Source organism: Lygodium microphyllum, chromosome 29, assembly GCF_053477565.2.
Source record: "Lygodium microphyllum isolate KBCC chromosome 29, Lygodium_microphyllum_v1.1.10, whole genome shotgun sequence".
NCBI lineage: Eukaryota > Viridiplantae > Streptophyta > Polypodiopsida > Schizaeales > Lygodiaceae > Lygodium > Lygodium microphyllum.
This window is the reverse complement of record NC_141163.1, coordinates 2,948,279-3,092,457: the sequence shown is the minus strand read 5'-3', so window position 1 is coordinate 3,092,457 and position 144,179 is coordinate 2,948,279. Positions and strand designations below refer to the sequence as shown.

The 144,179-nt window shown below is 39.9% G+C and overlaps 1 protein-coding gene across 6 annotated transcripts; it reads right to left on the bottom strand.

Annotated features, from left to right (window-relative positions):
• Window positions 1-24,649: 24,649 nt before the first annotated feature.
• LOC148010315 (LRR receptor-like serine/threonine-protein kinase FEI 1) lies at window positions 24,650-121,108 on the bottom strand. 6 transcript variants are annotated; one of them, XR_015689468.1, is made up of 12 exons: window positions 120,969-121,108; window positions 120,712-120,855; window positions 120,317-120,452; window positions 120,157-120,228; window positions 100,112-100,183; window positions 99,779-99,850; window positions 99,612-99,683; window positions 98,877-99,007; window positions 98,499-98,672; window positions 98,063-98,395; window positions 91,407-91,500; window positions 81,700-82,272 (listed from the first exon to the last, which is right to left on the bottom strand). XR_015689468.1 is itself a non-coding variant. In XM_087671410.1 (11 exons), exons 1-11 carry the CDS (start codon window positions 121,003-121,005, stop codon window positions 24,665-24,667), a joined length of 1,251 nt encoding a protein of 416 aa, XP_087527536.1. In that variant the 5' UTR covers window positions 121,006-121,108; the 3' UTR covers window positions 24,650-24,664. The 6 variants fall into 6 exon arrangements, 3 of the variants coding, with proteins under 3 accessions (XP_087527536.1, XP_087527534.1, XP_087527535.1); XR_015689467.1 differs by lacking the exon at window positions 91,407-91,500 and having other exon boundaries at window positions 81,703-82,004; window positions 82,124-82,272; XR_015689469.1 differs by lacking the exon at window positions 81,700-82,272 and adding an exon at window positions 90,541-91,122.
• Window positions 121,109-144,179: the final 23,071 nt, after the last annotated feature.

Sequence of the window (144,179 nt, the reverse complement as noted above, 5' to 3'; positions counted from 1 at the left end):
TAAAGCTTGAATTCAATGCATTAAACGTAGGGTTATAAGAGTTAGCTCTGAATTGTCATTCATTATAGCTTAGGGCAAGGAAAAGTAACGATCATTGTAGATCTTAAAGCTGCATAGAAGGAAAAGGTCTATGGTCTTGAAATCACATATTTGCATGGAATGATATATTGCATCCATCTTGCAATTTCTTGCATCTTTTAGGGAAAAGTACTTACTAATTTAGAAGTATTTGCATCTTTAAAAATGGATGATCGTCTCTAATCGTGGGTTAGTTACATCAACTAAGTAATTCACGTATAGTTGAGTAGCTCACATGAAAATCATAAAGGTACGGTTAGATTGCATATAACGATCACCTCGAAGTGCTAGGTAGCATTAAGTTACGTTAAAATTCTGCCTTGTATCGCTCTTGGGATGCCAATTTAAGCCTTTTGATCCCAAATATCCTACCCACATTCTCGAAAATGTTAGGGTTATCTAAACGCCCATGCAAGAACGATTTAGGGTTCTCACCCTAAGGATCAATTGACCAAATACTAAACCTCCGTATGAATTTAGGATCCCTAGGGCCAAAGCATTATCGGCCTAGTAGGGTTAGGGTTGGATTGGGTCAATAGGACTCCCAAACCCTATATCTTGGTCAAAGGTATTCTTGACCAAGGAATACTATGTGATGAGAGAAATAATCCCAGAAGTTAGGTGTGACACTTATCTCGTGCAACAAATTGCAATGTCACATGGTTTTGTGTCTAAATCACAAAATAGTATTGCCATTCCTTAGAATAAGTTTGGCGAGTTCTAAGTACAAACCTAGCTTTCTAGAGGATGAGTAGTCATCTTGCTACATCACCCTTCCTTGGGCTGATTTGCCAAGTTAGGGTCATTATGAATTGCCTAGCAAGCGATCGACCAATCAAGTGAGGACAACGAGGTTGTCTAGGATTTATTGACTGACATAAGGATACCTAAGGTAATGACAATTTGGGTCAATAGGGTATAAACCCTAACCCAAGGAAAAAGGGGGTGAACAAGCAACTCAGCTTACGAAACCCTTGGGATCTTGCCAAGTCGCGATTGATCCCAGATCGAATGCTAGATGTATTCGGAGAAAAGGATTCACACCTTAACAGTTGGCTGTATAAACGACCACTCAAGTGCTTGTATTTGTACACTTAGAAGCACTTTTTGTTCTTCTTTGCTCAAGGAACTAATGCTGGAAAATAACTAATGCTTCAAGTTGAAAGCCTGGAGGGAGAGGCAGCATCAGTTACCCCCGACTATCTTCCTAATCTTATCCAAGGGGGTTGTTAGCCACGCCAGGTACGTGGACCGAACCCACCGCGAGAGGTCTCTCCGTGGGTGCTACTTGGAGTAGGAGGATGCTTGGGTGCCAGGGGGGGCTCTGGTCGTAAATCCCTTGCCTCTCCGGATCCTGCACAAGAGGCTGATGTGACTCGAGATTGGATCTCGAGGCCCACATACCAGTCATTGGGCAAAACTTGGAATAGCGATCCCTGAGGATTGTTGAAATTGCCTTCGGGTAGATTATGGAATAGCCTTCGAGCTGGATTATATGATGTATTCCAAAGATTGATAAATAAATATCAAATATTGAAAAGGAACTTGCTTGACATTGTTTTTCTATGTCAGTGCCTAAGTTACGTGAAGGAACCACTGATTAATTGGTTAATTAAGGAAGTTGTTTTTACTTGTCAAACTAAATGTGTTAGGTAATTAGATAACTAAAGCAACCCGAGGAAAGTGCGGTGGATGTGACCCTGAGTACGTCCTATGGAAGGGTGGTCCCGGTTGGCTGGGAACTTTTCTCAAAGAAAATTAATAGCAAGGTAACAATGACCTAGAATCTAGGAAGCTAGAGTCCCGATTTATACTGTTTTAGAGGAATGGAATGGGACTATGCCTTACGAGCAGAGAGGTCGAGCTTCGCATCTCTCTCGTTTTCCATTCTCCTTGAACCAAGTGCAGTATAAATCCGCTTCGACCTTGACATTTCTACGTAAAGTAGTTCGCTTGGGGCTCGATGCTAGCTACCATTCTAGGAATTTGACCACTAGGAAAACCCTGATTCAGGTCGGTCCTAAGTGGGAACGACCGGAATGCTTTCGCTTCGTGGCAAACTCGGGAAGACCTAGATCGCAAACCCTGCGACATTCCTTAGGAGTGCCGGGCGGCGCTTTTTGGACTCTCTTCTTGATGGGCTGCTAAGACGTGTCCTATAGTTGGACAAGGGGACACATTACAACTAGACTCATAACCGTAATCATATACTTGACATCCAAATAGTTAACCACCTAGTTAGGTATTGGTGGCTGATTAGTTGGTATTACGTTGGGATTCATCATTTGGCTTCTGCTATTTAATGGGATCATTTGGCTAGCCATTGACATGGTATCATTAGGAGAAGCTGGCAGTATAGGTATATTTTGCATAATGCCTCCTCTTGCATTAGGGATTGTTATGGATGGACTTGTTTCATCTTGACATCCACTAGCTACAGATAATGCTAAATTACTGTTAAGACCTAGACTTGATTAGATATTTTCCCTAGATGCACAGGCCTATTGTAATCATGACTCTATCTCCTCTGCTCGTGTAATGGAAATATACATATTAGCGAGAGGAACACTAGTCAATGGCACTTGGATATTGAAATCCAATCCATGTAGGAAGTATTGTAGTTGGGCAACATGTGAAATGGGAATAGAGGCTTGCAATTTGTGAAACACCTCCTTCAATTTCTTTGCATAAGCTTGAGTATTCTCATAAGGCTCTTGATGTATTACATTCAAAACATGCAACCAGTATTAACCATCTATCTCATGGGCAAGCTCTCTTCAAAAGGCCGCATAAAATAGATCTATCATAGTTATGATTTCAGCTTCCAAGCCATGATACCACACCACAGATCTTCCTTTCAAACTCATATTAAAGAACATCATAAGATGTCCTTCATCCTAGATTCGACAATTAAACATGAACTTTTGGAACTCGCTAATATGGAGTTATGCATCCTCCTTTACTAGCCCATTATAAATGGATAGGACAAAACCAAGCACTGGTAAATCCATTGTTCTTGCACGTATTGCAATTGGTTGTACCATCATAAACGATCAGGTTTTCTCTAAGGGTTTGTATCGTTGGGCCGGGGGGACGGGGGGTTATACTCCCACTTAAAGTAGACAGACTTTTTAGGAAACGCGAATGTTAGAGCTCCCTCCTTCCCCTAACAAACTAATCGGGATATTAATTGGGTCAATAAGACCTCTCACTCTTAGTTATTGGACGACTATGCTTAGGAAAAAACCTCCTAAGGATGGATCTCTACTCTCCATCTAGCCCTTTTAGCTCTTTCTTGACATTGAATCTCGGTTTGATGGGTTCTGTCAAGATACATTGGATTTATCTTGGCACTCTTTGGTATACACTAGCTGACTAGGTCCCTATTAGTAGCCAAGGTTTAAAAGTTGCCACTTATTAGTAGCTCTCGACAAATGCACCACCTATGGGGACTAAAAATAGTGCAACATTGTCTCTAAGGCTCTAACCTAGGCTCCTATACTCTCTAAAAACAATTCTCACGGCCTCACAGCTAGGAGTTTCTGGATGCTATGAAACAATTTATCTAACAAATGTGTTTGTAGACGTGAATTTTAAATTGTAGTCCAATGTACTATCCATCCTGACTCTAAGCAAAGAGAGTATCCCATACATATAGGTGACTAACACATTGTTATACACACAAATAGAGTATCTCTATGCTAATTGATCTGGCTTTTATGGCTCTCCTACACCCTAGGGATTGGCCCTAGGATGCACCGTCTCAAACATAAAGAATAAATGTGATAAAATTATATCATGATGTATATAACAATCAAGGAATATTTTAGCTTCACATATTGTCTCCCCAAAGATCACCGTGCTACCCTATAGCAAAGAAGTCTCACAGACTCAGCATTGGTCACAACTAGGCATATAGGTGCTATATATCCAGTAGTTTTCCTTTTGATACCATGCTTAAATGTGAATGCAACGTGTATGACTCATTAGGCTAAAATAATTTTAGCTATAAATCAACCAAAAGCTATGCAAAAACCGTCTTTCCATGATTTCTTTTCTCTAACATTAGTGGGTGAAAGTGAGCAACCGGGGACATGATGCTGTGAATCCCAAGTGGTACCATGCATGTTCGATATGTGGTTGTGATACTTTAGTTTTGAGACATGCACCTCATGTAGAAAGAGATATCCTCATACAGGGAACGTGTTCTTGCTTTTGATATTGAGTCCCAGAGTGGAATTTTATGTGGCAGGGAGCATGTTTGGTATCTAGTAAGAAGGAGGACACCTTGGTAGAATAGGAAAAAAAGTAAAAACATCAGGAGTTTTTTTTTTTAAAGAAGAAAGGGGGAGAAGGGTTCTACACAAGACAATTAGTGTATCAAAAAGAGAGAGAGGGAGAGAAGAATCTTGCATTCTAAAGAGAAGGGAGAAATCTGATGTGAAGAACAACAACAACAACAATTTTTTAGAAGAAAGAGGCCATGCAGCTAAAGTTATTCAAGTTGTGGAGCATGATCAGAGTATACTAAAGATGGGGCTATTCAAGCCAATTGGTTGATGTGAGTTCTCAGTTTTCAAACGATGACAATAAGAGTCTTCCTTTTGTCTTGTTTTCTTCTACTAATGTGTGGGGTACAGAGTATGCAGATCCATTCTCATGTATGGATATGAGTGAGAGACAGTAGAGGGATGTTCTTCATCGTAATTAGAGTGATGTATCTTAGTTGTTTGCGTGAGGCATCCCGTCACAGGAGAGAAGAATGAAAGTAAAGAATCTTTACATCTGAAATTGGGTATGTGGCAGAGAATATGTATTATGAGCAAGTGTTAAATACACAAACTCAACTTAGTGGAAATTCGAAAGGATTTGCAATCAGGAAAATGATGAATTAGAGCTCATAACATTCAAAGCTCTGTAACTCTCCATCAATGCAAGATATGGTGAGATGTATCTAATGTTATGTTGAAATGATCATTTGAAATCAAAGAAAGTGTCCTCCCATTTGCAATTTTGTGCTTCTTGGTGCAAAGAAGTTATGTGTTTGCTGTAAAGAGTAGCCATGTATTTTTGCAGTGCTCTATGAGGCAATTTCTATGTTGCATGACGCAATAAGTGAATTTAGCAGCATCTACACCACCAACTTGGTTTCCCATGAAAGTCATCATGATTATCCATTGTTATATCAGTGTAAAGTCTATTTTATTGTAGTAATGGAATGTCTACAATAGTGAAATGCTTGTATAGCTAAATTGGCATGACAATCCGTCATATAAAGCTTTGGTTACCTGCATTTCTGGTTATATTTATGTTGTTAGGAGTCAAGCTCCTCGTGTAGTGTGTGACTGTCCTTATGTATTACCGACATGACAGCTAGTGTACAGCTGTCTCCTGCATGTGACTACATTAAATAAGTTGGTTAGCTAGTCGATGACCTGCTGACTATGGTTAGTCTGTCTAGTCAGCATGTCACTTACTCTATGTTACTCTTGTATGTGTGTTTTACTGTATGATAAGAGAATAAGAAGAAGATGATGGAACCTGAATGGTTCAGACATTGCTCAACCCTGTCTCTCTCTCCTCTTCAAACATGGTATCAGAGCAGGACTTGGTGGATCTTTGAGAGCTGGAGAAAGTGAAGATCTACTTCCAGGAAGTGAAGACTCATTTTTCTTTTGTGCATACAGGCTGCCATTGTGGACTGCAGGTAGGTATTTGTTCATTACACACTCCAGGGTCAAGATCAGAGCTTGTGGCTTCTTGAGAGCCTTGAGGAGGCTGTTTAGAGTGCATTTGGGTGTGGCATCAACATCACCATCATCATCTTCATCAGCAAGAATTGAAAACAGGGGTCTGCAACCAGCGTGATTGTGCCTGTTTGGGCTGAAGGCCTGCACTACCTACTGCAATCAATGGTGACCATAAATGAGTCATGAGAAGCATGTATGCCTACTGAAAAAGGTCTTTGTGAAGTACATGGAGTAACTACTTGTGGTTGAGCTCTGATATGAGCTGAAATAGAGTGGGCAGAACTGTGTAAATTGTCTGCACTGCTGTATACACAGCATACATGGAGTCTACAACACTTTGAAGAGCATTGGAAGCTCTTGAGTATGCCCAGAAGCACCTATGAAGTATAGGTACATGCTGGAGGCTACATGTACTTGTCTTGATCAATTGCAAGCTAAGTTTGGTGGCTGAAATACACAGATCTAAAGCTTCTTTTGTGGCTGGAAACTAACTTGGATTGTGGGCAGTAAGCATTTTGCTTTCTACTGAAGCACAAAGTGACAGATGCAGACATCTGAAAGACATATATACTGTCATATGCATGTTAGAATTATCTTGGGTTGAGAGGAGCATCAAAAGCCACTGAATACTGGAAGTTTGTAGCTGAAATAAAAGAAATCTTGTCTTCTTGGGATGAATATAAATTGCAGACATTTTGTTTGACTTGCTTGTCAGATGTAGACAGGAGTCATGTACTGACGGTGACATACTGAACCAAATGTATGGTCTGATTTAAGGACTTTTTTGAGCTAGTTGAAGCGGGATATGCTGGTTTATTGACTGCAATCTTTACATAAACTGTTGGCATTGGCACTTGTTAAGAATACACTGGCTGATGTCTCTATGCTTATGTCTGAAGTGGCATATGTATCAGCAGTCAACTAAGCAGCTTTGGAACATGCATTACATGTATCCAGGTGGAGTTTGACTTTGGAAAGGCTGCTGTAATTGCAGTTTACAGATTTGGACTGCATGCTTTTGGACCCTGGCAGTGGATCTGCAGGAGTCGAACATCAGGTATATGTATTGGCAGTTGTCTTTATGAGTTGGATCAACCGATTGTGACTTTGTTTGGGCTGATATTTGACTGAAATTTACTGGTTTTTTCCTGCAATTAATTGCAGAAAACTGTCATAAACAGTTCCGGGCTGAAGTTGAACTCTTAAGAAGATCTTGGTTTGCAGGTAGCCAGGCAAGGTCTGCAACATGGCAAATGCTGATAGAACTGATAATGTAACCCAAATTGTGGGAGAAAAGCTTGATAGCAACAATTATGCAATATGGAAGTTCCGCATGGAGAACTTTCTGATAGGCAAAGGATACTGGGACTTAGTGACAGGTGTTGAGGCTGAACCTGAAGTTTCAGATAGGAATCCTACAGCTGATCAAAGACGAGCGCATCGAGCCTGGACGGAAAGAGCTCGCAGAGTTTTACATTGGCTGTCATTATGTATCTCGGATGCTATGGTGATGCAGATCATGAACTGTAAATCTCCAGCAGATGCATGGAATATATTGGTCAAATACTATGGCACAACTACAAGTGCAAGGAAGATACAACTGAAGCAGAAATTCAATAACATGGAGAGGAAGAATAGATCCATACAAGATTATGTCACAGAGGTTAAGACCATAGCAGATCAGCTGGCATCTGTTGGCTCACAGGTAGAAGATGAGGATATGGTTGCAATGACCTTAAATGGCTTGGGTCCAGAGTACAAGTCTTTTGACACTTCGGTATCTATGTGGGCTGAGATGCCTGATTTTAATGAGTTGGTTGCATTATTGATTCATGAAGAGGTGAAGCTTGGCTTAGCTACAGGGTCAAGCAGCTCAAAGAATAAGGATGCAGTTTTTTATTCGAATCAGAGTAGTCATGGTAGCCGTGGTAGAGGCTATGGATCTAGCAGAGGAGGCCAGCAGAATGCATCCTATAGTAATAGCAATCAGCAGTCATTAAATGCAAGAGGTAGTGGCAACTTTTGAGGCAGGGGGAGATCTAACTCCCGTGGCAGAGGCTCATGGCAGCAGCAGCGTCAGTCAGACAATCCAAATAAAGATAAGGATTGTCACTACTGCGGAAAGTATGGGCATATTGCAAAGGATTGCTGGAAGAAGCAGGGAAATCAGAAGGGCAAGCAGCATGGACATTATGCTACGTCCAGTCAGGCAGATGACTCTGGTGATAGACTGTTTGCCATGCAGTATGTCAAAGATAAGGCTGCTGAAAAATCATCTGATGATGCAGTGTGGTACATTGACTTGGGGGCTTCGAATCACATGACCCCTCATGGTGATTGGTTCACGAATATGGTGGCTGAAAAGCATGGTTATGTATGCATAGGTGATGATATGCAACATAGCATAGAGCACAAGGGGAAAGTGCCTCTGGTTGTACATGATGGCAGGAAGAAGAATCTTCATGATGTTTTGCATGTCCCTTCGATTACGAAGAACCTATTGTCTGTGGGCCAGATGACAGAGCAGAACTTGCAGGTTTGCTTCAATAAGCATGGCTGCTTTATTGAAGAGTTTGGCAATGGATGCAAGTTGATCGCGAAAGGCCACAGAAATGGAAGAATGTTCACTCTTGATGCTACATTGCCAGAGCTGAACTCCGCTATGTTTGCCCAGGGTTCTGGCACTATCAGGGACTTAGAGATTTGGCACAAGAGAGTGGGGCATGTCAATTTGCAGAGGCTACAGACCATGCAGAAGAAGCAGCTGGTAACAGGGTTGCCTAGATTCCAATATTCAAATATTGGTCATGTATGCGAGGCTTGCCAGTTTGGTAAGCAGTCACGATTGCCCTTTGTCAGGCATGTAAGACAGAGTACACGACCACTGCAGTTAGTGCACTCTGATGTTTGGGGACCAGATCATAATGCATCTATGGGGGGTTCCAGATACTATGTATCTTTCATTGATGACTACAGTCGATATACCTGGCTTTACATATTGAAAACAAAAGATGAGGTCTTTGCTGTTTTTCAGAAATTTAAAGCACAGGTTGAGAAGGAATTTGAGTGTTACATCTCTTGCTTGAGATCTGATAGCGGTGGGGAGTATGTCTCCAATGAATTTGCTGATTTTTTGGCTAAAAATGGCATTTGTAGGCAGCTAACCTGCAGCTATACTCCGCAGCAAAACAGAGTAGCTGAAAGGAAGAACAGGGTTCTGATGGAAGCTGCTAGGGCCATGATGAATGAGAAGCATATGCTGCTTTACTATTGGGCAGAGGCTATTGTGACAGCCGCATATATTCTGAATAGGACTCCCACTGCACGCATTCATGACATGACACCGTTTGAGAGGCTCTATGGCTATAAGCTGGATGTACGACACATGAAGGTCTTTGGCTGTCTTGCTTATGTGCACATTCCAGATGAGAAAAGAAAAAAACTGGATCCCAAAGCGCATAAGAGTGTGTTCATTGGATACTCACAGGAGAAGAAGGCATACAAATGTTATGATCCCTCTACTAGGGAGACTTTGGTAAGCAGGGATGTCATCTTTGATGAGTTGGGCTCATGGTATGAATCACCAGTTGCAGTGCCATTGGATATGCCTTTCACTCATGTATCTACAGTTGAGTTGCAGCAGAGCACTGATATGACAGGACCTAGTAATCAGCAGACAGTATCCCCATGGACAGGGAGATTGCGACACTCATCGTCCACTGACACCGGTATGTCAGTGAGGGGGAGATATTATGATGTCTTGGACAGCAAAGGAAAAGAGAAAGCTACTGAGGATGGTATGACGCCACCTGGCAGAATGACTTCTGGATATGAGTGTGCTGATACGTTAGACAGTGAACTTGGCATTCCGACTGTCTATACGCCTAGTACGAGGCAGAACAGGTATATTCCGCCTCATGAGAGAGGGGAATCGAGCAGTGCACCACAGCCTAGACGATCGCAGAGGGTCAGATATCCTGTTGACAGGTTGATGTACTCTGGTTATTCTGCAAAGCATTATGCATACATGACAAAAGTGATCGAGATCAAAGAACCAGGTATTTATGTTGAAGCAGCAAAGGATGAAAATTGGTGCATGGCTATGAACGAAGAGATGAAAGCCTTGGCTGAAAATCAGACTTGGGATTTGGTACCACTGCCTGAAGGGAAAAAGCCTGTTGGCTGCAAATGGGTTTATAAAATCAAATGTAAGTCTGATGGCAGTGTGGAAAGGTACAAAGCAAGGCTGGTCGCTAAAGGATATGCTCAGCAGTATGGCTTGGATTATGATGAAACATTCAGCCCGGTTGCAAAAATGGCAACCATATGAACTGTTATTGCCTTGGCTGCTGAAAAAGGCTGGAAATTGCAGCAGATGGATGTTAAGAATGCATTCCTCAACGGTGATTTAGCAGAGGATGTATACATGGTTCAGCCAGAAGGGTATGAGCACCCTGATTTTCAGCAGTATGTGTGCAGGCTGAAAAAGGCATCGTATGGGCTGAAGAAGGCTCCGAGAGCCTGGCATGCTAGGATCAGCAGTTACTTGCAGAGTCTTGGATTTGTTGTCGGCAGGGCTAATCACAACCTGTTTACAAAGAAGACTGACAGTGGCTTGGTAGTGCTGGTCATATATGTTGATGACCTGATAATCACTGGAGATGATGACATGGAAATTCAGCATGCTATGAAGATGCTGAAATCTGAATTTGACATGAAATATCTGGGAGATCTGAAGTATTTCTTGGGTATTGAGGTTGTACCAGCTGAAAATGGATTATGGCTGATGCAGAAGCACTATGCCATGGAAATGCTTAAGAAGTATGGCATGGCTGAATGCAAACCACTGGATACACCTCTGGACCAGAATGTAAAGCTAGACATGAACACTGGGGCTGAAGTAGAAGATGTGACTATGTACAGGCAGATGGTCGGCAGTATGATTTACTTGACCATCACTAGACCTGACTTGAGCTATGCAGTAGGGCTGATAAGCCAATTTATGCAGAAGCCAAGAAAGCCGCACTTGGATGCAGTTAGATGCATCATGAGGTATGTTAAGTCCACTGTAGACTATGGGTTATTCTATGTCAGAGATAAGCCCTTGACACTGATTGGATACACAGATGCAGATTGGGCAGGATGTTCAACTGACAGACGATCTACGAGTGGCTATGCATTTGTCTTTGGTAGCGGCATGATCAGTTGGAGCAGCAAGAAGCAGACTACGGTTGCTTTATCTAGTACTGAGGCAGAGTACAGGGGGGCTGCATTGGCAGCATGTGAGATTGCTTGGCTACTCAAGACTTGGATATTCAGGTTGATGCTCCAGTGAAACTGTTATGTGATAATCTAAGTAGTGTACTCCTGTCCATGAATCCAGTTTACCATGCCAGGACAAAACACATAGAGGTACACTACCACTTTATTCGTGAGATGGTCCTTGCAAGAAAGGTTGATCTTATGCATGTGAGGACTGATGAGCAGGTAGCAGATATCTTTACCAAGTCTCTGGGTAAAGATAAGTTTTGTGGTTTTAGACAGCTAGTTGGTGTGCAGATGCTGTCTTGAGCTTGAGGGGGAGTGTTAGAAGTCAAGCTCCTCGTGTAGTGTGTGACTATCCTTATGCATTACCGACATGACAGCTAGTGTACAGCTGTCTCCTGCATGTGACTACATTAAATAAGTCGGTTAGCTAGTCGGTGACCTGACTATGGTTAGTCTGTCTAGTCAGCATGTCACTTACTCTATGTTACTCTTGTATGTGTGTTTTACTCTATGATAAGAGAATAAGAAGAAGATGATGGGACCTGAATGGTTCAGACATTGCTCAACCCTGTCTCTCTCTCCTCTTCAAACATATATGTGCTCTGAGAAAAGAACAACAAAAAGGATCTACAATTAATTTGTTACTGCTTGAGGCAACCATACTCTGTGGGGCAATTTTTGCATGGGACTACCATGTGTGAATGTGAAGTCTTATGTTGTCAAAGTCTCAGCCATGGTTGTTTTTGCATCAGTTTCTCTCTAAAAATGGTAAATTCTGATCTTGAACATTTAAACTGCTTAAGTATTGAGTTGAAGTCTTAGTGAGGAGTGCATGATCAAGAATATTTGATCATTTGTTCAATGGTGCTATCTCATGGGTTTTGTTGAGGGGAGATCCTCGGTCTTTATTCTATGGTGTTGTCTTGGGGATTGTTAGAGGCCGAATACCCAATTCACCTACCATAGATTAGTGCCCCCGTGGAGGATCTCCCATATTGAAGATCTCTTACTGATCTTATTAGTTGTGTTTGGAAACCAACCTATACATAAACTCAAGCATGGCAGTTTTTGGATATGAACCCTTCTTTGTTACTAAAAATGAGGATGCTAATCAGTTTATCAAGAGATTGGAGTGGATGGCTCACCAAGATCAAAGGACACTGATGCAAATAAGCTTCAAATGATCAACATGCTGCTTGAAGGTTCTGCAATATTATGGTGGAACTCACTAAGTGAAGAGACAAGGGCAAATTGGAATGAAGTCAAAAATGAGTTCCTTTCAAGGTTTGTAGCTAAGCAAACTCCTGAGAATTTATGGAAATCTTTGGAAATGATGTCTTAGGTGGAGAATGAGGAAGTGTCTAAATTTGTTGCAAGATTTGAAGCAAAATGGATAGAAATTGCACAAAGTATGGAGCAACCTCCGACAAGTTTGTTTCATTGCTCATGCCTGAAATTAGAGAAGAGATTCTTATCAAACCCTGACACATATGAAGATGCAATCAAAATAGCCAAAGAAAAGCAAAGGAAAATACAATTGAGGTTGGATCAATCAAGAGGTATTGTTGTGCATGCATTTTTACGGCCTAATCAGGTTAACATTGTTGCATGAAATGCAAGATAGCAAGCTGGAATCTTCATGGAGCATTTGAAAGAGTGGAGAATGGAACTCAACAAGGCCATAGAAAACTTGATGATTATGTTATTAATAAACTCCAAGAATAGTTGGCAAATCTGAATTTGAATATGACTCTATTGCAGGCAAGGCAGCTTCAAATGCAACCTAGATTTAGAGGACCTCCAAGAAATAGATGGGAAAACTTTGAATGCTTTAATTGCATGAAGAGAGGTCATAATGCTCCTAATTGGCCTTATCCAAGAAGAACATGAGGGGAGATGTATCCCATGCCACAACAGAATTCTAGGCAAGTGTAATGTCTCGCTCTCGTTCCGCCCTCACACATTCCAAGGAAACATGCTTTTGACATTGGCACTCACCTCCGAGGATCAAATCTAGTGGTGGTAGTCAAAATTAGTAGGTGTGTTAGTGGGGTGAGATAGAAGGAGTTAGTTGATTAAGTAAAGTTAGTAAGTTAGTAAGGGTTAATTAAAAGTGTTAGCAATATAGAATATGTTAGTAAAGGTTAACATTAGTACTATACTATGGTATAGTATATAAAGCTTACCTGTGATGGGTGAACCCGCCATCTCCCGCCGCCTCCACAACTCAATCCGACGTCCACATCATCATCATCATCGTCAGCGCTAATATCACCCTCACCCTCGTCATCATCTCGAGGTGGCCGCCATGCGAGAGGGCACGACTGCAAGCCTATATACCTGTGCCACACGTCGAGAGCTTGAGGAGAGGAACCCCCTCCCTCCCCCAACTATATAATACCCCCCCCCCCCAATTGCGGTGATAGTTACCACCTCCATCGCCTGTGCCACCCGCTTGTTGTAGGCGACAATTAGTATCCTGAAGCCTCGCCCGCACACCATTTCTTTTCCTCGCCAGGTCTCCACTGTCACCACCCTCCTGCAGTCTCCAAACGGCTTTTCTCCCCCCCCCCCCCTCGATGTGTTAGTCTGCGTCAACAGCTGAGTGCTGCCGACGACCCGCTCTGCCACCCAAAACTTCCCTCCCCACATGATTTTGACGTAGGCCTATAGGCCTTTGTGCCTAATCAAACCCCCTCCTTAATTGCTACAGTCGCGGGACCCCCCCTCTCGGGCCTCCATTTAAATGGCCTCCCGCCGCTGGCCCCGGACACTCATTTCTTTCCCAAGATGTTTTTCTTACCGTGAAGTGAAAGAAGGAATAGGGTGGGAAAGGATTAAAAAAAGGGTGAGAGAGAGAAAAGGGGAGGATTGGGAGAGAGAAGAGAAGGGAGGAGGAGAGAGAGAGAAGGAGAAGGAGAGGATAAGAAGAAGAAGGATTGAGAGAGAGAAGAGAAAGAAGGTGAGAGAGAGATAAGGGAAGGGAAGAGGGAGAATTAAGGAGGAGGTAAAGAGAAGTATAAGAGAAGGGAGGAGGAGAGAGAGAGAAGGAGAAATAGGGAATAAGAAGGAGGAGGTGAAGAGAAGTATAAGAGAAGGGAGGAGGAGAGAGAGAGAAGGAGAAATAGGGAATAAGGAGGGAAAGAAAGAATAGAAAAAAAGGTGAGAGAGAGAGAGAGAAGAGGAAGTAGAGACAGAAAAGAGAAAGAAGGTGAGAGAGGGAGAAGGGGAGGAAGAGGGAAGAAGAGGGAGAGTAGTAGAAGAAGGGAAGGAGAAGGAAAGAGATAGAGGAAGAGAGGTGAGAAGGGTAAAAGAAAGGAGTCACCCAAAACCACTTCCTTGAACAACGAACCGTAGAGCTGGCAGCCCTCCAAGCCGGTCGTGTTTAACCGAAGCCGCTAAGGACCAGACTGCCCAATCTCCGCGAGGGAATGGCTCCCAAAAAGAAAGTCGCGGGAAGCATAGGCGCTCAAGCCACCGAAAATGCTGGAGGGACGAGCGAAACAACCAACACAGTGCACACAAATCAAGCCCAGATTTCAAGCATTAAAAAAGTTAGTTTAGGACTTAATTCTCATGGAAGGATAATGTCGTGCATAAGGTTTCGTTTATACCAAGTTGCATGCAATGGTAGGGTTGAACTCGTATAAGTTTTACTCGTTTAAGATGATAAGGTTATCACCTTACCTTACATGAAATGATAACTTCTACACACATAAAATGATAGGATTATCGCTTTATTTCACATGAAATGATAGCTTTTTAACCAGTTCAGTGCATGAATAGTCCTTTGAAATTCTTGTTTCACGATCTTGGTTAAAAGGAACACATGAAATGTTAACTTCTGTTCATAAGTTACACTCGTATCATTGGAAAATAAAACCCTAGACTTCCATAGACGCAAGTCACATGTGATCATGTGCATTGGAAATAAGTACTCATTGTCAAGAATAAAGGAGTTAAAAGCTATTAGGGGGCAACTATAATAAACGCACAACGTGCATGATGGTTGGAAACTCTTGCATTGAACCGCACTAAGAGAATTGGAAGGATCGCTTGCATCGAAACCACATCATGAAAGTTTAAAAGAGGAATCATGTATTGTCATGTAGGTAAACTAAGCTTGGCTGAAGTTAGAGATTATAAGACCCTTGGTTGGGTTGCGAATAAGGCATACCCTTTGCCTTGAGAGACCAGCTAGTGCATGAGTTAGGGACTAGGATACCCTAAGAAAGAGTACAACAACTTACCAAGACCATTTTCTCTTGTTGGAATTATTGGGATTTTGCCAAGTCGCGGAAAAACCCAAGATCGCGTGCTAGGCATCCGGAAAAAAGGAGTCACACCTTAGCAATGGGTCGCACAAATGACCTCCGAATTGTTCATGCTTGTACTTAGATACAGTATTTGATTTCTTTGCTCAAGGAACTAATTCAAGGAAAACACTTAAATGCTTCAGCTTGAAAGCCTGAAGGGAGAGGCAGGAACAGTTACCTCCGACTGTCTGCCTGGCCCTATCCAAGGGGGTTGTTAGCCACACCGAGTATATGGACCTAACCCATCATGAGAGGTCTCTTCATGGGGTACTGCTTGGAGTAGGAGGACGCTTGGGTGCCAGGGGAGGCTCTGACTGCAAATCCCTCACCTCCGGATCCCGTACAAGAGTCCAACATGACTTGAGATGGGATCTCGTGGGCCCGTGTACTAGTTTACAGGTGAAACTTGGAACAGAGATCTTATAGATTGCTGGAATGGCCTTCGGGCATGATATTGGATGTAATCCGGAATTATGATAAATAAAGAACAAATTCTTGAGAAAAAAGAACTTGCCTGATATTGTTTGTGTGTCAGTGCCTAAGTTATGTGAAGGAACCCGTGATTAATTGGTTTTAATTAAGGGAGCTGATTTTGCATGTCAAAACATAATGTGCTAGGTAATTAGATAACTAAATCAAACTGAGGGAAGCGTGGTAGATGTGACCAATAGTTCTATCCTATGGAAGGGTGGTCTCGGTTAGCCAAGAGTTTTCCTCAAAAGGAAATGTTAATGAGGAATGTTAAGGAAGGACATACGATGACCTTAGACAATGTTGGTTAGAATCCTTATTCATACCATTTTAGGGGACTGGAATGGGACTATGCCCTACAGGTAGAGAGATCGAGCGATGCATCCCTCTCATTTCCCATTCTCTTTGAACCAAGTGCAGTATGAGTCTGCTAGGGTTCAGCTGTATCTACGCAAAGTGGAGCGGCTGTAGACCGACTCTAGAAGGCTGTTAGGATAACTCGACTGCTAGGAACCCGGACTTCAAGTCGATCCTAGTGGGAACGGCCGGATAAGTTCCATTGCAGGGCAGACTCCAGAGACCCTAGTTAGCAAATCCCATATCATTCCTTGGGAGTGTCGGGCGACGTCTTCTAGATTGATCTCTCGATGGGCTGCTAAGACGTGTCCCACGATTTGAGGGGCGGGCGCGTTATAGTTGGTATCAGAGCGAACCAACAGAATCTAATATTTACAAGGAACTTAATGGTGGAAGTTAAATAGAGCAATGTTGCTGTTGAGAACATTTCGTTACTTACTTATGGATGCTGGGCTGCAGAGTCACGAAGCATGGAACAAATTCTTGGTGTTCCAGGTTATGTTTATGACTGCAATGCGTACTTCCGATTATCCACGAAGGCTAGGCATGATGAATATCCTAGACCGCATCTACAATCCTTCACCCCTCTACGTGGAATAGAGATGGATTGGAGAATCGGGAATATATTACATAGCAGCCCACCGACTTGCGTACCTTCAGACCAACTTGAAGAGAATCAAGTGGATGGAGGATTTAAATATCATGAAGCTGTTCATCTTTGTCGAAGCTCACCCAAACGCAACCCTGCATGTTGGCAGTCAGCAAGTCAAGCAGAACAAATATGTGTATGAAGAAGTGACTCAGGTGATCCCTGCCAACAAAATCAAAGTGTTGGGGCGTTATGAGAAGAACGGGTATCAAAGGAAGGGATACCCCAAGCTTCCTATGACTTACCAATTCCTGAAATTCCATGACTCCTCTCCATACTATTACTCATTCCCTGTAGCCGAATGTAACATAATCCTATTTTTCCTAAACTAATGTGCCAATCAGCTTGTTCTACTTTCCCAAAATAAATGTACTCAAAAGGCCTATGCCCTCATGAATGAATAAGAGTTTTTTTTTTTAAATCACTATTTGTCATGGCTGTAAGTGTTGGTATAGGAGTTAAGTGATTAGGTCACTTGGCTAAAAGTTGTACTGGGCATATTAATGTAATGTGAGAAATGTTTGGTAAGTTTTTAACATAAAAATTTGTATTAAATGTCCAAGTGCAACCCCAAGTGCAGATTCCTAGTCTGACCCCTGCACTAAGTACAGCTGTAAATCAAAAGAAAAAGCTCCTTCTCAAACAAATCAAGACTGCGCCCACTAACCAAGCTATGCTCGCCAAACTAAAGCTTACCGACGAAGCAAGACTTTGGTGGAAACAATGGTGTAGAGACTAAGGGATCTCGGAAGGGTCAGTTACTTGGGAGAAGCTTAAAGAAGCTGTGTGAGGGAGGTATCTGCCACCTGCCTACCGCACACAGAAGATGAACAAATTCTATGAATTGAAGCAGCTTGGACTATCCCTTGGTGCATATTATTCAAAGTTCGTCTCTCTTAAAATACGCACCACAAATGGATATAACATAACAGGTGTCAAAGTTTTGTGCTAGGTTAAATCCACCCATAAACACCCGCCTGGAATCATTGTGCCCAACGGACTTACAAGATGCACTCATACGAGCTGCACCAATAATACAGGAGGTGCAGACCAAGCCAAGGAACAACAAGACTTGGTCTTACGGGGAGCAGAACAAGGAAATGTATAGGTCTCAGGCTAAGAGAGTGCAGGGCCAAAATCAGAGGCAAAGAAAGAAATCTAGGATCAACACTGTCAACAACTTTGTCCCTACACATGGTAATGTGGCCGCTACCTCCGTTGCTTCCATTGCAACGAGCCTGGACACTTCAAAAGGCAGTGTCCCAAGCTTAGCTGCGGACAACACCAAGGGCCATTCCCAGGAGCCACCCATGGCCAAGGAGCCACCGTCATGGCCAGAGGGAGAACCTCCAGTGTTGCCAACAAGGACTTGGGTGATGAAGAAGATCCATCCATGGAAGCTGACATTGAGAGGGCAATGGTTCACACTGTTCTTCACAAGAAGGGATCGAATCACTAATTCTCAGTGATCCAATCTCCATCGGATTATGAAGATAAAAGATTCAAAGCCCTAATCGATTGTGGCAGTACACATTCCTTCATTTCACCGATTTGTGCAAAAAGACTAGGGATAGCCACAATAGACACATCTACTTTACTTGTGGAATTGGCAAATAGTTGTGAGGTCTCTTGTACCAGGCAAACTACTAAGGTAAAATTCCTACTGGGTGGAAAGTTGACTTCGGTGAGATTTAGGGTAATGAAACTAGGTGTCCACGAATGTTTGCTCGGAATGGATTGGCTAATACCCAATGATTCCCACATGTACTATGGAAAGGGCCAAGTCTCCTTTCGAAATTTTGAAGGGGAACTAGTTACAACTCAAGGAGAGGCTAGTAAGCCAAAAATTCAACTGGCAAAAGCAACACGAATAATAAAAGGAGTTAGAAAGCGTCTACCTGTCTATCTGATTAAACTAAGTAAGCTAGATCAAAATCAAGAATCTGGGGAAGAACCTTCATGGTTAACGGATTACGCAGACGTATTTCCTGAAGAGCTAATAGAACTTTCTCCTCAAAGGGAAGTCGATCATGAAATCAAACTGGCGCCTGGAGCTGCACCAGTCGCAAAGAGACTATATAGGATGTCCATCCTAGAAGCGATTGAACTGAAGGAACAACTCAACCAACTGTTAGACCAATGCTACATCCATCCTAGTAGTTTGCCATGGGGAGCTACAGTGCTATTCCAGAAGAAGAAAGATGGAATGCTTCGGCTATGCATTGATTACAAAGGGTTGAATCAATCGACCATTAAAAACAAATACTCCATCCCAAGAATAGATGAACTTCTTGACTGTCTTCAAGGTGCAAATATCTTCTCTAAAATTGATCTCAGGTCCGAATATTATCAGATAAGGATCAAGGAAGAAGATATTCCGAAGACTGCATTCAGCACAAGATATGGACACTTTGAATTCCTAGTGATGTCATTCGGGCTGACAAATGCTCCAGCTACCTTCAACATGTTAATGCAGGATATCTTTAGGCCCTATCTTGATGACTTCGTACTCGTCTTCTTTGATGATACCCTAGTCTACTCTAAGCAGGAAAAAGATCACGGACCCCAGCTTCACATTGTTCTTGAAACAATGAGAGCACACAAGCTTTATGCCAAGAAGAAGAAGTGTGCATTTTTCAAGCGACAGATTGAATATCTGGGATTCATTGTATTAGCGGAAGGAATTTCAGTGGATCCCGCCAAGGTCAGAGACATTCTAGAATGGCCAACACCAACTTCTATCAAAGAAATACGTAGTTTCCTTGGATTGACGGGATGGTACATGATCTTTATAAAAAACTAGGCTTTGATTGCAGCACCTCTGACTAATCTACTAAAGAAGCAAGTGGCAATTGTATGGTCACCTGCTGAACAGACTAGCTTTGACAAACTAAAGCAAAGCTTGGTATTAGCACCCATCCTGAAACTTCTTGATCTTAGCAAGGAGTTTGAAGTGGTAATTGATGCTAGCGCACTTGCCTTAGGATGTGTACTCATACAAGAAGGTCATCCCGTAGCATACTCTTCAAGGAAACTGAAGAGCCATGAAAGGAATTATGCCACCCATGATCTGGAGCTGTTGGCTATCATCCATACTCTCAAACTTTGGAGACATTACTTGCTGGGTAACAAATTTGCCTTAGTGACAGACCACAAGAGTCTTAAATGGATCTTCACCTAGAATGAGCTCAATATGAGGCAACGTCGATGGATTGAAGTGTTGGAGGAATATGATTTTGAAATCAAATACCGGCCGAGAAAATAGAATGTAGTTGCCCATACACTCAGTCGCAAGGCATTTCTAAATTCTCCAATTTTGCAAAATTCATCAATAGCAAAATCTTTAGCCACAAAGGTATCAATGCCAAACAACCCAATTTTTGAACTAGCTAGAGAAAAGGCATGTCATGACCCAGTTTATCAGAAATTGCTAAGGGAGATCCCCATCAAGGATCAAGACCTAGAGCTAAAGATGAAGTATCAAGAATTCTCTGTCAGTAGTGGACTTGTCTACTTTAGGAGGAGATCATGTATCCCCGCAAGCAAATCTCTCAAGCAGAAGATACTTTGGGAAGCCCATGACTCCCCTTTCTCGGGACATCCTGGCTATGCCAAGACCCTTAATGCAGTCAAAAAGAGCTATTATTAGGATAGGCTCAAAGCTGACATTCTTAAATATGTCATGGAATGTTTGTCTTCTCAACGCATTAAGGCCAAACATGTCAAGATGCCAGGGAAATGGCAACCACTTGGCATTCCCCAAATGAAATGGGAATTCATTAGTATGGACTTTGTTGTTGGCCTATCCCAAATGCAGGGAGGATACAACTCTATTATGGTTGTAGTAGATATGCTCACCAAGGTAGCACATCTTATCCCTGTCAAGACAAACTATAAAGCCTCACACATCGCAAGATTATTCATCAAGGAGATATTCAAACTGCATGGGTTGCCCAGAAGAATCATTAGTGATCATGACTCTCTCTTCACATCACACTTATGGAGGGCTATCTTCGAGACCATTGGGACTCAACTCTATTTCAGCACAGCTTACCATCCCCAAACTGATGGTCAAACAGAACGAGTCAATCAAATCATTGAAGATATGCTTAGGGCACACTGCTGTCGCGAACCCAAAAAGTGGATTCAATATTTTCCACTGGTTGAGTTTGCCTACAATGCTTCTTACCAACAAAGCATTCAGATGACCCCTTTCCAAGCATTGTATGGGCACGATTGTCGTACTCCTTTGAGCTTCTCATATCCAACCTTGAGGGTTGAAGCTTCAAAGCAGTTGCTGGGAGACATGGATGACCAAATCAAATCAATAATACAGGACATCCAAGCCACCACGGACAGACAGAAGGCTTATGCAGACTTGAAACGGCAAGATAGATCCTTCGTTGAAGGTGATATGGTCTTCATCTGCGTACACCCTAAAAAGTATTCACTATCCTTGGGTGAGTACAAGAAGCTAATTCCAAGGTATTGCAGACCTTATAAGATCACTAAGTGCCTAGGACCTAATGCTTACAGACTACAACTACCCGCAACCCTAAAAGTTCATAATGTATTCCATGTTAGCCTATTGAAAAAGTATCTACCTAATCCAAATCATGTACTTGATGATCAGCAAGTTGTAATGCCTAGCCAAGGAGTCCTTGAGCTACAGCCTAATAGAGTTCTGGATATCCAGGAGAGGCATTTGAGGTCAATGACCTTGAGAGAATACCCATTAGGGGAGTTTTGAGGTCTCGAAAATGCCTTTTAGGATGTGGAGAGAGAGTGCTCTAGACCAATAAGAGCAAAGCCTCAGTAACGGAACTTCTATTTTAAAAAAATTAAAAAATCATTTTACAAAAATATATAAATATGATAATATTACGAATTTGTATTTTTATTATGTATTTTTAGTCTCTTATATTCGTGATTATGACATCTTTTGCATTAATGGCATAGAGTCTCGGCTACTTTTATTTAATGATGTTTCTAGATTAATGATAATGACTGATGTAATCGAAATTCAAATTGGTGAAAAGCATGGCGCTCAGTTTTTTCCCTCCTTTCTTTTATTCCTCTATTGTTTTTCCCTCCGTTATGATAGCCTAGTCCTCTCTCTCTCTCTCTCTCTCTCTCTCTCTCTCTCTCTCTCTCTCTCTCTCTCTCTCTCTCTCTCTCTCTCTCTCTCTCTCTCTCTCTCTCTCTCTCTCTCTCTCTCTCTCTCTCTCTCTCTTTGTGCATGTATCTCTCTCTTCTACCATGGATACAGAAATTCGACCTTTAACAAGGCGTCCAAACTCCCAAATCACATCCATATCAGTGTTTAACTCATTCCAAACTGATGGAAGATGGATTCCTACTATCATTAGCAAAGGTAGTTGGATCACCATGCAACAAGCAAAACATGGAAAAAGGCAAAGACATGAGAGCTCGTTTATCTCTGCTTGGAAGGGCAGAATCTGAGATTTTAAGCTTGGAGCAAATAAGAATAGTATCAAAGAGGTACTAGTGCAACATATGTTCATGCATAGAGAGCTGTGTTTGAAACCTGGATCTTCAAAGCTTCCAATGCATAGACCAAATTGTAAGAATTTGATGCTTAAAGTTTTTCCTTTCTTAAACATAGTTTAGGTTTTTCCATTAATATTTGTTTGTCTTGTAGATGTCTATCCCTCTAATCTTGAGGAATGGCAACCAGTGGAATCTATTATTGATGTTATTGATGTTATACATGGTTCAATTGGAGAAGAAATGTATAGAGGTAGAAAGAAGACAGAGCTTGCAGAGAATGGAATATTCTTTTATGACCATTCTTATGTTATTCCTATGCGGTGTTGCCAATGGGGATCAATAAAACTCCTTCCTTTGCCAGATTTTTCAAGCTTTGAGTGGCCTTCGCCAAGTCCAGCTACTAGTGAGGGCTATAGATGTAAGATATTTTCTGAGATCCAAAAAGCACTAAAATCTAATATCTCAAGTAGGCTAAGCAAAGTTACTTTATTTATGCCTATTAATATATTTATTGATTTCTTCTCTAATATGGAGATAAGAATAACAAAAACCATGCTTTCAGTAAAGAGACTAACATATGATCATATCATACAATTTGTTGATGAAGGATGGGATACAAGGACAGAAGGAAAAATTATATGTAAGATTGATCAAGACTCTATAGCTTGTAAATATATGATTGCTACTCAAAATTTTATCCTTAGCTTTTACTATAGTCGATAGCATTTTGTTGGTAGTAGTCCAGTTGCTTTAGACCAGAATCTTAATGATTTCAGCAGGATCCTATTGTGGATCTTGATATTTGGTTCAACGAGGATATTATTGCAATCTTAAAGATCAGAAAATCATGTACGCTACATCAAGTGAGGATGGATTTACAAAATGAAGACATTGAACTACCATGCTCCTTTGTATTCCAACTTGACAAGAAACGAGTAAGTTTTCACATCATATTATATCTACTTAGATGTATATCAAGATCTCACTTTCTAACTAACTAACATTTGTAATTTATTTTTTGCAGATATCGAAAAGGAGAGAAAATAAAATACACTACAATGACATTCAAGAAAAGATATCTTTACTATCAATATAAAATACATGTACAAATTTTATAGCAGATGTCTATCTGCCATCTCTATGAGATATACAAGGGCTGAAGGGCAAATTTCTATATATGAAGGCCTACAAGGCGATATGGCAAAGCTATTTCTTTTTTGGAGAACTATCATTTCTAGGAGTCCTTTTGCCTTTCTTTGATGTCTTGGGTATAGAAGGTGTTGAAGCTGTGGATTTTCCTTCCGTGGTTATAGGCACTGCATCTCCTTCATGGTGCAAATCCCCACCAATCTCTGTTGTTAGTTGTATACAATTGACCATTATATACTTCAAGAGCTTTGCTCTGATGTACCAAACATGCTCAGATGTATAGCAATCCTTCGAAAACTATCACACATTTATAGAAAAAAGAGTTTTAGTTCATTATTGTTCTTACAATAGACTATATTTTTATCATCAATGGACTATTTGCAATTAATATCTATCTTAAAGTTTAGTATCTTTCATATTACCTTTACATATTTATCATCATTAAGATAAACAAAGTTAACCATTCTTCTAGCATTTGCAATCACCCTCCAGCCCACAAGAATGGCTATTATCCTGATGGGGACACTGCAACCACCAACACAAAGTAAAACTATAAAGAGGACGAATTGTAGTTCATAGAATAAACTCATGTTTCAATTATTTTAATGAATAACTTACCGCAACTTGTCTATATTGCATTGTTGCAAGCAAATCAGATGGCATAGGGGGTCTTTTCTCTAGCTCTTCAATTAATCTTTTGGCACCTCTATATATAAAATATGTTGAAATTTAGAGTACTTACAAAAAAAAAAAATTGAAATATCAAGGAGCCCTTGGATAATATAACTTACAATTTAGCATTTCCATGGCTTCCTTTCATAGAGTTGATTAAAAAGCATTGCTTATCCACAAGGTCTATTGCAATCAAGCTCCAATGAGAACTAAAAGCAATCATATCTCAACAAATTAGTAGGATAAAATCTCAAAAACTCTAATAGAATATTGAAACACTTACTTTTCATTATATGGAATTATAAGCAGCTCCAAAGTATCGAAGTCAATCAAATTGAGCCAGTGCTCAATAAAACTTGCATCAAGCTCATTCCTCATAAAGAATGAGATAGATTGATCAAAAACCTCAATTTTTTGTTGTATATCCAAAGGAAACTCATGCATTATACACCTAGAAAAGGTATAGAAATAGTGAGTATAAACAAGAAAAATCTTATTGCTAAAAAAATATCAAAAAGTATAAGTAATTATGGATGGACATACCTTAGGCCAGCAAGAATAAGACTGTCATTTACTTCTCTTCTTTTATCCTTAAGAATCCGAACACATGCAGCATCAAAGGAGATAACCTCAGTTATTTTGCCTAAGTCACCAGGTAAGAAACAAAACACACTGAATCCTTTTGGATTAGCTGCTTCAAGAAGGGTGGCTAGCTCATTTTCAAAGAACTCTAGTTGCTCTATTTCCCTTTCTTCAACCCTTTGCCTCCTATACTCTCTCCATTTATCTGCTTGTTCCTCTTTAGCCTTCTCCTCTTTTTCATGTTGCCTTGTATCCTTCTCATGGGTGACATCCTCAACCCTGACACTAGAATCATATTTCTTTCTTCTAGCTGGGGGCACATTAAGGATATTAAATGTCTTCATATCAGTGAGGAGAATTGGCTCAAGGACCTTTGAAAATCTATATCTTAGCCTCCTAAGAATTACCATGTCCTTGTCCATGAGTATGAGCCTATGAGCATGAGCAGCACAAATGTAGGCATCTTGAAAAAACTCAATTAGAAAATCCTATGTGGCTTCTTGTATACAATTAAGAGCTGTTCTTGTCCATCTGAAACTATCCAAACTATATCTGTCACAAATTTCCCTGACAAGCCTCTGAAAAGACAACTTTGAAATTGCATTGTCAAGAGCATTTACTGCCTTTCTAATCTCCCTTAGACACCTGACATTTTGAGAAAACCTTCTCCTTGGCTTTGACTTTCTAGAGAGCTTCTGAGGCTTTGAAGACTGATGAATCTTTGATGCTAAATCCCTAGGATCAATCTTCTCTTTTCTTGCTGTTGCCTTAGTCCTAGCCATCTGCCAAAAAAACATATGTTACTTCTTCTCCAGCACGTAAACCAAAATGCGAGTCCCAGACAAGAGTTATCTATGCTGCATGGCGTTTTCTCGTATCAGCTGAATTTTTCTCGAGCTGTCTAGTGAAACGCGAGTGTCAAGCAAGGCGCCTCTTTGCAGCTGCTTCTTTTCGCGTTTCACCGGACTTGTTGTCCATTGTGTCCAGTGAAACGCGAATTTAAGCCAGGAAACCTGCTTGAAGTACCTTATTTTCGCGTTTCACCGGACAGCTCATGAATGGCTTTGACAAAACCAAGAAAAAATAGCTTTGATCCAAGAAAAGCTTTTAAGATTACATAAAATATCCACAGAATTAGGGAGAAAATTTGAAGATTTCCTTAAATATCCACAATATTAAGGAATGCTTTCACTGTGGAAAAAATTCTTTTGTAGTGGTCATAAGCTAATAATAACATAAAGGATTAAGGAAAAGTATCAAAACAATGCATTGAATGGAGCTTGTTATTGAAAAGCAAGATGCAGAAACCATATCTTCTTTTTAGCTTGTTCTTCACAATCTCAGCCTAAAGATGACAATATGCTCAAAGGTTTGCTTTGTTGGGGAAGCAGTGAAATGCTTGGAGATTGGAAGGAAATGCTTGGAGACTGGAAGGAACACCAAAAACAAAGATGGAGTAGCGATGAAATGCGATGAAAGGTAAAGGCGGTGAATTTGCATGGACTCAACGTTCTTCGCAAAGTGTTAATAACACACATGTGACGTACTCTCGCTTACTGGAATTTTTTATTTACTTGGAAAATGGTTATTTAACACACATGTGACGTATTTTTGGAAAAAGAGAATGTGCACGTCTTCTGAGGAGTTTATTACGCTGTGTTAAGTCAAACACGTGTACACGTATGTTTCCATTATTACACAAACTTTTTCGTTGGAACTATCACCACATGCTTAACGGTCGATATAAAAGCATTTCAAACCCATTTCTCCGACATTGTCTTCTTCTCTGCCAAAATTTCGTCTCGACTTCCCTTCAAGGTCCTTGCTTCCTGTGTGGAGAGCAGTTCAACAATCTTTGATAGGTAACAAATTTTTTTATTACAAGCATTTTAACAAAATAAATTTGATTAATATAGAAAGAATGTTTTATAACACTTGAACAATTAAAGATGTTATGTGCTTTCTATCTTTCAAAAGCAGCATAGCTTTTCCAAAAATGATTTTATCATCAATTTGTGTGTTTCCATAGAATTTATTTATTGTTCATGTTTCTTTTCTTCATTTGCAATTTTTGACCAGTGAAACGCGAAACAATGTCTCTGTTGATGATATTTTGCTTAGTATCGCGTTTCACCGGGCCACATATTAGAATATTTTTTGTCTTCAAGCTAGTGTCCGATGAAACGCGATTCCTTCACAGGCATTTGCCTTACACACTTGAATTTTCGCGTTTCACCGGTCAACTAAAAAATTTCTCCTTTTTTGATTTTTTTGTCTTGGAAAATCAATGTTGGGGCCTCTTTCCATGGTTCCATCTTGTTTTATTGGATATTGGTTCTATTCTGCTTTTTTTTTTCAGGGATAAATATTTTTCTGGTCAAGATGACAAAGAGGAAGCTATCTCTGGAAGGAATGGATGAGGAGGAGACAATTGAGACATTTGATGATAGGCTCTTTGATTTTTTACACACCACTGGAAATTCTTCCAAGTTTTGCTATATCAGGGAAATTTTCAATGTTTCTTTTGATTTGAAGGAGTTATTGGAGGATCTTGATGATAAACTTAAGGAGTACAGATGTTTTTATGATAGACATATGCAAGGTTTGAAAGTCAATGGATTTGTTCATTATAGTGATGTCATGGGAGCCACCAATACATCCAGGTCAACTTTGCTAGGCAGGTTCAACCTCATTGATGAGGAATTCAAAAAGAAAGAAACATGTTGCCCTTTCCACAGGTACCAACACCAATGCCTTCTGATCCACAAGGACGTTGGATTTATTGTGTATCTTCAGTACATCGAAAATTCTTCTCCAGATATAGATCAACAGAGAAAGCTAGAGGATATTGCAAGTATGGATAAGGAGGTCGAAGAGAAGGAGGAGATGTTCCAAGAAGATGTTGAGAATCAACTTGTCCAAGGTTTTGATGTAGGTTTATTCAAGAGTGACAATATCACAATGGTGGAAGAAAAGGAGATTGAGCCAAGTGCACAGGTTGATGAAGAAGGTCCTCTTGCTTGTGTTCCAACATTTTCCACTTATCTTATCAACAAGAAGAGATATGTGTTGCTAAATGATATTCAACATCTTTTTGATCTTAGAGAAGATTATTGCTTAGCAATCCTTGCAGGTTGGGGCAAAAATGACATGAATTTTATAGGTTATGAATAAGAACCACTAGCAAGTCTTGATGTTGAGGGAGAGAATTTCCAAGATAGCTCTATAGCCTTACATACATGTATTAATCAGATCATAGAATACGAAAAGGGGGGGCTACCCTACAGAAGAAGAGTTCTTGCAGGTCCAGAAGAAACTTCATATTGATGATGTAGGGTATGAAGAGAGATTGAAGTCTCCATCAGATGAGAAGCCCAAGAGTTCAATAAATCTTTATGATGATAGTCTTCTTGAAGAAGATGAACACCCTAAGGTATGAAATATAATTCGAAGTTATCCATTGAGTTTATGTTAGACTTTATTATGCATTATAGATAAATATCTTATATCTTGTATTGTTGTGGTTTGTTCTATAGATTGAGATTGAAGATCTGGACAACTTTCTTGGAAGGGCCAAGGGCTCTAGGCCAATGAAGCTTGGAAAAAATCAAAGCCTTGGCCATTATATTGGAAACTTAAACAATCAAACAATTGTAATATATCATAGTAGATTGTCAAGCTCTCCAAGTCTACCAATGATGGCTTTGAGAGCTATCTCAAAGGTAATTGGATCTCAAGTTTTCAGCAGAGGTTTGGACAAGATCATTTTGGTGGAGAAGGAAGAAGCCATAAGAGTTTTTGGCTTTATGCCTGGATACAGTGGATCTAGAGTTGGATATTTTGGAGTTCTTGGCTCCTATTTGCTCTCTTATGTAGGAGATAGTAAGAATTTGAAGCTTCTTCCAGGCTATCGAAAACAAGAGTTTTTGAAATACAGAGGTCTTATTGAGTGGGATGAAACAAAAGATTCCTCTAGAGGCCCTCGAGCTACCTGAAACCAAGGACTCCTCTGAAGGCCCTGTTGAGGTGCCTGAAACTAAGGACTCTTCTGCAACACAATCAGACTAGAAGATGCCAAAGATTAAGGGTTTCTTGAAACCCATCTTTTCCCAACTCTTTGTTTGGTTTGTAACAATTCTGTAAATCTTTGCTTTGCGCAAGAATTTAAATATCTATCTTTTCTTCTTTGGGTAACAATTTGTATAGTCCTTGCTAAAGATGATGTATTGCTTGATGTGGTTGTATCTTTAAGCTTGAATTTATGCCAAATTTGTCGATAGAACCATTGAAAGACCTCTAATAAACTGTTGGCTTTGTGTCTTCCACCTCCATGTCTTGTATGTCTGAAATATTTTGTTCTTGCTTGATAATGTGATTTTTCCATACCTTGGGTTGACCAGATAGATAGAGATCCATATTGTTTAATAAAGTATGGAGCATGGTTGTATAGAATATGTTGCATAGTCAACAAATAAGGAAAGTTATTAAAAAACATTATATGAGTTCGACAATGAAGAAACAAACATATACAAACTTCTTACCATATAGTGAGTAAAGTATTGATCACCCCAAGCTTTTGTCATCGCCTTTTTGAAAATGTTCAATTGGTTTTTAAAGTCTTTGAGATCATCATCATTCCATTCAACCTTATCACAATAAAAAAACACTTTGTCTAGTGTTTCCCAAACTTTAGCTTTTCTATTTCGAGCTTGTCCATTATCAATGTGATCCTTAACTGCATTATGTAGGGATTTCCACTGATTAAATTTAATAGTTGAGCCACCATTTCTCGAGTTTATCTTGCCAAGTCTCCCATGAAAGCCTAGAAACCTTCTAGCCTTCACTCCACCAATAGATGGTTTTTTTGGGACACAATTACCATCCTTAGACTTTTGAAGATCTGGTTTAATAACAACATTGCCACCATGCAAACCAATTGCAGAGAGAACTTTTTCAACCTTTGTTATAGCATATGTTCTAGTTGATAATGGCTTCAACTTCCATGCAAATCCTATATAGAGATGAACAAGCTTTTCGATTATCCTGCAAAGTGCATGAAGTGTACAAATATGGGCATTCGCTAAAGGAATGTCCAAGACTGGTTAAAACTGTGGATCCTTATTGTGCCTAGAGGGAGCTCTATTCCAATTGCTTGAGTTTAACTCTACAGCTGGTGACATGCAGTATAAGCAAGGAGATCTCGAGTTAGCTCCCTTTGATACATTATACATACATTTGAGTGTCTTTAGGTCACCAGCTATGTGCCACTCAATCCTGTAGTTCCCTAATCCTTCAACAAATAGCTCTTCTCCTACTTGTTGCCTTTGAATAACATTAGGTATTGATGTTTGATGAAAAACCCAATATAGTATATCAAAATTCTCAGTATCTACCTCAAATGCTCCTAGCCACCAGATGTTATATTCAGATTGAACACTAAATGATGTTGAGTGATTGCAATGACTTGATGAAAGTGCTCTATTCATCAAGGTGATAGAGATTCTCTCCAATTTTTTACATTTCAGAATCTCACTTTCATCAAGTTTAATCACAAATCTAGCCACTCCCTGTGCCTCTGCTACGGACAAGTCATAAAATTTGATCATTAAGCATTGTAGGGTGGGCAAGTCAAGGAAAATATTGTTAAATTCATTGAATGTAACCTCCTTTTTCTTGCCCTTAAAGCTAGCCTTGATATGAAAAGGCTCACCTAGAATCTCCATCACTTTGTTATTAACTCTCTGTCTGATAGTCCTAACCACAAATGGTTTCGGAAGTATGCAATTGTGTACCTGTCCTTGCTTCATATTTGATTGTAAAAGTTGGAAAAGTTGCATATAAGCATCTCGACTGATACCAATACTATCCAGTGTCTTCTGTACTAACTCAGAATCCAAAGAATAATCCTTCACAAATGACTCCAAGCATTGTTTCTTTGCCTTTTTAAATTTCTTCTTCTCCAAAATATCCTTTGAAACCACTGAAGGAAGAAGATGATAATAAAACTGAGCTGCTTTTAAAGAATCTCTTTCACTTGCATTTGGTTGTAGAAGAGATCTAAGCAAAATTAACATCACAAATCAATGCAAGTAGTTTAAATAAAGCCATATTTAAGATTTTTCAAGTGAAAAAAATATACCTTGCTGCTTGGATTCTTTTACCACAGCCTCCTCCTCCTCGTTTGAGATTCTCAATATTTTTAAGAGCTCTTTGTCGATTTCGAAGACCTAATAAAGTTTGCTTTTGTTGATAAGCTTTGATACGCTTTTCCAATGAATGAATTTTTTGTTGACAATCCTCTAGCTTCTGCAACAACTCTATATTGTGTTTCATCAAAAGATGATTCTCTAGTCCAAGGATATCCTTTTCTGCAACAAGATTAAGTGTATAACCTAAAAATCCATTGTAGCCATCACCAACAAACCTCATTAATGATGAGCTATTATAGAAAGGAGGAGTGCTATTTTTGCTAGGATCTTTGGGATATAGCTTTCCATCTAACCAAAGATCAATATTCTTCTTTCCTTCAAACCTCAGTATATGTTTCATAGACTCTGTAACCGTGATAGATTTTGTTCTCTTTCTTATCGGTTCATACTCACTGTCCAACTCAATATGAAGATGATAGAGAGATCTTTTATGAGAGCTACAGAGATCATTAGATGATTGATCCATAGCTGAGTTACAGAGATCATTGGGTGATTAATCCATAGCTAAGGATATGATTAGAAGCAAGAACGAAAACAAAGAAGAGACTAATAAGGAGGAGAAAAAAAGAAGAGAGAAACGATGGAGAAACGATGGAGGGAGGCAATCGAGTATCCACCAAAATTCAAATTGAATATTACTTTTCACTTTAATGAGGAGAGGTAAGATCTTCATTATGACAACCTTGCCAACTTTATGGTGACCTAGATTTCTAGGTTTGATGTGACCACGAGAATATCACGACAATGACTTATTAATGAATTTTGATATTTTAACTTACCAAAATATAAACCTTTTAAAAATTCTATAAAATGATTTTATTTCGTAAATTGTTTTCTCTCTCTAGGATCTCTTACAGGGCATTTTCGAGACCTCAAAACTCCCCTAATGTCGTCCACCAGTGGAAAGATTATCCCAAAGAGGATGCCACTTGGATTGAAGAATATACTCTCAACCAACAATATCCCCAACTCCTCTCCAGATGAGGACATCTCGATTCCTCTAAGGGGGAGAGGTTGTAATGTCTCACTCTCGTTCCGCCCTCACACATTCCAAGGAAACATGCTTTTGACATTGGCACTCACCTTCGAGGATCAAATCTAGTGGTGGTAGTCAAAATTAGTAGGTGTGTTAGTAGGGTGAGATAGAAGGAGTTAGTTAATTAAGTAAAGTTAGTAAGTTAGTAAGGGTTAATTAAAAATGTTAGCAATATAGAATATGTTAGTAAAGGTTAACATTAGTAATATACTATGGTATAGTATATAAAGCTTACCTGTGCGGGTGAACCCGCCATCTCCCGCCGCCTCCACAACTGAAGCCGACATCCACATCATCATCATCATTATCAGCGCTAATATCACCCTCGCCCTCGTCATCATCTCAAGGTTTCCTCTATGCGAGAGGGCACGATGCATGCCTATATACCTGCGCCACACGTCGGGAGCTTGAGAAGAGAAACCCCCTCCCTCCCACAACTATATAATACCCCCCCTGGTTGCGATGACAGTTACCACCTCCATCGCTTGTGCCACCCGCTCGCTATAGGCGGCAATTAGCATCTTGAAGCCTCGCCCGCACACCATTTTTTTCCCTCGCTAGGTCTCTAGTGTCGCCACCCTCTTGCAGTCTCCAAACGGCTTTTCTCCCCCCCCCCCCTCCCAGTGTGTCAGTCTGCGTCAGTAACTAAGTGCTGCCGACGACCCGCTCCGCCACCCAAAACATCCCTCCCCACGTGATTTCGACGCAGGCCTATAGGCCTTTGGGCCTAACCAAACCCCCTCCTTAATTGCTGTAGTTGCAAGACCCCCCCTGGGGCCTCCATTTAAATGGCCTCCCGCCGTTGGCCCTAGACACTCATTTTTTTCCCTAGATGTTTTTCTTGCCGTGAGGTGAAAGAAGGAATAGGGTCGGAAAGATTTAAAAAAAGGGTGAGAGAGAGAGAGAAGGGGAGAATTGGGAGAGAGAAGGGAAGGGAGGAGGAGAGAGACAGAAGGAGAAGGAGAGGATAAGAAGGAGGATTGAGAGAGATAAGAGAAAGAAGGTGAGAGAGAGAAGAGAAGGGAAGAGGGAGAATAAGAAGGAGGAGGTGAAGAGAAGTATAAGAGAAGGGAGGAGGAGAGAGAGAGAAGGAGAAATAGGGAATAAGGAGGAGGTGAAGAGAAGTATAAGAGAAGGGAGGAGGAGAGAGAGAGAAGGAGAAATAGGGAATAAGGAGGGAAAGAAATAATAGAAAAAAATGTGAGAGAGAGAGGACAGAGAGAGAGAGAAGAGAAAGAAGGTGAGAGAGGGAGAAGGGGAGGAAGAGGGGAGAAGAGGGAGAGTAGTAGAAGAAGGGAAGGAGAAGGAAAGAGGTAAAGGAAGAGAGGTGAGAACGGTAAAAGGAAGGAGTCACCAAAAACCACTTCCTTGAACAATGAACCACAGTCGGTAGCCCTCCAAGCTGATCGTGTTTAAGGAAGCCGCTAAGGACCGGACTGCCCAATCTCCGTGAGGGAATGGCTCCCAAAAAGAAAGTCGCGGGAAGCATAGGCGCTCAAGCCACCGGAAATGCTGGAGCTACGAGCGGAACAACCAACACAGCACACACGAATCAAGCCCAAGTTTCAAGCATTAAAAAAGTTAGTTTAGGACTTAATTCTCATGGAAGGATAATGTCGTGCATAAGATTTCGTTTATACCAAGTTGCAAACAACGGTAGGGTTGAACTCGCATAAGTTTTACTCGTCTAAGATGATAAGGTTATCGCCTTACCTTTCATGAAATGATAACTTCTACACACATAAAATGATAGGGTTATCGCTTTATTCACATGAAATGATAGCTTTTTAACCAGTTCAGTGCATGAATAGTCCTTTGGAATTCTCGTTTCACGATCTTGGTTAAAAGGAACACATGAAATGTTAACTTCTATTCATAAGTTACACTCTCATCATTGGAAATAAAACCCTAGACTTCCATAGATGCAAGTCACATGTGATCATGTGCATTGGAAATAAGTACTCATTATCAAGAATAAAGGAGTTAAAAGCTATTAGGGGGCAACTATAATAAATGCATAATGTGCATGATGGTTGGGAACTCTTGCATTGAACCGCACTAAGAGAATTGGAAGGATCGCTTGCATCAAAACCACATCGTGAAATTTTAAAAGAGGAATCATGTATTGTCATGTGGGTAAACTAAGCTTGGCTGAAGTTAAAGATTATAAGACCCTTGGTTGGGTTGCGAATAAGGCATACCCTTTGCCTTGACAGACCAACTAGTGCATGAGTTAGGGACTAGGATACCCTAAGAAAGATTAAGACAACTTACCAAGACCATTTGCTCTTGTTGGAATTATTGGGATTTCGCCAAGATGCAGAAAAACCCAAGATCGGGCGCTAGGCATCCGGGAAAAAGAAGTCACACCTTAGCAGTGGGTCACACAAACGACCTCCGAATTGTTCATGCTTGTACTTAGATACAGTATTTAATTTCTTTTCTCAAGGAACTAATTCAAGGAAAACACTTAAATGCTTCAGGTTGAAAGCCTGAAGGGAGAGGTAGGAACAATTACCTCTGACTGTCTGCCTGGCCTTATCCAAGGGGGTTGTTAGCCGCACCGGGTATATGGACCTAACCCACCACGAGAGGTCTCTCCGTGGGTACTGCTTGGAGCAGGAGGACGCTTGGGTGAGAGGGGAGGCTCTGGCTGTAAATCCCTCGCCTCCGGATCCCGTACAAGAGTCTAATGTGACTCGAGATGGGATCTTGAGCCCATGTACTAGTCTACAGGTGGAACTTGGAACAGTGATCTTATAAATTGCTGGAATGGCCTTCGGGTATGAGATTGGATGTAATCCAAAATTATGATAAATAAAGAACAAATGCTTGAGAAAAAAGAACTTGCCTGACATCGTTTGTGTGTCAATACCTAAGCTACGTAAAGGAACCCGTGATTAATTGGTTTTAATTAAGGGAGCTGATTTTACATGTCAAAATGTAATGTGTTAGGTAATTAGATAACTAATCAAACTGAGGGAACAGGGTGGATGTGACCAATAGGTCTATCCTTCGGAAGGGTGGTCTCGGTTAGCCGAGAGCTTTCCTCAAAAGAAAATGTTAATGAGGAATGTTAAGGAAGGACGGACGATGACCTTAGACAATGTTGTTTAGAATCCTGATTCATACCATTTTAGGGGACCGGAATGGGACTATGCACTACGGACAGAGAGGTCGAGCGATGCATCCCTCTCATTTCCCATTCTCTTTAAACCAAGTTCGATAAGAGTATGCTTGGGTCTAGTTGTATCTACGCAAAGTGGAGCAGCTGTAGACCGATGCTAGAAGGTTGTTAGAATGACTCGACTGCTAGGAGCCTTGACTTTAGGTCGATCCTAGTGGGAATGATCGGATAAGTTCCATTGCGGAGAAGACTCGAGAGATCCTAGTTGGCAAACCCCATATCATTCCTTGGGAGTGACGAGCGGTGTCTTCTAGATTGATCTTTCAATGGGCTGCTAAGACATGTCCTGCGATTTGAGGGGCGGGCATGTTACAGCAAGATGCTAAACCTCAACAAGAATAAAGGCCACTTTAACCAGCTAGGCTATAGTTGGAAAGAAGACCTAATGAAGGCACATTGAATATGAATCTTATAGAAACCAACATGTCTGATGATGGGGAAATGCAAATGTTTGAGCTAACAAGAGAGCTAGATAGAGGGATACTAAAACTAAAACTCAAAGGGTAGCAAGGATTAAAAAGAGAAAATAGGTTGTAGACAATCCAAAAACCAGCAAGAAAGCTAGAGAACAAAGGAAGATTCTAATGGGGGACTTTTCTTTGGGAGTCAATCAAGTTTCTTACAACTTGCTTGAGGATTTAAATGGTAAGAAGGCCGATGTCACATATGGTCAGCTGTACCAGATGAACTCATCTCTGAGGAGGCATTGGCATGGATTGGTTAGTATCAGGAAAGGAAAAACCTAAATTGGGCATGTTGGAGTGGTATACCTATCAAATGTGAAAGACATTATACTTGTTGTGGATGCATGGATACATGCACTACAAGGGAATGGGGCAATAGCGACGCCGATTAGCGACGCCGGATATTAGCGTCGCTATAGGCGTCGCTATATGCGTCGCTATTTGCGTCGCAAATGCGACGCAAATAGCGACGCATATAGCGACGCCAATTGCGACGCCGCAGGGAAAAAAAGCGCGGCTGAAATCAGAGCGCCGTTTTCATTTTCTTTTCTTCGCCTTTTGAGAGTGAGAGCGAGGGAGAGAGCGAGGGAGAGAGCCAAGGCTTTGTGAGAGAAGAGGAGGAAGAGACTTGCTGCCGCCGCCGCCGCCGTTGTTCGCGAAGGAGAGGAGGAGCCCTCGTTGCAAAGAGAAGCCGCCCACGCTCGCCATATCTCATTGGTGAGTCTCCCTCTCTCTTTCTTTTACTTGTTGAAGGTTTAAATCGTTCTCTTTTGTTTGTTCAGGAGAGGAAAATGAAAGAGAAGGAGAGGGAGAGGGAGAGAGAGGGAGAGAAAGAGAGGGAGAGGGAGAGAAAGAGAGGGAGAGTGCATTCTCTCTCTCTCTCTCCCTTTTGCTTGTTTAATGTTTAAATTACTTTCTTTTTTGCTTGTTTAGGAGAGGAAACGAGAGAGTAAGAGAGAAAGAGAGGGAGAGGGAGAGGGAGAGGGAAAGAAAGAGAAAGAGAAAGAAAGAGAAAGAGAAATAGAGGGAGAGGGAGAGGGAGGGGGAGGAAATAGGAAAGGGAGAGAAAGAGAAAGAGAGGGAGGAGGGAGAGTGCATTCTCTCTCTCCCTCCCTCTCCCTTTTGCTTGTTTAATGTTTGAATCACTTTATTTTTTGCTTGTTTAGGAGAGGAAATGAGAGAGAAAGAGAGTGAGAGGGAGAGGAAGGGGAAGGAAATGAGAGAGGGATAGAAAGAGAAAGAGAGGGAGAGTGCATTGTATCTCTCCCTCTCCCTTTTGCTTGGAGGATGTTTAAATCACTTTTTTTTTGCTTGTTTAGGAAATGAGAGAGAAAGAGAGATAGAGAGGGAGAGGGAGAAAAAGAGAGGGAGAGGAAGAGGGAGAGGGAGAGGGAGAGGGAGGGGGAGGGGAAGGAAATGAGAGAGGGAGAGAAAGAGGGAGGGGGAGGGAGAGGGAGGGAGGGAGAGGGAGAGGGAGAAAGAGGGAGGAAGAGGCAGAGGGAGGGGGAGGGAGGAAATGAGAGAGGGAGAGAAAGAGAACGAGAGGGAGAGGGTGAGGGTGAGAGAAAGAGAGGAAGAGAGGGAGAGGGAGAGAAAGAGAGGGAGAGGGAGGGGAAGGAAATTTAAGATGATATACGTATTGGTAATGGTATGCAATGTGCTTTGCATACGGCCACGTACTTCATCAAAATGAACCCAAAATTATTGTTATAGAAGAAGAAACCCTTAAATTGAGTATAGGATAATTTCTCTCAGGTCTTATGACTATGAGTAGAATTGATTGAAATAAATTTTATTACCATAGTTATAAAATTTCATAGATGCCGCGCATTAATTTTAAAATGGATTACTTATACTCAAAGCCGAGATATAACAAAAAATTATCTACCGGGACAAACAAATCGTTGAGCATGATACAAGGCCGAGATATAACATCGGAAAATCTCTCGACTACTATATACAATGCAAGGTTTATGGTCAACTTGCAACTTGACATACATCTCCATAAAGCTATCCATTTAAGCCTCATTTGCTGTAATGTAGATAAGATGGCAAACGAAGAAGGTCCTATAGTGCTTGTCAACTACAACATTCCTCCATGGCTTTCTACGAAGAAAGGACATCTCATCCTTAGCTTGCTCGTCCCGGGCCGCTACAAAGTAAAAAATATGGACGTGTATCTTCGTCCATTAGTCGATAAGCTTAAGATTTTGTGGGAGGAGGGGGTCATGGTGCAAGATATGAGCAGACGCGATGGTCGGCGGTCAGCCAACATTCGAGCCATTCTCATGTGGACGATGCATGACTTTCCGGGATTGGGAGAGTGCTCAGGTGAGCAGACCTTTGTTCTCGCCGGTAATATCTATATTTTATTTCATTCAATCAAGTATTCACTAGGTCGTGGATTGCCTTGCAGGTCTCGTTACCTCAGGTTATCATGCATGTCCATTGTGTGGGCCACAGTTAGACTCCCGAAGGTCACGAACCATAAAGAAGATAGTATATCAAGGACACGCCGCTTTCTTGCCGGAGGATCATGAACTCAGGGAAGGTTTTCTTGGACGACCTCCAGCACGTATGAACGCTGCAAGCTGGTACGAGCTGAAAATGGTAAACCCGGAATCACATCCAAATGGAATGCGACGATTCTCAGTTTTCTACGAGTTGCCATATTGGACCCACTTACAGGTCAACCACTTGTTGGATCCCATGCATATTTTCAAAAATGTGGGCAGCTTGCTATGGGACCACATCACAGGAAAGAGAGACACTATAGGGTCACGAATGGATTTAAAGGAGGTAGGTAAGATGGAGGCGCTTTGGCCGCAGTCGAGTGCTGAAGGGGGAGTGCAGCTTCCTTGCGCTCCCTGGGTTTTGTCTACCAAAGAAGAGCGCATTGTGAAGCAAGTAATCAAGTCTATCCGCACTCCGACGGGTATGATGCGTTCTCTCAGGTCCGCATTTTCTAAAGATGACCAAATGTCTGGGCTAAAATCCCATGATTGGCATAAGATATATCAGGTTTGTGAACAGAATGGATTTTAATTAGCGTGGACATTTTGAAATTTGAAAAGTGGCCATTATTCTTAATGCTTTCTCATTTGTGGCAGTTTGTCCTACCGATCATGATCGCGGGATGCCTAACTCCAGAAATTCGCGGGGCCATTTACAAGCTGTCGACTTTGGTGCAATGGATCTCACAGAAAGAGATTAAGACATCCTCTATTGAATCCGCAAGGCGGGGAGCAGTTGAGACGGTCTGTCTCTTTGAGAAATACCTGCCCACTAGCATGCTCACGATACAAGTTCACCTTCTTGTGCATCTTGTGGATGAAGTGGAGATTGCTGGACCTGTCCATACGCGATGGATGTTCTTCCTGGAGCGCTTCATAAAAACCCTGAAAGGCTTTGTGCGACAACGAGCTCGTCCGGAAGGTAGCATGGCGGAAGGTTGGTTGGTGTCAGAGGCGTCAGTGCATATCTCACAATGGCTACCAATGGTGGAACCAGGCAATGAAATGCTATGGACGCTGAAGGACGATGACAGGCTGACTGGAGATGTGGTGGTTGGAAATGGGGTAGAAAAAAGAATGGATGCCTCAATGGAAGAGAAGGTGAATCGCTTTTGTATGTTGCACCATGCCTCCATGGAGACGTGGCTCGCCAAGTACCAGATTGTAAGGCAAGATCGAGAGGAAGCGCGAGCTGAATTTCGACACAATACGCGTCACCGACCGATTCGATATCCCGAAGGCATGGAGGAGATGCCGCGATTTATGTCAACACGATGGTTGCATGGAGCCTTGACCACAGCATCCAGCGAAGGGACAGAGGTCTCAATGGAGGAGTGGGAGTTCTCGAGGGGATGTAGTCCAAAGGTAATGAGGGGTTTAGAATGTGTCGTATCTAAATTTGCTTGCTACATCTAATTTGAGTGTTTCAATGTGCAGTACAAAATATATAGTGCAGCGTGGTCGCGCGGACGACATTTTCGGGTGGAGCGGATTGACAAAATGCGCTCCACAATGGACTGTGGTGTCATGGCAAGGTTTAAGCAAGAGAGCCGGCGACGAGCAACGGATCCGAACACGGTTGTGGATGAGATGGAGTATTTTGGAAACTTGCAAAGTATTATTACGGTGGATTACCGTAGCTTCTCCATGATAATATTCGATGTGCAGTGGTTCAAAGTGGTACTTGGAGGAGCTGGTGCAACAGTTCGACGAGGTCCATCTGGATTTCTTGAAATAGATTCCGAAAAAAAATGGATGGATTTGCGAGACACCTTTGTGTTGCCGGCCCATTGTGAACAGGTACAACTAGTCATTTGCTTGCTAATTGTAATACGACATGGTTTATGTCACAATGGTTTGAAGCCGCTTTGTAAGTGTTTGTGAACAGGTAATCTTCTATCCAAATCCCCGACAACCTCGATGGTGGTATGTTATACCTTCAACTCCTCGAGGTGCGAGAGTATACGATCAAAGCGATGTTCCAGGCATAGATGAAGAAAATATGCAAATAGAGGGATCGAAATTACAAGGGGTGGAGGCCACCGCAAGCTTGGAGCCCGCATCGGCTAACAATGATGGAAATACAGAAGTCGTAGAATTTTTTGAGAACGAGGCAGACTCGTTCTTTTGTGGTGACATGTCTATCGACCTTCCAGTGTATGCAGAGTTGTGTCAGGAGATTAACATGGGACCATAGAATACTTCATTCTTGGAGAATTGTATTACTCAATTCGTTGTTTAGATCTTCCATAAAGGTAAATAAGATATGCATTTTAAGAGAGATTTTTTAAAAATGATTTATATTAATGTGCTTTGTATAGTTTAAATTGATTATTCTAACATTATTTTTTATCTGTGCAGCTATCGACATTTTCAAGATGAGTCGAGGGATGAGCGATGAGGAGTTTCAGGAGATGATGGCACGTATGTCTCCAGATCAGCTCGCGAGATTCAGAGAGATGTCAGATCAGGAGCTGTCTCGTTCTTTGTCAGGGCGCTCTGCTAGATCAGCTTCAGCGCGATCAGATGCTTCAGCTTCGAGCAGACGATCTCGACGCTCGCGACTTGGACAGAGGGAGGGACTGCGACTGCAGGAGGATCAGGGGGGTGCTGCTGTGGAGACACGGACGCGGTGTCTCTGTCTCGTCGTTCAGCTAGAGCTCGGTCACCTCCAGGATTTGTCACACCTGTGGGGACGTCCACTCCAGTTACTCCGGCTTTTGCGCAGCGTCGGCAGATGTCACTCTTTTTGGTGGCACTCCTTTTGGTGGCACCCCTTTGAGTGGCACTCCGGGAGAGGGTACCCCCGTCGGTACACCGGATGTACAGGGGTCTCCTAGATATGCCCAGGAGCGTGGAAGGAGATGGGAGAGGGCCCATACAAGGCACACTCCTAGGGATTATGGATACCTAGTGGATGGCAGGTCAGGAGCCATCATCATGAATGATGAGGGGAGGAGGGTGATGGCTCGCATGAGGGAGTTGTGCCAACAAGTTTTTCGGCACAACGTCCTGGATCATTGGAGGAACATACCGGAGGGGAGCAAGGAGTACATAGTAGCATCCTTGCACGAGGAGTTTCCGGTGCCAGCCGCAGTGGATAGATTCTCTACGGGCTGGATGATGGATTGCATGCATGCATACATGTCACATAGACGATCCGACGCACGCAAGGCAATCAAGAGTGGGGCTCCAAAGCCCGAGTGGTTAGATGCAGATGACTGGTGCCGACTAAGGGAGGAGGCTACAAATTCGCCAGGACATTGGAGTCAGCAGCGGGAGGCGGCGAGGGCACGAATCAAGGCCAGATCGGTACATCATCTTGGGAGTGGCGGCCACAGGACATATTTGAAGGACTTTGTAAGTTTCTCTTTTGTTTTGCTTATTTGTTTTTTTGAGATATTCTTTGTACTGACATTTATGTTTCTACCAGTTAGCATTTTGTTTTCTTTGCAGCACTCCATTACAAATCGCGATCCGCAGGGCCTTGAGACTCGATATGCAGAGAGGCACGGTCTCAGATCAATTGATCGACCGATTGTATAGACGCGGCGGCCCAGTAAGTCACTCATCTTTCTTGTCCGTAGTTACCATGAGATATGTGAATGCATTATTGTATGGTGGATTGATATGTTGTTTCTTTTTCTGCAGAATCCGTTTGATGCTCCTTTGCAGTGGGAAGAGCTTTTGGGGGACGACGATTTGTAGCTCGCCCTTGGATCCTTAGAGCTCACATACCTTTAGTTTTTAGTCACCCGATCTATGTAGGCATTTTCTATGTATTAGTGATATTGTTTTATGATTGTACCAATCGCATTTTATGCGATATCATGTATTTATTTCATCTATCAGTTTTATGATTTCAGTATACATTCTTTTTGTTTGCAAACGCTTTGTATACAGCAGTGCAGAAACTATTTTGTATGGCTCTCATACAGCACACAGTGCTATATGCTGCCCTGCCACAAAAAAAAAACTTCTCTGTTACCGTCGCTATTTGCGTCGCAAATTTACTCCACGCGTCGCTATTGTCGTCGCTATCAGCGTCGCAAATTCTTTGTAACCGTCGCTATATGCGTCGCATCGCTATATGCGTCGCAAATGCGACGCATATAGCGAAGATTCTATGGCGTCGTCAATAACGACGCTTTTTGCAACGACGGGGGCAAATTTTGTTGTTTGTATTTTTGTCGCTTTAAACATCGCTATTTATATCTTGTAGTGACACGAAATGAAAATTAATCAAGTTTATGTTGATGGTGGTGCGCAAGTTTGTGTACTGAAGAAGCAATGTTGCAAATGCATCTCAAAATGATAGGGAAGTCAATGTTTAAGGTTAAAATGGCAAGCACCTCAAAAGTGAGATGTTTGGGAGTCATCGAGAACTTGGAAATCAACATTGGAGACCAAAGATCATGTTTGGATTTCCATGTTATACCTGCAAAACTTGGGGTATATCCTCTAATTTTGGGATGACCGCGGATGATTGGTATGAGGTCTAGAAAAGATTGGTATAGAGGTCAATTGGAACTCTATCTAGAGAAGCCAACTCATAAGAGGGTGATCTTTGACATGAAAATAGGGTCCGTCATTCAAAATGGACATGGAAGTGATGCTAGAGGTGATGAAAGTAGTGATTTAGAAAATTCCAACCTTGATGAGGAAGATGGAGAATGGGAAGCTCACCTACTCTCTAGGGATGTTGACCTCTTTGAGTTGTCAATCCAGGGTTCAAAAAGAGAGAAAAAAGTTGTAAATATTGTTGCAAAAAGTATAGACCTCATGTAGGAAACATGTGATCAGCAACTTGAAATGAATGTTGGACTGCCCAAGCTTATGAATATGTTGGGAAATGACTTGACTAATTATGAAAAGAATAAATATTCATCCATTTTTTAGAACTACGTGGAACTGTTTGCTACATAATATCACCAATTGAGGGGACTAACAGCATTGTGTACCATATCAAATTGAAAGAAGGGTATAAACCAGTGGCTCAAAAACTTAGGAGACTTTGTATAATTGTAAAAGTAGTCTAATGTAACAATGGAAATGAACAAGAAATCAAAATATTCTAAGCTATAGATAATAAGAAATAAACCAAATTGAGATTCCATCATGGCCATGCCATGGAACTTTTTCCATTACCATAGCACAATGTAGCCATGAATTGTCAACCAAGTACTAGAATGTGAAAGACGAGAAGGATGAAATTTTGATAATGCCCAAACGAATGATGCTACATTAGCACTTCTTGACTTTTTATACTAAACCCTAAGTCCTGTTTTCTCTTGGCTCAAGTATTTACAAAGTTTATACTTGGAAAAGGCTTCAACTCTCATGTTGATAATTTGCTTCATTACAAATCATTCCCTCCTAGAGATGTTTTGTCCTCAAAACTGAAGTTAATGAGGTAGTAGGCAAGTCTTTAATGAAGCAAATTATGTTGATGAAGATCCATAAGCATGTATAAGAACTTTATGTGAAGAAACATCATAGTGAATTTGAAAGAGTGAATTGACTACTTGTTCTCCAAACAAGACTGCATCAGTAGAATTGCCATAACTTTTGACTGGAGTGTCCAAATTTAGTGTTTCAAGTGTAGAAATGAAATACACATCATAAGGCATCATTCCGTACCATCAAGATCACTTTTTTATGTCATTAAGGTACTTTAATTAATAATAGTATTTTAAAACAGCGAGTTGTCCCTGCACAGACTACCATCATTCATCTTGCAAAAGCCATGGAAAAGCATCCAAATAAGAAGAAGGTTGCCACGTGGACTCTTCCATAAGTATCCCTTCCATTTGATAAAAAATTTAGCGAGAGTTCGGCTACTAAGAACCTTTTCACGCATCCCAATAATCTTCTCAGGTTCATAGACAATCAGTCCATCTTCATCAAGTGGTGGAAGCTCTTCAATAACTTGTTCATCCTGCCCAATATACTTCTTCAATTGTGATACATGAAAAACATCATGAATGCAAGTAGTTGAGGGTAATTTGAGCTTATATGTAAGCTCTCTAATCTTTTCCAACACCAAATATGGGCCATAAAATCTCTTAGCCAACTTGTTATTTCCACCTTTAAGGAATGCATAATGAGTCTTGGGCACCTTCAAGAAGACCCAATCTCCAACATCAAACTCCATGTGCCTCCGCCTATCATCAGCATAGGACTTCATGACATCTTGTGCCTTTTGTATGTTTTATTTGCATTGCTTCATAAGCATCTTCATTCTTTCTAATTCATCATTCACTTGTGGATTCACATCTTCATGAAACATGGCTGAAGGAATTTGAACCTTGTATCCTTAGAGTGTCTCAAAAGGAGCCAATTATCCCAAGATGTATTGTTGTAAGAAAATTCAGCAAGGTGTAACCAATTATCCCAAGGTGATTGCATGTCATGACAATAATGTCTTAAGTACACTTCCACCCATCGATTAACCCTTTCGGTTTGACCATCGGTTTGAGGGTGGTAAGCCGTAATAGGGGTAAGAGTAGTGCCCATGGAAGTCAACAAACCCTTCCAAAAATTTCCTTGAATCTAGTGTCTCTATCCGACACTATCCTCAAAGGCATACCATGTAACTTGAACACTCCTTCCATGAATTGACTGGCTACTTGCTCTGCTAAAAATTGTGTCTAAGTTGGAATAAAATGGGCTGATTTGGTAAGTCTATCCACCACAACAAATATGCTATTCCAACCATGCCTTGGGGTAGGGAGACCCATAATGAAGTTCATTGAAATATCGGTCCATTTTCCTTGTGGAATAGGTAAGGGCTAAAGAAGGTCGGCTAGTAATAAAGAAAAATCTTTATTTTGTTGACATTCCAAGCAATGAGAAACATACTCCTTCACGTCCTGCCATAGGCTCTTGTGCACTTTGTCAAAAGTCTTAAAGAGACCAAGATGACTATCCAAGGGTGAAGAATGTGTTTCTTGAAGGACTTTCAACCTAAAATTGCTTTGAGGGATCAAATAGACCTTTCCTTTGTACCATAAGAGTCCATTATGCCATTTGAAGTTTTGATCTTCTTCATATACCCCTTGTTGTATTTTTGCATAATTGTGGCAACATGGTCCTCCATCATATATTCCTCTTGTATATCATTTATCCAATCTTTATATATAGCAGAGACTATAGATACATTGCATGCCCACATCCTACAGAGCACGTCTGCCACTACATTGTCTTTCCTAGACATGTATGCTATCTCAAAATCATATGATTGAAGAGTTTCCAATCACCTTCTTTGCTTAGGAGACAAGTTAGGCTATGAGAGGAAGTACTTCAACACCCTATGGTCACTTTTCAATTTAAAGTGACTTCCATATAGATAATGATGCCAATTTTTGACTGCATGTAGTATAGCCTCTATTTTTCATCAAATTTTCTACTCTCGTATACAACGACACCATGTTCTTGGGCTAAAACAGCCCCCAATCCTCTCCCACTAGCATGCGCATAGATCATAAAGACCTTAGAAAAGTCGGGACAAAGCAATATGGGTGCTGAAATGAGGAGTTGCTTCAACTCATTGAAGATTTTGACGGCTACTGCATCCTAAAAGAAAGCTTATTTCTTTAACCTATTGGTCAATGGTGTAGCCACAAACAAGAGCATAGTTCTTGATAAATCTTGGGTAGAAAGAAGACATACCAAGAAAACCCCTCAATGAAGTGATATTTGTTGTATGCCAATCTTTCATACATTGGACCTTTTTTGGGTCGACCTTGATGCCATTTTCTCCAACAATATGTCCCAAGTATTCTACTTCTTTGACCATGAATGTACATTTGGTTGCTTTAGCAAACAACTTGTGACTAGTTAATATGTCAAAACTTCTCTAACATGTTGTAAATGCTCTTTTTTGTCCTTGCTATATATCACTATGTCATCAAAGAACACCAAAAATTTCTTGAACAAAAGTGGATGAAGTAACTTGTTCATTAAAGCTTGGAACATGGCTGGAGCATTTGAAAGACCAAAGGACATAACCATGAAATGATAAAATCCCCTCTTAGTCCTAAATGCAATCTTGTATTTATCCCCCTCCTTCATGCGTATTATGCGTATTTAGTGGTATCTCGACCGCAAATCGATCTTTGAAAATACCTTGGCATCTTTCAATTCATCCAAGAGATCATCAATCCCTAGTATTGGATACCTATTTTTTATAGAGACCTTGTTCAAATCCCGATAATCTATGCACATGCGGAATGAACCAACCTTCTTCTTGACTAGAAGAACGGGAGAAGCAAAGGGAGATGGACTTGGTTGAATAGGACCCATTCCAAGTAGTTTCCTAACTTGGCACTCAACTTCTTCTCTTTCCACCTTTGAAAGGTGATATGGAGGTTTATTGATAGGCTTGATATTTGGAAGCAAGTCGATGGGGTAATCCACTTCACGCTTTGGAGGAAGAGAGGTAGATGGCTGAAATAAATCATCATACTCTTCCAACAAGTTGCAAAGGCAAGGATCCATATCTTTTAAAGAAGTAGAGGACTGATTTAAAGAGGGATGATCCTCATCAATCTTTGACAAGAGAAGGATAAACATACATGGCTTTGCATTTATCTATCTCTTAATCTTCTTGGTGCTGATCACCTCTAGGTTCTTCTTCTCAATCCCTTGAAGAGTAACTTGCTATCCATGCCATTGAAATTCCATTTGCAGCCTATTTAAATCCATGGTAAACTTTCCAATACTTTTCAGCCAATTGCAGCCAAGTATAACATCAATATGACCCATCTCCAAGGCAATAAGATTCCCCGAAGTGGTACAAGATGATGATAAACTGATGGGAACATTGGAACAAATCTCATTATTGCTCTCAAAAGCTCCATTTGCCACTTGGATTCTTAGTGATGAAGGCATTTCTTGTGTATAAAACTTCAACCCATCAAGAGACCGTGTATTAACAAAGCTATGTGTACTCTCGGTGTATCAATAAGAATATGAGCATTTCTTCCATTAATGTAGCCTTTAAGGCATAATGCATTGTCCCCTTTGGAACCATTCCATGCATCACGGGATATAGAACAAAGCTTCAATGAATCCAAATTTGTCCAAGGATCATCCATGAAGTAACCACCCAGGTCAAATGGAAAACCATCCATAGGGTCATAGAAATTTTCATGGCAATCATCATCATGGTCATGCATCTCCTCAAGAGTAGGTAAGCAATCAAGCTGAGATAGATTACCTTCATTTGCCTCAACATCCAATTCCTCTTCAAAAATCATGCTCACTTTGACATTCTTGGCTTTGCATTTTGTCTTATGATCGGGAGACCATTTCTTCCCCCATTTGAAAAATAGACCTTTCGCATACATGTCCTTCAGCTTGCCATTAGACACATGCTTTCCTTGCATAGAAGCTAAGTTTTTTGCCACTAATTTTAGTCCTCTTTCTATCTGATCTGTTTTCAGTATTAAATCTAAAATTACTACCCCGTTTTGGTCCATAAACAGTAGGAAATGTAAGGATCTTGCTATAGATATTTGTTCGATTTCCTCCTTATTGAAATTCAATCTTTGTCTACCCATAATTTGCACCTATTCTAGAGGACTGGTTTGGCTGAAAATGTTGCCCTGTTCTTTACTGAAAACTCTTGTATTTTTTACCATACCTTTCAGCCAATTGTATGGCAGCTTGTAAAGGGAATGGTTTCATAGCTCCCACTTCCAAAGATAGAGAAGATTCAAAACCAAATATATACCAACTTGGCATTGTCGAATACTCCATCCACATACATGGAGAGGTTAAGGAATTGGTTAAAATAATCTCTAACCGTTAATCTCCTTTGCTCAAGAGAATACCACTTCTTCTCCAACTTCTCTTTTTCAATAGGAGACACAAAGACTTCGATCATTGCCCTCTTTAATGCATCACATATTAAGAATTCATTACCAATCCTTGACATGTACCGCCACCAAGTGTGTGCATATCCTTCCAAATGTAGGGTTGCAAATTTTATCTTGGCATTCTCCGGTCTAGGATACAAAGAAAAATACATCTCAAGCTTGTTCTTCTAGTTTGGTAGGGGATGGATTTTCACCCTTGAAATTAAAAATTGTTATTTTCTCCTTGTATTCCCACTCATATTGATGAGATTGACCATTATTGTGTTATTGTCCATAAAATTTTGGACCAAAAGAAATTTGCCTTTGAGCATCATTACTCCATGTTCTATGAACATATGGTTGTTGTTGTCCATGAATATTTACAAACCCATTTGGCTGATTAAATTGTCCTTATGGTGGAGAAAAAGAGTTGCCAACAACATGAGGCTATCCATAAACTTGATGTCCATACATTGGAGAGTGTATATTTGTTGTGGCATTCATTGGTGGTTGTTGTCCACTCATTTGATATGGCTAAAACTGATTTGAATATGGCCAAAAATTACTTGTTGAGTTATCACATAAGTGACCGCATGTAATATCGAGTATCGCATTAAATCAATTCTGCAATCCAACACAAGAAGAAGCCTCAATGAACCCAACCAACAAAAAGCAAATACGCCTCGTAAATAATATTACGACTGCTTGATCATAATATTTTCCGCATTATATTTGATTTAGCATTCTCGATTCCATTTAATGCATCAAAGATTGCATTGATTTCGCAACGGCAAGATAAATCGCAAAAGCCTTAATCCATAGACAAAGGACGTGCAAGAACGAGCATGATATTGATTAAGCTAAGTATCAAAGAGTATGTCATGACTTTATAAACTAGATAAGTCATGAGGTAACTTGGCCAAAAACCACCAATTGAAGTCGTTTTGAAGAAAAAAAGACATTTTTTAGAAAATAGGCCAAAAATCATGACTTTTTTATGCCTGGAGGGAGAGAAAGCATTTTAAAATCATCCCCATGCCACCATCCAACAGGTAGGCAATCAAAAATAATTTTTTATAAAGCTTACTTAGCTCTTGATAAGTAGCCAAAAGAATGAGTGACTGCATGCTTTCCCCTCATGGCTATAAATACAACCCCTCTTCTTCATAAAGAAAGCAAGAAGAAAGACCTCTTGATAATGGAAAATTTTCTCTACATCTCTTTTCCATTCTAGCTTGAGCATTGAAGGAGGAAAATACCCCTCTTCTACCTCATTTCCATTTTCTCTACCCCATGTTACGTCTTTCTTCCATACAGCCATATCGCTAAGCAAAATGCTGGTGAAAATTCTAGACGACCACCAACTCTCCCTGAGCTACCACGCTAATTTCGCATGGCATCCATGGCTCCACGAGGTCGCAAAAATTCAAGAAGCCCATTTGAAGCAAAAGAAGCAAGAAACGCAGCCAATGGAGAAAATGATGCTGTAGAAATTGGCAAAACCCCCGTTACTATACAAACCTGATAGAGGTAATGTCTCATCGGTTTGGAAAAAAATAATATTTTATAAGCTTATCACTATATTTGGTTTTAAATGATTATAAACATATTTTAAAGAAAATGCATATGAACAGTCACTTAGAAAAATGGCCTAAGTAATATAATAATTAACTATTTAGTAAAAAGAATATTTCACTTGAAAAGGATTATATACCTATCATGAAGAAAATATCATAATTATGGTTTATTTTGTGATATTTATTGTTATTTCGTTAATGACGCATGTGATTATAATAACTAAAAAAATGTAGATGGTATTAGGGAAGGGAATATTTTATAAATTTTTTCTAAAAGTGACTATCTCTATTTTATTTTGCTAATGATAAACAAACGCATATGAGTCTTATAATAATTTATAGAAAATATATATACTAGACTCATATAAATTAGAGCGTAGTAATATAATTCGATGTCTAAAAGATGAAAGAAAATTTACACTTATGATTTTTACATTGTTTAGAATAAAGTTTTCAGAAAAACAATTGGCATTGCACTTACGACATAGCTAAATGAAAATTGATCTTCCTAGATAATGTTGAAAGTTTGACAAATGGTCTGACATCATCGATTAAACCATAGAATACAAGCATAATAAAATAAAATTTATTTTATTGCTGAAATCACTCACAATATTAATATTAATAGTTATATTAGCGAGAGCGCCAATATCATGAGTTGACCCACGTATGAATCAGCGAGAAAACCTTACCTAAAATATCAAGAATGTTAAAGCAAAAACAACAATGAAATACTCAACAACCCTGAAACTATCAGCATCAGGAAATTAAATAAATATCGAAAGTCTGTAAGACTTATTGGACATTGATAAGAATTTTTCTATACAAATTCTAATTTCTAAACAGACTTGAAAAAGTATTTGAAATCCTGCTAAGTGCAGGTGTTGGGGGTAAAGGCGCCTCTGCCTAGCCGCCCGTGTATTACTACACTGATAGTCACCGCCACTGCACAATGTAGGTGGCGGACGCCCGTCACCGTCACTTTATTCTTTATTCTTTTAGTGACAGTTTGAATAAAAAAAGGCCCGGTCACACATTGTGACTATTGGAGTTCCCATTTCTAGTCTCTCCCTTTCTTGCTCTTGCGCTCCCGCCATAGCTCTCGAGTCCAACCTTCGATCCGTCACTCCCTTTCAACTGGTATCATAGCTTTGCTTTCCAACTCTTGAGCTTGGTTCGTGGCATTCTCAGCATCCCATCGACTCCCTACTTGCATTGGGTCTCCTTCCGGGCAGCCATATTCAACTCGAGCTCCCGTCACTCCTCGGCTTCCCGAGAGCACCTTCCCAGCATTGTTGGGTACCTTCAAGGCATTACATCAAAGGTATTTGATCATTTTCTTCAGGGTTTACTTCAGTTCTCATGTCTCACAGGCTGTAAACAAGATTGAGGCAGCCACCATTGAAGCTCCCTTACTTCATATCTCACAAGACTTCAGCATTGACAATCACAACAGCAGCTCTCCCCCTCCATTGGTACTTGAAAAGGCTCCATTTCGGACATATGAACATGCTTTGATGCTTGGTTTTGATGGTTGATGTGTTGGCATAACATTTGGACTGATTTAACATTGTTTTGGGACTATCATAATAGTCCACAGGCAGTTTATGATAGTGTTACATTGACATTTGATACTACAGCTTGTTTGGCATTGTCATTTGATGCCCGGTTGTTCCGTTTGATGCTCGGATGTTAGGGGAATGTATGCCTATTTTTTGACAACCATTTGGAGCTGATTTTGGTACTAAAATTCTCAGTTTTGAACATAAATCACTGTTGTACACAGTTGGACTGAAGTCATTTTACTCATGTATACTTATTTCTATGCTTTTCGGGCTATGTTTTGGACATATATGGTGATGTATTGACACTTGAGGCTCAACATAGAGCTTGGTTTTGATTCGGGATCGTTGATTGAGCTTGAGCTCACTTTACAAAACATTTGGATGCTCCGCCTTAGATGTACTTATGGCATGTATGTTGCTTATGTCTGACCGGTCTTGACATGCTTAGCATATGCCATTACTATATGCTAGTTACATTGTTTGGAGCCTATTGCTACTGGAGCTCGGTCTTGGCTTGACCTTGGATTCTCGGAGCTTACTTGAGCTATTTATTGGCTTGCCAGAGTTGTATCTTGGGATGTACTTGATGTCTTATATGCTTATGGATGCTACATACGGATGCTCTACCGCCTACATGTTCGGGATGCACTATTGATGTATTGTCTTGGACTTATGTCATTGGCATTGTGTCTTGCCTTGGCTTGAGCTCTTGAGTTCATACATATGGCTTTTGTGCCAGTGGGAGCATTCTTGAATGCTTATCAGACATTGAGCATGTGGTACTTTTATGCATTGAGCCTACATGCTAGTGAGCAATTACAGACACTTGAGACTTTGGGACTTCTTACCTTTTGGGATGATACATCATATGTCTTGGTTCACTGTATGCTTATGAGCTAAGTCTCAGTTTTGGATCCGTATCTTTGTGAACTGACACCTATTAGTGTCAAGTTTTGGTAGTGGCAGGAACACTTTGCCCCGTTGCCTGGGGGATGTGCCTACTCACTGGCAGATGTTTGTATGACATACTTGGGTGTTGGATTTATGCTTATCGACCGTCATATGCTTATGCTATGCCCGCATGATGCCGGCTTTGGTCTTGGCAGTATCTGATTGCCTTGGGATCCAATTTTGGCACTGTTAGCTCTCTTTTACTGAAATCTGAAATTTATTACAGCAAGCATATATATATGGACTGACATGGATTTTTCATGCTGAAACACTTTGAAATGATGTACTTTCACTAGTACTTGGTGGGCAGTAGCTTTGATTCCACTTTCTTCGCCATTTTTCCTCGATTTTGGTGATTTTTTGGTTATTTTCTGCAGTAAACAGCAAGTAGTTTTGAATTGTCTACAGTCTTTCAGCCTGCATTATGGCGAGTTCGTCCACTGATCATGCTATTTTCAATATCACTAAGCTTGATGGTACGAATTACTCTTATTGGAAGAGCCAGATTTGGCAGGTGTTGGTGCAAAAATCGCAGATCAAACCTTTGAGGTTAAGCGGGCATCCGCCTGCAACTATGCTAGATGAGGAATGGCTTGAGCTTGATGAGTTATGTAAATCCACTATTGTATTGTCTCTCACAGAACAGGTTCACTATAATGTCTTTGAGGAAGAATAGAGTGCATGGCAGTTGTGGAAAAAGATCAAAAATCTCTATGACAAGAAAAGTCTAGTGAGTCAGATGTATTGGCTGAAGCAGCTTATGGATATGCGCATGAAGGAGAATGTGACTATATCTGCTCACTTGAGCCAGTTCCATGCTATACTCAAGAACTTAACTTCGCAAGACATCACTTTTGCAGAGGATGTCACTCCTCTTTTCTTGCTTGGTACTCTTAATGAGTCATGGGATGTATTCTGCACTGCATTATGTACCTCTACTGCTACCTTGAAATTATCTAATGTTGAGAGTGCTCTTCTGCAGGAAGAGGTTAACTGTAAGAATTCAAATGCCTCTCATGTATCTCATGCTATGACAGTTAGAGGCAGGAATGATGGATATGGAAAGCATGGCAGTGGTAGTGGCCGTGTACGGGATTCTCAGAAATCTTGGTCCAAGTCTCGTGGGAAGTCACGTAGCAAATCCCATGGCAGGAATGCAGATGTTACTTGTCACCATTGTAGGAAAAAGGGCCATATTAGGCCACAATGCCATGAATTACGCAAAATAAAAGTCGCAAAGATAAGGGAAAAGACAAAGTGCAGGATAAGTCTTTTGATCGTAGCATAGTACCTGCAAAGTCGAGTGTTAAAATTGAAGAGATCAATGTTATGCAGCCTGAGAATGTTGATGATGATGATTATATCCTATCAGCTTCTTCTAGTGCTTCACAGATGACAGAGATACACTCTATGTATGCACAGTGTTGGCTCTTGGACTCAGGTGCGTCCTTTCATGTGGCACCTTGCCAAGAGTGGTTTCATTCATACTGTACTATTTCGAGTTATGTGCGCTTGGGTGATGACAGCTCTCTTGATATTGTGAGCATTGGTGATATTAGGCTGCAATTTCCTTCTAGCAGCAGTTTTGTTATGCAGGATGTATGTCATGTACCTACTTTGACACGCAGTCTCATGTCAATTGGACAGCTTGATGGCGCAGGATATCATGTATGTTTTGGAGACTCTGCATGGAAGATCACTCGTGGCAAACTTGTGATTGCGAGAGGTACCAAGGCTGGCAGTCTCTACCCTTGATTGTATCAGCTTCTTCCCTTGATCATATTTTGTCTGTGGGTTCTATCCCACATGTATCTCTTTGGCATGCCCGTTTGGGCCATATGTCTTTGAAGGGAATGAAAATGCTTTCTGATTTGCAGTACTTACCGCCCCTTGATTATGCATGTTTTGATTCATGTGAGCATTGTCTTTATGGCAGACAGACTAGGACTACACATAAGAAGTCTGGTAGGCCACGCATGAGTGAGCCCTTAGCATTGGTACATTCGGATGTCTGTGGGCCCATGCCTTGTCAGTCTATGGGTGGTGCAAAGTATTTTGTTACGTTCATAGATGATTTTTCATAGAAATTTTGGGATTATCCCATTAAGATAAAATCCAGTGTCTTGGCTGTGTTTCAGAGATGGCTTGCATTGGTTGAGAACTAGTCTGGGTATAGGCTAAAATGCCTAAGGACAGATAATGGGGGTGAGTATGTCTCACGTGCTTTTGAGCAGTTATGTGATGAGAGGGGTATTAAGCGTTAGTTGACCGTCCCCTATACCCCCCCAGAATGGTTTGGCTGAGCGGATGAATAGAAACATCTAGGAGCGTGTATGTAGTATGCTTAGCCATGCAGGCCTACCATAGAGCTTTTGGGCTGAGGCAGTTAGTACGGCTATGCATGTCATAAACAAATCACCCTCTAGTGGTTTGGATTTCTAGGTTGCAGAGGAGGTATGGACTGGAAAACCTTCCTCTTATGCGCATCTCCATGTCTTTGGATGTGAGGCATTTTGCCATGTGCCCAGGGACAAGAGAAGTAAGCCGGATACCAAGAGTATCAAATGCATTTTCCTTGATTATGGAGATGCAGGCGAGATGGGTTACCGTCTCTGGGATCCGCAGGCACGGAAAGTCATCCGCAGTCATGATGTAGTCTTCCATGAAGACAAAATGCATAGGCATCCTGAGAGAATTGTTGAGATCCGCAGGGTCATATTTCAGGAGGAGCCGAGACCTCCCACACAACCAGTTGGACAGCCTACAGCTGCAGTAGATGCTCATGGTCAGGATGTTGAACAGGCAGATGGGCAGGCAGCAGAGCCTGCCGTGAGACGGTCTACTAGAGACAAACGTCCACCTGATAAATTTCAGCCCTCGATGCATCATATCTTGGTTACAGATGTAGGAGAGCCTTTCACCTATGATAAGGCTATGCGCAGGGGTGACAGTCACTCTTGGTAGAGGGCTGTGCAGTCTAAGATAGACTCCCTGCATAAGAATGACACTTGGGATTTGGTTTCCTTGCCTACGCGCAAGAAGGCTTTGCGATGCAAGTGGGTGTACAAGCTAAAAAGTACCCCTGGATACCCCAAGCCGGCATACAAGGCTAGATTGGTAGCAAAGGGTTTTAAGTAGGAGCATGGTGTGGACTTTGACGATGTCTTTTCTCCCGTGGTTAAGATGACTACCCTGCACTTAGTCTTAGCTTTGGTTGCTCAGCTTGACTTGGATTTATATCAGATGGATATCAAGACGGCTTTCCTATATGGGGACTTGCATGATGAGATTTATATGGAGCAGCCTAAGGGCTTTGTAGAACTTGGCAGGCAGCACCTAGTGTGCAAATTGAAGAAAAGTCTCTATGTCTTGAAACAGGCACCTAGGGAGTGGTATCATAAGTTTGATGCCTTTATGCACTCACAAGGCTACAGCGGAGTGCTATGGATCCGTGTCTTTACATGAAGAAAGCCCGTGATGGTTCTTTATTGATTTTGGTACTCTATGTGGATAATATGCTGATAGTAGGGAAAGCTCGTGATGAGCTAGATGCTCTTAAGGCTCAGCTCAAGAAGAGCTTTGAGATGAAAGATCTGGGACAGGCCGCTCACATACTTGGTATGTGCATTAGACACGATAAGCATCAGGTACATTCATAAAGTCCTTGAGCGCTTCCGCATGTAGGACATAAAGCCTATTGGCTATCCATTGCCTTCTTATGTGAAGGTATCACAAGCTGACTGTCCACAAACAGGTGAGCAGAGGGCCGAGATGGCCAAGATTCCCTATGCATCCGCAATGGGCAGTCTTATGTATGCCATGATAGCCACTCGTCAAGTTATTGCCTTTGCAGTTGGTGTTATGGCACGCTATATGGCTACACCTGGCAAGAAGCATTGGGATGCCGTGAAGGGTATCATGAGGTACCTGAAGGGCACTGCAGATATCTGCATATGCTATGGCAGCCAGGATACAGGAGTCATGGGGTACACTGACTCTGATTATGCAGGACATGCAGATAGTAGGAAGTCCACTTCCGGCTATGTATTCACCTATGTTGGAGGTGTTGTTTCTTGGATGTCCAGGGTGCAGAAATGCACAGCCCTTTCTACTACAGAGGCCAAGTATATTGCAGCCACCACTGAGGCTTACAAGGAGGCCATTTGGTTGGGTCGTTTAGTTGCTGATCTTGGTATTGATGCTATCCCTACACTGCATTCGAATTCTATGAGTGCTATTCAGTTAGCCAAGAATCCGGTCTTCCATGCGAAGACAAAACACATTGAGGTGAGGTATCACTTCATACATGGGGTCGTTGAGGACAAGTCTGTTGATCTTGTCAAGATCTCAACTGACCAGAATCCTACAGATCTGCTCACGAAAAGCCTCTCTACAGAGCGCTTTGCCTTCCTCAGGAGGTTGATGGGCATGGGATGAGATGACGACTTTCCTCATCCTGTTGTACATGTGTACATGTTATACTGTCTTTTTTCTTTTTCTTTTCCCTCCTCACTGGGGTAGATTCACCTTTAAGTGGGAGGTTGTTAGGGGTAAAGGCGCCTCTGCCTAGCCGCCTGGTATTACTACACTGATAGTCACCACCACTGCACACTGTAGGTGGCGGGCGCATGTCACTGTCACTTTATTCTTTATTCTTTTAGTGACAGTTTGAATAAAGAAAGGCCCGGTCACACATTGTGACTGTTGGAGTTCCCATTTCTAGTCTCTCCCTTTCTTGCTCTTGCTCCCCCGCCATAGCTCTCGAGTCCAACCTTCGATCCGTCACTCCCTTTCAGCGGGTTAGGACAAGGCAATGCATGAATTGCCTGCCACATATTATCTTTTAGGGCGAAAATACCAAATTTTCATAAGAATGAAATAGACTTCAGATTCACGAAATAACTTGCCGATCTGGATAAAAGAGTTGCAAGTAGGAAACGAAACCCTAAGAAAAATGTGGGAGCTTAAAAGAAAAACCCTAGAATTGGGTGGGGCTGCTTCCTATGCTAAAGACACTTGATGATGTTTCTTTCTTTTATTTGTGCATGTATTAATGGTTGCACAAGAAATAACTAATTGTACTTGTAGTAATTAGATCTGATTGTAAATATATAATCAGGATGATAAGAGAAAAGATTACACTATGCCTCGCCCACACGGGTAAATGTGGAACCCTACTCCAAGGGGGATTGTTTTGTAGTGCTACGAGGAGCTTTGGACTCTGGCCCCAACGGCGAGAGGTCACTCGATGAGGAATCCATTAGGCAGGAGGAGGCAAAGTGCCAGGGGGCTCTAGCCATAAATCTTTCGATCACTCCTAAGAACTGCCTGACTCTCATGCGAATCAGGATGGGATCCTGGAGTCCCCGATACTAGTGACGAGACGGAAATCTTGGAGGGTTTGCTTTCTTTTGCATAAACAAAAATAATTTTTCGATGAACAGAGGTTTTATCTTCCACATAGGTAGAAGGGAAAAAGCATTGTAAATAACTTTGCGAAATAATAAATGAATATGTTTTACCAAAAGATTATTTATCTTTGTCTTTGTGTTGTGTCCTAAAATTATGCAAAGGAACCTATGATAACAGGTTAATCAATGAAGATGCTTTTGTATGCCATAACTTAATGTGATATGTAATTAGAGAACTAAAGAAAACCATTTGTGGGAAGCGGGTGAGCGATATCCATGACGGATCCGTCCTATGTATGGGTGGTCTCGGTAAGCTGGGAGCTTCTTTCAAGAGATTGAATGAAACGTTAATTAGGAAAAATTAGGTAGGGGTAAGTGTTGACTTACCTAGGGTTAGGTCTTAAAACCTTGATCAATAATTATCTTAGGGGAAAGGTGTGATGGCTGTGCCAGAACTCTGTTAAGGTTCCCTGAATCCTAACTAGTTGCTGTAAAAAAGCATTGCACTCCATGAACCAAGGGTAACTACGATCGCTCCAATCAGACAAGAAGCCCTTGTAGGACACCTCCGATGGAGCTAGCTAATGCATCAAGACCTTAGTTGTCAAATTAGTACCCGGAGCTTGCAGGTTGATCCTTGTGAGGATGGCAGGTATCTTTCGTTACGGGGTGGACTCTGGGAAACCTACACGATAGACCCTGTGCATTCTCACAAGTGCTGGGCAAAGCCGTCTAGGATAGTTCTCTGATGGACCACTAAAACATGTTGCCATGGAATTATTAAGTGGGCATGTGACACATGGTATCAGAGCATAATTGAAATTAAAAGTATCTATGGTTTTTAAGACTAATTGTTGTAAGTAATAATCAGTCTATTGATTGTTAAGGGATAAACTTTGGTAGAATAATGAAGCTTGGAACCAGTTCCTTGCTTTTCGAGCAATGTACACATCTGCGTTGAACTCCACGGATGACAAGTGGAGAAGAGAAATGATGAGGATACTTGATTGCCTATATGATCCATCCCCCATGAATTGCAAAAGAAGATGGTTCTGGGATGAGCGTTATTATCACATCAAGGCCGATCGATTCTTCAATATGCAGACTAATCTAAAACGCCTGGAATGGATGGAAAATTTAAAAGTAGTTAAGGCATTTATCTTTTGTCCATCCAGAAGGAATCCACTTATGATTACTAGTGGTCGGCAAATATATCTAGACCGTTACGTCTATGACAAGGTACTGAAGGTAATCCCAACCAACAAGATTATAATCCAAGGACGTCGCAAGTACCGAGATTACCGTATCCATGGTTTTCCAAATCTGCCATTTCCACAATATAGATTTCTGAACATAGACAGCAATTGGCCTACTTTCTTCTACATGAATGTAATTGATATCCATCCCTGAAAAAGAAAGATATAATGATATCCTATTTTGAAAATTGTACATAGCATCTAGCCTATCCTATCAATGATGATGTCTATCTACTTGTAAACATCTGCCATTTGTAAATATTCATTACTTGTAAAAATCATAGCATACGGCTACTGATTATACAAGATAACAGCGACTAGATTTTGTAAAAGCATTATGCTCTTTGGCCCCCATCATTGTTTTACAAAACTAATAAGATATGTTAATTTGGAAACGAAGTTGAAAAGTTTAAAGCACTAAACTAATTCATGAAACTTATGATAACCCAAGGTAATACAACTATCGCTAGTCCGACTGAAATTCAAGAGAAGAAGTATCTCCTTAAGCAAGTTAAGCCACCGGAATTCGATGGCAAGGACAAAGACATTGAAATCAAGGCAGAGATTTGAATTGAGACCATGGGGGACTACTTTACTACCACGGGAACTAGCCCTGCTAATTAGGCTATGATCGCCAAGTTGAAATTGATCGATGAGGCATGCATGTGGTGGAAACAATGTTGTAAAGACCAGGGACTTGCTAAGACAGCTATCACCTGGGAAAAGTTGAAAGAAGCTGTGCGTGGTCGATATTTGCTACTAGCTTATCGCACACTAAAGATGAATGAGTTCTTTAACTTAAGATAGGTGGAAATGAGCCTGCTGGAGGCATATTATTCAAAGTTTATCTCACTCCTTAAATATGCACCTTCCATGACTATTGCTCAGCTAAGTGTCTAAGTTTTGTCACGGATTGAATGCTCCTCTGAACACATGCATTGAATCTATGCGCCCAACTGATTTGCAAGATGCTTTGATTCGCATAGCACCTCTTATTCAGGAGATTCAATCAAAGCCAAGGAATAATAAGCTCTGGAATCAAAATAAAAGGACTTCACAGGGTTATGTTAAGCGAGCCCAAGGTCAACGTCCACTTGGTCAAGGAAAGAGGGCCAAAACAAATGCAGTCGGGAACTTCATACCTACATGAAGTAATTCAGGAGTACCTAGGTGTTTCCACTATAATGAGCCAGGCCACTTTAAAAGATAGTGCCCAAAGCTTGGCCAAATTCCTCGCTAAGGACAGTGCAGAGGTCATAACCAAGTTTCAATTGCAAAAGGAAAAGCATCTGCTATAATTCTTAAAGATCTTGAAGAAGAGGGAAATCCAACCATGGAAGCCGATATGGAGAGAACATCAGTTCACGCCACCCTCCATAAGAAAGGCCCAAATCACCAATTTTCAATTATTTAAAAACTAGCAGAATATGAGGGTAAGTCCTTTAAAATTCTAATTGACTATAGAAGCACACACTCTTTCATGTCACCAAAGTGTGCCAAAAAATTAGGTATAGACACAATACCTACATCTAGGTTACTTGTGGAACTTGCTAATGGAAAAGAAATCATGTCTACTCAGCAAACTTGCAAATTGACATTTAGCATGGGAAGCAATCTCTCTGAAATGAGATTTAGGATCATGAATTTAGGAGCCTATGAATGTCTATTGGGTATGGACTAGTCAATCCCCAATGACGCACATATGCAATGTAGAAAAGGCCATGTGACTTTTCAAAACCTAAAGGGGAAAACAATGATGACCCAAGGTGGGGCAAGAAAACCCAAGGTTCAACTAGCCAAATCATCTCACATAGTAAAAGGGTTAAGAAAAGGAATACCTATGTATCTCATAAAATTAAATAAGATTGAGCAGAATAAACAAGACGAGGGAGAGCCATACTGGCTAAAGGAATATGATGACATCTTCCCAGAAGAGCTGACTGTATTACCACCTTGAAGAGAAGTTGATCACGAGATCAGACTTGAACCAGGAGCCGCTCCAATCGCACTGAGTCCGTATAAAATGTCTATCCCTGAAGCAATTGAGCTGAAAGAGCAACTCAAGTAGCTACTGGATCAAGGATACATCAAACCCAGTAATTCACCATTCACCATGGGGAGCCCTAGCACTGTTTCAAAAGAAAAAGGACGGAGCCTTTACATTGATTATCGAGGTCTAAACCAAGTAACAATCAAGAATAAATATCCAATCCCAAGAATAGATAAGCTACTTAACAGGCTGCAAGGGGCAAGAATATTTTCCAAGATTGATATCCGATCTGGTTATTACCAAATAAGGATCAAGAAAGAAGATATCCCCAAAACTGCCTTCAATACGAGATATGGTCATTTTGAGTTTCTTGTAATGTCTTTTGGTCTAACTAATGCCCCTGCTACATTTAATAGATTAATGCAGGACATTTTTCGACCTTATCTTGATGAGTTTGTCCTAGTCTTCTTTGATAACATCCTAACATACTCCAAGAGGGACAAAGACCATGAGCTGTAATTGCGCATTGTGTTGGACACAGTGAGGACGCACAAGCTCTATGTGAAGAAAAAGAAGTGTGCCTTTTTCAAAAGATAGATGGAATATCTCGTATTCATCGTCTCTGCTGAAGGAATCTCTATAGAACCAGCCAAAGTTAAAGATGTTCAAGAGTGGCAACCTCCAACGATAGTTAAGGAAGTGAGAAGCTTCTTAGGACTGACTCAATGGTATAGAAATTTCATAAAAAATTACACCCTAATAGCTGCACATCTCACTGATTTGTTGAAAAAGTAAACTGCTATTGTGTGGACGTCAATTGAGCAAACCGATTTTGAGCAACTCAAGAAAAGTTTGGTAACAACACCCATTTTAAAGCTACATGACCTAAGTCAAAAGTTTGAACTCGTAACAGACGCAAGTTCTCTTGCACTAGATTATGTGCTTATGCAGCAAGGTCATCCACTAGCCTATTTCTCAAGGAAACTAAAAAATCCATGAGAGGAATTACACCACCCATGATCTCGAGCTATTAGCTATTATCCATGCTCTCAAATTGTGGCAACATTATCTGCTTGGAAGCAAGTTTACTTTGGTCACTGACCACAAAAGTCTCAAATGGATCTTTACTCAACCAAACCTCAACATGAGACAGCGTCGGTGGATTGAAGTCTTGCAAGAATTTGATTTTGAAATCAAGTTCAGACCTGGAAAAGAGAATGTGATTGCTAATGCATTTAAGTCGTAAAGCTTTTTTGAATGTACTCATCATGGAAGAGCCATCTAAAGGAGAGACTTTAGCTACCATGATATCGATGCCTAGCAATCCAGTCATTGAGCTAGCCAAAGAAGAGGTAGACAATGATCCTAAGTATCAGCTAATGCTTAGAGAAATCCTAGTTAAGGACACTGATCCTAAGCTCAAAGTCAAATACCAAAATTTCACTGTGGATGATGGACTTGTCTATTCCAGGACAAGACTCTATAATCCCCTTAATCAAGTGCTGAAAAAGAAGATATTATGGGAAGCCCATGACTCCCCATTCTTAGGACACCCTAGCTATGCAAAAACTCTTAATGCAATTAGGAAAAGTTACTACTGTGAAAGACTGAAGTGTGATGTACTCAAATATGTTACTGAATGCCTAAGTTGCCAGCGGATGAAAGCTGAGCATGTCAAAATGCTAGGTAAGCTCCAGTCACTTAACATTCCACAGATGACATGGGAGGTCATCAGTATGGATTTCGTAGTTGGCTTACCTTTTGTTCAAGGAGGATTTAATTCAATCATGATGATTGTGGACATGGTGACAAAGGTCGCTCATCTTATCCTAGTCAAGACTAACTACAAAGCTTCAAATATTGCACGATTGTTTATGAAAGAAACCTTTAGGCTTCATTGATTGCCTAAACGGATCGTTAGTGACCGCAACTCCTAGTTTACGTCACATTTCTAGAAAAGCCTATTTGAAGCAATTGGAACCCAACTTTGCTTTAAGCATAGCTTACCATCCCCAAACCTATGGTCAAACTGAGTGGGTTAATCAGATCATTGAAGATATACTAAGAGCTTCTTGTTCCAGAGAACCGACAAGGTGGATACAGTAATTTATTTGCCCTTAGTAGAATTTTCCTACAATGCGTCATATCACCAAAGTATTCAAATGACTCCATTTCAAGCATTGTATGGGCAAGATTGTTTGACACCATTGAATTTCTATGATCCAACCCTAAAGGTTGAGGCTTCTAAGAAAATGCTAGAAGACATGGATGATCAAGTCAAAACTATCAGAAAAGACATCCAAGCTGCCAAAGATTGCCAGAAAGCTTATGTTGATCTAGGACAACAAGAGTGTATCTTCCAAAGGGAGACATGGTTTTCATCCATGTATGCCCAAAGAAGAATTATATGTCATTGGGAAAGTTCAAAAGGTTGAGTCCAAGGTATTGTGGACCATACGAGGTTCTCAAATGCCTAGGAGCTAATGCCTACAAACTGCAACTTCCTGATCATGTGAAAGTCCACAATGTATTTCACGTTAGTCTTCTGAAAGCTTATGTGGCAAATCAATATCATATTCTTGATGACCAGCAAATCGTAACGCCTAGCCAAGGAGCCCTTAAACTCCAGCCTGATAAGATCCTAGATGTAAAAGAGAAACCTCTGAGAAACAGAACCATTAGAGAGTATCTTATCCAGTGGAAAGACTATCTTGAGGAGGATGCTACTTGGATAGAAGAGATAGCTCTAGAAAAACAATTTCCCCAGTTCTTTTCGAAATGAGGGCATCTCGATTCCTCTAAGGAGGAGAGGATGTAATATTCCCGCCATAACACTTCACAAAACAAATTCGGGCTTGAAATGTTTTAAAATTTACTCGTTGAGTTATCACATAAGTGACCGCATGTAATATTGAGTCTTGCATTAAATCAATTCTACAATCTGACACGAGAATACACCTCAATGAACCCAGCCAACAAAAAGCAAATAAGCCTCGTAAATAATATTACGATGGCTTGATCATAATATTTTCCGCATTATATTTGATTTAGCATTCTCGATTCCATTTAATGCATCAAAGATCGCATTGATATCGCAACGGCAAGACAAATCGCAAAAGCCTTAATCCGTAGACAAAGAACACGCAAGAATGAGCATGATATTGAGTAAGTTAAGTATTAAAGAGTATAGCATGACTTTATAAACTAGATAAGTCATGAGGTAACTTTGCCAAAAACCACTAGTTGAAATCGTTTTGAAGAAAAAAAGATGTTTTTGAGAAAATAGGCCAAAAATCATGACATTTTTTACACCTGGAGGGAGAGAAAGCCATGCTTTTCTCTCACAGCTATAAATATAACCCCTCTCCTTCACAAAGAAAGCAAGAAGGAATACCTCCTGATGATGGAAAATTTTCTTTATATCTCTTTTCCATTCTAGCTTGAGCCTTGAAGGAGGAAAATACCCCTCTTCTACCTCATTTCCATTTTCTCTACCCCCTGTTACGCCTTTCTTCCATACAGCCATATCGCTAAGCAAAATATTGGTGAAATTTTTCTAGACGACCACCAACTCTCCCTAAGCTACCATGGCAATTTCGCCTGACATCCATGGCTCCACGAGGTTGCAAAATTTCAAGAAGCCCATTTAAAGCAAAAGAAGAAAGAAACGCGGCCAATGGAGAAAATGACGCGGTAGGAATTGGCAAAACCCCCGTTACTACAAACCTGATAGAGATAACATCTTGTCGGTTTGGAAAATTTTACTTTTTTATAAGCTTATCACTATATTTGGCTTTAAATGATTATAAATGCATTTTAAAGAAAATGCATATGAACTGTCACTTAGGAAAATGGCCTAAGTAATATAATAATTAACTATTCGATGAAAAGACTCTTTCACTTAAAAAAGAATTATATGCCTATCAAGAAGAAAATATCGTAATTATGATTTATTTTGTGATATTTATTGTTATTCTATTAATTATGCATGTGATTATAATAACTGAAAAAAGGTAGACGGTGTTGGGGAATGGAATATTTTATAATTTTTCCTTGAAAGTAACTATCTCTATTTTATTTTTCTAATGATTAAAAAATGCATATGAGTCTTATAATAATTTATAGAAATATATATACTAGATGCGCATAAATTAGGTGCGTAGTAATATAATTCGATGTCTAAAAGATGAAAGAAAATTTGCACTTATGATTTTTACATTGCTTAGAATAAATTTTTCAGAAAAACAATCGTTGTTGCACTTAGGACATAGCTAAATGAAAATTGATCTTCCTAGATAATATTGAAAGTTCAACAAACAGTCGGACATTGTCGATTAAACCTTAGAATACGAGCAGAATAAAATAAAAAATATTTTCTTGCTCAAAACACATTCAATGTTAATATTCATGGTTATATTAGCGAGAGTGCCAATATCATGAGTCGACCCACGTATGAATCAGCGAGAAAACTTTACCTAAAATATCAAGAATGTTGAAGCAAAAGCAACAATGAAATCTCGACAACCTTGAAACTATCAGTGTCAGAAAATTAAATAAATATTGAAAGTCTGTAAGACTTATTGGACATTGATAAGAATTTGTCTATACAAATTCTAATGTCTAAACAGACTTGGAAAAGTATTTGAAATCCTACTAAGTGCGGGGTTAGGGCAAGGCATCGCATGAATTGTTTGCCATGTATTATCTTTTAGGACGAAAATACCAAGTTTTCATAAGGATAAAATAGACTTCAGATTTCCAAAATACTTGTGGATCCAGAAAAAAGAATTGCAAGTAGGAAGCGAAATCCTTAAAAAAAATGTGGGACCTTAAAAGAGAAACCCTAGAATTGGGTGGGGTTGCTTCCTATGCTAAAGACACTTGCTAATGTTTCTTTTTTATATTTATGCATGCATTAATGGTTGCACAAGAAAGAATTAATTGTGCTTGTAGCAATTAGATGTGATTGTAAATATATAATCAGGATAATAGGAGGAAAGATCGCGCTATGCCTCCCCCACGGCTAGACGCGAGACCCTGCTCCAAGGGGGATTGTTTTGTATCGCCACGAGGAGCTTTGGACCGGCCCTGATGGCAAGAGCTCGCTCGGTGAGGAATCCATTAGGCAAGAGGAGGTAGGAGTGCCAGGGGACTCTGGCCATAAATCTCTCGATCACTCCTAGGAACTGCCTGACCCTCATGCGAATCAGGATGGGATCCTGGAGTCCCCGGTACTAGTGAAGGGACGGAAATCTTGGAGGGTTTGCTTTCTTCTACACAGACAAAAGGGATTTTTCAATGAACGCAGGTTTTATCTTCTACATAGGCAGAAGGGGAAAAGCATTGTAAATAACTTTGCGAAATAATAAATAAATATATTTTACCAAAAGATTGTTTTTCTCTGTCTTTGTGTTGTGTCGTAAAATTACGCAAAGGAACCTATGATAATGGGTTAATTAATGAAGATGTGTTCGTATGCCATAACTTAATGTGATATGTAATTAGAAAACTAAAGAAAACCATTTGTGGGAAGCGGATGGGCGAGATCCCTAACGGATCCGTCCTACGGATGGGTGGTCCTGATAAGCTAAGAGCTTCTTTCAAGAGATTGAATGAAACGTTAATTAGAGAAAATTAGGTAGGGCTAAGCGTTGACTTACCTAGGGTCATGTCTTAAAACCTTGATCAATAATTATCTTAGGGGAAAGGTGCAGCAGTTGTGCCAAAACTCTGTTAAGGTTCCCTGAATCCTAACTAGTTGTTGGAAAAAAGCATTGCACTCCATGAACCAAGGGTAACTACGATCGCTCCAATCGGACAAGAAGCCCTTGTGGGACACCTCCAATGGAGCTAGCTAATGCATCAAGACCTTAGTTGTCACATTAGGACCCCGAGCTTGCAGGTTGATCCTTGTGGAGATAACCGATACCTTCCGTTACGGGGTGGACTTTGGAAAACCTAGACGATAGACCATGTGCATTCTCGCGAGTGTGCCGAGCAAAGTCGTCTAGGATAGTTCCCCGATGGACCACTAAAACTTGCTGCCAGGGAATTGTTAGGTGGGCATGTGACAATCACCCCATCGACTTGCTTCCAAATACCAAGCCTATCAATAAACCTCCATATTGCCTTTTAAAGGTGGAAAGAGAAGAAGTTGAGTGCCAAGTAAAGGAACTACTTGAAATGGGTCTTATACAACCAAGTCAATCTCCCTTTGCTTCTCCCGTTCTTTTAGTCAAAAAGAAGGATTTTTCATTCCACATGTGCATAGATTATCAGGATTTGAATAAGGCCTCTATCAAAAATAGGTATCCAATACCAAGGATTGATGATCTCTTTGATGAATTCAAGGATGCTAAGGTCTTTTCAAAGATCGATTTAAGGTCGGGATACCACCAAATAGGCATGAAGGAGGGGGATGAATACAAAACTGCATTTAGAACAGAGACAGGATTGTATCATTTCATGGTTATGCCCTTTGGTCTTTCAAATGCTCCAGCCACATTCCAAGCTTTAATGAACAAAATACTTCAGCCACTTTTGTTCAAGACAGTTTTGGTGTTTTTTTACGACATATTGATATATAGTAAGGACAAAGAGGAGCATTTATAGCATGTTAGAGAAGTTTTTGACATATTGAAAAGTTACAAGTTATTTGCTAAAGCAAACAAATGTACATTCATGGCCAAATAAGTAGAATACTTGGGACATATTGTTGGAAAAAATGGCATCAAGGATGATCTGAATAAGTTCAAATGTGTGAAAATGTGTGAAAATTTGGGACAAATACCACTTCATTGAGGGGTTTTCTTGGTTTGTCTTCTTTCTATCAAAGATTTATCAAGAATTATGCTCATGTGGCCATACCATTAACCGATATGTTAAAGAAAGAAGCTTTCTTTTGGGATGAAATAGCTGACAAAAGCTTCAATGAGCTAAAGCAACTCCTCATTTCAGCACCCATATTGGTTTTTCCTTCTAAGGTCTTTGTGATCTATGCAAATGCTAGTGGGATAGGATTGGTGGGGGTTGTTTTAGACCAAGAACATGGTGTCATTGCATATGAGAGCATACAATTTGATGAAAAAGAGAGACAAATGCATATATATGAGCAAGAGATGCTAGCTATGCTACATCCACTTAAAAAATGGCATCACTACCTCTATGGAAGTCACTTTAAAGTGAAAAGTGATCATAGGGTGTAAAAGTACCTCTCACCACCCAACTTGTCTCCTAAACAAATAAGGTGGTTGGCAACTCTTCAATCATATGATTTTGAGATATCATACACGACAAGAAAAGACAATGTAGTGGCGGATGTGGACATGTAGTGTATCTATCATCTCCAGTATATATAAAGATTGGATAAATGACATAAAAGAGGAATATATGATGGAGGAGCATGCTACCACAATAATGCAGAAATTACAGCATGGGATAAATGAAGAATATCCAAACTTCAAATGGCATAATGGACTTTTATGGTACAAAGGAAAGGTCTATTTGATCCCTCAAAGCAATTTTAGGCTGAAAGTCCTTCAAGAAATGCATTCTTCGCCCTTGGTTGATCATCTATGTCTCTTTAAGACTTTTAACAAAGTGCACAAGTGTCTCTATTGGAAAGGCTTATGGCGGGGTGTGAAGGAGTATGTTTCTCATTGCTTGGAAAGCCAACAAAATAAAGACTCTTCTTTATTACCAGCCGGTCTTCTTCAACCCTTGCCTATCCCACAAGGAAAATGGACCGACATTTGAATGGACTTCATTATGGGCCTTCCTACCACAAGGCATGGTTAGAATAGCATTTTTGTTGTGGTGGATAGACTTACCAAATCAACCCATTTTATTCCAACAACCAAGACACAATTTTCAGCAAAGCAAGTAGCCAGTCAATTCATGGAAGGAGTGTTCAAGTTACATGGTATGCCTTTGAGGATAGTGTAGAATAGAGACATTAGATTCATGGGAAATTTTTGGAAGGGTTTGTTTACTTCCATGGGCACTACTCTTACCCCTAATACGGCTTACCACCCTCAAACTGATGGTCAAACCGAAAGAGTTAATCAATGGGTGGAAGTGTACTTAAGACACTATTGTCATGACACGTAATCATCTTGGGATAATTGGTTGCATCTTGCTAAATTTTGCTACAACAATACATATCATATGAGCGTTGGGATGGCTCCTTTTGAGACACTCTATGGATACAAGGTTCAAATTCCTTCAACCATGTTTCATGAAGACGTGAATCCACAAGCGAAGGATGAGTTAGAAAGAATGAAGATGCTTATGAAGCAATGTAAAGAAAACATACGAAAGGTACAAGATGTCATGAAGTCCTATGTTGATGATAGGTAGAGGCACATGGAGTTTGATGTTGGATATTGGGTCTTCCTTAAGGTGCCCAAGGCTCAATATGCATCCCTTAAGGGTGGAAATAACAAGTTAGCTCACAGATTTTATGGCCCATATTTGATATTGGAAAAGATTGGAGAGCTTGCATATAAGCTCCAATTACCTTCAACTACTCGCATACATGATGTTTTTCATGTATCACAATTGAAGAAGTATATTGGGTAGGATGTAAAGTTATTGAAGAGCTTCCACCACTTGATGAAGATGGACTGATTATCTATGAACCTGAGAAGATTATTGGGAAGCGTGAAAAGGTTCTTAGGAACTCAACTCTCACTAAATTTTTGATCAAATGGAAGGGGCTACCTATGGAAGAGTCCATTTGGCAACCCTCTTCTTATCTGGATGCTTTTCCATGGCTTTTGTAAGATGAATGATCATAGTCTGTGCAGGGACAGCTTGCTATTTTAAAATATTGTTATTAATTAAAATACCTTGACGACATCAAAAAGTGATCTTGATGGTATGGCATGATGCCTTACGATGTGTATTTCATTTCTACATTTCAAATATTGAATTTGAACACTCCAGTCAAAAGTTATGGCAATTCTACTGATGCAGTCTTGTTTGGACAGCAAGCAGTAAATTCATTGTTTCAAATTCACTATGATGTTTCTTCACACAAAGTGCTTTACATGCTTATGGATCTTCATCAACATAATTTTCTTCATTAAAGACTTCCCTACTACCTCATTATCTTCAGTTTTGAGGACAAAACATCTCTAGGAAGGGATGATTTGTAATGAAGCAAATTATCAACATGAGAGTGGAAGCCTATTCCCAGTATAAACTTTGTAAATACTTGAGCCAAGAGAAAAGAGAACTTAGGGTTTAGTATAAAAAGTCAAGAAGTGTTAATGTAGCATCATTCTTTGGCATTATCACAATTTTATTCTTCTTGTCTTTCATCTTCTTATACTTGGTTAGCAGCTCATGGCTACATTGTGTTATGATAATGGAAGATGTTCCATGGCATGGCCATGTTTGTAATTCAGTTTGTTACATTTCTTGTTGTGTGAAGCTTACATTAATTTGTTTTCATGTTCATTTACATTGTTAGATTAGCCTTTCTTTACACACTAGGGGTGGAGAGTGAGATAGTGGCATAGGCACCCACAAGTAGGAATCAACTAGGTGCAGCAATGGGTGTGATAATATTGTGGTAGTGTGAATGAGGACCACAAACAAGCACCAAGTAGCGATGGGTGATCCTATGGAGAGATTGCAACCTATGGAGAGGAAGCAACCGGTGGGCTTGTGGACAAGGCTAGAGCCTTTAAAGGTAGCAAGTGGGTGGATGCAAGTGGTTGTAGACAAGGGCTAATTGTTAGCATTTGATGGGGAGAGACAAAGGAGATGGAGCAAGAGGGAGCATAGGAAGAGGAGAGATGGGAGGCGAAGATGGAGATGGATATGGAGATGGAGGAGAAGTGGGGGGGACCTCATAGGATAGGGTTTCCCCAAGGTTTTATCTTTTGCCATTTCTAGCTAAATGGATATCCAAATTGACAAAGGAATTTCATAAGAATATTCATAAGTATAGAACTCTAAATGCATGTAGTATTCATGCATGAGGCCATTGTATTGTATAATTAGTTACATGTATTCTATGCTAGCACAAAAGGGAGCAGAGCTTTGGGTGTTAATTACTCTCTGTCAATTACAGAGTTTCCACATTGTACATGTGATGCTTTTCAAAATAGAAAAATCAAGCATCAAGTTTATGTTATGTGCAAGCTTATGTATTATGTGTTCTTGAATGTTTTAGGATTGGACCCTTCTTACACAAGTTCATTAATCAAGTTGCTTTGAACTATTCCAATATCTAAGAGGACGAAGGGTTAATGTACTTACTTAGAGAGATATCGAGTGATAATGGTACCTAGTAGTGCATTTTTTGAGTGTATCAAGCTTCATTGATTTTGACTATTTTCAAGGAGATGCAGTGATGCAACCCTAGACCCACTTAGATAGATGTACAATGTTGTGAAGTTGCATTGCTATGATTTTTCTCCTATGTATCTGCATTTTTTATGTGCAAATATTTTGAAGATCACATATGTTGGAGATTACAATGGGAGCCAAGTTCTCCTTCTACCTTGACTCTTCATATACCTATAGGGCACTCTACAAAAAGAGTGCTTGTAAAGGTTGGAGAAAGCTGCTTCTAAACTTGCGTATTAGAGCAAGTAGAAAGAAGAGGCGAAGGTTGTTGATTCCCCACTAGTGCAAGCTTTGTGAGTGTGTGCAATGGAAGAGAAACACAAACACAAAGAGAGAGAAAGAGAGGAAGTAGAGGATAAAGGAAGAATATTGCACTAACTAAAGAAGAATTTAGATACAATGGAGATGGATTGATCAATCCCTACACATAGCCCAAGGCATTAAATGATGGTCACTAAAGAGAAAAATGCCAAAAAATAGGGAAGACCTTGAAAAAATCCCACATGACAATGACAATGTCCAACAAGTGTAGGCAAACTGTGGAAAGTATAAATTGGCCTAGGGAAGCACATAAGAAGTCAACAAATAAAGAAAATGTACCTAAACTGCCAAAGCTTCTATGTCTCTGTTAGACTTTGACAAGAGCTCACAATCAAGAGATAACAAATTGACATGACTAATATAGGTAGCCTAACACCCCCTCTTAAATCCTATGAGTGACTAAAGACCCAACATACTCATATGACAAAGCAAAGAGATAACAAATTGACATGACTAATATAGGTAGCCTAACACCCCCTCTCAAATCCTATGAGTGACTAAAGACCCAACATACTCATATGACAAAGCAAAAAAGCCTTGGGCAAATGCTTCGTGAAGAGATTTTCTGCATTGTCCTCCGTGGGACAATAGGCCACCCATAACTTAAAATCCATGATTTTCTCTCAAACATAATGATATTAAACCTTGATGTGCTTCATGTGAGCATGAAACACAAGGCTCTTTGCTAGAGCAAGAGCACTTTGGTTATCGATATGCCGCTCCATAGGTCTAGTTTGAGGAAAGCCAAAGGAAAGCCAATCTTCTCCAACATGCGGTGAAGCCAAACTACCTCCATAGTAGAAGAATATACAACACAATACTCTACCTTTGTAGAAGAAAGGGTCATAGTAGGCTACTTCTTGTTGCTCCATGAGATAACTCCTAATCCAAGGGAGAAGGCATAGCCTGTAGTGGACCGTATCTTGAATCCACATGACTTGCCCAGTCAAAATCACTCCAAGTAGAGAGAACCCCCTTTCCATACATGATCCCATAGGATTGCGTCCCCTATAAATAAGAAAGAACACGTGAGGCCACTCTCCAATGCTCTTGAGTGAGAGTCTTCACAAAAGAAGACAACCATGCCACAATAAAAGAAACATCTGACTGAGTGTGAATAAGCTAGATAAGGGAGCCAACAAGATGCCTATAACATGTGGCATCTTGAAGGGGAGCTCCAGCTGCCAAAAGCTTGGACTTTTAAGATGGAGAATAATGTGGTAGGTCTATTTACTAAGGCATTTCCTCGAGCCATTCTTTGTCATCATTCTAGATTCCTTTGCCTTATGCTACATCCAAGACCTAAGATGGGGTGTTAGAGATTTAGTCATCCCCAGGATGGGGCAAGGCATGTACATGGCAATTTAGAGCAGATTCTATACTCATACTATGTTTAAGAGTAGATTAGGCAATAGTTATTTAATCACCAGTAATTTGGTAGGATTTTGGGTAGGCTAGACATGGCAAATAATTAATGCCACATTGCAAGTAGTTGTTTGGTGCATTTTTTACATCATTTTGTTATTTTATGTACATTTAGTCGTATTTAGCATCAACAGACAAGTTTCATTGCCTAATTAATCAATTTAATGTATTATTTTATGATGATATAGATAGGCCTACCCTCTGGTCATAGTCACTTCAATTTTTTGCAAGTTAAGAGAGAGCTCTGACTATTTATATGTTGATAGCTCATTATACATATCAGCCACATCAATGTGCAATATTCATACTCAGTAGTGTTTTGCATTTGTTACTCTCTCTCTCTCTCTCTCTCTCTCTCTCTCTCTCTCTCTCTCTCTCTCTCTCTCTCTCTCTCTCTCTCTCTCTCTCTCTCTCTCTCTCTCTCTCTCTCTCTCTCTCTCTCTCTCTCTCTCTCTCTCTCTCTCTCTCTCTCTCTCTCTCTCTCTCTCTCTCTCCATGTTGACTTATTTCTTTTAGTTCGATCATACACTTTTGTATTTGTTTCACTTTGACACTAATGTCCTTATCTAACTCAGATTGAGGATCACGAGTAGGATATCACTATGCATGATAGAAATGTTGACTATTAGCCTTAGAGCATAGGTGCCCAATGTTGTTTGGCCCTCAAAAAACTAGGATAGATAGATGGAAACTTAGAAGGAAAATCTAGAAACTCTTGCAAAATAGCCCTTGAGGAAGCCTATTAAAAAGTATTGAAATTGAGGTAGCTATAATGGGCATCACATAAGCGCACAAGATCTAGTGACCTGATGAAGAGCTACTAGGGCTACGAGCTTGTAAAATCCAACCTCTTGAGCATTGGATCATAAGATGACTTCTAATGAGGTATCCTCCATTGTCACCCCCTCTTGTGGGACAACATGTGAACCAAGAAGAGCGAGCCTCCATATCTTAAATGAAAGTTGAAGCCCAAGTCCATCCTACAACTCACCAAGCACAAATCAGTTGTCCCCTATGGTGATTGAGTCCCCTCTATCATGGAGATCTTGAAGCCATCCATGCCTATGTTATGTGGCTAGATTCTCTATTGAGCCATGGCTTCTCGACTGGAGAAGCAAGAGCAATGTCATCCACCTCAAAAAGATACATAGAGATTGCCTCTAATGTTATGGTGGATGGAGCCTTTGAATTGTGTGTTGTGTCCTTTGTCCTAGGCTAAAGGTGGGTTTACTTCTTCCAACACTTCTCCTTTGGATAAGTCATCTTTCTACATCAAGGGAATTAGCATGGCTCTTGGACCTTTCAACATTCTCATTCTCTGACTACTCCTTTGCTTTTGCTCCCTCCTTGAGGATGTTCTGGCTACAAGCATGACTGGTTGTCCTTGCACCACCTGGTTTAATCTCCTCATGCCTAGCAACTTGATCCAAGTTCATTGGGACAAGTGCGATAGTATTTTGAGCCTTGGAGTTGAGGAGACTAGTGTAGAGTATCGTACTTTAGTGATAAAATGTGTGACAAAAGAGTCATAACCATGAAACCTTCTTCCCTAGGGATGCAAGCTCATTTTGTACTTCCTTCATCTTGTTGATGTGCTCCTTCATGGTCGGGGAATTCAACAAAAACTTATCATGGCCTCATCTAGATGGTCGTCTTATTTGTAACTATTGGAACTTGATAAAGAGAAGATAATCGGGTCTAGACATTGACATGCATAAGCAAGGACTCATGGCATGCCTATAACTATTTTAAAAAAAAGGCTTGAGAGTTGAACCAGTCCCAAGTGTGTGATTAGTGTTAGATTTGGTGAGAGTATCCATTGTAGGGAAGAAAATAGGCTAGGTAACAAAATCAAGAGGTCAAAACTATCCAAGATGGGATCCACCTTGCATGACCATAAGGCATAGTTGGGGCCATCCAATTTCTCCTCCTTGAAAGGTGTGGTGAACAAAAAATGTTACAAATGGTGCAACAATGCAAGGCAAGGATTCTCGATCCTTTTCAGGATAGACGAGGGAATTGTAACTCTAGTGGTCATTGTGATGTTTGCCATATCAATGCTCCACCTAATCATGCAAATTGATGTTCTTTGGAAACCTACAAAAAACAAGGAAAAGGCTACTACATCTTGACATGAACTAGCTTTGGAAAGCATTGGGTATGCTTTGAAGGCAACGTGCTGCATGGGTATCGATGATCCAATAGATGATGAGATGATCCCTCATAAGGCTACGTTTTAGGGTCACTTAGCTAGTAGGATACTAGACAATATCAAAATGCTAGTATGATGCTAGAAAATATCAAAATACTGCATAAGAAGGAAAAATGTAGAACTTGATTTGATGCCTTCTTTAAATTTAGCTCCAATTCTCTTATTTTGGCAATGATACCGTGCGATTGTGTGCATTGAGGCAAGAACACAAACATAGAAAGAAGAGGAAGAGAGAGAGACAAGATAAATACAAGAGAATGAAGGAACACTATTTTTGAAACTAGTAAAATGCCACACACAATCAACCCTTGCACATACGGAGGTGCATCAATGAGGGCACCAGGATGAGGCATGATGAATGATGATGCAAGTGATAAGAGGATAATGAGAAGGACATTAACTTTTATCAAGATTTAAGAAGATATTGTGTAATACAAAATGGCCCAGAATTCTTTTTTTCCTCATTGGCCAAAACGTAACGAGGCTAAAGCCGAAAGTTGCACCGAAGGGTGAGCGCGGAGCTCTTGCCCCGCCCCGCCCCGCCCCCCCTCTCTCTCTCTCTCTCTCTCTCTCTCTCTCTCTCTCTCTCTCTCTCTCTCTCTCTCTCTCTCTCTCTCTCTCTCTCTCTCTCTCTCTCTCTCTCTCTCTCTCTCTCTCTCGTGCCGGGACCTCCCTCTCTATCTCTCGCTCGCTCTGCGTATGGACCCCCCAACCCTCCATCCACGTCACTCCCGGCCAAAGATGAGTCCTTTCGAGCCTCATGATATGTGCTCCATCTCTCTGCGTCTGCGTATGTTTCCTCTCTCTGTCTGTCTCTGTGCCAGAGGTGAGCCCTTTCCAGTCTCATGGTCTTTGTGCTCTCTCTCTCTCTCTCTCTCTCTCTCTCTCTCTCTCTCTCTCTCTCTCTCTCTCTCTCTCTCTCTCTCTCTCTCTCTCTCTCTCTCTCTCTCTCTCTCTCTCTCTCTCTCTCTCTATGTTTGCATCTACGCTTTTTTCCGCTTTGTCTCTCTCTGTGCCAAAGGTGAGCTCCCCCCCAACCCTCCATATCACGCCCCCGACCAATGGTGAGCTTTCTCTATGTGCGTGCGTGTGTCTGTCTCCGCTATCTCTTTGTCTTAAAAGTCCCCATGTCTTTGTGTTAAAGGTGAGAGCCCTTTCCAACCTATGCCAAGAATCATTCACTGTGTTTCTCTCTGAGGCATTAATGTTGGATTTTTCCAGGTCGAATCTGACTGCCGCCGAAATATGGCGGTAGGCTCGGTCATAATTGCAGCAGAGAACTTCAATGGGAGCATCGGTCTCGTCGGTTCCTTCGAGGTGCGTCTCTTCATCTTGCCCATCATGCCCGAACTTTTTTTGATAGTATCTTGAATTGAGCTTGTGCATATATCCATCCACTTTTGTCTGCAATTACATTATCCTTAAGCAATGTTGCTTTGCATGGTAGTGGTAACTACATGCGTGAATGAGGTTTAGGATGTGAAGTTGCATTGTACTCCTCCACATGCAGAAGGAAATATAGTAGCAATTGAAAACGACAATAGAAACAAATGTGAATCATGCTCCGAAAAGGGATTAAAATCACTTATTATTGTGCTCAGTCTAGCGTGTCATTGTTTGCATAAGGTGAGATGGATGCAAGATTGTGCAAAGCAAAGATAGAGGGAAGTATCGATGGATAATACGAAACCGCAATGAAGTGATGGCTATGAAGTTATCGAACACAGCCAACATTGGTCGGAAAGAATTGCTTTAAGTGAAGTAATCTGTTGTTAAAGCAATAGGTTGAGTGCTGGCCCTCCTTTTGGCTTGGCTTGATTTGACTCGAGTCCCAAAGACAAGATATGACTTTGCAAGTTCGGAGTGATTGCAAACAAAGCTTACCACCAAAGAGTTTGGCAAACATTCAGAGAAGAGACTCAAAAACGCAGGCAACAGCATTTCTGGATACATACATAGGGAAGGGGGTGAAAGGTAGTTTCTTTGGTAGTGGGCTATCGAAGCAATTAGTAGAGGATGAAGGATTGTTGTTGAGCAAGAGACTATAGTTCTCTTACGGCATCGGAGATATGGAAGACGATCCCAAGCTACCAAGGAAGCAAACCTTAGTCCCTTGATGTCGGGTAGCAAGTAGATTTACAAACTGCCTTTTTACTCTAGTTTTCTACCATTAATCCATTGTGACATCTCTATTGTATACTTACTTTCTTTGTTATTAGGTTGTCAAGATTGCAAGGTCATACGATGATTGTAGTCGATGTTTTTCCATGAATGGCATAATTAGGGTGATTTTTAAAGGTTAAAACTTCTACTTTGCATATCAGTTTGCTTACAAAAATGTTGATCATCAGGTTTTTGAGTGAATCTCTTTGGGTTTCAATCTTTTTTTCAATAAGAGATCTATATGGATTGTCAGGTTGTGAGCCAAGCTATATGTTAGTTTCCCACATATCAACCAAGAAGAAACTTTACTCTTTTGGTTAGAGCATAGTTGCATCTCATGGGACGTTTTCAAGAAGCTAAATGAAATATTGGGACTTGAGAAGAAATGCAGGACAATGCATTTATATATCGATCAATTTTTTGCTAGCCTTTAGAGTTTTTAATCCATGCAAGGGATGTTTTTTGAATCGAGTAAATGTTTTGTCAATTTAGTAAATCCTTTTTCTTTCTTTGCTCAATTATCTTATTTTTTAAATTTACAATGGATCTATGCTCAAATGGTAAAGCTTGAGATTATGTGTATATACAAGGCAATGATAGAAGAGAACAAAGTAGCAATTGAAGACAACAATAGAAGTAATAAAAATGTTTCAAGCTTTGAAAAATGGTCAAAAATACAGTGAGCAAATATGGATTAACTTTTGGCGAGCCTTTAGGGTCATTGATCCTTGCAAGCGATGTTTCTTGAAGCAAGTAAGTGTTGTTAATTATTTAAAGGTTTTTTCTTTCTTTGCTCAATTGTCTTATATTTCATATTTTAACTTTACAATGGATGTACACTCTAATGGTGGAGCTTAAGATTGTGTACACATGCAAGGTAAGGAGAGAAGAGAACATAGTAGCAATTGAAGAAGATAATAGAAGCAACAAATGTGTATTAAACTTTGAAACATGGTTAAAAACAAAGTAAATAAATCTCTTATTAGAGTACATAGTTTAGCGTGTCTTTGTGGCATAAGATGAGATTGATACAAGGTTGTGCAAATGAAAGATAGGGAGAATTATCGAGTGATCATGAGTGACGAGAAGTTTTTACAAATAGACCTTTACAAAGATTGAGGACTCAGTCTCCTTCACCAGGAGATGAGATTATTATTTTTTCTCATTGATGTGAGTAATTTATGACCTCATTATTGTAGGGAGTGACATAAGATTGAGCTCCATCAATATTGGGCCATTAGTTTGAAATGGTGGATCTTGGGCTCCTACACTTATTCCTTGGATTAGAGATTTGTAAGATGGAGTATGCAGTTTGGCTTTTGTCACTTATTCTTGGAGATTGGATTTTCACAAACAAGGCCAAGGCCTAAGCATTTGCTTAGGGAGTTGGAGAGCAGATTTTGGATTTTGGGCTCAAGGCCTTTGCTTTGCCAAAGGCTTCTATGCTTCATCACATGAGATTGTTGGGTCTTTAGACTCCTAGGTTTTGAGATGGTAGTTTTGGGAAGGGCAAATTTTGAGTGAGTTATGAGTGCTAGGGGAGCTTTTATACTTGCATTAAGAGTCCAAGGAATGGCAAGATGATGTATAGTCTTCATGAGGTGAGAATTCAAGAAGAGCTCACAAAATAGGTTACGAAGGTTAAGTTATAGAGGTAGGTTATAATTGGGATCGTTAATCAGCAAGGTGAGCTTGTGTAGAATGAAAATCCAATAGTGGCAGCCTTTAGGTAGTACTTGATCTCGATGGTTGAAACTCTCTCTTTTAGATTTCTTGATAAGGAGTAGAAAGTTGAAGAGGTAGGTTATAATTGGGACTGTTTATCAACAAGGTGAGCTTGTGTAGAATGAAAATCCAATAGTGACAGCCTATAGGTAGTACTTGGTCTTGATGGTTGGAACTCTCTCTTTTAGATTTCTTGATTAGGAGTAGAAAGTTGAATCCCTTTAAGTGGATGCCACAACTAATTTCTTGATGGAGTAGGCCTTGTGGTTGGGTAGGCCTTTTACTATGTAGAAAATAAAGCAAGTACTCATTAACATAGATTGGAACATAGCGTAAGAGAGGTTGAATTGGAGTTTCACATAGTTATGCTTGTTTGCCCAATTTTATAACAATAGTCTCGTTGAACATAAAGATGCCTACCCTTTTGGGCTTTATTTCTAAGATAGGGGTGTCTCTTTGCACTACTACTCTTTGCTTTGATAATGGATTCGATTTTTAGTGTGGTGGGCAAAGCTTTGCATTATGGCTCTATTAGAGCACTTTCCTTGCTTAATAGCACTCGAGTGGCTTAGAAGAATGGATGGCTCAGTAGTCCTTGTGACACATTGGATTGCAAGGGTGAAGATAGAAGGAAAGAAATGGGAGTTTCAGTGGTAGGATGGATTGTCACACTAATGACAAGGTATGATAGAAGGAAAGAAATGGGAGTTTCAATGGTAGGATGGGTTGTCACACTAATGGCAATGTATACTTTTCAATGTATCTTGGAAGTCTAGGGGAGTGGGAAAGGTAGAGTTTTCCCTTGGTAGAAATATTTGGATTTTTTCATTGGCATTTGATCGTTTCTTTGCCTCAGCTCACATTTGGTTCAAAATGCAATCTACACTTGGTAGAGAAAACTAGCTCTCTTTTAGATCGCAACGATGTGATGAGACCATGTTTAAAACCTAGAGCAAATAGAGAAAGATTTTCATAATTGAATAGAACAGAGGTCAATCATCACCTTAAGGTTTTGGAGACTAGATGGCCAGTGCAATTATGAAAAAATCTAAGCTAAGTACGTAGTATCGTGAATAGGACTATATTGGATGACCTCCCGGGAAGGAGAGGTGGTACAAGGCCCCCCACCAAGTTTGTAACTCATTTGTGCAATTTTGGCTTGATTGTTTTATGGCAAAGGGGTAGCAACTTGTGAAGATATCTGATACCCACATTGCAAAGCTTGCTTACAAGTACAGGATAGAAGGCATATAAAGGAGATGCTAGACAGAGATCTTTATCAGCTTATGTTTGATGCACTGTTTGTTTGAGGTGGTTGTAAGAAGCGGCCTCGGATTTTTAGATTGTTTTGAAAGAAGTTTTGTGTATTAATAGGCTTAAGGCAAGCTGCATCTCGTGGATAGTATAGCTTTTGTTTTCCTATCGTCAATATATCAAAGAGCGCTTTTTAAAAAACGTATAATAAATGAACATAAATTTATTTTTGATGTAAAGCCCGAAAGTTAAATGGAACAATGTTAATAACCTAACCGTACTAATTTAATACGAAGTTCACAATTCCAACGAAACAAAAACGAAATGCCAATAAACTCATCGGAGATAAAATTAGATACGAAGCGTACAAAAGTAACGGACAAACGTTTTGATTTTTAGCAAATGGTTATAACAAAACAAACCTTAGTAACCTAAGGAACATTAAATGGGAATCCAAGAATTTGAACACAGCAACGTTCATTACCTAGGGTCACGAGAGCCATCAGATTGAGACACACAATGACCCTCGGATCGAGATGAAGTTTCGGATCGAGTGCTTTCAAGTTTAAAACGTCCACGTTCTTTCTATAAATACCGAGGGGCTTTTTAAGTTTTAAATGTTCATTGGCTGGAAGGTCGAAGCGTCTATGGATGCCTCAAGCTTCCACAGTTGGCTGGAAGGTGTGCAAAAAACTATTGTGATGGTGGCCTCTAAGCACAAAGTTCTTCTAATTTTTGTCCCTCCTCTCCTTTTCTACACCTTTGCAAGGAGGAGGAGATCAAACATCCAAAATCATGTCCCTATTCTTGCTGCTATTCTAGGGGGTCATTATTTTTGTGAAGTATATCCGAGCAATATTCTCACGAAATTGCTTCGTCCCATATTTCCTCTTGCATATGCCTACCTAGCCGACCTCTTCATCGGAAAGAGGGAGGAGTCGAACACCAACAAGCCTACCTAGCCCATCCAACACCAACCTCAGCCCCAAGTGCCCTTCTTGCACGACCCACAAGCTCCAGCCCTCACGCCAAACCCAACCCTAGTCGCAAGTGCCCCTAATGAAGCCCTTGTTGGACACATCCTCGATGAGCTTGTTAGTAACATGGAGAGCTTCCTATGTAGTAAGGAGGATATTGTGGATACCATGACCACATGATTATGCAAGTCACACAACATCCCAATCAAGATGCCAGTTGTCGATGGATGGACATACCTCAACACATTTTTTATTCTTAGCACCATGTATGATCTTCAAGATACGAGTGGTTTCTAAGAAGCTAGCTTATTTCATCCAATCAAAGGTCACATTTTGTAACTTTGATTTTTAGCATACGGTATTTTATACTCGCATTTAGTTACTTTAGAACATCGAGAGTCGAGTAATTGTAGATAATGTGACACAAACAAATCCCTCGATCGCGTGAATGAAAAACAAAATAGGCCCTGCCTTCAATATGATCAAAAGTTCGCCTTTCAACGAAACATCAATATACAAAAATCTAATCACATTGTAGAAGACTTCATTTTGTATCCCAACCTGCGTCGAAAGCAATCTGCACCTCGACAATTCACTAGGAACACGGTTCTTGAAGATCAAACTTTAGTGCAAGAGAAGAATTCCACACATTGCTACAGGCATAAAAGTAGGTATTTTGAATACAACGAGGCCTGCAAGCATGCATACCAAAGAAGCTTTCTTCCATCCATCGTAAATAGGCCCCACTGCAAGAATAGATCCATCAAAACATAGGTGGTGCTACAAATCCTCTTTCTCTCATTTGCTACCACCTTGTATAGACCAAGACCTAAGCATGCTTTCAATGCGCACTCTCTGTACTTACATGCAATCCTGCGCGTGACAAAGTCTTGGAATTTTAAAATCTCCCCTCAACCACTACCGTTTACCACAACCCTGTTTCCAGGAACGCGAATGCATGCGAAGTCTCGAAGGCTGGTGCCATGCTCTCCACTTTTGGCGCACTCTCAAATGCTGCAAAACGAGAAGTTAGCAGTTAGGGAGACTGCTGCTCGCTTAACAAGCTTTATATGAAAAAAATAATAATTAAGAGTCTATCTGTTTCACTGTCGAGTACTTCTCGCTTAACAAGCTTTATTGTATGGAAAAACCAATAACAAGGACAAACGCCTTATGATGCCAAAAGCTGTATGGTAAAGTTGGAGGTAGCCTACTATGATCGTGCCATCATAATGTAACGACCGCCTTCACCATGGGAAAACGGGCTCTTTTCTACAGTGTTCAACATCGTCAACTTCCCCCAACCGCACCTAGCCAGATATGTCGTCCATCCCTTGCAAAAGCTCATCGTGCTGCCCAATTCACAGTGTGGGAATTTTAGTGGGTCGTCTAAAAGTCGCAGTGCACCCAAACGTAAATGCCAAGGGGACAAGGCAGGTAGCAGAGAAAGAGGATGGCGAAGAGGTAAGGTAAATGTGGCACTTCTAATGTTAGATCAAAGGAATTTCCCCATTTTTTATAGCTTGCTTTCTGAGCCATTTATCCTACCAAAACTCTAGAAATTCATAAATTACTTTGACAAAGTTGTGAAGTCCAACGACCCATTAAAGCAAGCATTTCCCCTGAAGGCACATTCTTGGCTGCCACAATTGATGCCAGTGCAGCATAACAAAGAGCTTGCTTTCTGAGCCATTTATCCTACCACCAAAGCTCCAGAAACTCGTAAATTCCTTTGACAAAGTCGTGAAGTTCAACCCATTAAAGGAAGCCCCTCTCCACTGAAGGCACATTCTTGGCTACCACAATTGATGCGAGTGCGGAGTAACAAAGAGGGTGGGTAGCAGAGGGGACTCCAGAGTGAGCCCCACTTGGGGCTAGGGCCCCAAATAACCCACCATGGAGAGGTGAGGTGTGCAGAGTGGGGGTCTAGTAATCGTGTAAAGTGGCCAACTAGACAAGGATGCATGAACCATCTGAGAAGCTCGAGGGTAGGAGGATAGCACATCATCAGCATGAGATAGATATCATTGTGTTAAGAGAGGCCAAGGATGGAGGTAAAAAGTGCAAGAGTGGTGTTCCCAATAGAGTATATTACCAGAGGGCGGATTGGCATGCCACTATGGGTAAATTGGAGGCACATTTTGCATGGGTGGCATTCATGGCAATGAAGCACCAAAGTGTAGAGTAGAGTACTCATAGGAGGGGTAGAAAGGAAAGTCCCCCTAAAGCCTAGAAAAGGATCTAAGCTGTAGCCCAAGGAAACGAAAAAGAGCCTAGGGATGAACGACCCAAACGTAGAATGATGGGATGACAAGAAACCTAAATGCAAGCTATGGGTGGGAGGGGTAGGCAAGAGTTGAAAATTCAGGGCATCAAAACCATGCTTATATGAAGTAAGCGCTATACAGGTCTGATTTCCTCTTTGTCTAGAACCTCCTCAATCGAAACAAGGAAATAGAAACATCTCATGAAGTCGCAAGGCGGAGTTTCGGCTTCCACTAAAAACAACAAAATAGGAGTTCCAAAATTATAAAAACAACTAAAAGATACTGCAATACATACACGTTACATTCACTATTCAATAGCTACTAGTTACTATACACAAACAATGGCAATTCGCTAGGACCATGGATGTACCCAAGCAATGGGTGATCGTGTTTGATCAAGACTATATTGACCTCAGCTCCGAGTCTCAATCTGAGTATGTTAAAAGTCTGTCGCTCCATATCTTTGGCCCCCATGTAAACACATTGTAACCCAAATCTGGCACACACCATGGCAATGGCAACTCCGTGCTCAAAGCTTGCCCGATGGCATTTTGATATGGCACCTCTGTTATTCGATTCCTCTCTTTTCAGATAAGTAGCAATTTCATTATTTCACGCAGATATTCCTCGAGCAGACTTGCAATTACAATTGATCTTTTTCTTTCAAGAATGTAGACCAACACATGAGCTAGAGGGCCTTCGCACATAAAATTGTGGCCATGGCCCTATGCATTTATTGCACTCTCAATCTAGCATTACAATTAAAAAATGAGCCCTGCCTTGCTTTGCAGACAACTCCATTTTGGGGCATTCTACACAGAATGCACAGATTCTAGACTCTTGGTAAACTTGCGATCGACTTTGACTAGTGTGACATGAAACCGTTATGGATAATATACGTACATCTCTTCAGACTGGCATCTCATTCTCAAGTGTTTTGGTGGTGTTAAAAAACACCGTCTGTAAATTAAGAGTCTTGTTATCATTGCGAGCCCAAGTTAGAGCTGGGTAATAGGCAACTTATGTCCTCAAAAGAATCTCCTCCGAGGAGCTCACACAACTTTTCTGCTCTTCTAAACAACTTTTCCAATCACGAAGACTCGATTGGTTCTTCCTGCGGAGCATAGTGCAGAATATCTCAAATAAACCGGTCGCAAAGACCCCGAATCCTACCATGGGCGTCCAACAAATTAGATCTTTCCACTGTAGAATGGCCTTGAGGTATTGGGAGGCCGTCAAAATTAGCTTCTAAAACAAGGCAGAAGCTCCTTTCGTCAAGAACCGCAGTATTAAATTTGGAGATGAACATCACGAGCACCCGCATGTCGAAAAATGAAAGGAAGAAGTAATATGTATTGTTCTCCACACTCGCAAGAGAAAAATGCACTTTCGTGCATTGTCTTGCAATTTTAGGGCCTAACAATTTAGGTAAAGTAGTGTGCTTTGGGGCCTTCAGCTCAAAGCCCCAAAGCACAACCCCTAGATGGAAAAGAAAGCAGCAAGCGAGCTCCTCAACTATTTTCTCTCTAGAATAGGCAAAGATTTCAACCAACTTCTTAACATACTGAGAGGAATTAATTAGAAGTGAGATTGAATTCCTCCTTCGACTCCTCCCTCTTTCCAATGAAGAGGTTGGCTAGGTAGGCATATGCAAGAGGAAATATGGGACGAAGCAATTTCGTGAGAATATTGCTCAGATATACGTCACAAAAATAATGACCCCCTAGAATAACAGCAATAATAGGGACATGATTTTGAATGGTTGATCGCCTCCTCCTTACAAAGGTGTAGAAAAGGAGAGGAGGGACAGAAATTAGAAGAACTTTGTGCTTACAGGCTGCCATCACAATAGCTTTTTGCACACCTTCCAACCAATTGTGGGAGCTTAGGGCATCCATAGACGCTTCGACCTCCGAGCCAATGAACATTTAAAACTTACAAAGCCCCTCGGTATTTATAGAAAGAACGTGGACGTTTTAAACTTAAAAGCACTTGATCCTAAACTTCATCCCGATTTGAGGGTCATTGTGTGCCTCAATCTGACGGCTCTCGTGGCTCTAGGTAATGAACGTTGTTGCGTTCAAATTCTTGGATTCCCATTTAATGTTCCTTAGGTTACTAAGGTTTGTTTTGTTATAACCATTCACTTCTAATCAAAACGTTTTAATGTCCGTTACTTTTGTATGCTTCGTATCCAATTTGATCTCCGATGAGTTTATTGGGATTTCATTTTTGTTTTGTTGGAACTATGAACTTCGTATTAAATTAGTACGATTAGGTTATTAACATTGTTCCGTTTAACTTGCGGGCTTCGCATCAAAAATAAATTCATGTTCGTTTATTATACGTTTTTTTAAAAGCGCTCTTTGATATATTGACGATAGGAAATCAAAAGCTACACTATCTACGAGATGCAGCTTGCCTTAAGCCTATTAATACACAAAACTTCTTTCAAAACAATCTAAAAATCCGAGGTCGCTTCTTACAACCACCTCAAACAAACAGCGCATCAAACATAAGCTGATGAAGATCTCTATCTAGCATCTCCTTCATATGCCTTCTATCCTGTACTTGTAAGCAAGCTTTGCAATGCGGGTATCAGGCATGTTCACAAGTCGCTGCCCCTTTGCCATACAACAATCAAGCCAAAATTGCACAAATGACTTACAAACTCGGTAGGGGGCCTTATACCACCTCTCCTCCCCGGAAGGTCATCCAATATAGTTCTATTGACGACACTACATACATAGCTTAGATTTTTTCATAATTGCACTGCCATCTAGCCTCCAAAACCTTAAGGTGATGATTGACCTCTGTTCTATCCAATTATGAAAATCTTCCTCTATTTGCTCTAGGTTTCAAACATGGTCTCAGCACATCGTTGCGATCTAAAAGAGAGCTAGTTTTCTCTACCAAGTGTAGATTGCATTTTGAACCAAATGTGAGCCGAGACAAAGGGACGATCAAATGCCAACGAAAAAATCCAAATATTTCTACCAAGGGAAGACTCTACCTTTCCCACTCCCCTAGGCTTCCAAGATACATTGAAAAGCATACCTTGCCATTAGCGTGACAACCCATCCTACCATTGAAACTCCCATTTCTTTCCTTCTATCATACCTTGCCATTAGCGTGACAACCCATCCTACCACTGAAACTCCCATTTCTTTCCTTCTATCTTCACCCTTGCAATCTAATGTGTCACAAGGACTGCTGAGCCATCCATTCTTCTAAGCCACCTTAGGCTACCACTATTGGATTTTCATTCTACACAAGCTCACCTTGCTGATTAACGATCCCAATTATAACCTACCTCTATAACTTAACCTTCGTAACCTATTTTGTGAGCTCTTCTTGAATTATCACCTCATGAAGACTATACATCATCTCGCCATTCCTTGGACTCTTAATGCAAGTATAAAAGCTCCCCTAGCACTCATAACTCACTCAAAATTTGCCCTTCCCAAAACTACCATCTCAAAACCTAGGAGTCTAAAGACCCAACAATCTCATGTGATGAAGCATAGAAGCCTTTGGCAAAGCAAAGGCCTTGAGCCCAAAATCCAAAATCTGCTCTCCAACTCCCTAAGCAAATGCTTAGGCCTTGGCCTTGTTTGTGAAAAGCCAATCTCCAAGAATAAGTGACAAAAGCCAAACTGCATACTCCATCTTACAAATCTCTAATCCAAGGAATAAGTGTAGGAGCCCAAGATCCACCATTTCAAACTAATGGCCCAATATTGATGGAGCTCGATCTTATGTCACTCCCTACAATAATGAGGTCATAAATCACTCACATCAATGAGAAAAAATAACAATCTCATCTCCTGGTGAAGGAGACCAAGTCCTCAATCTTTGTAAAGGCACATTTGTAAAAACTTCTCGTCACTGAGGAAAGATATCATTCTCGCCCAACAAAGAGAACACAAGATCTTATGTCTCAATCTCCCAACGAAATCCCAAGAGATGAGAAATGAATTGAAATACTCAATCACTAAGTTAATATTAGATAAAGAATAAAAGGATGAAAAGACAAGTAGAAGTAAGAAAAGCTTCTTCCCAATGAAACTTTGACACTAGATCAAATCGTGCAATGCCAATACTTACACTCCTGCTAACCAAGAAAAAGTAGATCATCCTTCCCCAAAGAAGAGAACTCTCGATCTTATGGCTCAATCCCTTTTGTGAAAGTCACAAGGATAAAATGGTGGTACAACTAAATGACATGGTACTAGACGAAAAGCCAATGAGGATAAAATGGTAGAAGGGTAAAAAAATAAATGTGAGAAAGACTCATTCCCAAACAAGCTCAAATGTGAATCAAATTCTACAATGTAATGTAGGGGACCTATTGGAAACATGGACTACAATATGCTTATATAACCTCACCTCTTAACAGATGGAATAGCCCATCGCACACCAACATCAATTCAAACACATTGAGTATGCTCTATTTGGCACAAGTGGTGCATTTGAAATGAGATCACTGATATGACCAATTCAAGCACTACCAACAGTAACAAAGTTTGCTTTTGCATATACAACTTAAACTCACATAAACGAGCATAGCTCTTGTACAACAAGAAATAAGGTTCCACATAATAAATAAAGTCTCCAACCATCAACGTAAGATACTTCACCTTTCCAAGGAACCGTCTTCACAAGTTCACAAGGTCAATGTGAACCACCTTGAGCAATGAAGGTGCCTTTTGGATACCCTCTTAAGGAAGATTATGCCCATCCATTTGCCAAGGTGGGTATGACCTGGCTTTTCTACAACAAGAAATAAGATCCCACATAACAAATAAAGTCACAACCTTCAACATAAGACACTTCATCTTTCCAAGGGACTATCTTCATAAGTTCGCAAGGTCAATGTGAGCCAACTCAAGCAATGAAGATGCCTTTTGGGTGCCCTCCCAAGGAAGGTTACACCCATCCATTTGCAAATGTGGTATGAATCAACTCAAGCCCAAGAGTCCTTTCAAAAGCAACTTTGCAAATAATGCTACCTAAGTTACTTGCCTCCCTGGCATTTCAAACACATTGTGTATAAAGTCCTCCCACCACAATGCGTTTTATCATGACATATATTTTTAAAACCTCACTTAACATCTAGATTATTTTTTAATCATATGATTAAATGCTACACATATAAGGGATCGCAATAATTAGAGAAAATTTACAAGCCTAGATTCTAAGAGAATCACAAGATATCAAGGACAAAAGCTACCATAAGTTATGTTTCATAAAAACCTCGTGATATCTTGTACCAATTGTTAACCTATCTAATGCATTTATAACAAAGGCTACAACAACTTGCATTTATGCAACTTAACTCTAGTTTTCCTCACTCATCCATCCCATAACAACAAGGGCTTAGGTTATTGTAGCCCTTCTCATCGTCCATCATTTTCGGCCGTCGTTGTCTACCTCGCATCAATCTCTAAGTCTCAATTTTAGTGTTTAATAGCTACCACACTCTTAAGACTTTACATTTTACAACCTTAATTACCACTCCACATCAACTTGTGATTGTCTTTCATATCTCTAATTCCTTGACAACTTGTGATTGTCTTTCATAACTTGTGATTCACTCCCTTAACAACGATCCATCTCTCACTGATTACCTTGATAGCAAAGCACCACAAAAAGTACCTCTCACTTCCTTCCCTACGTATGTTTATGTAGATACGATTGCTTGTATTCTCTAGTGTCTTCCCTCCGTGTTAGCCAAACACTTTGTTGGTTAGCATTGTTTGCAATCACTTCAAGCATACAATGTCATCTCTAAGCTTTGGGACTTGAGTCAAGTCAAGCCAACCCAAGCCAAAAGAAGAGCTAACACTCCACCCATTGTTTTATCAACCAATAACTTTACTTAGAGCAATTCCTTCCAACCAATTGACTATATTCAATAACTCATAACCATCACGTGTTCATTGTTTCTTATTATCTACAAGAAATTGTGATAAAACATGATCACTCGATAATTCTCCCTATCTTTCATTTGCACAACCTTGTATCAATCTCACCTTATGCCCCAAAGACACGCTAAACTATGTACTCTAATAAGAGATTTATTCACTTTGTTTTTAACCCTGTTTCAAAGTTTAATACACATTTGTTGCTCATATTATCTTCTTCAATTGCTACTATGTTATCTTCTCTCCTTACCTTGCATGTGCACACAATCTTAAGCTCCACCATTAGAGCGTACATCCATTGTAAAGTTAAAATATGAAATATAAGACAATTGAGCAAAGGAAAAAAAATCTTTAAATAATTAACAACGCTTACAAGGATCAAGGACCCTAAGGGCTCGCCAAAAGTTAATCCATATTTTCTCACTGTATTTTTGACCTTTTTTCAAAGCTTGAAACATTTTTATTACTTATATTATTATCTTCAATTGCTACTTTCTTCTCTTCTATCATTGCCTTGCATATGCACATAATCTCAAGCTCTACCATTTGAGCATAGATCCATTGTAAATTTAAAAAATAAAAAATAAGATAATTGAGCAAAGAAAGAAAAAGCATTTACTAAATAGACAAAACATTTGCTCGATGCAAAAAACATCCCTTGCATGGATCAAGAACTCTAATGGCTAGCCAAAAATTGATCGATATATAAATGCATTGTTGTGCATTTCTTCTCAAGTGCCAACATTTCATTTAGCTTCTTGAAAACGTCCCATGAGATGCAACTATGCTCTAACCAAAAGAGCAAAGTTTCTTCTTGGTTGGTATGTGGGAAACTAACATATGGCTTGGCTCACAACCTGACAATCCATATAGATCTCTTATTGAAAAAAAAATTGAAGCCCAAAGAGATTCACTCAAAAACCTGATGATCAACATTTTTATAAGCAAACTAATATGCAAAGTAGAAGTTTTAACCTTCAAAAATCACTCTAATTATGCCATTCGTGGAAAAACATTGATTATAATCATCATATGACCTTGCAATCTTGACAACCTAATAACAAAGAAAGTAAATATACAATAGAGATGTCACAATGGATTAATGGTAGAAAACTAGAGTAAAAAGGCAGTTTGCAAACCTACATGCTACCCGGCATCAAGGGACTAAGGTTTGCTCCCTTGGTAGCTTGGGATCATCTTCCACATCTCCGATTTCATAAGAGAACTATAGTCTCTCGCTCAACAACAATCCTTCATTCTCCACTAATTGCTTCGATAGCCCACTACCAAAGAAACTACCTTTCACTCCCTTCCCTATACATGTATCCAGAAGTGCTGCTGCCCGCATTTTTGAGTCTCTTCTTTGAATGTTTGCTAAACTCTTTGGTGGTAAGCTTTGTTTCCAATCACCGAACTTGCAAAGTCATCTCTTGTCTTTGGGACTCCAATCAAATCAAGCCAAGCCAAAAGGAGGGCCAACACTCAACCTATTGCTTTAACAATAGATTACATCACTTAAAGGAATTCTTTCCAACCAATATTGGCTGTGTTCGATAACTTCATAGCCATCACTTCATTGCTGTTCCATATTATCCACCGATACTTCCCCCTATATTTTCTTTGCACAATCTTGCATCCATCTCACCTTATGCAAACAATGACACGCTAGACTGAGCACAACAATAAGTGATGTTAACCCCTTTTCGAAGCATGATTCACATTTACTTCTATTGTCGTTTTCAGTTGCTACTATATTTCCTTATCCATGTGGAGGAGTACAATGCAACTTCACACCCTAAACCTCATTCACGCATGCAATTACCACCACCACGCAAAGCAGCACTGCTTAAGGATAATGTAATTGCAGACAAAAGTGGATGGATACATGCACAAGCTCAATTCAAGATACTATTAAAAAAAGTTTAGGCATGATGGGCAAGACGAAGAGACGCACCTCGAAGGATCCGACGGCCGATGCTCCCATTGAAGTTCTCTGCTGCAATTATAACTGAGCCTACGACCATATTTCGGCGGCAATTAGATTCGACCTGGATAAATCCAACATTAATGCCTCAGAGAGAAACGTAGTGAATGATTCTTGTCACAGGTTGGAAAGGGCTCACCTTTAACAGAGAGACATGGGGACTTTTAAGACAAAGAGAAAGCAGAGACAAACACGCGCACGCACATAGAGAAAGCTCATCTTTGGTCGTGGGCGTGATATGGAGGGTTCGGGGGGAAGCTCACCTTTGGCACAGAGATACACAAAGCGGAAACAAGAGTAGACACAAATGCACAAAGAGAGAGAGAGAGAGAGAGAGAGAGCACAAAGACCATGAGACTGGAAAGGGCTCACCTTTGGCACAAAGACAAACAGAGAGAGGAAACAGACGCATACGCAGACGCAGAGAGATGGAAAGCACAGACCATGAGGCTGGAAAGGGCTCATCTTTGGTCGGGAGTGACATGGATGTAGGGCTGGGGGGATCCATATGCAGAGCGAGCGAGAGACAGAGAGAGAGGGAGGTCCCAGCACTAGAGAGAGAGAGAGAGAGAGAAAGAGAGAGAGAGAGAGAGAGAGAGAGAGAGAGAGAGAGAGACCGGAGCGGGATGGGGCAAGAGCTCCGCGCTCACCCTTTGGCGCAACTTTTGGCTTTAGCCTCGTTACGTTTTGGCCAATGAGGAAAAAAAGAATTCTAGGCCATTTTGTATTACGCAAAATCTTCTTAAATCTTGATAAAAGTTAATGTCCTTCTTGCCACGTTATTTGACTAGTTGCGTGCCCAAAGAGACCGCACATCGATCAATTCAAAAAATATACGAAAACTATTCTCGCCTACCCTGAAAAACTAACATGGCAGCTTCTGACTGATACGAGTTTATAGTGAGAAAAAAGGGTGACGCGAGGGGCTATATTTAAAACTATTATCACTTGCCCGAAAAAATTAAGGTGGTAGCTTCCGATCGTTACGAATTTATAGTGAGAAAGACCGGTTGCACCAGGCATGAGTGACGAGTCTCTTTCGAAGGTTAATTCTCTTATCATTGACTAGAGTACCTTGATATGACATGGGGGTCTCCAAGGCTTATAGTTTGAGAATTTCAAAAGCCTTTTTAGGGTTATTTAATTAGCCAAAAAAATGATAATTCTAAGGCAAGTTTTGTTAGCTCAACATCCTCTCTCATGCCTAAAATAGGAGACCAAGAAGAGTGAAGGGACAATTGAGTCATGACCCAAAAGGTCCCACCCCAAAGAGACCAAGGGATCGAACAAGGGTATCACTCTTAACTGTTCAATGATTTGCCTAGAATGAAGAGGCAATGGAGATCTTCTTTTAGGTTTCCCAAGTGAACATGACTTTTTAAAATAATTTGACATTGGTATTAATAGGCTCCTTGGCTCATTCAAAACTAAGACCCAATAATGCACATCCATAATCAAGGATGTTGTAGAGGTATAGAATAGGTAAATGATAGATGTATTGTAGTAGTTTCTGCATGCTCATTGCAACAAGGTGGCACTTGGATAGTGCTCGCATGGGGGAATTATTCACTTGCCCAAGTGTCATCTTACAAGAATAAATGATGTAATATAATGCAATGATGTATTTAATGAAATGGGATATACAATAGGAAAGGGATTCCATTATTCAAGACAAAATACAACGTTGGAACTTATAGAGCTGACAAAGGCATATGAAAATATGCTATAGGCATGTACATGTATTTAGGGTGGCATTTCCGTCTTTTTCAACTTGTTTCACATTGTTTCAGAACTTGTTATAAGCCACATTTGACGAACAACCACCTATGGCACTTAAGCATACAATTTCATACCTAGGTAGCCATACAGATGGCTAGCATGTGAGCCATCTTATGCCATCATTACCTATAAAGGTTGGCTCTTTGTACCCTCTAGAATTCAATATTTCAATTGCCTCCATTATCCTCTTATCACTTGCATCATCATTCATCATGCCTCATCCTGGTGCCCTCATTGATGCACCTCCGTATGTGCAGGGGTTGATTGTGTGTGGCATTTTACTAGTTTCAAAAATAGTGTTCCTTTATTCTCTTGTATTTATCTTGTCTCTCTCTCTTCCTCTTCTTTCTATGTTTGTGTTCTTGCCTCAATGCACACAATCGCATGGTATCATTGCCAAAATAAGAGAATTGGAGCTAAATCTACAAGAGACATCAGATCAAGTTCTACATTTTTCCTTTTTATGTAGTGTTTTGATATTTTCTAGCATCATACTAGCATTTTGATATTGTCTAGTATCCTACTAGCTAAGTGACTCTAAAACATAGCCTTCTGAGGAATCATCTCATCATCTATTGGATCATCGATACCCATGCAGCACGTTGCCTTCAAAGCATACCCAATGCTTTCCAAAGCTAGTCCACGTCAAGATGTAGTAGCCTTTTCCTTGTTTTTTGTAGGTTTCCAAAGAACATCAATTTGCATGATTATTTTCTAGCATCATACTAGCATTTTGATATTGTCTAGTATCCTACTAGCTAAGTGACCCTAAAACATAGCCTTCTGAGGAATCATCTCATCATCTATTGGATCATCGATACCCATGCAGCACGTTGCCTTCAAAGCATACCCAATGCTTTCCAAAGCTAGTCCACGTCAAGATGTAGTAGCCTTTTCCTTGTTTTTTGTAGGTTTCCAAAGAACATCAATCTGCATGATTAGGTGGAGCATCGATATGGCACACATCACGATGACCACTAGAGTTACAATTCCCCCGTCTATCCTCAAAAGGACCGAAGATCCTTGCCTTGCATTGTTGCACCATTTGTAACACTTTTTGTTCACCACACCTTTCAAGGAGAAGAAATTGGATGGCCCCAACTATGCCTTATGGTCATGCAAGGTGGACCCCATCTTGGATAGTTTTAACCTCTTGATTTTGTTACCTAGCCTATTTTCTTACCTACAATGGATACTCTCACCAAATCTAACACTAATCACACACTTGGGACTGGCTCAACTCTCAAGCTCTTTTTTTTTTTAAAGTTATAGGCATGCCATGAGTCCTTGCTTATGCATGTCAATGTCTAGACCCGATTATCTTCTCTTTATCAAGTTCCAATAGTTACAAATAAGATGACCATCTAGATGAGGCCATGATAACTTTTTATTGAATTCCCCGACTATGAAGGAGTACATCAACAAGATGAAGGAAGTACAAAATGAGCTTGCATCCCTAGGGAAGAAGGTTTCATGGTTATGACTCTTTTGTCACACCTTTCATCACTAAAGTACGATACTCTACACTAGTCTCCTCAACTCCAAGGCTCAAAATACTATTGCACTTGTCCCAATGAACTTGGATCAAGTTGCTAGGCATAAGGAGATTAAACCAGGTGGTGCAAGGACAACCAGTCATGCTTTTGTAGCCAGAACATCCTCAAGGAGGGAGCAAAAGCAAAGGAGTAGTCAAAGAATGAGAATGTTGAAAGGTCCAAGAGCCATGCTAGTTCCCTTGATGTAGAAAGATGACTTATCCAAAAGAGAAGTGTTGGAAGAAGTAAACCCACCTTTAGCCTAGGACAAAGGGCACAACACACAATTCAAAGGCTCCATCCACCATAACATTAGAGGCAATCTCTATGTATCTTTTTGAGGTGGATGACATTGCTCTTGCTTCTCCAGTCGAGAAACCATGGCTCAATAGGAATCTAGCCACATAACATAGGCATGGATGGCTTCAAGATCTCCATGATAGAGGGGACTCAATCACCATAGGGGACAACTGATTTGTGCTTGGTGAGTTGTAGGATGGACTTGGGCTTCAACTTTCATTTAAGATATGGAGGCTCGCTCTTCTTGGTTCACATGTTGTCCCACAAGAGGGGGTGACAATGGAGGATACCTCATTAGAAGTCATCTTATGATCCAATGCTCAAGAGGTTGGATTTTACAAGCTCGTAGCCCTAGTAGCTCTTCATCAGGTCACTAGATCTTGTGCGCTTATGTGATGCCCATTATAGCTACCTCAATTTCAATACTTTTTAATAAGCTTCCTCAAGGGCTATTTTGCAAGAGTTTCTAGATTTTCCTTCTAAGTTTCCATCTATCTATCCTAGTTTTTTGAGGGCCAAACAACATTGGGCACCTATGCTCTAAGGCTAATAGTCAACATTTCTATCATGCATAGTGATATCCTACTCGTGATCCTCAATCTGAGTTAGATAAGGACATTAGTGTCAAAGCGAAACAAATACAAAAGTGTATGATCGAACTAAAAGAAAGAAGTCAACATGGGGAGAGAGAGAGAGAGAGAGAGAGAGAGAGAGTAGCAAATGCAAAACACTATTGAGTATGAATATTGCACATTGATGGCTGATATGTATAATGAGCTATCAGCATATAAATAGTCAGAGCTCTCTCTTAACTTGCAAAAAGTTGAAGTGACTATGACCAAAGGGTAGGCCTGTCTATATCATCATAAATAATACATTAAATTGATTAGTTAGGCAATGAAACTTGTCTACTGATGCTAAATACGACTAAATGTACATAAAATAACAAAATGATGCAAAAAATGCACCAAACAACTACTTGCAACGTGGCATTAATTATTTGCCATGTCTAGCCTACCCAAAATCCTACCAAATTATTGGTGATTAAATAACTATTGCCTAACCTACTCTTAAACATAGTATGAGTATAGAATCTGCCCTAAATTGCCATGTACATGCCTTGCCCCATCCTGGGGATGACTAAATCGCTAACACCCCATCTTAGGTCTTGGATGCAGCATAAGGCTAAGGGATCTAGAATGATGACAAAGAATGGCTCGAGGAAATGCCTTAGTAAATAGACCTACCACATTATTCTCCATCTTAAAATACTCACATCAATGGTTCTATTGAAGATCTTCTTACAAATATAGTAATACTAGATCTCTATATGTTTCATCCTCACATGGAATCTAGGATTCTATGCTAAGGATATGCAACTCTCATTGTCCCCTATCTATGAATTCCCAAGCTCTTCTAATAACCTCCAAAGACAATTGGTCTCAAAAGTGGTATGAGAAGCTGCACAGTACTCAACCTTTAATGACCTTCGAAGCCAAATGGTCTCAGAATTGCTAGAGCATGCTTTAGTAGCCCTTGTATTGATGAAGAGATGGCAAAAAGGATTGTAGGCTTATAAACCCACTCTCTTGAATACCATGCCATAGGATATCTCTAGTGTGCAAAGGTTGAAGTCTGAAGGCTGACAACACTGAAAACTTGTGAAATGAGCAGCAAACGAGTGGAGCAGACTGAAACAAAATGCATGGCCAGTTTGGCCTGTGTGAAAGTTTCCAAAGCGTTTCAGTTTTGGTGTTTGCCTTTCAGGCTACCGAAATACAATCTTGTACAATATGCAAGTCACAAAGAGGATGTGATTGTCCTGATGCCTTGACAAGTGCTGAGTTCCTTGAGCCTTGCAAGCCGTCTAAAGGGAGCTCTACCAAGAGGTTGCATAAAGTGGTTGTTCTGCCAGTTTCAAGGAAAGAAAACATAACTGCTCCAAAAAGTCTGCAAAGCTTCCTATCTATCATGTAAAGGTGGTGACATTTCAACAGTGCACATATGATTGTGAACATTTGACGAGGCTTTTAAAGGGAGAGGCTGAAAGATCAATGGTTTATAAAGCTGGTGTTTAACAGAAGTGCCTCCAAATGTGGTACGGAACTCTTGATTTGCCACCTTGAGGGGAGTACAAACATTGACTGCTGTATGTATGGACCACCATCCAATTCATGGTTTGGTAGACAGTGGGTAGCTACTTTTCAGAGTAAAGGACTGTAGATTGATTTTGACATAAGGCCAGCTAACACCCCGCACCTCTCAGGATAGGAAGGATATTCTGGCGATTCCATGTCAACATAGTATTTTTTGTCGTGTGATGATTGTCTCTTTTCTCTCTTTTGAGTATAGATCATATTTCTTGTCATGCTATCGCAAAATAGTATTTCATTTGCGAGTTTCGGACAATCCTGTCCTGAAGGGATGATGAGGGCTGAAGCAAACCAGCTTGCTTCGCCTAAGGTCGTAGAAACCCTGCTAAATTTTTTTTCACACTTAACATCTATTAAGACCTGCTTCTAAGGCTCTAGTAGATCCTAGTTAGCATCTAAACCACCTCAATCCAGAAACTTTCAAGATACAAGACATTGCAGATATCTGCTTATTCATACCCTAACTAGCTTGAGTCATACAATCCCACAACTAAATGTTGAAGGTTGAATCTGTAAGTCTTATATAAATCACAAACTCACAACTCCTCACAAGAACAGTGATTTAGGGATCCACAAGCACATGTATTCTACATCTTCACAAGATCAAGTCCTAAAAGCAAACTCGATACTATTCAAGAAGTGACAATCAGGAAAGTTGAAAATGTTGCAGAATGATTATAAGGACAGACGCTGGCACCTAAACAGAGATACAATCTCTCCAACACATTTAAATGGCCATGAAAAGTAGTTTCAGGAGTATACAGCAAAAAGTTCCACAAAATTTCAGAGAGCCAAATCTAGGGTACAACTGACATAAAAGTTGTGTATGAAATACTTAGGAGATAGAAGACAAACTCACCGTGCAAAACTTCGTCCAAGCTTCCCCCAGATAAGAAGTCGTATATAAGCAACCTTGCTGAGGGTGAATTGCAATAACCTCGTAGATTGACCAGGTTTCTGTGCTTAATACTGCCTAGAATTTCAAGCTCTCTCTCAAAAAATCTGTCAGGACTAGAATTGTGCTTCTCAAGCCTTTTAACAGCAAACACACTACCATCCTCCATTATAAGCTTGTAAACTGTGCCGAAACCTCCATATCCAATTACATTAGCCTCTGAAAGAAGCTCTATTTTCCTTACTATCTCTTTGGATGTGTAGGGCAAATCACCATGAAAAAACACCAATTTGGGAGCTGCAATGTCAAGAATTAGTTTGGGGTTCAGACATAGTCATTACACACATGGGAAATATCTAGATTTTGTTAAACAAATTGAGTTTAGAAAGAGCTGCATCACCCATTAGGGCTGAAGGTGCCACATCCACTTGTGGAACCTTTGATTTCTTCCAAAATGAGTGATATAAAAAACATCCCCAAAAGCACATTAAGGCAATAAGAAGCGAAACACCCACAGCCCCAAGTGCACTTACAAGAACCTCTGTAGAATAATGTGCAGACCTTTTCCGAAGGCCTGAAAAACAGGAGAATTGGGGAGTTAGAGTCCTACAGTCTCATAGCTCTAAAACAGGTAACTCTTGAACTCTTGGACCCGTTAGCTGAATGGCAGATGACTGAGGACATCCCATGTCATTCTCATGAACAAAAGAGCAGCCATAGAACATAAAGAGCCTATTAATGTAGCCATGATTTCAAAGCTGTAACAATGATATCCAACCTGCGACAGGAGCACCTTCAAATCCTATAACAGGAGTACTGAAAGAGTCAGGACTGGTGGAGGGTCCTTCCAGTTGACTTAAGCAGATTGCACCCACTTGCTGACCACAAAGGCCCAGGTTACCTACAAACCTGCAAGCAAGCATATATGCAAAGTACGCAGTAAGATTCTCCATGTATCATCCGTCAACAACTAGTGCCTCTCACTTTCCCAATTTGTTATCCTTGAAACGCAGATAACCTCTATTCACATATGCAAACAAATGCAAACCAAACAAGAATGGTTCTCAACTTCCCTCACAAAGGAATGTTGAGACATGGGGAAGTGAAATATGTGAATCATAATTACATAAAAATTCCCATATTTACTCCCAAGTTTTGTAGTTTTGGTTTGTTCTGATTTACTTATGTCCCACCAAAAAAAAAAAGGAAAAACAAAAAAAAGTAAAAAAAGCATGCTAATCAAATAGACTAAACTGCAAGAATCTTGCAAAGTTTCTCAAAAAATCACATTATAGCAAGTGTGAACAACTCTAGCTGATAAGCCTTCACTAAGATTCCATTTAAACTCAACCATTTCCATGTCTTTCTGCCAGTAACATACATTGATTAGTGGAAGAGTTTAATTTGGTGCCTCTACCCAGTAATAACTTTTGGAGCTTGCCATCAGGACATATTATCAAACAATGGAAAAATCAGTGAGCATTTTAATGGAGCCTCTTCAATTGAAACTTACGATTTACTCGTGAATCTCTTCAGTACTCCACTTTCTGGAATCTCGCCACATAGGAAATTTGTGGAAACATTACTGATACCAGCAGGCAATGACTCTTAGATTTGGCAACACAAATCAAAAATCAGGGAATTTTCCTTGTGTTGCACTTGGTAAAATCTGATACTTACAAGATGGTGAGTTTACGAAGGCTTCCAAGTGACTCTGGAATTCTGCCACTCAAAGAATTGCTGGAAAGATCCCTGCGGGAAGTGTAGAAAGAAATGGCCATTATCAATTAAGGAACAAGTTTCACACCATGATAAGAATTCATGCATGTATAGTATGTCTCTGTATAAAGTATATTTCAAATGCATACTATGAAGAAAAGTATATGCAAAGCATAGCTAATAATGGTGACTGGACAAAAAAGCTTTTGTGCATCTTGATTTCTTCAACTGTCATATGAGGGAGAGAGCTCATGTGTGTTCTTTGAAGAACCAAAGCATATGAATGTAACTCACAAAATCATGAGTTGAGTTAATCTGCCAACCTCACCCAGTATATGGCCGCTCAAGTAATTCACCTCAAGATACCTACAAGTTCCACCACATAAAAGTTCAGTAAGACTAAACAGCAATGGTTATTTGATTGATTCGTTGCTTTCATAAATGTACAAATGAGGAAACTAAGATAAAGCCCCATCACAACTCAATCTTCTCCAAAGTTGGGATGTCAATATCAAGTCCTGACAAATTTATTAATTTTTATCCTCTTTGTTATGTAATTCCCCTACAGTAGCCAGCATAACTGCAAAATGATGGTCATGCAAAGGTCACTATTCAATAAGAAAGGACCAATTTAACCTTGTAAGTTGAGACTACTCTCATGGAATGTAAGGGTAGTACTTCCACAAGGACACCCTACTTAGATAGGATCTTCATCAGACAAAACCGAAGGAGTAAAGACATTCAGGCTGGGGGGTGAATCAATTTGATGGTATCTTGGATCTCAGCAATACAAGATAAGGGTATCATTGTCCGAGAAAGAGCAATCCCATGCAAAAAGAGGAGGGATCATTTTGATACATTTAGAATTTCATGCCATCTGACACAACTAGAACAAAGATTGAGGCCATGAAGCAAACAAGAGCAAAATACGCATACCATGCAAGAGCCTCCTTTATACATAGGCAAGGGATTGGGACCGTGAAGCAAGCAAGAGAGTACACACACCATGCAAGAAAAGATTGAGGCCATGAAGCAAGCAAGAGGTATACATATTGTTGAACTTTAAAAATGCATTATAAACTAATAAGCTCTTTATTATAACCCCAAAACTCAATTTTTTGCTTCCATTGCTCCACACCATTCTCATGATATCAAAGCCCAAGTGTCTTGGTTCTCATGCTGGTTGCTGATTTTGACTAATGTTTTATGTTTGATCACTCTTTCCAACTGCTCCAAACCTTGCGTTTTTCTGTTGTCTTGCCTGGCTGGCATGGGCAACTAATTTGACAATTGGGCAGCAGGTTTCAATTGTTGGGCAGCATGTTCACCTACATTTTCTAACTGCTATAGCCACGTTTTAACTATCTCAGCCTAGGTCACGATCACATGAAATTTTAATGCTTTGCTTAGCATTTGATTAAGAGCTAATCGAATGTGCAAATGTGAGGTGCACGTGATGTGCAAGCTAGTTATTTCACAATGATGGGCCAAGGACCCTAAAAAGTCAAAGGGTGTCAAAGGCAAAACTTATAACAAGTTACAAAGCATATTGGGCATCTACAACTTCCTTTTGCAGGGTGTAGCTCCATTCAGGCAGCCCAACACCAAAACACAACAGTCTTTAGTGTGTTTGCAAATTTCCTTGAAGAGCTACAAAGTACCAATTCGATGCATTTGATGACTCAAACAAGGGGTCAACTTATTCTTCTACAGATAAGTAGTCCTACCAGTCAAAAAGTCGTGAAGAGCGATGCAAAGATTGAAGATCGAACCAACAATCAACACTCTGACAAGTCCAGAAGACCAGAGCAACCTCATTCCCCCCCTACTTCTCTCTATGTTTCTAACAAGGCTCTTATTGTTGCAGAGCCCCACATGGCCATTCTAGCAATATCAATACAGGTGCATGTTCTTCCATTGTTGCCCAAAGAAGATCACCTTGATGGCACCAATTACTCTCTTTGGTCCTACAAAGAGGAGTGTATACTTCATACCTTTGACCTATGGGCATTTGCTACTATCCCATTATGTTGTCCAGTGGAGGATCCCCGCATTGGCTCCTACAAAGAGGAGTGTATACTTGATACCTTTGACCTATGGGCATTTGCTACTATCCCATTATGCTGTCCAGTGGAGGATCCCCGCATTGGCTCCACTTTGGACCAAGCTGCTCTTTGGGATCAGCTCAACACTTAGAGCCCAATCATTTCTCTTTATGAATTTGTAGGATTTTTTCTTGTGCATGTGCACAAACTTCAAACCGCAGTAAAGGTTTGAATAAAGCTATCTTCTCTATCAACAAAAGACCTTTGCCCATTGTATTGCCTCAGAGAAGAAGCTTCAAATGCTTTATATTGATGACTCTCCTTCTATCAAGAAGTGGACTGGAGCGAGAGAAAGAGGAGAGAGAAGATCGCAGAAGAGAGAAGTGCGAGAGAGAGAGAGAGAGAAAGAGAGTGACAATGAGAGAGAGACTAGAAATGGAGAGAGAAAGACAGAAAGAGATGAGAAGCCATAAAAGCTGTGAGCAAGGTAATGAGGAAAGAGACAGTAATGTATTAATGTTTCAAAAAGATGAGAAAATTTACATCTCTCCCTTTTATAACTATGTTAGTGTGACATGGTATTACTATTATTTCCACACTAAACAACTATTCTTCCCAGCTTCTTACACCTTCTCTAAAGAACCACATCAACAAGATGGAGGAATTACTAGATGAGCTTGCATCCTTTGGCATGACGATCTCATCAAAGAATGCGGTGCGGCAATGATTCTCATCACTCATCCCCTATCTCCAAAGTTTGATATCTTCTACACCAGCTTACTCACCTCAAGAGTTCAGCACACCATTTTGTAGTAGAAGCTAGCCCTGCTTGTTTTGGAGCACAAAGAGTGACTCAAGGAGATTGGAGCCACTAGATTCAACTCTATTAAAGCTTTTAATGTAGGTTTAAGAGAGGGGCAACAAGAAGAGCAATAAGAATGAGTCAATGCTATCATTGTACCAAAAATTGAAACCTCCGCAAGGATAGCTTGCCAAAACCTAGAAACATTGAGAAAAGAGGAGAAGAAGAAAAAGAAGGGCAAGGACTCCTCCGACTCTTCCCTACCCTTGGGTTCTGACTCTGATATCAACAATGTAACGAAGGCGTCTCAGAAGCATTCTTTCTTCTAGCCCTAGTAGTATTGTCATCCCTCACAACTCTCCAATGCCAAAGGAAGAGTGTGAGTAGGTGGTAGTGGTGGTAGGGTATCCAAGCCTCATCCATATGCAAGTATGGTGGACCTTGGGTATGGCTTCCTACATGCACTGACTAGGTCTAGCATATTCAAATCCTGGAGTTGGTTTGCCTTTTAGATTCATGATGGGATGTTTGACAAAGAGCAATCTTTGCTCCTAGTTTGTGCCCACATGAGCGAACACTTAAATGGTCTAGTTAAAGATGAGGAATCCATGGTCATAATAGTGCTTTCCACACAGTTGGTTCATGATAGGCATCGAGATTCAACTATTTCTATTCTCTATGAATCAAGGATCGGTACAATCAACATGGACATTAATGTCTTTCCAAAGCACCTTGTTGTTAGCTTGATTACCCATTGCTTAGGTATCCATTGTCCTATTTGATTGTCATTGTTGTGTGTACTACAGTGTGCCTTTCATTAGTATATATTGTATTATACTTATCACCCATTATCTGAGAGAGGATACTAGCAATGCACATATCTTGGGTGTACAAACTTATTGTGAGAGTGTGTTTCATTTCTAAGAGCAACATACTTAATGTTGGTCAGCCTACTTTTTACGGCATATTGTGGCCTCTCCTCCACTTCATGTTCATTCATACGAGCACACTATATCCTATTGGAGAAAGGGAGATGGCGAGCACTCTATTAGTCGCCCACAACTCATGCCTTTATACATACTCCTGTGCCTTGGTATATGGATTCCACTTCCTGAGTTCATTATCTTTGAGTTTATGTGTTCTTGTTCTTTTGTTTAATTCTTTGTGTTTACCACAGCTCTATCTCTTTGCTTCCATTCCATGTTGATACATACAATGGGAAAAATCATTTATGGTGGGAAAGGAGTATTGTGATCCATTTAGTGATTCACCAATACACCCATATATAACAGTAAAAATCATCCAAAAATGAAAGACAATATTGTGATCCATTCATTCATGGTGTAGATGATTTACCACTCAAGTCAAGGTAAATCAACCTTAGTGATCTCTTAGCTTACGAGTCAACTACTATGAAAATGGTATACAATGTTGTCTCCGCAAATCATAGGCTCGGCGCACATCCCTAGCTGGCCGCAGCTGTTAAGAACCATCATCCAATTAGTGATACAATAACCCATAAACAAAATCATGACCAAGGTTGCTTAGCCTAAAACACCAAAGCCAGAGCACTCCTCATTCAAAGGTGACTTCATCACAGCTAAACCATGTGTGCAATGAAACTCCCTCAACAATCACTTGGTAGAGAGACTGGGCCATTAGATATAGGCCATTAGGCTGTACTTTGCCTCCATCTATTCATCAATGCCAAAGGCACTCCTCATTTGAAAGTAACTTCACCACAGCCAAACAATGTGTGTAACGCAAGGCCAAAGTGTTGTAATTGAGAGCCTTCTCATCAATGGCTAAGATGCTTCATATCCAAAGGTAACGCCATGTGTGTAATGAAAGGTCAAAGTGTTGGCAATTAAGAGTGAACTTAGGCAATAGACCTTGCATGAGCTTGACAATGTAAAACCAGCCTTCTTCCATAGAGGGTGGTAATAACCTGATTATAACTTAATTACAACAAGCAATAATTAATAAAATACTGAAACACAAATATTTACCAATCAATCTTGGACATTGGACACCCTATTGGCCCCAAAAACAATGCCCCTTTTGGTATTTCTTGGACATTTACCAAACAATCTTGGACATTGAATACCTTATTGGCCCCAAAACCAACGCCCTTTTCGGTATTTCTTTATCTTTAATTGTAATTGAATTCAAATACAATGGAATTCCTTCAATCCCCTTCGCCATCCAAAAATCCCTTGATGTCAATAATGACAAGCAAATCTTCAATTTGATTTAATCACGTAATTGGCCTTCACTGACTGCTTGGGAAATGAAATTTGCCCCAAATTCGAATGTTCGTTGGCCCCTCACTTGAATCTTGTTGAGACTTAATTCTCAATCCTAAAAGTTCAAGTCTTGAGGCTTTAATCTTCTGGCAATCACACTTCCCAAGGTTGCTATCAAACCCTAATTTCTATTGTAAATTAGGTTTTACAGCAAAGAAAAATACAATTTCTCAGCCTCCAAGGAGTAGAATGCTGAGATCTTTGGAGCAAGGCTCCATGGCTAGAGAATGAGAGAGAATCCTGAATAGAGAGAAAATTCAGTCCGTTACAAGAAAATAGAAAAAAACTAGCTACTACCCTTTCTAAACAACCATAAAAGCTTTCTCCATTGATGGAACACACCAAATATAATATTTGTTTGCCTGAGACAGCCCTCAAACTGTTGTCACCTACTGTTGCAATCTCTTCAAGGCATGTCACCAGCTTCCAGAGGGTCTCTTGCTAGGTAGAAACGGCTTGTCAACTATTGCAACAACTATGACAGCCTTTTCTCTGTCTCTCTCAACTTGCACAAGGATGGAATGACCCTCTCTCTCTCTCCCCCACAGTCTCAAAAACGTCTTTTCCACTTGCATGGAAAAGTTTTGCTAAGTGGCAACCTTCTAATCCCATTTTTTGGCATTATCTGCATTATTAAATTAATTTTCAGCTTTTGAAATTTGAAAATTAGTATAATAATTATTTTAATACCCAAAAATTTAGTCTAACCAACCAACAATTAAATTGGCTAGGCCAATTCAACTCCCAAGTGTTCCTAAGTCTTCTTCAACCCCTGGATTGGAATTAAGTACCACTAAATGCCAAATCCCAAGCATCATCAATTGTGATGGAGTAATATACTTTCCTATTTTATGAAAACTTATCTATCTTGATAAGGAATTGGCATAGAGAGAAAAAGCATTAGATATATCTTCTCATTGATTAGTACACCCAAGAATATCCCGTTGTTAAGAAATAATAAAATATGTGGTAGAGATCTCTTATCATTATTAGTACACCCATGAATATCCCATGTTGAGGACTAATCCTAAAATATTGTGGATCCTAAAGCAGTGGATTGATATAGATAGAAATTTCACTCCAAATGGAGAAGTAGATAGAATCCTCTCATCCAACACATCGGGCTAATGTAGCACAAGTGGGGCAAGGAGAGGCTAATGGACCTAGTGGCGCTAGCCAAATTGAAGGTGATAGTGGCCCATCAAAATGTAAAAAATTACACAACACAACAAACACAATTTGAGAAAGAGATAGAGAGTACACAACAGATAAGAGAAGAATAAGTAAATTTTTTAGCTCCAAACAACTGATACAAAGATGGCTCTGTCCACCCGTGTGCTTCCACTGCGAAGCTTAGATAGCGATCTAGACAGAAGATAGATGAAGAGCTTAAGGCTAGCTGGAACAACTCTGACTGGGTGAAAGATAGATGATTGATGGCTGTGAAGGAATTTAGCTTTTATAGCCTGCGAAGGGGGTCATGATGATGACCTTCCATATACACGTCTGTTGACCTTCCATGTACACATGTATCTGTTGATCTTCCATGTGCGTCTCCACTAGATGGCTAGGGAATATTCCCTTTACCATTGGCTAGGGCCCCTGCTAACTCCCTTATCCCGCAACTCGATGCAATGTGCCTCGAGTTGCTACCAACTTAACTACTCTGTCTAACCCAAAGATTAGATCCACAATGGTCACCTTTTTGCTATCTAGTCACATACACCTCATCTCGCATACAAGTCAGAACTCAACAAATATCCAGGCTCACATATGGCTTCTCCTCATAATGGGGGCCTTACAACTTTGAGCACCGTGGATCATTGGTGGCACCTTATGAGGGTGGAGCATTGAGCATATCTAACATCCCCCCCCAATGTCCACCTCCACAAGTGAACTATCTCCTCGGCTCAATGCCGAGTCTCTGAAGATGAACTTGAAGCAGATTCTTTGTAAGTGCTTTGGTGAAGATATCTACTTCATTCTCCTCTGTTGGACAGTAGACCAATTCCACTATCCCATCCTCCATCAAATCACCCACATAGTGATACTCAATCTCTATATATTTGGTGCGCAGATGAAACACTGGATTTTTGGCAATGGTGATGCAACTTGGTGCAACTCTAATTGTCACATCTCAGCACAATTGGTTCTTCATCCTACACTCCCATATGCAATAGGATCCTTCTCAACCATACTGCTTTACATGCAACAAAACAAGCTGCCTTGTGCTTTGCTTTGGTAGAAGACAAAGCTACTGTTGGTTGCTTCTTACTAATCCAAGAGAAAATTTCTGAACCCAAAGAGAAACAATAATCAGAAACTGACTTCCTAGAATCATTGTCTCCTGCTCAATCTGAGTCACAGTTCCCCACAAGAGAAGTTCTGAAACTGTACGTAATATCATAGTCAAGAGTTTCCTTCAAGTATCTGAGTACCCATATCCCAACTTTCCAATGACTCTCATGAGATTTGTTTGAAAACCTGCTCAAAACACCAACAGCAAAACTGATATCTGGTCTGGTGTTACATAAGTAGATCAGACTGGCAACCAACCTCCTGTACCTCCCAATGTCTGCTAGTGCTGATGTATCCTCAACGGATAACCCTGCATTCACCTCCATAGGTGTAGCTATCTCCTTGCACTTGGTCATGCCAAATGCCTTCAAGATCTCCCATGCATACTTCTTCTGAGAGATGAAGATCTTTCCTCGCTCTTGCCAGACTTCAATCCCCAAACAATAGTACAGCAAGCCCAAGTCTGTCATTTCAAACTTAGAACTCAAAGCCTTTTGAGTTTGATTGATCATATCTTCATAGTCACCTGTAACAAGAAGATCGTCCACATATAGAACAATCACTATAAACTTTCACCATCCCTATAAACATACAAGTTAGCATCTAAGGCACATCTTTTGAAGTTTAAGCTTAAAAAGAACTTATCTATGCACTGGTACCATGCTCTAGGAACTTGTTTCAGCCCATACAATGCCTTCTTCAGCTTACACACTTTTTTCTCAGAATGGGATACCTTAAACCCTCGTGGCTAAGCCACGTACACCTCCTCCTTGAGGTCACCATTTAAGAACGCTGACTTAACATCCATTTGGTAAACTGGCCACTACTTGTGGGCGGCCACTGCAAGTACTGTGCGAATAGTAGTCATTCTAGCAGTTGGCAGCAAATGACTCTTGAAAAACAAACCCTTCAACTTGTGAAAATCCCTGTGCAACCAGTCTGGCTTTGTACTTTTCTAAGGTACCATCAGCCTTGTACTTTACCTTCCAAATCCACTTTATACCAATAACCTTCTGCTTTGCTAGCCGATCCACTAGCTCCCAAGTGTCATTCTTCATTTTGCTATCATACTCGGCTTGCATAGCTGCCTTCCATACTAAATCTGCAAGTGCTTCTTCTAAGTCAGTTGGCTCCTTTACTTCTCTCATAATCTCAACCATCAAGGCCATATTGACTATGTGAGTCAAAAAGCCCTCCTTCGCTCCTCTATTCTCTGAGACCTCCTTGGTCCCCGTTTGTCTTCTCCTCAATAGATGTAGACATAGGATTATTGTGGTCATAGAGCTGCTTCACCCAACGTGGCAATGGCTTTTCCAGTGGGGTGATGTCAGGTTGGTGAACTTTTTCCTCATCATTTGAATATGATGCTTCCTTCTCCTTAAGGATAGGGACAGCTCTTGGAACAGGTTCATAGTGGACTACTTCGCTTGATGATAAAGTGGAAGAACTTGCCTTCACCTCCTCCACTGTATACAGCTGCTCCTTAAACACCACATTACGACTCACGATGATCTTCTTTGCCTCTTGGTCATATAATTTAACTTGTTTCTCTTCTCATCTGAAATATGTGCATAACATTCACATCCAAAAATTCTGAAATATGAGACAGATGCTTTCTTACCAATGTAAGCCTCATGAGGTGTTTTTCCCTTGAGAGCCTTTGTGTAGCTCCGATTTAGAATATAGACTGCAATATTAACAGCTTCAGCTTCAACCCAAAAATGGTTAGGCAATTCCTTGCCCTTTAGCGCATCTTGCTATCTCCACAATGGTACGATTCCTGCGTTCCACAACACTGTTCTGCTGAGGTGTGTGAGGGCGTTGTCAACTAACGCTTAATCCCTTTGCTCTTGCAAAATTCTTCAAACTCCTTTGAGTTGAACTCACCACCACCATCTGTTCTAAATTTCTTTACACTTTTCCATGTTTCATTCTCAACAAGTTTTAGTCATTTTTTAAACTTACCAAAAGCTTAAGCATTATTACGAAGTAAGTACACCCACATCTTTCTACTATAGTCATCGATAATCAACATAAAATAAAAAAATCCCCCCAAGGCCTATATAGGTATCTTACTGCACAAGTCAGCATGCAACAACTCTAGAGGAGCCTCTGCTCTATTATTACTTTCCCGTGGAAATGCCTTTCTCTATTGCTTGCCCATCATACAAGCTTCACATGGTTCCTTCAATTCAATCACTGAGGTAGATGAGCAACCATACCTTGCTTGTGCATCTCCTTCAACACTTCAAATCCGATGAGTCCAAACCTTTCATATCAAAGCTTACTTGTGCCCACTCTAGCGGTGGCTGTAAGAGTACTTAGCTCATAAAGGTTATTTATTTTTTCTCCTTTGCCAACAACTTTGCCAACACTGTCGAGAATTTCTACACCTGTCTTCTTAAACCTCACTTCATGACCAAGATCGGTTATGGCAGCAACTAATAACAGATTTCTCCTAATTTCGGGAACATACAACACATTTGAAAGCCTTTTGACTTCACCATTTGCAACAACAAAAGAAATAGTACTGTCACAGTGACGGATTCTTGTAGAAGCTGCATAGAACTGAATAGACCTTTCTTGTTGGTCATGTGACGAGAGGCCCCACTATCCAATACCCATGAGTCAGTGGTAGATTCTTCTTGCGCCGAGGAGCGCACTTCGTCAATGGTTGCCATGAGTAACTCCAACTCTACTTCAGCCGCATTGGCTATCTCTTTTCCTTTACTTTTAAGGATATCATTATTTTCATCTATCTTCTTGGCACGACAATCTGCGATTATACGTTCTTTCTTTTTGTAGTAGAAGCACTCTCCTTGAAACTTCTTATTACCGCCCTTCTTCTTTTTGTCACTATCATTTTTTGTGGAGGAACCACCTTTGCCTTTTGCATTGGCAAAGAATGCAACATCTCCATTGCTGCTTTCTTCTCGGGCTTTCAACCTCAACTCCTCCTCCATCAATAATGCACAAAACTCCTTGAGGTCTCACCTGAGTATTAAGGGCAGTTACTAGTCCATTAAACTTTTGTAGACAAATCCGAAGACACCTCCGAGCTAGCTCCTCACTAGTCTTTTGTATCCCAACGCCAGCCATCTAGTCGCACAGATTCTTAATCCAAGTGATAAATGCTTCAGTCATCTCTCCTTCAACAAACTTCTCCGCTGCTAGTTGATTCTCAAAGTTTTGAATCCTTGTTTGGTTTTGCGTTTCATACTGACTCCTCAGTACATTCTAAGCCTCTGATGCTTTGGTTGTATGCTGAATCAAAGTCAGAACACCTTGTAACTAAGGCGCACAATGCATCTGCATTTCTTCATTTCCAAGCTCGTAGAATATCTGCATTCGGAGGAATCATCACACTAGAATCTCATGGAACAAGGATAGGCTGTGGTCCTGTGTCAGTCCCCAGCACAATCTCCAAAATCTCATAAGAATCAAGGATAGTTGTAATTTTAAACTTTCACAAAGTGTAATTTGTACCATCTAACTTGCCTTCGCTGAAGGTTGGTGGACGAATCCTCAGTGTTTGAATAGCCAGTACAGCAGCACCACCTCCTGCACCGCTTCCGGAAGTCAACATAGTTTCTCTTTGTTGTTAAAGCCTTTGCCTCTTGCGCACTCTTCGATCCCTAGAGCCCCCTAGGCTCTAATACTATGTAAAAAATTACACGGCGCAGCAAACAGAATCTGAGAAAGAGGTAAAGAGTACACAATAGATAAGAGAAGAATTAAGTAAATTCTTTAGCTCCAAACAACTGATACAAAGATGGCTCTGTCCACCCGTGCGCTTCCACTGCGAAGCTTAGATAGAGATCTAGACAGAAGATAGGTGAAGAGCTTAAGGCTAGCTGGAACAACTCTGACTGGGTGAAAGATAGATGATTGATGGCTATGAAGAGTTTTAGCTTTTATAGCCTGTGAAGGGGATCATGATGAATAACCTTCCATATAAACCTGTGTTTGTTGACCTTCCATATGCATATGTATCTGTTGATCTTCCATATGCACCTCCACTAGATGGCTAGGGAATATTTCCTTTACTGTTGGCTAGGGCCCCTGCTAACTCCTTAACCCCGCAACTCCATGCAATGTACCTCGAGTTGCTACCAGCTTAACTACTCCATCTAACCCAAAAATTAGACCCACAACGGTCACCTTTTTGCCATCCGGTCATATAGACCTCATCTGACATATAAGTTAGGACTCAACCAATATCCCGACTCACATATGGCTTCTCCTCGTAATGGGAGCCTTACAACTTTGAGCACCATGGATCATTGGTGGCACTTATGAGGGTGGGGCATTTAGCATATCTAACACAAAAATAAGTATATCCATATCGACATCAAGTCAAAGTGCAAAAATGGCCATGTTGCTATCTTTGAGTGGTGGTGGATAAAGGGACTCCTTGTATAGTGCAAGTATCCATGCAGGACTTTAGAGGCACACAATTGTGAAGGCAACTAGGGAACTCACATGCTTATTTATTTGGTATGCTATCCCTATCAATGTAGCCACTACATATCAATGGAAAAAGACAATCAAGGCAATGAACTGCATAGGGTGTGAGTGGAAAGGCCCATTCACAGATGCATTACACACACGGAAGCTTCGAAAGAAAAAAACATCCATAGAAGCTCAATTGGAGGCCTTGAAGGAGACATAGGTGAAATATGAATGCACAATATTATGCAATGGATGGTCGGAACGAATGTATACAATGTTTTAGTATCTTTATACAAGGACACCATGTTCATTAAGGCCATCAATGCCTCTACCTCAGGTCTTACCATCACATGAGCTTTCATTTGGAAGCACATGCAACATATCATTATGAAAGTCCAAATTGTGGTGTAGGTGGTAATAGATAATGAAAGCAATTTTGTGTCTATGGAACATATACTTGAGAAGGAGTTTCCTGGCATAACATGGACTCCATCCATGTACATCTCATTGCCTTGATTTGTTTATTAAAGATGTTGGGAAAATATCTTGGATGGATAACATTTTCAAGACGGCAACAAGCATAATAAGATTTGTGAAGAACAAGCCATCTGTCTCACAAGTATGTTTCGAGCCAATAGCACACATGAGCTATTGAAGCCATATGCCATGAGCTATTGAAGCCATATGCCACTAGATTTCCTTGTATATTTATTGTATTGGAGAGGTTTTTAAATTTAATACAAACCATTGCATGCCAAGAGTATCTCACATGGAATGAGAGAGAGTTTCCAAAGGCTAGTCTCCCTCATATTTATATTGTATTATGCATCATTGATATGGAGAGGAGTACTTTAGGCCTTTTATACAAGTATATGGATAAAATCAGTGAGGCCTTGCTTCGCAACAACTTTTTGTCCCAAGACAAGTAAGTTATTGTTTAACTTTTATATGGATAATTATTTAGTGTTAACGGCTCATTAATGATTATTCTAACTTCTAAGTTTCTAACTTATTTTACCTCTGTTTCATCATCCTTCGCTCTTGAGGATTGATAAGATTCGTGCATTGTGGAATGCAAGATGGGATTGGTTTCATAAACCAATCTATACTGTTACACATATCTTGCATCCCATTTGGTACAATGAGGAGCAATACACTAGCAAGGAGTTGAAGAAGGGCCTCATGAAGTACATGAAACACCTCAAAAGAGATGACCTAGATATAAGAAGGAGAGTAGAGAATGATTTCCTAGCATTCCACAATCATTTTCTTCATTTCGACCGACTGCAGCTAGGCTTCAAGAGACAACTTCAGTCTATCTCTTGGTGGAAAAAATACGGCAATTGTGCTCCTACTTTGACATGTGACTAGCGACTTTTATATTTTGAATCTTAATAATCCAATGTATTATATAACTTAGATAAAAAGTTCTATAATCTATTGCCTACTTAAATATTGATTTTATGGCTTGCCTATTACCAATTACCTAACCTCAATCTCTTAAATTTGAATAGCAATGCATTTTCATTCATATTCATGTCCTCTCACAAGATTGTAATTTAGAGCCTGCTGAGAGTATGTAACTAGTGAACTTTATGTTTTGAATCTTGATAATCTAATGCATTATGCAACCTAGATAACAAATGCTATAATCTATTGCCTACTTAAATGTTGATTTTGTGGCTTGCTTATAAGCAATTACTTAGCCTCAATCTCTTAAATTTGAATAGAAACACATTGACATTCGTCTTCTCTCGCAAGATTGAAGTCCAAGGACTACTGCCTACTTAAATGTTGATTTTGCGGCTTGCTTATTAGCAATTACCTTATCTCAATCTCTTAAATTTGAATATAATTGCATTGCTATTTGTACCCTCTCGCAAGATTATAGTTCAGAGCCTGCTAAGAGACATTGGAGCACATAGATCCTATTCCATACCAAAAAGAGAAACAAGCTCACAACGGCCCAGTTGGAGCATTTATTATTTTGTCATTGCAACCTCCAACTTCTTGAGAGAACCGCTCTATCCCTTGAGCCTTCACAAGTAAATTGGTAATAAATAGTACTTTTTAACCTTGACACTTGTCACTACTTGGAAATTGGATTGTAAATTGTAATATATATGAACATTAAACATGTTGAATCTTCTCTCATATCTTTGTCTTGTTCAGCTTAACATGTGAATGTCCACAAGTTTGATATAGAGAAGGTGCATAACATCCCACACATACCGCAAGAGAAGCGGGATATCTACTCAATGCTCTATAAGGAGCTATCAGCACCAGAGAATGAGACTCGTACATAAAGGAGAGCTAGAGCCACTCGAGCAAGGGCCGCACGTGGTCGTGCATCACAGGCAAAGTTTAAGCCAGAGTTTGAGGCTGAGGCTGAGTTGCTTCATCATCTTCTCGATCAAGGTCCTTGGAGTCAAACAAGAAGATTGTACACAAATCCTTGGAGTTCAGATAAGTCATGACTCATTATACTCAAGAGTCAATTAAGCATTGTAGACTACAATTGCCAATTGTTCATTGATATTGATACTTATTACTCAATATTTACTGGTATCCAATGCTCAATGCTCACTGGACTTTCGAGTTTGGAACAATTATTCACATGACATAGTTATATGTATCATTATATCTTGATTTTACTTATCATGCATCTTGGTTCCACTATTCTTTATGTTAGTTTTCACTGCTCTTTGGACCATAGATGATTCACGAGTTATAAATTATAATTCATTTTGTTGTCTTTAGTTTTGAAAATTGGGTCTTAATTGTATTAAGTTGTCTTAAGTTTTAACCATTTGAGTCTTGACTGTTTACTCATGAGTCATGACACGTGTAATGAATCATGATTTCAATCATATGACATAAAGACTTAAAGTTTTATATAAAATTTGGGTATGTATTATTGTAGGCATTGATATATTTTAGTGTACAATCTCAAACATTGTTCCCTCGTTTTCAAAATTTCCAAAACTCCGATTTTTTTCGTTTTCATTTTTCTCGTTTCCGAAACTCCCCTATACTATGTATCAAACACAAGCTAAAAATTACTAACGAGCATAACATAGCATAAGACTCACCAAAAATCTCAAGAGCATTGCCAAAATATCATGGGACACATCCATTCCTCATGAGCTCAACTTATCTGGCAAAATCAAACCATAGTATAGCATAAACCATAGCTGCAACATCAACGGCAATGCTAGCTCCCTCACAAGCATCAGGTAATACTTTGGACCCCCTACTCTGCTAAACCTAGCTGAGCCCAATCCAAAGTCAACTCTAATTGAAAAGCGTCAAGGTAAAGCTGCAACAACTAAGGATAGTCTGCATAGTCATCCTTCTCCATCCATTTGGCATCCATTGGTGAATAGTTCTGAAACTTCACCAAATACTGTTTGAAAACCTTATCTTTGATCTTTCACTCTTTATATGCCAATATCTACTTAGATACCAATATCTTATCCAGCTCCTCAAACTCCAATTGAATTTCAATAGATGCATCCTTTGGCACATCACCATGAAAAGACCTTAGTAAGCTCACATGAAAGACATTGTGTATCCACCAATATGGAGGCAATTTCAACCTATAGCATACATCATTGATCCTCTCTAACACTTGAAACATCCCATAGTATCTCATACTCAGCTTTGGGTACAATCTCTCTTTGTCCTTTATATTTTTCAGCCTTGCCTTTTCAAAACACAACACATAATCACCCTCTGCAAATTGCAAAGCACATCTATGGCAATCAGCTATCTTCTTATGCTTATCCTGCGATCTTTAAAGTGTATACTTAATCTTCTCATAAGTTACATCCATGCTCTCCATATAGCAATTAGACTTAAAGATCTTATCCTTTGTATACAAAATAGGGAGTACTTTCTTACGACCCTTTACCACCTCAAAAGGAGCCTTTCTAGTGAAACTATGCACCATGTTATTGTATACAAAGTCAACCAACGGCAAATACTATTCCCACTACGCTTTGTGATCTGATACATAGCACTTCAAAAGATCCAAAACTATAGAGTTAGCCTCCTCAAACTGCCCATCACTTTGTGGATGGAAGGATGAAGAGAATTTCAACATAGTGCTTACATTCTCAAACAGCCCCTTCCAAAACAAGCTGGTCATCCGTGGGTCTTGATCACTAATGATCAACTCTGGCATGCTATGGTACTTCAACACGTGCTGCATAAAAAGACGTGCCATATGATCAGCCTTTATCTTCTAACTCGCTAGAATAAAATGAACCTACTTAGAGTCAAATTGTCATAAATAGACTGCTATAAAAAGGGTGCACTTGCTACATTTTCATAATAGCCAGCACTATCAAATACATTTGCATGACTGACACTAAATCCTTGTGCTCCAAAAGCTTCAAGAGGTGCAAATACATTTCCATATGGCCTACTTTATACCCCAGGCATCATGTCTATGCTGCCATACATGGGATTGTGCATTCCACTTGACATATCTAGATACATTGGGTGTTGAGAACATGCATTGGCTATTGCATATCATTGGGATTCGTGCCATACATTCCCATATGCGGTCCTTGACCAACCATTGCATGAACAATGGTGTCACCACCAAAGTATCCTTGTTGTGCTATCTTTCATTTTCATGAATACCCTGTTTTCTATATTCCCATGGATTGGCGCCACCAAGTTGGCCATGCATTTGCACTTGTCGTCCCACGAGTACCAACTATTTATGCTCATCAACAACTTTGGACCCCTCCAATGGAGGTTGAGGCATTTCCTTTTGTTCTTTTGGCTATCCCCCAAAGCTCTAGAAGGTGTCTTTTTCTCTTTGCCTTTGCTGTCCTTCTTTGGGGCATTCAAGAATCGAGTAAATTGAAGGTCCTTTTCCAATTCAACAAAGAGATTTGTTACTGTCCTCATTCAATCTTTGAACCTATCATCAAATTCTTCACCCTCTTACTGGTCATTAGTATGTTGAGGCATGAAAGTCTTGCATTTGATTCATTTCCCACATTTTAAGCTTGTTGTCCATGCTGAGAACCTTATCCAAGGTCATACATTACATTTCCCCCTTCACCACGTAACTGTCCAAGCTGAGATACATCACCACCACTTGATCCCATATCACCATGTGAAGACATACTTGCTGTAATCAGCAGCTAAGCACAATTTCAGCAATAATGTAAAGTTGAGATACATCAGCACCACTTGATCTCATATCACCATGTGAAGACATACTTGCTGTAGTCAGCAGCTAAGCACAATTTTAGCAATAATGCAAAGCTTCTAACTTGCAATCAAGTATCTCGAGCCCAGCAATTCAAAGGATTTGATGGTATCCCGGTAATGAAACCATGAAAGCAACCTTCCTTCTATAGAGGGGGTGGTAATAACCTGACTATAACTTAATTACAGCAAGCAATAATTAATGAAATGTTGAAACGCAAGCATTTACCAATCAATCTTGGATATTGGACACCCTGTTGGCCCCAAAATTGGTGCCCCTTTCAGTATTCTTTATCTTTAGTTATAATTGAATTCAAATACCATGGGATTCCTTCAATCCCCTTTGCAATCCAAAAAGCCCCTTGCTGTCAATAATGACCAACAAGTCTTCAAATTGATTTGCCTCCTGATTTGCTCGAGCAATTGGCCTTCACCAACTCCTTGGAAAATGAAATTTGCTCCAAACTCAAATGTTGACTAGTCTCTCACTTGAATCTTGCTGAGAATTAATTCTCATTCCCAAAAATTCACATCTTGAGGCTTCAATCTTTTGGCATGCTTCCCGAGGTTATTGTCAAATCCCAAATTCTGCTATAAATTAGGGTTTACAATAGAGAAAAATACAATCCTTAGCCTCCAAGGACAAGAATGCTAAGATCTTCAAAGCAAGGCTAGGAAACGTCTGGAGAATGAGAGAGAATGCTGAATAGAGAGAAAATTCATACTTCATCCACGAGAAAATGGAAAAAATCAGCTACTACCCTTTCTAGACAGCCATAAAAGCTTTCTCCATTGATGGAACATGCCAAATATGATATTCGTTTGGCTGAAACAGCCCTCAAACTGCTGTCACCTACTGTTGTAATCTCTTCAAGGCATTTCACCAACTTCCGGAGGGTCTCTTGCTGGCTAGAAATAGCCTGTCAACTGTTGCAGCAGCTATGACAGTCTTTTCTCTATCTCTCTTAGCTTACACAAGGCTGGAATGACCTGACCCTCTCTCTCTCTCCCCTCCCCCAAGCCTCAAAAACGTCTTTCCCACTTGCATGGAGAAGTTTCGCCAAGTGGCAACCTTCTAATCCCATTTTTTGGCATTATTTGCATCATTAAATTAATTTTCAGCTTTTGAAATTTGAAAATTAGTTTAATAATTATTTTAGTACCCAAAAAATCAGTCTAACCAAACAACAATTAAATTGGCTTGGCCAATTCATCTCCCAAGAGTTCTCGAGTCTTCTTCAACCCCTAGATTGGCATTAGGTATCACCAAATCGCTAGTATCACCAACTAACACTTATGGCTAATAAAATGTCTTAGGCCAATTTTTGGCACCAAGTACCACCTAGTAGGGCAACCATGAAAACAATGAGTGTGCGACACACACAATAACACAATCTGATGTATGCTCAGTGAGGGAAGACTACATAGAAACAAAGAGTGATACGAGGGAGCCTCAAGCCTCTATGTCTCCCGGGACCAAGGTGAGCTGAAGGAGGAGTTGGAGAAGCCAAAAACAGCTCCAAGAGTATGTTGAACCTGAGATAGGTCCCACACACAGCAATCACAGTCTACCGAGGCTAGAAACAATCACAGCAAGCCTCCTAGAGTGAAAATGCAGGTGTATGCAGACCTCCGGAGGGAAGCAACAGCAGCATGTCACAGTCAATAACAACAATAGCTGGTAATACGCTGCAAAACAAAGCAGTAGACAGCTGGCAGCTGGAACAACGATAGGCAGTCCAGTAACAGCAGCAGGTCCTCCTGGCTCTCTAGAGGGTGATGGTGATGGCGATCAAGACTAGGAGGCCACTGTCAAGAGCTGGAGGCTGAAAACACACTAGTGAGAGGTTTGCAATAGCTGCAGGGAAAGAGAGGCAATGATGGTGATTGCAAAAAGCTAGTGCAGGGATTGAGAGTGGCAGCCCACAGACAGATCCCTATATGTTACTTTTTGAGCCATTCATCCTACCAAATCATTGAATATCTAGGCCAGAAAATGTTGCATATTCTTCACAAGTTTGCAACAAGTTCATGGCCTATCTATCTCAAAGTCTTTGTCTTCAGTGATGACCTGATGGTAAGCCTGTGTTGTCACCATTGTTTGGTTCCATAAGGAAACAACTCCGCAACTCATGTTTGTCACTCTTACTTGGGCCATCCTTGAGTGGGTCTTGCTGCTCAGCATGGGATCGTTGACTCATATAATGAGACTCAAACATAAGTTTCTACTCAAATATCCAAGACTACTGCATGTCCGTTGTCCTGCCTGGTGTAATGTCTCACTGCATAGTCAGACTATATTACAAACTTAGTGAGAGATCCCCATGAAGGAAAAGTCACTCCCTCCCTGCCCCCTCCATCCCTTTAGATAGTGATTCATAGTCAAAATGTATTTTACACGCAGACCTACTATAAGGGGCCTTTACTATCAGCTATCAGCCATTTGGTCTCAAGTGATTAGGCTACCGATGTTTCCAAAAGACTGGATCATTGGACATCCCAAGTTCATGGATCCTATGCGGGCCGATATGAAAGTGCTCTTTCACATTCTATGCTTTTGGGGTTGTTTTCACATGTGGTCTATGAGGAATGCATTCACTTTCAATTCTTCTTCAGCAGTGCAGAGTCATACAATCCACCTAGGAGGTCTTCTTCATTGGCAGCTCGACATGATTGAGTTGGTGGATATTCTCCCTTGACAAGATTTGCTTTCTTGGCACACTGCAGTTTCTTCGGCTCCCCTACAAGCCATCTAGTTCGTTTGTACTTTTGGCCATGCTATATTTTTGTACTCTCAATCATGCTGTAGTTTCAAGATTATGTTTTGGTAATTGACATAATTAAACTTTTGAGAGAGAGAGAGAGAGAGAGAGAGAGAGAGAGAGAGAGAGAGATGGATTTACGAAAAAAAAAAAGAGAGAGAGATGGACAAATTTACGAAAAAAAAGAGAGATGGACAAGGCCTTAAGTCCAGTACAATTTCCCAAAGCAGGTGGTATGTTGCTAAACAAGCTGTTGTGATGTAATCCCCTGCCAACACCCAACATAAATTAGATATTCAGGAAAATCCAAAGCAAGACATGTTCGGTTTTCTGAAGGAAAGATAGATGCCACCTGATGCATACCAAATGTCTATGACAAATATTAGTCCCCTTATGAACCACAAAAGTATTGATAGATGATTAAAAGGGAGAAAAAGCAGCATACAGTCTGCGGAGTTGCTGCAGATTCCCTAAAGCAGGTGAAATGTAACCCGAAAGCTTCCGAAATGGCAAATTCCTATAAAGATTGATACAAGCCAATATCTTAAGACATTTCATACAGCGACCATAAATTAGTAACTGATGCTGTCTTTTAGGGGTCTTACAGAGATATGACTCCTCTTGTGTGAGGATCACATGTGACACCAGGCCAGTGACAGGGATCTTCATCATCTTCTCTCCACCGAGTAAGAATTCCATCGGATCCTTTTATGCCCATTTTGAACTTGACCAAAGCGTGGCCTGAATCACATAAAATCACAATCATAAGCAGCAGACCAGAATCAAAAAATAATAATCGTGCTGCAAAAAATATGATTGAGCTGAATAAGTGTGAATTTCATTCTGTGAGATTAACACAATGTCAAACTACACTTTCCCAACACAAATGTACGTATAGACAGAACTCCCTCCTGGACATTAAAGCAATCAAGTTAAATTTTCCCCTAAACGAGGAACATCATATGACAGCAGATGACATAAAAAACACATGCTCTCTCACCGTCCTGGGTCAAAGCTTGGACGGCATAGCCTGAGAAGAAGATTGTGAAGCTCGCGACAAGCAAAAGTTTCCAATGTGTCTTCTTCTTCATACTCGGTAGAGGCAGCTTTTCATGAAGCTTGCAAGAGTTCTGTCTGTCTAGCTCTGCAGCAATACAGAGATGGATAAGAAAGAATGGAATGCAAATTTCAATCTCTGCAAGGGTACAAAAGGAACAGCTTCTTGAAGCTCTGAAGTTAACATCTGTCACGGCTTGCCTTGATAGAAGCTCTTGAAGCCTCCCTCTCTCACCATCACAAGCAAAGATTTCTAGGGGGAAGGGGGAAAATTGACCAAACTTTTGCTTCAAGAAAAGAAAAATGCAGATGATCGAATGGCAGAATTACCGACTCCAAGTGGCTTCAATGCAGGCAATGCAGATGACAAATTATCAAATCTCAGAAAAAGAGGAGAGGAATTGGAATGTCCCTATGGCTGATATATCTCCAAGCTGCTTCAATGGAGATGACAATTGTCGAATTTCAGGGAGAAGGGTAACGGGCGTGAAATGGTCCCCTCAATGCAGTACTCAAAAACTGCTTCAATGCAACCAATTAAGATGACAATTATGAAAACGTGAGAGAGAGAGGGGAGATAAACTCAAATGTATGATGAAAACGTCTCGCTTTCCCCACACATTGAGCACCCCTGCAGCCACTAAAAGAGAGGTATTTGCCCCCCTCTCTCTCTCTCTCTCTCTCTCTCTCTCTCTCTCTCTCTCTCTCTCTCTGTGCAGGAACTAGAAAAACCGTTACCTCTGATTAAAAAACTGATCATACAGAAGAACCCAATTGCTAGAATCACTCAAGTAACCAAGTCTCTCTGTTTCAGCATCTTCAATTGAGAGAGTTGTATCGTGTAACACAAGGTCTCTTCGCTGGTCTCTGTCTCCTGATGGCGGGGGAAGGGGATATAGACGTTGGAGAAAGGTTCTCTTTTTATCTTCTGCTATTCTCGTTATTTGGGACGTTCTTTCTTGCTCATTGCATTTGCAAATGTGGGGTTCTACGACATCAGAAGGACGCCATCATCATCATCATCATCATCATCATCATCATGTATGTGTCTTAAGCTTGTCCTAATAAGGACCAGACAGCAGAGCACACTACTACCTAGTACCATGCAGAAAGAGAGACAAAAACTTGCCTCCTGTCACTTTGCCTGCAAGTCACACACACACACACACAAGAATTATACAGTGGGTATACAAAAAAGGATGGCAACAAATATAAAACTGGTTACTGGAGCATGTAAGGGGAAAAGGAGTTTTGATCATCATACTTTTCTTTTAAAACTTTTCGACATGGAAAATAAAATTGATCTATTTGTCACTCTTTTGGCAATCTCAAACACTACACTCACAAGGGGCCAATAAGGCATCTTGTGAGCATCTCAATAGAATCTAGATACATTTCGATGTCGAGTAAGTGTGACAACAACGATGGAGAAGGGCCTCGTTGAAGCTTGAAATGTCATGAGTTAAATATTTTTATTTAAATACTTATAGATCTAATCAACTACTTACTATGTCATAAGAAGACTACACTATATGTTTGTTACTTGGCCCAAACATGTAAGCAAGATAGGGTTATCTTTAGCGGGATACGATCATTGATTATGTACAAGTTTTTCACAACCTCATGAGTCATGTGCACAATATATTGAGGCTGCTTCACATTGGACCCAACAATCTATTGGCATCTAACGATCAACCAAATTCGAGGTTTAACACAGGATAATATTTTATTTCAAAAAAAGAAAACTTGAAACTTCTTCGAGAACAATTCTTTAATGGAATTATTTAGCATCAATTGAGGTAAATAGTCTAATGAAAAGACATACATGATTTTTTTGAGAAAACTTGTAAATCATTAACATTGAAAGCTTTTTTATTAGTGTTGAAAATTGTTTTCCATCAATGTCAATGTCATCTTAGGAATGCTCAAACTATCACACCTTAGCAAACAACACAATGTCAACTAATCATCAAGACTCTAGCAAAGCATGCTCTATTAAGGAAAAAAGTTTTAAGACTAGTAAAACCCAACCATCATCCAAGTTCTCAAATAATTCCAAAACCCTCCTTCTAAGAATGTCTATCCTATCCATTATGCATGTAAGAGACATTTTCACATAATTCCCTAAGCTATTGTTTAATTTTGATGAGTTATCTAGACCTCCAAAGTTAAAATAATTAACACCATGTCAATTTTTGTGTGTCACTAGCCATGTGGCTTTAAAAGCGAAATGGCCATGCAAGTCCAACCCTACAAAGTAACCAACTAAATATAAAAAATAATAGCTAGAAGCATGTAAAAGTTTAATACCATAGTTATTGCTTGCATTTATAAGTCACCTCTATTCCAACATCACGTTTACCATTCACAAAAAACTGGCCTTAGGATTACACTTTGCATGTCCACTCAACATTTAAAAGCCATAGTTGAAGGCATGCAAAGTTCAACCTAATCAAAGCACCGCTTTGTGGACTAAAAGCAGTGTTGTATAGCATTGGGATTACCTTTCATCATCAAATAAACAGTAAACACAAAACTCTAATAAGAGGATGAGCCTATTTCTTTTGAAGAGGCACAAAATTCACAAAATTGGATGGCTTATGCAATTTAAGTATGATGCTATTGTTAAGAAATGGCACTTGATTCTTATGCGACTTGTCTCCTAGCAAAAAGGCCATTGATTCTATGTGAATTTACAAGTTAAAATATAAGCTAGATGGTAGTGATGATTCCGATACTTGTGATAGTTGTTTTAAAGGATTATCCTCAATAGAAGGGCATTGACTCGGATGAGACATTTGTTCCCACTTTTGTTGTATCTTAACAATAATTCAGAGCATTTGTGCATCAACAAATCATAATTGGTGGAATGTACATTAGCTAGGTATTAAAATTGTGTTTTTTGAATGGTGGTTTTCATGAGGAAGTATATGTGTTTTAGTCTCACGTTTTTGTTCAAAAAGTTCAAGAAAGTGAAGTGCATGGATTGAAGAAAGTATCAAATATGCCTTATATTAGGCACTTTAACCTTAGTATGAGATAATACATGCATATTTGGTTTCATGTGGTTTTCAAAATAGTCCAATTAAGAGCACCTTGTATATTAGACACAAGGTGCTTCACTTATAATCACTGTGGTTTATATCCATGACATATTGCTCATTGGTTATAATGAGATACATATTGTTGATTTTAAGGTTGATTTGAATTTAGCTTTTGAAATGTTAGATTTGGGCTTATTTCATCATTAATGGGGCATTTAATTTAAGAAATGTGATGGAGGCATTGCTTTGTGCAAACAAACTATGTTGAGACATTCTTACAAAGTTTTGGTTTGAAGAATTGGAAGCTTATTGCTACTTTTATGGAGACAGGTTTGAAGTTGAGCCTTCATGACATCTTTTTAGTATATTTCAACCTATTGCTTTTTCTACAGAGATAGGTTTGAAGTTGAGCCTTCACGATGCTTAAGTTTGCTTCAATATATTTCTCTATCAAGTAGTTTACTTGATTTATGCCATGCATTATGAGACTTGAGATTTAGTTTGCAGTCTAACAAATGTGCATGTTTATGCATAGCTAAGGCACCAAGCATTGTCTCCTTGGGCTATTTTATCCCAAGGGAGAGTCATTTTGCTAGATTTGCAATCTTTTTTGGATTCTAACTAGGCTAGTTGTTATGGTTGGTTGAAAAATGCATTAGGATAATGCAGGAAAGTTGGTGCTAACATAGCCATGGAGGTGTTTCAATCCCTAGTTGTGAGTCTTGGAAGGCTACACACCCTTGAGCCAAGTGAACATTATGCTTTGGAGGGTAGGTACATGTAAACTATTAACAAGGGATCCTCTTTCCATGTAGATAGCACTTCTTTCTACATGCCCTCTTTGCCATCTAGAAAAAAATTATACTCCATCCTTGGAGTTGCAAGAAAGCTAATATATGTTTGGAAGATAATGCAACTTTGATATGTGAAAGTACATCTGAATTAAGGATCATTTAGGAAAAAGCCTATAGAATGAGCCTATCTCTTCAAGCATGTTGGAATCTAGTGAGAGACTTAATGCTATGCACTGTTCAAATGTAAGACATCAAGTCTTGTTTAAGCTTATCCTCGGTTTGCTGGTTAACCCATTTGATCACATTCAAGGGATTGTAATATTGAATTTTGAGAGTGATAAGGTCTTCTTGTAGGGGGAGTAGCTTTAGTTAGTAGTTTACAAGCGATTATGCTTAGTTCGAGCCATTTGGCTACTTAATGCTGTTGTCATTATTGCTACAAAATATTATTTTAGCACATTACCAAATAAAATAGTTTGTGCGTGCTCATATGCATGTAGGTATATGCATATGTGTAGGTGCTTGTTTGTATTATAGCCTTTCACTACATATTTTCCAATGTCCTAGCACTATATACCCATTTTCCAACGTCCTAGCACTATGTTCATGCTTATACATGTTGTCTGTAGATAATATGTAGTTGTTTAAAGGATCCCATTTTTAAGTGGAGCTTTAGCTTGATATATAAATGTCATGCATGGTGGCCTACAAGAATGCTAAAAGTTTACACCCACCCAAACTATAAACATAAAATCTCAAACACTTCAAAGAGCTCGTACATAACAACGCTATCTACAAGCCCCCATAGGGGGTGTGCGCACGCACGAAGGATGCTTTCCCACACTTATGCTAAAAGAATTTAAGAAATAAATATATTATACCTTAACTTGTAAATAATCTATTATTGTCGAGCACAAGGAATAAAGACTTCATTTTAAATGGCATGACAAGGGATATAACTTTTCAAACCATTGATCAATAATTTTGAACATTTGGGGCAAGGAAAGGATAAATGCAAGGTATCATTGAGGTAGTAAATAAAAAGAGAGGGAGGTGCTTCAAGTACACAATGCGTACATGCAATAAAGTGATGTTGTGAAATGGAGTTTTGAAAAGATGGCTCCGTTCACCAAAAAAAAGGCTTGGGGGGTCTTTTCAAAGGGGTGGTAAGACTACAATTAGTGTTTCAAAAGGCTTGGGGTCTTTCCAAAGGGATGATAAGACTACAATTAGGCATGCCATTTCATGCACTCATGATAAAGGACCTCTCCCAAGGTTTACATGATGACTCTGGGCAAACTATCACTTCAATAGGACATATAATGTGAGAGAATGGCTTCAATCACAAGGCTTTTAATTTAAGATTTTAAGCAATGTCTTTGCACACATTCTTTTTTAATAATGCATAAGTTGAATTAATAATGAAATATTTACATTAGCTCACTTAAGTGGGGGTACTTTCACAACTTCATTCATTTTTTTAATAATGCAAAGATGTATTGTAGGTGGTATATACATAAGCCAAAAGGCAATGTTGCTTAGTCAAGGACTAGTGCTTTCTCAGAGCTTTGTAAATAGCCTTAAAGAAGAGTCCTGTTTCCTTAAAGATAGTGATGGGAACTTTATTCTTGTTACAAGTAAAATAGATATTTTTTTACAACTTCATGTAGCTTTCTGAACTATTTTCATGAAGGGAATATTACCAACATTACTTTTCACAAAACGTCAACTACCCCTAAATTTTCAAAAATACAAAATTAATCCTCACATTTAGTCAAAATTTGAAAATGCCAATAATTTCTGGGGTTTTCGATGTACCCATTATAAGTTTATGGAAATTGTTTAATACATCGTATGTTGCAAAGTTTGATGAGGACAATGGATAACTTGATGCTTTTGATGGTCTTACACAAGAACAACATACACAATGTTATGATTAATGAAGACAAGTACCAATATTATTGAGCTCATTCAACAATACTAAGTTAAGATACTCAAATATAGATCCTAGGTATAAAAAAGAAGGGGTTTGGAAAATTTCGAAGTACTTTGGAAATAATAAATATGCGATGGGCCTTTTGTTGATAAATTTCCCCTTCATTAATGCATGCATTAAGTAGCATAGCCATATTAGGTTCTAAAGAATCATTAGTCTAAATCAACTCATCACTCATGTAATTCCACATGGGATCTTAAATCCATATAGCTAATCAAGTATTTGTCACTATAGCTTATACAACCTCGCTTCAATGTGTGTGATCATGGTCCAAAGGCACTATCACCTAATGTCCTAGTACATATTATGTCATGATGTCCAATTCAAGTGGTTCTCCTTCTTTTTGTTATGATTTTGTGTAGCTTTTTTTGAAAGTATGATATCAAATCATGTCCTTGAAGTTACAAATGTATCTTTATTTTCATATGGAAAAATATACAAAGACATACAAATGCTTTATCTTTTACCAATTACACGCGTGATATAACAATCATTTCCATCAAATCATGTGTGGAAGTTTATGGTAAAGTTATGAAAGGCCAACTCAAAACTTCAATCTTGTGCTAAGATAGGACCGTTTATTTAACTTCTTCTCTAGGGTGGACTTTCTAAGCATCTAAAGAGATGTTAGGGTTGTAAAAATTACATGACACAATGGAAAGAATCTGAGCAAGGAGTAGAGAATACACAACAAATATGAGAAGAATAATAACTTCTTTAATTCTAAACAAACTAATATAAAGATGGCTTTGTCCACCCATGTGCTTCCACTATGAAGCTTAGATGGTAATCTAGACAGATGATAGGCAAAGAGCTTAAGGCTAGCTAGAAGAACTCCGATCAAATAAAAGATAGATTGACAATGGCTTTGGAGGGATCTTCCTTTTATAGCTCGGGAAGGTAGTCTAGTCGGCGTATCCAGCCATATTATGAACCTTCCCGAGTCAAACAAGGAATATTCCCTTTATCGTTTGGGCCTAGGGGACTGCCCTATATCCTCATTAGGGGGGCTTAGACCCCCCAACCAAGGGCCATTTCCATGGCCCCCAGACTCTTGATAACTCCCACACCTCACAAGTCAATGCATTATGCCTCAAGTTACACCAACAGAGCTACTCTATCTAACCTAAAGATTAGATCCACAAAGGTCACCTTTTTGCCATTTGGTCATAAAGATCTCATATATAAGTCATGATCCAACCAATCTCCATGCTCACACATGGCTTCTCCTCATAATGGGGCCATAACAACTTAGAGCACCATGGATCATTATTGGTAACTTACAAGAGTGGAAATTTGAGCATATCTAACACTCCCTTCAATGCCCACCTGCATACATGAACTACATCCTTGGTCTATTGCTAAGTCTTTGAAGATGAACTTGAAGAAGATCCTTCTTAAGAAAAACCCAAATTTGGAATGTAGATCACACGATTCCTTGTCTTAATGAGTCCTTGAACAAAGTAAGGTAAAGCCCAAATTTGGAACACATTGGGCTTTCGTTAACAAATCATGTCTATTAAGAAGAAGTGGGTTCATGTCCACACCTTGAATAAGAACCAGTGAATTGTTACCAATGTTGAGATTCCCTCTACCACATGAAGCTCTTAGATTCATATGAGAAGACACACTACTATCCATAAGGCTTCTCTAAACAAGTAGAAGTTAAAATGGTGCCTTCCACCTAATAGAAGTGGACAAAGATGGAGTCAACAATCATGATCAATGTATTCTTAAATATTTTTATCTCCATCCTTTGCTCCAAACCAAAGATGGGGTTACTTTTCCCAACACTTTTCCTTGGTAGTCTTCCTACATTGCAAACACTTAGGATGACCATTGGTCTCCTTATGGCACCAACCTTCTAGACAAGGATGCTAGTACATTCCAAATCTTCTCCATCTTGTTGATGTGGTTCTTCATAGTGGAGCCCTAAGAAGAACACCAAGAAAATCGAAAAACTATTGCAAGAAAATCTATATTTTCACACCAACAAGCATGTTCTTCATATTTTAATCAACCATAAGAAGAAAATGAACACCAAGAACAATCAATCTTTACGCAACAACATACAGTGAATCTCCCATGGATTTATCATAACAAATATTTGATATATTCTTCATAAAAACCATCCAAAAACCAAAAGAACATAAAGAAGTGCTCAAGTTTGAATGGAATTCATCACGTAGCATTCTTATTTCATCATCTTCATAGTCTTTATCTCAATCTCTCTCTTAATCTCCCTCATGGATACATTGTTTTCTATAAAAATTTGGCTCTCTCTCTCACACCATCTCTTTCACATATGCTCTCTCTCAATATTATATTGGTAACAAATAATAACTCTCAATAATCCTCTCTTGGTCGTGGATACCCCTCCAAAGAGGTATGCTTGATATCAAGAGTCACCAGAGCCATTATAGTGTCCCTTGCAAGTTCATCAGTGTTGCTATCACTTTAGTCTTTAGTTCAAGTCTTCATTAGCTACTTCTTCCGCTTCTTCAAGCTATTTTGAGCTTATATTCTTCCTTGGAAGCTCATTAACTTTAGTCTTCAATTCAAGTCTTCATCAACTACTTTTTTTGCTTCTTCGAGCTATTTCAAGCTTGTATTCTTCCTCTTCCAAGATTTCAAAACATCTCTAAGCCGAACATTCATCTATCATAACACCTATAGAAGCAAACAAATGCTTATAGAATATATACAAAAGCTCCATAGAACACTACAGAAGATCAACAGAAGGCATAAATACCATATAGCTCAAACCATCAAACGTCTTCTAACACACTCTCAATCATTCCTTAAAAAATGCATTCACAATCTCAATCTCTCAAATAGAAAGAAAACAAATCAAATCAGAGGCAAAACAGGCCCTATTAGAATTAAACAGACACATCACAGAACCTATTAGCACATCATAACTCAATAGAAAACCATCATGACCTTCTTAAACCTACTCAACCTAATCTAAAACACTCCAAAACACTTCCAAACTCAACAAAAATCAATCACTCCATCACAAAGTCAACCATTCAGCTCACAAAAATAACAAAAATCAACCCAAAAAACAAGTCAATTCAGCCCTCAACATATCCCCACACTTAATCAGGGAGTATCCTCATGACCTTGGAAAAAGAAAGAATATTAAGCCCAAAAACTAGCTCAACATTGATATCTCAAACATCAATCAATCAATATCCACAAACCAATCTCAACCCCATCAAGCTCCAAAATAACCTAGATCTATAAAAAAGATAGAGGAAAGAAAAACATCTTGAGGCATAAACCAAATCTTAGCTTTCAAAATACAACCAAACAAACTAGTAAAGGATAAAAGAGGTTCTTCCATTCTAGTGCAAGTCTTCAAAACTTTAGCCATATCAATAAATCAGCATCTTCTAATCTTTTTAACTTTCTCGAACCATATCTCTAAAAGAACATAAATGAAGCACACCTACAAACACATAACACAGAGATTTGAATGACACCCCAATAAGAGAGAAGGAAAAGAGATTCCATTAAAGCTCAACCACCAATTACATCAAGAAAGAAACCATCAATGAAGATGTTCCCTTTTAAAGGCATGATGATTTCAAAACCTATCCATTGAAAGGGATTCATCTACAAATATATTGGGAGGATTATGATAGAATTGTAAATAGCACATCCTCTCCATAAGGACAATATATTTGCTCGGAAGACAAAGAGCATGGAAATACAAGATATCCAATTGACGGGGATCAATATCCACATTAATATTAATGCACAACTTTAGTACTAGCTTTTGATCATTATGAGAATGATGATGCATGCACACTATAAGTATTGAGCAAAATGAGCAATTAATCTAATTGAAGGATTAGTAGATTGATGAGACAGATCTGAGCAAGTTGCAAATAATTTTGATAAGCTTGTATAGGAGTTATTTTATATTTTTAATTTTGGGTACTTTTTTAATTTAATTAAATATTTTAACATTTATAGCTTTGTTTGTAAATTTTTAAATGTTTTCAATGTATTCATTTGGGTTTAAAGGGTTTTCAATATTTTTAAATTAATTTTTGAAAGACGTGTGTATTAATTGCGAGATGGTGTGTACTCAGACTCGCTATGCTAACGCGAATAACAACTTTGTGAGTTCCACGGCTCGGTGAAGATGACATGCATGTTCTCGTGTGTAAACAATGGACAACCAACCACGTATGCACAAACATGATTATCCGTGCACGAATAGCCTGCAACAAGAAAAATATACGAGTCCATGCATGGGTCCTGTCAAGGGATAGGTGGTGGTAGTGGGTGATTGGTTGGTGTTGGGCGTCCTAGGGAGTGAAGGTCAGCATGGGAATGAGGGTTATGTGCATGTGTGTGTTTGGAGAAGTGGGGGAGATGCGGACTGGGTGGGAAAGGGGATTTGGGATGGGGTGGGGTGAACATGGGCGTTGGGGCATTGGGAGAGGAGGAGGAGAGGGCAGGGAGGAAGAAGAGGTGGGGGGGTAGGGGAGGTGGAAGAAGGACTAGGGGTGGGGGTGGGGGTGGGGGAGGTGGGGAAGGGCGAGTAGGGTGGGGTAGGATAGGGGGCTAAGTGAGGAGGGAGTAGGGGTAGGAGGGGAGGGTAGGGATGTAGGGTGTGGGCGGGGTGGGGTGGGATGGGGGGTGGGGTAGGCATGGGGGATGCAAGGTTGGTAGAGGTTGGGGGTGGGTAGGAGATGACGGGGTGGGGCAAATAAAAGAATTCAAACTTCCCGGGTCCTATGCACAAGCGCGGAGCAAGGCAAAAAATTTGGGGTGCTAGCAGTGAATGGAAAGGAGAGGAGTATGGGTTGGTAGGTTGCAACATGGCAAACCAACGACATACATTTTGAGGCCAAAATCAGGTAGTTGTGTGGACACGCATGGGCAATGAGACCCAAAAGTCAAGGAAATTTTAATTTGAAAAGATTCGGCCATTGGGTTGACATGCCAACAAGGAAAACTGGACACGATAATTAGGGAAACATATGGAAAACATGAACAATATATCTAGAATGATAATTTTGTTTGTCCAAATGGAATGTATTAAAAAGGAAAAGTGTCCAGTTGGACAAGATGTACATTGCTATCAAATCAAAACATAGGTTTGGTGAGAAATAGGAGTATTCACATGGAAAAAATAACAAATGTGCACATAAAAAGCAAAACATAAATTAATTCGAGATGATCTATCAACCGAAACAAAGTGCAACAAAAAGAAAAAGTAATAGGGTAATGATGTGTGATAGGGCTATTATCGAAACGAGGTTCCGATGGCAAGAGGAGTGTCGTTCGCATGGAGAAAACGATAAAAATACGTATGAAAACACAATTCAAAAATAGTAACATAAAATCCTAGCATCAAGGCAAAGGGGAGAAAAAAGAAAAAAGATTCAATTGGATGCTTGGTTTAAGGCTATCCAAGCGGCACACCAATTTGACAAGTGAAAAATATATTTACATGAGAAAATAGCAAAAATCACGTAAGAAAATACCCAAAAACACGCAAAAATAAACAACGACTAATCTGTCCTTCAAAATGATAGGGTATAAAAAGAGAAAGTGTTTGAGAAAAGAAAAGGATCAAGATTATAAGGTCAAACTGCAATTGCGGTGCAAGAAAGCTATGCTCGTATGGAAAATTATCAAATCACATAAAAAATATTCAAAAATTAATAACTAAGGAACCATTGCTCAGAACAAAGAGTAGTAAAAAGAAAAATATCAAGTTCAAAGGGACAAATATGGTTATAAGGCTAGATATCAGTTATAATGATATAGAATGCATTCACATGGAAGAACAAAAAAATGAGAAAAAGACAAAATGGGCAAGAAAAAACACCAGCTATAGGGTAGCCTAGAATGATTGCGTAGGGAAAGACCCTTGTAGGGCATAGAGAAGACGTCACAATGTTTAAAGTGGTGTGTTCATGAGTATATGCAGACGAGATGTGCAAGGATATGTCCCCACACTTAAAACCTTAACGGACCAATTTGTATAATTAGCGCATGGGCCTAGCACTTGACCATGAACCGAACCCTTGCATCTCCACACTTAAGATATGCCCTTGGCCCATTCAGATGGTCAAGATGGACTGTGTTAATGCATTGGGTGTCAAAGTTGTCGACAAGAGGTACCATAGCTCGCCATAGCATGCATCCTAGCATGGTAGTGACCATGCAATAGCACCCTGTGGGGAGATAGCATTGTTGATGAAGACTTGTTAAGTTGTCAATGACAAAGAATACATCACTCATCTCAACATGCGCTCATGTAAGAAGAATGATAGATCGATCTCTCACCCCATGGGTCGTGTCACTCAGAGAGGGAGGAAGGAGAACCCATATCTCACATTCGGTTGAGAAATCGATAAGAGGAATGATGCAAAGGGAGAATGCCAATGTGCACAATTGATTGTGTATCATTGTGTCCCAACCCATCTAGGATAGGTGCGAGAAGGCAGGTTAGGGAGCCTTGCAGTGTAGTGCATAAGGCAAAGTGACGTGTCATGTGTTTATTGCAAAGGCCTGTCCTGTGTGCATAGGGAAAATGGAAACGTACATGGTACAAGTGTCGTAATTCCCCTCAATCCTCACCTCACAAAGTTGACTGAGAGGGAAACCAATCACACTCAGTCCCCCCCTCTATCTCACACTCTATTGATAGATACAAGAGGGCAGCCCATACTTACATCGCCATTTGATTAGGATGAAATCTCACATCACTCAGGGGGTTGTCATTATATGGCTATAAGGTTCAAGTGACTTCCCCATTGTTTCATGATGATGTGAATACTAATGCCTCGTGAAGAGTTGGAGAAGATGGAGGCTCTTATGAAGCAATGCAAGGATAACTTTATTCTTGAAGGTTCCAAAATCTCGTTATGCTTCTCTTAAAGGAGGACATAATAAACTTGCTCATAGGTGTTATGGCATACCAAATAATTAAGTGAATTGGGGATCTTACCTATCAACTTGATTTACCTACAACTACACGTATCCACATGACTTTCATGTATCTCAGCTCAAGAAGTATGTTGGCCCTGAAATTCAAGTTCTTGAAGAACTACCTCCCCTTGATGAAGACGGTTGATCATTTATAAACCTAAAAGGATTGTTGGTGGTAAGTGCGAGAAGATTCCAAGGAACTGAGTTCTTGTGGAGTATCTTACAAAGTGGAAGGGTTTGCCTATGGAAGAGTCTTCTTGGCAGCATTCTTCGTATTTGGAAGAAATTCAATGACTTCTTCAAGAGGATAATTCACTCAATGAGCATTAACCAATTTGTTGTAATAAATTTTTGTACTAAAGTTAATTGCTTTATGTTCATTACAATTCAATTTTGATGGCATGGCTGGATACTACATATTGTCCTCTACATTTCTATAGCTTGCATATGGAAATTGGACACTTTACTTCAAGATATGGCCAAATTTGTACTGCAGCCTATTTTAGATAGCTTACAACAATTTGTTCCACTTGCATGGTCCTTCTTCATCGACTTATTTGGTCTTCTTTAGGTATGGAGTCTTATTTCAGCATGATTTCATCTATTTCAAGCTATTCTTTTATTCATCCTTGTATCTTTACCAAATTTAGCTTTGAGGACAAATCTCTTCTACGCCACGATGGCTTGTAATATAGTAAAAATGCCTTAATGCCTTAGCCAATATTTGGCCTACTAGGGTTAAGTATAAAAGAAGGTTGTAACTTGCCAATGATATTTTTTCCATTTCTAAGATTTCATATCTAAGGTCTCAACCTCCCACCATCTAACAGGGTGCATACTCTTGGTCACCATTGCATTGGGGTGCATACCACACTATAGCCTCTCATCAACTGATTCTCAACAATTAATGGTAATATGATTTTAGCCTAGCCACCTGGGCTATGGTTTCTTGGCAATTTAATCTATTTCCTTGTATTTCTAGTTTAATTGCTTCCTGTGGGAATTAGCTTCTTTACAAAGAGAAGAAAGAAGAAGAATCAAAGATAGATCTAGGCAAAGAAGGGTGAAAGGAAGAAGGAAAGGTCAAGAGAATGAGAAGAAGAAGGTGGTGAAACCCAAACACCAAGAAATAGAGGTAAGCTACTAGCACCAAGATGAGAGATGAGAATGAGGATGTCCCTAAAACCCCAAAGCTAAATTCATGGCTAAGGATGAAGCAAACCTTGCATTCAATCCAAGGCCGCATCCTATCCCAACCAAATCAGATCAATGTAGAAACTAAGTGCACTTCAACAATGGATTCATTGGCTATGCCTTTGAGCCCAAACTAACAAACCCTTATGAGCTTGGACATAATGAGTCAGAGGATGAAGTCTCAAATAAGGGAGAGCACAAGGGTGTGCTTGTAAATTTATGGTTCAAACAAGGTGAGTTAGTGCCATGGAAGGGAACCTTGCTAGTTGAGCCTTGGAGAACTCTCCAACTCACTCTTCATGTGAATGCCTTTGGTCTATGGAACCTATTGGATCAATACTCAATTTCGGTAAAGATTGAGATCTCGATATTTAGGTCATAAGGAGTGCAAGGAGTTATCATCCTGATCCTATGGATTCGTGACATACCAAGCACTCTAAAGAAGGGCATCACCCCAAGTACTTCAAGGATATCTCTACTTTTGAGACCCCAAATCATATCTAAGTGAAACGACTTAGTCCATACCCCCAAATAACTTCAACTCCAAGTGAGGCTAAGAAGAGTCAAAGAGGCATCATGCACCAAGACTACACCTTTTCTTAAAAAAGGTAAGCTAAACCAACCAGTTTGTCCAAGTTTAAGGCAAGCAAGCAAGATTCGGTAAAGACGCCAAGGAAAGCAACCTAAGTACTTGATTGGAAATGAGGGAAAAATATCTTAGCAAACAAACTAAGAGACCGAGGTCCTCAAGGCCCAAGGCAAAGGCAAGAAGAAATAAAGGAACAACACAAGGAGTAACCCAATGGATTGCCTCCTTTAAGACATAGCACAACATGGCAATAATGAATCCACCACACCTTGATCCCAACAATGCGACAACTTAGGATCGTGCATACAAAGCTTAGCATTCAATGCCATAAGAGCCAAGCCAAATAAATTAGGACTATGATGCCTCCACTTCTCAAATGTAACTGAGGCAAGGGTAGATGGGGATGAAAAATAATAAAAAAATTGAGTCTAGATAGATACACATTGGATATCTTGATAGGAAAAGTTGTGTTAAGACCCCTAGATCATAGTGCGGCAAACATTGACTAGCTTGATATGAAAGGCTATTTTAAGCCCTCGCTAATGGATCAATTCTTAGATTGGTAAACATTGACCGGCTTGATAGAATGATTTGTATTAAGATCCCAAAATGAGTCAAGAAAACCACCCTTAGATTGTTGAGGAAAACAATCTATTAAGCGGAGGTGAGTGTAAGGGCTTTATAGATATATCATGGCATTACCTACATTGAAAAGAATAGAATAAGATGTACAACAAAAGGAGCAATGAAACAAGATATGGAGGCTTAAGAGTTTTTCTTATTCATCATCTTTGTTGTTCTCCTTCTCTCATTGTTAACTAATGCACCGCACAATATCCTCTAATGTGATACATACCTTTTGACCTTTAAGTCACTTCACAAATAGCCACACATAGCCTCTACTTTATTTATGTGTACATAGTCTATGACTTAGCCTATGCCTTGTGTCTCAACACTCCCCTTCAAGTTGAAAATGAGCTTGTGGATACAATACCCCAAGTGTAATTATAAAGTACTCAAAGTTATCTTTACCCAATACTTTGGTAAAGATATCCATGACTTGGTCATTGGTTTTAACATGTACCAAGTCTATCTCTCCATCGATAACCTTCACTCTCGTAGTGCACTTTGATATGCTTTGACCTTGCATGGTAGACTGGATTCTTTACCAATGTTATGTTGCAAATGTTATAACAATACATGATAACTCCACCATCTATCTCTATCCCCATATCACATAATAGTAATCTCAGCCATGTCTACTCACATGCTTTCAATGCAACACCTCTATTCTCAGCTTATGTACTAAATAAAGAAACTGCGGGTTGCCTCTTGTTGCTCCAACTTACCATGGCTAAACCAAATGAAAGTGCATAGCCACTCGTGGATTTCCTATCCATGATACTTCGTGCCCAATCTACATTTTTGTAGCAAAACAATGTAGGATTGATCCTCTTCTCATAGAACAAACCAAAGCTAACTATGTTCTTCACATATCTCAAACTTTCCTCATTGCATCCGAATGTTACTTGCATGGTTTCTGCATGAACTAGCTAATAACTTCCATTGAGTAACTCATGCAAGCCTTGTGATGGTTAGATAGATTAGGCTACCAACCATCTTTCTAATCATAGTAACATCCTCCACATATTATCCATCATCCACCATCTTAATGTTTTGATCCAATGGTGTATCCAATGGCTTACATCCTGTCATTTCATACTTCTCTAGCATCTCCAATGAGTATTGTCTTCAAACTAACCACATTCTTCAGCACCTATGTGTCTAGCCACGTTTGCCCCAATCTTGAAGACATAGAGGTTTGAGGCCCTTTGATTGCATCTATCATCACTAAAAAACCTAAAATTATTTTATGAAACCTTAAGAGTTATTTTATCATTAATTTTATGGTAAAACTCATATTTTATTTCTATTTGATAAGGATCTATAAAATTCTTCTATGATAAAAAGTAAACTTATAGTAAGAGATTTATAAATTATGGTATAAAGTCACAAAAGGTCAATAAAATATCACAAAAAATTAGGAAAAAAATGAACTCACAAATGGGCCCTTAAAAATAATATAGTTTAAGATGTGGGCCTTTTGGATTGTCCAATAGGAAGGCTAGATGTTGACATCCATGGAGGGTGAATCTTCTCTCTCCAAATCTTGGGTTTTTTATTAAAAAAAGGGATAGTGGGGGATTAAAAAAATGGAGAATGAATAGTACACAAAATTTGAGTTTCTCTCACCTTGTATTTCCTCCCTTTTTTTGGAGAATATTCAATTTTGATTTTTTTTCCTCTCACGAAATCAGTTTGACCCAAAAGTTAAGCAACAGACCACTTTCCCTCTCTTCTCTATACTCGTGAATTTTTGTCTCCATTGAAGCTCCCTGCTGAGAGTGATTAGGGTTTTTAGCATTCTGCTTACCTCTGCACTTTCTTCTCCACGCAGCTCCAGATTTTGGGCAAAACACAGGTGCTCATCTCTCTTTGTATTTTCTCTTGTTTGCTATTTTTTCAATAGGGTTTGATGTCATTTCTTATTGTTGTTGTTTTTTTATTGCAGAGGTTGTTTGGGGCAGGAGACAGAGGTGCTCATCTCTCTCTCCTTTCTTTCCCCCCTCTCTCTATGTGTTGTTTCTCTTTTATGTTGTGTTTTCAATAGAATGTGATGTTGGTTCTAATTGTTGTTTTCTTGCAGAGTTTATTTGGAGCAAGAGGTAAAGGTGTTTATCTCTCTCTATTTGTTTTTTTTTTTGTTGATATCTTTTCAATACAACACAATGTTAGTTCTAACCCTTGTTGTTGTTTTGTTTTGCAGAGATCATTTTGGGTGACATTGCATAAGTGCTTATCTCTCTCTCCCTCTCTTTTTCTCTCTCTATGTTTCCTCTTTTCTACTTAGTATACCTTCATGTAAATACTAACTCTTACAAAATTGTCTTTTGCAGAAATCAATTTGGGCAAGATTGGATAGGTGCTCATTTCTTTCTCTCTCCTGCGTACTCACACAAACTCTCTCTTTCTTCCTCTCTGCATTATCCATTTTCTACTATCTTTACAATAGGGTTTGATGCTAGTTCTAACTTAAGGATCAATTGTTGTTGCAGCACTTAACACAAGGTAGAGCAGAGATTCTATAGCTCAATTTACAGGTAAATCTACCATATTTTGTGGTGCCAAAATTTATTCATTTAATTAGTGACTTTTATATTTGATGGGATTGATGTTTTCTTATGTCCATCATTTGCAATGGGTTTTAATTATAGCAATGATTCAATCTTATCTTCAGCAAATCAGCTTATAGGTAAATTGGCCTTGTTTTGTATTACTTCTATTCATGCAGTTATCTAGATATTTTTTGCTAAAAGGGATTCATGCAAGTATTTTTATTAAAAGGGATTCATGCATGTGTTTTTTTGTGAATGTAGATATTGTACAAGGTTTAGGTGAAGCATATAATTCTCCATCAACTATTTTGATGTGGTGAGTGATTCCTTTGTGTTGGATGATATGGATCAGCTGGAAGTCGATGGTTCAAAAATCCTCTGCTTTATTGGTCCTATGTGTCCATTTGGATCTTCATTCCAATTGGCAATGATCCATGAAACTCTTGCATCATATCATCCATATTACACACAATGTGTTGAGTCTTAGAATATCTTAGGTGTCAATCCAATGTGCTTATTAAGATTTGCATGCCATGTGGCTGCTATCCTTGTAACAACTACTCTATAATACCCACATTTCATACAATGTATTGAGTCAAATCAGACTCCTCTTGATTATAATAAAATTTATTTTGGCAAAATTCTCTGAGTATTCTTGTGCTATTCTTTTCATTATATTTCATGTAAATGGTATGATTAAAGTGATGTCTTGAAATTAAATCTATACTTTGTGTTGATGTATATATCCACATGCATTTTGATATCAATGTTTATGTCTATTTACAAAAGTGTAAACATCTCTTAATGCCATGTTGATTTGTATGGCATATTGGTGATTATTGGACAGGCTTCCTTATTATTTAGGGGTTAATACATACTTCTTTACATCTAATGCGTAGGTTATAATGCCTGAGAGAAGAATAAGCATTCTCTTGATAGAAGTACATAACAAAAAAGATGAAGAAGGGAATTGGATCACTGATACGTATCATTGCTCATCTTGGGTACATATGCGTCCAAGTATAAAGGGAGCTTTCAGGGTGAAAGCATCTGCAATTGCAGATGTATCAAAGCACTGGAAGGGTAAAATTTTAGCTCTCAGAAAAAGGAATGTTGATTCTCACCTTGTAACAGAGGTGTTTGTACAACATGTATTCATGCAACTGTGCCCTTTCAACGAAACATTGCAAATAATAAGTATTTGCAACTCATTGAGAATGAGAAATTTCATGATACCTATGTAACAACTTGTCTTGTATTTAAAGAAGTATACCCTTCGGATTACTGTGAATGGAAAAATGTTGAGAGTTTCACTGGTTCTTTTCAGTGTTACCACCTCGAAATCGGTAGATTTCTCTTTGAGGGGCATACAGCTAAGAAACTTGTAGAGGACCTTGTTTTTTTCTATGACTCCAAGTACATATTACCCAAGGGGAGTCGAGAATATGGAACCCTTGAGTCTATGCACATATCGAATCTCAATAGCATAGAATGGCCATTGTGTAGTAGCAACATTTTGCACATGTGTAGCACAAAAATTTCACCAGGCATATTGAATTCTATGAAGCCAAGCATCGGCTCAAAGAATGTACATCTAAGCTGGTTCATATTGATTGCAATTTTTGCACACATGTTCAAGGAATGTAAGGGTTTGAGATGTACCAAAAGCACGTACGTCATAAAAAATACATAAGAGGATTATGTAACAAGGATTCTAGGCAAAACTTGGACATAAAAAATAACTCACAGTCCTGACACAGTGGAGTGTCGAATCACAACAAGGGACATGGATTTTAGGTAAAAATTTTCTCTCTTAGTTGACTATTATCTTACTTTGGGATGAATCGCTAACTTTCCTTTCCAATTACAGGTACTTTGTCGCATGACAAACTTTATGCCTAGTGTTCAAGTATCGTAGATGGAGGATGCTCAAGGGTAAATGGTTGTGCCTTGATCAAGACATGCGTGAAAGTGCAACTATGGATGTTACTGTCATTTGTGAGGGCCGCGAGCCCCAAGTGTTGCAAATGGAGGATGATTGGCCCTTGAGTATAATGCACCAGGAAATTACAATGTTAATGTAGAATCCACCTATTAGCTTCTTTTTTAAACTAGAGGGTAGGAAAATTTGAAGCCGAGATGAGGATACTGTTACCAACGGAAAGTGTATGGCTCCACATATTTTAGAAATTGTAGAGTTTCCCTAAAAATCCCAACACCACAAGTTGTAATATCCAACACCTATAAAATTTTGGATTTTTTTGGCCAATAGAATGTTGTCACTTACAAACTTGCAATATTTAAAAATTATGGTATTTATGCAAAATCATACACTTGTTATACGCTTTCCACAACACATTTACATATGCATGTAAACATTACAAAGATGTAAGTAAAGCCATAACTTAATATCGTATGTGAACAACCCTTTATATCCATCACATCCCTCCTACTTGCTATGATGGATGCTCGTGCACACTTTGATGAGTGGATCCACACGACTATCTTTGCCAACCAAGGTGATGAGATATTCCAGGTTTTCTCTAAGAACTTCGAACTTGAAAGCGTGCTCTCATCACTGGATCCCCCCCTTCGGGTTTTGGAAGACTTTGTGAGCACCATTGCTACATGCACATACTCCATCGAGGGATTAGACATGACTTGGGTGCCTTTGGAACAACTCATGGTATTTCAGGAAGGGAAGAATCACCAAAAAGTGGTGAATAGGTGTCTGGCCCATGTGGATCCTTCGCATAGAGTATGCACTGTTCCATGGGAAGTGCACTAGGTACATCACCTTTGGATCTTGTGGAGTGTGATTGTGCATTGGAAATTTACCTCGCATTGGATACACCCTTAGAGGAGGAGAGTGATGAAGATACAACTCCACATGTTGTTTCTATCACATACATCGGAGTGTGATTGCGCATTGGAAATTTACCCCACATTGGATACACCCTTAGAGGAGGAGAGTGATGAAGATACAACTCCACATGTTGTTTCTATCACATACACCGGAGAAAAACCAATTGAAGAGCTCATAAATATTGAAGAGGAACATCGAGTGGTGAAAGAGAAAGGGTTGGCTCTTGGTGCCATCTTCTTCAAAACAGCCACAAGTCAACAAACCCAACCTTGCCTCCTTGACACCCATTGAAGTAGATGGTGTACAATACTTGCTTCTATCAGATGTACTGTAATACTTGGAAATGAAGGAAGAAGAGTTATTTTCTATCCTAGTCAAGGATTCAATGGAAGACCTGATCGATTATGATTATATGGATGTGCATCCAACAATGGCAGAGATGGGAAGATATGATGGCACAAGCTTAAATACTGTGAGTGCGATCACAGCAGCAGAGGAGAATATTACCTCGATTGAAGAAGATTACCTTGTGCTCGATGCTGAATTCGAAGCACTACAGCATGATTTGTTCGGGCCAAGGCCCCAGCTTCGTACCAAAGAGTTTGTAGATCCCTCTGCCTAAAGAGGTGCCTTCCTGACATACGAGGAAATGAAGATACAAGATGATCTGGAGAAGGTGAGATTTCTAACTACCATATATTTTTATGCAATGAGACTTGATGGTAGGGTGCATCGGATCCCTCGGAGTCCATCGGTGAAATCTTGGCAAAAAATGATGCGTGCCAGCTGTCCTGTCCCTACCATCAAGTTTCATTGCTTTCTGATAACTCTAGGTTAGTCCCTAAATATATTGTTTGATTTGACTTTGTCATTCAGGACATACTGTATATAGATGAGTTTGCATTAAGGCAAGGAGGAGCTCGACATGCGGATCGATGCAAGAATTCATGTCTTAAGGAGTATATCGGTAACCTTGTTACAGATTTGGTGGTCTTCCATAAGAAGTGCTCACCAGGAGGGCAAGAAATAATCATCAAAATTTGAGCTTTGACCAATTTTGGACCTTTTTGGGCGATACCTGTGACATCTAGCTTGGAGAAGGTGGTGCTAATCAAGCGGTCAAAGCTTTTTTACTTGTTTGACCAAACACGGGGTGGAGCAATGTGTGTACTTGCGACATTAGGCGACCTCGCTAAAGTGTCAGATTTGCTTCTCTTGGAGAAAGAGCTAAAGGACTCCGCGCATCATTTTTGAAGCAAAGAAGGAACTTATATTTTCATCGGAAGCTAGCCCCTCCTCTCCACCGATGAAAACGCCAAGGAACAATTGAGAGTTCTTGTTGGCTATCAGCTTTTTATATCTACCATCACTAACATCCATCGCATGTATTTTTCTTGATGAATATAAGATACTTTACTTTGTCCTTATAAATAAATATTTATTAAATAAATGTGTGGTTCATATAAGTGTGACGATAATGTGTGATACGTGAATGATGCATTCGCATACGTTAACACAATTCAATGCCCAGTACTGCACTTGCGATTGTGTAAGTGTGACGATAATGTGTCGTACGTGAATGACGCATCTGCATATAATAACATAATTCAAACGTGTAATTAAGAGTTATGCGTTTCAAGAAACAAAATAAAACAACTTTACTCAATTATTTGAATTCAGTACACATCGCATGAGATATTATGTATATATAAATAAATATTCCAATGTGGCAGAGTATACAAAATTTTTTGGGCTTCCAAGATGTTATAGCGCTATAACACTCATTATAAACCTTGCATCATTAATCTAGTAAACTATGGCGGAGTCCCCTTGCCGTGTCAAAGCCGAATGATAAAGTTCATGTATTTATCTATGATTGTGACATGCTTTGCATGGATGGCTGCAAGCTATGTATCATCGAACAAGTCGATGAGAAACCTCTCTACAGCAGTTTGTAGGGTCTCCATGGCTGCAACAGTCCACCTTCTTGCTCGTGGGCTATCCCGCACTCGTGCCCAAAATCTTCCCATCCCTTTCAGCTCCAAGTCTTGCATGACTTCTTGAACAACTTTATGAATAGAACTTTTTGGGATGAGAAGCTCATATCCGTGTTGGATTCTCTTTATCTCTCGAAGGGCGACAGTGCCTGGTTTTTATCTCCTCTTCTTCTGTGGTGGTTCTTGTGCTCTACAGGGAGCACCTGTTGTTGCACTAGACGAGGCTCCACCTTGTGCTCCAGGTGGCGGGCCTTGGCGTGATGTCTTCCCGGGGCCAAAACTGCAACATGCTTGCTTGGTGCGTGCTATGTAAGCTCAAGGAGGGTAAGACGGAGAAGAGACAGAGGTTGGGGATGTGAAAATAGAGGAAGCAAAGAAATTAAGATGTGAAAATGAGAAGAAGAATGAACTTTTAACCGATTTAAACCCCAAAATCGGGTTAATGCAGCTTCATACACACTGTCCATCGTGTGATTGTAAATCCATAACCTTGTATCGAATGCGACGAAACTTCACACGCGCACTCGTTAGGTGGCCAAGAGCCCTTTTTTTTGTTAAAAAAGTGCCTGCAGACCCCTGGTCTGAAGTCTGGCGTTTGGAGCCACTTTCCTCGAAGTCTGGCATCTGGAGCCACTTTCATGACATGAAAGTGGCTCCAGACGCCAGACTTCAGACTAGGGGTATGTAGGCACTTTTTTTCAAAAAAAAAAAGGGCTCTTGGCCACCTAACGAGTGTGCATGTGAAGTTTCGTTGCATTCCAATATAGTTTAGTATTTTAAAAATTATCCCACACCA

Coding starts and splice junctions, on each gene's coding strand:
- LOC148010315 (XM_087671408.1), bottom strand. CDS start 121,005: ATGGTGAGAGAGGGAGGCTTCAAGAGCTTCTATCAAG. Junction 99,008..99,611: donor AAGAGATTCACGAGTAAATC/GTAAGTTTCAAT, acceptor GCTTGCTTGCAG/GTTTGTAGGTAACCTGGGCC. Junction 98,396..98,498: donor GGCACCTTCAGCCCTAATGG/GTGATGCAGCTC, acceptor TTGACATTGCAG/CTCCCAAATTGGTGTTTTTT.